The following is a 144,179-nucleotide window of genomic DNA, read 5'->3' as shown; positions in this document are numbered from 1 at the left end:
AATGAAGGATAGGGGGCACCTTCTTTTGGGGCTCATAGAATTGGACCCCCTGGTCCAATCGTTTTGAAACTTGGGGAGTACTTTGGGGAGAGGCACTAGATACTATACTGAAAATTTGGTGCCTCTACCTCAAAAAAACAGCTCCCCCAGAGCCCCCAAAACCTCCAGATCAATTCCCCATTATACCCTATGAGAATCGATCTCTACATAGGGAATAATGAAGCGCTCAGCAGACGTTTCTCTCTCCCCCCCCCCTTTTCTGGCAACTCTGAAGGGGGATTGGCCTCTCTACTCACGAGTTGCTGCCGACTTCTTCACAGCAACACAGACACACCATCCCAAGAGGAAGCCTTTCGATCGGAGACTGAAGCCTCTGGAGGTGTAAAGGCACATGGTCCTCTGGGGGCGGGGCTTCCCCCCACCGGCCAGCTGACAGGGGGCGGGAAGGCATCTGGGAAAGCGGAAGAACCGCCACTGGGACCTGGGGATTGGCAAGCCTAATGCCAACTTTGCTGCCACATACACCTAGACAACACAATCACTGAGCCAGGAACGCACAGGAACACAGTTCCGGCTGGCTTGGCATCAGGGGGTGTGGCCTGATATGCAAATGAGCTTCTGCTGGGCATTTTCTACAAAAAAGCCTTATGCTAAACAATGGTGATGTCAGGGGGGGGGGGGTGGCCTGATATGAAAATGAGTTCCTGCTGGGCTTTTTCTACAAAAAAGGCCCTGACTGAGCCTAACAACATCAGCTACACCATCTCAGGCTTAGTCACATGCTCATCTTCCAACACTGTATATGCCTTCAGATGCCAAGAATGCCTTTCGGTTCTCTACACAGGGCAAATAGGTCAAACCCTGTGCCAAAGGATAAATGGACACAAATCTGACATCAAGAATCACAAGCGATAAACCTGTAGGCAGGAGAACACTTCAACCTTATTCAGTGAATGACCGCAAAGTAGCTGTTTTATTGCAAATGAACTTCAGGAACAGACTAGAAAGGAAAATTGCTGAGTTGCAAGTTATTACAACACTCAGAACAATGGAATCCCCAGGGCTTAACAGGAATATTGGTTTCTTTTCTCACTACGTATGCTAACCTCATTCAGCCCTAACACTACTCCCTCAGAAGGGCCATATTTCTTTCTTTATTTTTTTTGGAATAATAGACTAGAACATGGCATTTTTTGAGCAGGAACACACAGGAATGCAGTTCCAGCTGGCTTGGCATCCCAGCGTGTGGCCTAATATGCAAATGAGTTACTGCTGGGCCTTTTTCTACAAAAAGCCCTGGACTAGAATAATAGATTGTAATTTAATATAACAAATAGTAGAATGTAATGTAATTTGGAATGGTATATCAAATTATATTTCTCTGGTCTGGGAACAGGGAGATAATTCTACACAGCTGCTGTAAGGTTGCCTCCATGCTTGAGAGGAGATGGACAGAATGTAATGTCAGAGTCTCAGTTAATTGCTCTCAGCATTCCACTATTAAGCATACATCAATCTCCAATTTAGACATTTATTTCCTTAATTATGTTCCTCCCCCAGCTGAGCCCAAACAAATAGTAACCATATAAGCTAAGCTTGTTATTCCTGAATCTGATAAACATCTTTATTATGTTGCATGCTAATTTACTGCTCACTCTCTGCCTATATTTATGTACTGGTAAATTCCATTTCATTGTATCTGAGGAAGTGTGTGTGCACACAAAAACTCATACCTTGAATAAAACTTTGTTGGTCTCATAGGTACCACTGGACTCTTTGCACTAGAAACTCTCATGTTACCTTCAGCGTATGAAACCCGCATTTATCCAGAGAGTGGTTGCCATTTGTAAAGTAAACAGGCATAGGCTCATTCTTACAAAGATTTATGTACATACATGTAGGGCCTACATGCATTCACTGTAACATGTGAAGAGGGCTTCTAATTCATTGGAAAACAGAAAAATCTGTTCGTGTGACCCAAAACCCTGAACAAATCAGAATGTTCAAAAAGGCTAATCGCTGTATTGCCATCAACACAGTTTATGCTCAGTGCAGCAGAAGTAGGGTTGCCAATCCCCAGGTGGGGACAGGGGATCCCCCGTTTTGGAGGCCCTCCCCCTGCTTCAGGGTCGTCAGAAAGCGGGGGGAGGGGAGGGAAATGTCTGCTGGGAACTCTGTTATTCCCTATGGAGATTTATTCCCACAGAAAATAATGGAGAACTGATCCGCGGGCATCTGGGTATCAGGGGGGTGCGCTGTTTTTTTTCGGATAGAGGCACCAAATTTTCAGTATAGCAGCTAGTGCCTCTCCCCAAAATATCCCCCAAGTTTCAAAAAGATTGGATCAGGGGGTCCAATTCTATGAGCCCCAAAAGAAGGTGCCCCTATCCTTCATTATTTCCTATGGAAGGAAGGCATTGAAAAGGTGTGCCGTCCCTTTCAATGTGATGGCCAGAAACTCCCTTTGGAGTTCAATGATGCTTGTCACAGCCTTGATCTTGGCTCCACCCCTAATGTCCCCTGGCTCCACCCCCAAAGTCCCCAGATATTTCTTAAATTGGACTTGGCAACCCTAAGCAGAAGTGAGGTTTTTGGCAGCTGGACTGCCCTCCGCTGTTTTCCCTGCCTACTTGTGCGAATTTCTGGAAAACCTTCTCACTCAAGGGATCGCAATCACAACACAGGAATGCATTTCAAATACCCAATCGCTATCTGAAGGGATGTCACAAGATTTTTGATGCGCTTCCTACTTGACAAGCACTACTAAGGGTTATGTTACATTAACTTCATGCATCAAGCTTCCTTTCACAAGAGGATCTGTGCTGCTCTGCAGAGGAGGTAACCCCACCCCCCTTCATAGATCTATTTGAAAGTGTAATAGCCCACACTTCCCAGATGCCATTAAAATCCTTGAAGACTCAGCAGGATGTCTTGGCAGGGGATGCGGGGGTTGCTTCAAACGCTACATTCTGTACTAAGGGACCAATTTCCTGAGTACAACCAGCAAGTACAGAACAGCATTTCTGAATGGCACACATATGTTTAATCTCAGGCCTTTGCCTGCAAAATACATGCAAAAGCTGGTTGCCAGGCGTATGTATCGCCAGACAAAACTCTCCGTTTATTTAAAACATTTTAAGCTGCCTTTCCACTTAGCTTTGGGTCGCCAAGATGGCAAACAATAAAAAAAAATTGAAACAAGATTAAATATTTATTTATTTATTTATTTATTTATATTAAGATTTATACCCCGCCCTTCTCACCTAGGTGTCTCAGGGCGGCTTACAACACAATAATTAAAACAATTTCAGTTTAAACAATTAAAATACCATTAAACCATAATTTAGTAAAAACAAGATAGAGTAAAAACCGGCGGCCTATAGATACATTTTTTCATCCAGGATATTTTGCATTGTCAGTTAATATCATAGGCCTGCCGGAAGAGGACTGTCTTACAGGCCCTGCGGAATTGCCCTAGATTAGATCTATAGATCTATAGAAAACGCCTGCAATCTAACAATTTAGACATATGCATGCCATAAATCAGTAACACTGTGCAGGCCCATGAGTGTGTAGGAATTGGAGTCCAAAACAGAAATTATGGAATAGCCCTTTTTGGACATTTCATCACATGACTACACAAAGCTTCCTTATACTAAGCCAGACTCTTGCTCTATCAATGTCAGTATTCCGTACTCTGACTGGTGGTGGTTTTTAAGGGCCGCAGATGGAGGCCTTTCACATCTCCTTCTAAGTGAAGATGCCCTGGATTGAACCTGGGACCTTCTCTACCTCTGAGTGACGCCTCTTCTTCAACTACCGCTTCCATTATGTGCAAGGGTGTTACTGCTTCCTTGATCTCCATGCAATTTTTGTCCATAGCAGAGCTGCCAACATTTTGAATGGATAACAGTGGCTTCATATACAGATATTAGTGTCACCTGATAATTTCTGCACATCAAGTACCTATTAAAGAAACAACAGCAGTCTCTGCTCAGGTCCCTTATAGAAGCTTACTATGATAAGAATATGAGAAATAAAAGTGATTACTTCATGTAGGTAACATGGTAAATGCTCAGGGGAAACCTAAGTCCTGGCAAAATATCAGAGAAGAAGGAACTGACATTCAGGGACTACCATATTACAATCAACCTCATGAGCAATTGGGGATGGGACGGTGGCTCAGTGGTAGAGCATCTGCTTGGGAAGCAGAAGGTCCCAGGTTCAATCCCGGCATCTCCAAAAAAGGGTCCAGGCAAGTAGGCGTGAAAATCCTCAGCTTGAGACCCTGGAGAGCCGTTGCCAGTCTGAGAAGACAATACTGACTTTGATGGACCAAGGGTCTGATTCAGTAGAAGGCAGCTTCATATGTAGGAGGGATGGTGGCTCAGTGGTAGAGCATCTGCTTGGGAAGCAGAAGGTCCCAGGTTCAATCCCTGGCATCTCCAAAAAAGGGTCCAGGCAAATTGGTGTGGAAAACCTCAGCTTGAGACCCTGGAGAGCCGCTGCCAGTCTGAGAAGACAATACTGACTTTGATGGACCGAGGGTCTGATTCAGTAGAAGGCAGCTTCATAGGTTCATATGATTAAAGAAGATTTTTAATATGGAAGGTGGAACCATAAGAGAGGTAGAACAATCGATGACAACACAAAAAGGCCATTTATTACGATGGATATGTAAGTTGTTACTTCAGTGCGAAACAGAAGAAAAACAAGTTGGAAAATGGATGATAAAATGGATGCAGAACTTCAGACAGCAAATACCTATGCAACGATGGGAATGATTATGGGGGAAAGGAATTAAGTTCACATAAGCCAAGCATTAAGTGAAAATTGGTACAAAATGTTTTCAGATGGCATAAGCTCTCCAAAGGGTATTGAAAAAGTAGACAAAATTATAAAGGGAAATGCTGGAAATGTCAGGATACAGATGGAACTTTTTATCGTATGTGATGAACTTGTAAAAAATAAATAAAAAGATACTGAAAGAAAATACATAGGAAAATGCAGAATGTATTAAAAATTAAATTCTGTATGAAAGCTAAAATATGCTATTAGGAATATTACTCAACAAACTGCCAAATGTTTTGGAAGAGATATTTGAATATATGGTGACAGCAGCTAGAATTATTTATGCAGCAACACGGAAATCGGACATTTGTCCAGTTTTAGAAGAATGGGAAAATAAACTTGCTGATTATGCCATAATAGCGAAATTAGCAACATATTTGAGAAACAGTAGGAGACAAACTTAGAATGAGAAACAATTTAAAATACAGAATGATAAGCAGTTTAAAAATTGTATATGAATGTGTGGTAATGCATATAAACGTACTACAATATTAGTCTAATTGAGAATAAGCTTGTATAAGGAACGGAATTGAGACAAAATATTTTCCATTTTTTATTGTGTGATTCATAAGGGATCTTTATCAAACTTTGCTATATTAAATGAGGAAATATGTAATACAGAATATGTGATAATGATGAAATTAATAATTAAGTTGCAAAACAGATCAGTATCAAGATTTGAAATTTAAATCGTCCAAGTAAGGACCACTGTGTTATAGAAAATGTTTTTTAAGTTGTGATGAAGGGGATGTCGGGGAGAAATATTTTTTAAAACTTGTTTGATATACCTTGCAATGTACAATAAGCTTTGATACACACAACTGGTTATATAATTCCTTTTTTTCTCTGCTGTAATCCTTAGTACTATTATCTTGCTTTTTTAAAATAAATATATATTTAACAAAAGAAAAAGAAACAACAGTAGGACAGTACATTTCTTTCTGGTCAGTTGGCAACCCTATTCCACAGAGAGGGTAACACTGTGCCTCCTTTTATGGGATACAACTACATGTATGCTGCCCATGCATTGCCCTTTGCTGCAATGGGGTCATGAAGGAAAAAATTTAGAAGTATAGCTCACAGCATACATACTGCTTATTTGCACATATCTGAAATTGGGTGTGTGTGTTTCTGGTGCGATACCAGGTCAGTTTGCAAGGAGAAAATCCACTTTGCCCCTTCAGAAAATTAGAATGGTGCAAGCACAACATATGAAGCTGCCTTCTACTGAATCAGACCCTTGGTCCATCAAAGTCAGTATTGTCTTCTCAGACTGGCAGCGGCTCTCCAGAGTCTCAAGCTGAGGTTTTTCACACCTCTTTGCCTGGACCCTTTTTTGGAGATGCCAGGAATTGAACCTGGGACCTTCTGCTTACCAAGCAGATGCTCTACCACTGAGCCACTGTCCCTCCAAGAAGAAGTGCTCTACCACTGAGCCACTGTCCCTCCACTGTCCCACAAGAAGAAATTGGTTCAGTTCTCTTGAGGGCCAATCGCTTTCCCTGAATCCAGCCTACCTCAAAGGGTTGTTGTGAGGATAAAATGCAGGAGGCAGAATCATTTATGCCATTCTGAGATACTTAGAGGAAGGGTGGTATCCAGTGTTCCCTTTAAGCTGAGTTAGTGTGAGCGAGGTCACGATTTTTTTAGCCTCCAGCTCACACATTTTTGTCTCAGTTCAGGAAAAATGGCCCTAGAGCAAATTAATATTTGCAGTAGCTCACAACTTTAATGCCAGTAGCTCACAAAGTAGAATTTTTGCTCACAAGACTCCGCGTCTTAGAGGGAACACTGGTGATATCAGCTGATAGATGCTTTTTGCAAGGAAAAAGTATTTTCATTTTGTTTTCCAGCTATTTGAAAATATCTTCAGTACCGTTTATTTGTTTAGGATAGGCCATTGAAATAGAGGGGCACCAAAGAAGAGGTACAAGGACTCCTTGAAGAAATCCCTTGGCACCTGTTGCATCAACCATCACCAGTGGTCTGACCTAGCCTCAGATCGCAAAGCATGGAGGCACACCATCCACCAGGCTGTCTCTTCCTTTGAGAACACACGCATAGCTGGTCTTGAGGACAAAAGGAGATTGAGGAAGAATCGCACTGCTACAGCACCAACCCTAAATCAGACTTTTCCCTGCAGCCGCTGTGGCCGGACCTGCCTGTCCCACATTGGTCTTGTCAGCCACCAGCGAGCCTGCAGCAGACGTGGACTACTGCACCTTTCTTAAATCTTCGTTCGCGAAGCCAAGCCGAGAGAGAGAGAGAGAGAGAGAGAGTTTTATCCTACTTTTCTATGATGCGTGTAGTACTCGTCGAGTCTAATACAAATAGAGTTGCCAATCCCCAGGTGGGGGCAGGGGATCCCCCGGTTTGGAGATCCTCCCCCTGCTTCAGGGTCGTCAGAAAGCAGGGGGAGGGGAGGGAAATGTCTGCCGGGAACTCTATTATTCCCTAGGGAGATTTATTCCCATAGAAAATCATGGAGAATTGATCTGCAAGTATCTGGGGCTCTGGGGGGGCTGTTTTTTGGGGTAGAGGCACCAAATTTTCATTATAGCATCTAGTGCCTCTCCCCAAAATACCCCCCAAGTTTCAAAAAGATTGGACCAGGGGTTCCAATTCTATGAGCCCCAAAAGAAGGTGCCCCTATCCTTCATTATTTCCTATGGAAGGAAGGAATTGAAAAGGTGTGCCGTCCCTTTAAATGTGACGGCCAGAACTCCCTTGGAGTTCATTTATGCTTGTCACACCCTTGCTCCTGGCTCTGCCCCTAATGTCTCCTGGCTCCACCCCCAAAGTCTCCTGGCTCCACCCCCAAAGTCCCCAGATATTTCTTGAATTGGACTTGGCAACCCTAAATACAAATCTAGAGCCAGCTTGGTGTAGTGGTTAAGAGCGGTGGACTCTAATCTGAAGAACTGGAGTTGATTCCCCACTCCTCCACAAGCAGCCAGCTGGGTGACCTTGGGTCAGTCACAGTTGTTTCTTAGCTCCCTCAGCCCCACCTCCTTCACAAAGTGTCTGTTATGGGGAGAGGAAAGGAAGGTCATTGGAAACCACTCTGAGACTCCTTCCAATAGTGAACAGCAGGGTATAAAACCAGCTCTTCTAAATGAAGCAACAGAGTCTAAAAATATTAAATAACAAATACAATACTACACTCTAAGAACAGTACACAACAACAGTTCACAACAAAAACCTGTAATAGGGAAGAACAGTGTAAACAACTAAAACAGTTACATAAAAAGGGAGTTTTTTGAGCACTTTAAAATGTAATTTTTGCTGCTACATGTTCTCCCATCCGGAACTCAAAACAATCACAGCAGAGAAGCTCAAGGTTTAACTACCCCACATACCCCCCCAAACAAAGGAACAAACACCTGGAAGGCCAGTGGGTGCGGCTGCTGGACACTTATCCATTATGGCTGATTGTCCTTGATAGAATTTGTCTAACTCCCTTTCAAATTCAGCTCAGTATTACCCATCTTTTGAAGGTGAATTCCTAGGGTTATATGAACATATGAAGCTGCCTTCTACTGAATCAGACCCTCGGTCCATCAAAGTCAGTATTGTCTCCTCAGACTGGCAGCGGCTCTCCAGGGTCTCAAGCTGAGGTTTTTCACACCTATTTGCCTGGACCCTTTTTTTGGAGATGCCAGGGACTGAACCTGGGACCTTCTGCTTCCCAAGCAGATGCTCTACCACTGAGCCACTGTCCCTCCCCTGTTGACAACCTCCAAGGGGCAGCTGGCGATCTCCTGGAATTACAATTGATCCAGACAACAGAGATCAGTCCCCCCCCCCCCCGAGAAAATGGCTGCTTTAGAGGATGAACTCGATGTCATTTTTCCCAACAGAGGTCCCTTCCTCTCCCGAAACACCACCCTCCCCAGGCTCCACTCCCTAAAATCTCCAGGTATTTCTCAAGTGGGAACTGGCAACCCTACGCGTTCCAAAAGTTATTAATAGGGGGCAATAGGCAAAAAAGCCTTGTCGTGTACTTCATGCAAGACAAGGATCCAGGAGAAGGCTGCCTGTATGTTCATATGCAGCTGCAGGTTCCATCTGCCTTGGACAGACTGGCCCTGAGCTATCTGGGGGGGCTTTCAGGGTCATTGTCCACACGTCAGCCTGGATCCAGAAAAGGTCAAATAGGCTGAAACCAGACGGCCGGTTTGGGGTGGCTTGCAGCCGCCCTAAAGAAAGCCAGCCGGAAGAAGAGCACCCCAGAGCTTCCGGATGGTGCTGGAAGAAGGGGCGGGCCTTGGGCGACAGGGGAGCGTCTGGAATGCTCATGTGTCTCGCTCGCAGCCACCTGGGCGCTCGTAAGGCACCTTCTAGACGGCCAGGTGCCGTCTCAGAGCTGCCCCAGCGAAAAGGACCACTTTCCAAGTGGTGCCTTTTTGAGGCGGTTGGAGCGTCCTCGAGGATGGGGTAAAGTGTGGGACGGGGCGGGGGGGCAGCAGATGTTGCCGTCTGGACGGTTTTTTTGAGGTCAACTTCAGAGGCGTCTCTGAGTCGACCCAAAGTGCTGGTCTGTACTCAGCCATAGAATTAAAATTCATTTACACCCCTAGGTGTCAGCCTTGGTCTCTGTACCCTGTTAAGAACATAAGAACATAAGAGAAGCCATGTTAGATCAGGCCAATGGCCCATCCAGTCCAACATTCTGTGTCACACAGCGGCCAAATATACACACACACACACACTGTGGCTAATAGCCACTGATGGACCTCTGCTCCATATTTTTATCTAACCCCTTCTTGAAGGTGGCTATGCTTGTGGACGCCACCACCTCCTGTGGCAGTGAATTCCACATGTTAATCACCCTTTGGGTGAAGAAGTACTTCCTTTTATCCGTTTTAACCTGTCTGCTCAGCAATTTCATCGAATGCCCACGAGTTCTTGTATTGTGAGAAAGGGAGAAAAGTACTTCTTTCTCTACTTTCTCCATCCCATGCATTATCTTGTAAACTTCTATCATGTCACCCCTCAGTCGACGTTTCTCCAAGCTAAAGAGCCCTAAGCGTTTCAACCTTTCTTCATAGGGAAGGTGTTCCAGCCCTTTAATCATTTTAGTTGCCCTTTTCTGAACTTTCTCCAATGCTATAATATCCTTTTTGAGGTGCGGCGACCAGAACTGCACACAGTACTCCAAATGAGACCGCACCATCGATTTATACAGAGGCATTATGATACTGGCTGATTGTTTTCAATTCCCTTCCTAATAATTCCCAGCATGGCGTTGGCCTTTTTTATTGCAAATGCACACTGTCTTGACATTTTCAGTGAATTATCTACCATGACCCCAAGATCTCTCTCTTGGTCTGTCTCTGCCAGTTCACACCCCATCAACTTGTATTTGTAGCTGGGATTCTTGGCCCCAATGTGCATTACTTTGCACTTTGTTCATTGAGCCTTCATTAAATGACACAGGACTTTGGACTAGGGGTGGCCAAACTGTGGCTCAGGAGCCACATGTGGCTCTTTCACACATATTGTGTGGCTCTTGAAGCCTCCACTGCCCTGTCAGCTGTCTTGGAGAAGGCATTTGTATCTTTAAATCACTTCTTCAAGCCAAACCAGCCAACAACTTGGATAATGCATTTAAACTTAAAATTGCTTTCTTTCTACCTCTACCTCCCCCCATCTGTTTTCCTTCCTTCCTGATGGTGATATTGGATATATACCCTGCCCTTCACTCTGAATCGTAGAGTCTCAGAGTGACCTACAATCTCCTTTACCTTTCTCCTCCACAACAGACACCCTCTGAGGTAGGTGGGGCTGAGAGAGCTCTCACAGAAGCTTTCAAGGACAACTCTGCCAGAGCTATGGCTGACCTAAGGCTATTCCAGCAGCTGCAAGTGAAGGAGTGGGGAATCAAACCCGGTTCTTCCAGATAAAAGACCACGCCCCTAACCACAACACCAAACTAGCTCTTTAATGTAAGAGCCACATAGAATAAACATCAGGTGTTTGAGAGCCACAAGACATGAACATCAGAAGTTTGAGAGCGGGAAGGCAGGCAGGCAGGCAGGCAGGCAGGCAGGAAGGAAGGAAGGAAGGAAGGAAGGAAGGAAGGAAGGAAGGAAGGAAGGAAGGAAGGAAGGAAAATAGATGGGAGAGAAGAGGTGGAAAGAAAGCAGCTTTAACTTTAAATGAAAGAGACTACGCAATGCCTTCTCCAAGCCGACAGGGTGGTGGGGGCTTCAAGAGCCACACAATATGGTCTTATCCGGCAGGTCTCTTCATATGTTCTAATGTACCACAAACACTCCTATGATAACTCAGTCAGGGCAGTAACTCATCGGGATTCTTCTCATATAATTTAAACACACACACAAAAAAAGGATTTTCAATTTGACAAGTGTCTATTTAGAGATTCAGAGCTTGTTTTGTTTTTTAAATGGAAAATTTCTAGTTCGAAACTGGGATGGCTCGGCTGGTACTCTCCCTGGAAGTGCCCAGGACTTTTTTGGAGTAGGAATGCACAGGAACACAGTTCCAGCTAGCTTGGTGACAAGGGGTGTGGCCTAATATGCAAATGCTCTCCTGGTGGGCTTTTCTTGCGCAAAACAATGGTGCCATCAGAGGGTGTGGCCTAATATGCAAATGAGTTCCTCCTGGGGTTTTTCCTGCCAAAAAGGCCCTGGCACCACCCAACTTGGGATTTCCTCCCAGTCCTGGGATCCTTTAACTAGAGATGCCAGGGACTGAATTGACGGATTTCAACAACCGAAGTTAAAGATTTTAGGAGCACCTAAAGCACAGCTACACCCTTGTCCACTAAAGCTCGTGGCCTGAGAAGAGCACAACTCTGCTTAAGACTGCACTGTGACTCTCTTTCAGTGTAACTTGAATTTAAGCCCCCCTGAGAGTTTAAGCCCCACTGGGTAGACCTGATTAGGCTTTGAGCAGACCTACCGGATTGCTTTCTTTAGGTCTGACCTGGAGACATATTAGTGCATGCTGCCCCTGCCCCCCATCCCAGCAAGAATGATCTGCTACTGTCATTCCGCCCAGTGTTGCTCTCAAAGACACTTCCGATTTTAAGAGTAATTCCAAAGAACAATGAAAAGAGTCATAATGAGATATGGGGCAACCCAAACCCCCAGAAGCCAGAAATAAACAGCAAAGCCAGAAAAGGTCAAATTTAGATTTCACAGTGTTCCGTACTGGCCCGCCGACAAACTGAGAAGAGAACCAGGAAAGAGAATGTGTGTGTCTTATGTGCTGTCAAGTCGCTTCTGACTTATGATGACCCTATGAATTAATGGCCTCTAAAATATCCTATTATTGATTGCCTGGGTCAGGTCTTGGAAACTGCACTGTAATTAAAAATGCAGAAGTTTTTTTTCCTAGTACCTAAAGTTCAACAAGCTTAGCACCAGTCACCATCCCAAACGTGCCTTCTAATCTCAGATACAGGCCACTAAACTAGGGGTTCCCAACTTGGTGCCCACGGGTGCCACGGCACCTGCTGGCACCTGTGAAGTATTTTAGGAAGCGGTGGGAGCCAGGTAGGGCTTTTGCCTGGCAAGACTTCTGAATGGCTATTGGGGATTTGAATGGCTATGCAGATTTTTAAGAATGCTGCCTTAGAAGCAACTGTCACCACCGCACATGAATCTTCACTGTGTGACTGAGGTAAAACTATTTATTTTATTTATGGGATTTGTATTGCACCCATCCTGCCAAGACAGGCTCAGGGTAGGTTACAACATAAAATATAATACAAAATACCATTAAACTATAATAATCATTTTGTCCCAGGCATGTTGTGGCTGTGTCTGCCATGCTGTGTCAGAATTCCAAAGGTGCCCACAGGCTCAAAAAGTTTGGAGACCTCTGCACTTAAATAATAAAGCAATGCGCTCTGTGTACATTCAAAGGCGCATCTTTCACTCCAGAGTTTGACCTCAGCATTGATAACACATTCCAGAACCTTGGGGTGGAGGGGGGGTCTCCGTTTCAATCAAACTCTGCCTAAAGCGGGAGTTTCAACCTAGCCTGCCAAAATTAAAAGCACAATCAGCCAACAAAATAATTTTAAGCCATGCTTTGTATGCTCTGTTGTAGCACACATGATTAGTGCAGGGTTGTGAGGAGACAGTGGGATAAATTTAGAGGGGGTGAAGCCCCCCAAATTGGATCAAATTTAGTTTAGACTCAAAAGTCAGAGTTTATTCAGATTATTCTAACCCCAGGTTTCTCCCCTGCACCAGTTGTTCTCATACTTGTATATGGTGCAATGGTAAGCAACAGATGCGTGAGGCCAGGGTTCAAATCTGTCCTTTGCTAGGAGTCACCCTAACCTACCACACACAGTTGTTGGGGGAATAAACCAGGGAACTTTGATATACCTTTTCAGTAGTTACTAATTACGAAAGCTAGGTGCAAATTCCACATTCAGAGACAGATCTAATCAACTAATTAGAAAGTGCCAGCATGTGCAGTGGCTAGAACATTGTACTGGGATCTAAAACACTTTGAATCCACATTCTGGTTTGGAACTCACTGGGTGACTTTGTGCCAGTCGCTCTCTCTTGGCCTAACTGACAGAGTGTAGTGGAAACGTCCCGCAGGGCCACTCCGGTCAGCCCAGCCTCAGCTGATGTTCTAATGAATACACACTCACAGACAGCCAGTTAACAGAATTGTATTAGGGTTTAGGCCAGGGGTCCTCAACCTTTTTAAATAGGGGGCCAGTTCACTGTCCCTCAGACTGTTGGAGGGCCGGACTGCCATTACTGTACAAGGCCGCGGGCGGTCAGTTCTTCGTCTTCTACATCTCTCTCCCTTCCCCACACCACACACCCCAGCCTGGGAACTCACCTCACCTCGGTATCGCCTCACACTCTGTCTCTGCCGCCTCAGCCCAGTGCCGGAAGTGTGCATTGCTAACGCGAGTTTAGATCGAATGTCACTTCCGGTCTGATTTTGCCATAACCCGGCGGGCCGCATAAACGTCCTCAGCGGGCCGCATCTGGCCCGCGGGCCGTAGTTTGAGGACCCCTGGTTTAGGCAATAGCAAAGTCAAGTTACAGTCTAGAGGTCAGCCCACTTACAGTCAGTCCAGCCAGCTGAAAGGTACAGGTACACACAGTCCAAAAGAAGTCAGTTACACAGTCCATCAATATCAGTCCATCCAAAACAGCATGCCACTCCTCTACGTCCGTTCTCTCCACAGCAGGTGGCATTGTGGCTACTGCTGTTATTCCCCCCCACCAGCCAATCACATTCCTTATTGGCTAATGGGTTGCACATGCTACTCACATGTTTTCACTTTATCACCTGTATAGCAAGTGTTACATAATCACACCAACAGTACCAAGAAGCCCTAAAGCGACGGATACTGTCACTAACTTACCACACCAGTGGCACCTTTTAGAGCAACAAAGTTTTATTCAAGGTATAAGCTTTCATGAGCAAGCACACTTCCTCAGATACAGCGACTCACTCATATCGATGTGCTATAAGCTGCAGTGGTTTCCCCGATCGGGAAGAGCGGGGTATAAACAGCTAAATAAAAGGAAGTGGACTAGACGAACTGTGGATGCTGTTCGGTAGAAGGAACAGAGGGGGAGCAGGATCATGAGAGTAACCTCCACTCCACCTTTGCAGATTCATCAGAGCATATGAATGTACTCCCCCCCCCCCTTCCACAATTTGGGATCAGAGTTCCTGAATGCATGGAGAGAGTCACAGGTAGAGCTGCTACACGTTATCCAATGAGCCTCTACACATGTCACCAGTGTCCAAGCCTGCTCGCTCCTCCCCTACCTACATATAATCATCTACCCCATTTTTAATTGTGTCCTTCCTCTAAGGAGTTCAGGGCAGCACCCATGGTTCTCCACCCATCAAACTGGAGAGCCAGTTTGGTGTAGTGGTTAAGTGTTCGGACTCTTATCTGGGAGAACCGGGTTTGATTCCCCACTCCTCCACTTGCACCTGCTAGCATGGCCTTGGGTCAGCCATAGCCCTGGCAGAGGTTGTCCTTGAAAGGGCAGCTGCTGTGAGAGCCCTCTCCAGCCCCACCCACCTCACAGGGTGTCTGTTGTGGGGGAGGAAGGGAAAGGAGATTGTGAGCCGCTCTGAGACTCTTCGGAGTGGAGGGCGGGATATAAATCCAATATCTTCATCTACCTCACAGGGTGTCTGTTGTGGGGGAGGAAGGGAAAGGAGATTGTGAGCCGCTCTGAGACTCTTCGGAGTGGAGGGCGGGATATAAATCCAATATCTTCATCTACCTCACAGGGTGTCTGTTGTGGGGGAGGAAGGTAAAGGAGATTGTGAGCCGCTCTGAGACTCTTCGGAGTGGAGGGCGGGATATAAATCCAATATCATCTTCTTCTTCTTCTTCAATCTCTGCAACAGCCCTGCGAGGTAAATTAGGCTGAGAGGTAAGCCACTTTCCCTATGAAGAAAGGTTAAAACGCTTGGGGCTCTTTTAGCTTGGAGAAACGTTGACTGCGGGGTGACATGAGAGAGGTTTACAAGATAATGCATGGGATGGAGAAAGTAGAGAAAGAAGTCCTTTTCTCCCTTTCTCACAATACAAGAACTCGTGGGCGTTCGATGAAATTGCTGAGCAGTCGGGTTAGAACGGATAAAAGGAGGTACTTCTTCACCCAAAGGGTGACTAACATGTGGAATTCACTGCCACAGGAGGTGGTGGCGGCTACAGGCATAGCCAGCTTCAAGAGGGGGTTAGAGAAAAATATGGAGCGGAGGTCCATCAGTGGCTATTAGCCACAGTGTGTGTATATATATCCAAGCCTAACCATTGCAACAGAGTTATTTATTACCGTATTTACTTCATTTATACCCTGCCATTCTCTCCAACGGGGAGCCAACGTAGTTTAGATCATTCTCATCTCCTCCATTTTATCGTCACAACAATCCTGTGAGGTAGGTTAGGTTAAGAGTGTGAGACTGGCCAAGGTCACTCAGAAGCTTCTGAGGCAGAGTGAGGATTCAAGCCTGGGTCTCCCAAATCCACTCTGACCACCACACCATGACGGCTCTCAACCACAAACGGAGAATCTTTAAAGAACTAGTAAGGCAAGAACCGTATGGCTGTTCTACTCCTTTTCTTGGCTTCCGAATTGAAAGCCATCTTTTCCAGAGAATTCACACATGTTCCATTTATGTATTTTCTGGCTTTCCCCCACCTAATTGCTGCAATCTTTCCCACAACTGCGTTGCTATAATTTTTCCAGAAAGACCACAGGCCGAGTGGGTTTGCGCACCATGCAGACCGGAAAGTGCATATTATTAAGCCTCACACCTACACAAGTGCCATTTTACATTTTAAGTGCCATTTTAAGTGCCCCTTCCCCACAACCACAAAGCTTTTTGCCAGATTTTCTTTGAAGGAATTTGTCACTGCCACATTGCTGTCTCTGCATTTGCAGCGGCAATGAATGCACATCAGAGAATCATCGTCATTCGGAAGCAGGCTAAGTTGCACGGGGGGGGGGGGGCGGGGGGCGTAAATATTTTGCTTTAAGGAAGCAATATGATGTCAAAATTCTCTTAAATGCTAGCAAGGATCAGGGATGTACTTCTCTCACTACAACCTAATGTCTTTGGGGGTAGCCCTTTCAAAACCTGTGAACTGTATTTCTTGTGAGCCAAAAACAGACACCTATGCACACAGGGAGGGAGAGAAAAAAAGAATATTCACTTCTGCTAACAACTAGGGAGGAAACGCACTGTGCAGCCATAGTCATAGCTCTTCCCCTCCCACCTCCCCCGTTGCCAAAGAACCTAGTCATCTCCCCCCAGCACAACCCCCAGTTCAAGGAAAACAGGATTTCCGAGGGTGGGGGAGGCCAATTCCAGGATCTGTGAGCGTTGGAAGAGAGATGGAAACAATTGTCCTTTGAGATAATGCTCCAGAAGAACAGTCAGAAGTGGCGCTAGTTCAGTAGCAGAAAGCTGCTTGGCTTGCAAAGTGCCTGGTTCAATTCCTAGCATCTCTAGTTGAAAGGAACAGGTAGGAGACGATGGCAAAGACTTCCACCTGACTCCCAGGAGAGCTGCTGCCTGTCTAAGTAGACAACAATGGTCTCGATAAGCCAAAGCTCTGCCATCTCCTTCACACATTACAGAATTGGGGTCTCAGCCCAACCCTGTCATTTATAATACAACCACACGTGAATTGTGACTTCTCCTCAATTCCCACATGTGCAATGGCCAATTAGGATCGGGACCATGGTGCATGTGCAGAAGGGGCTGCAGTCTTCCTCCCTGCCCCATTTTTTTCAAATCTGAAACAGTCCCAGGGTGCTCTCTGGAGGAGCCCCATGTACTCCTGGGGATATACATGGGCTTCCTCAATAGGCCCAATGGCAACCCCAGGTCTATTTCCTTATAAGGCACCTTCATTTAAGGCTCAGTGGTACAACATGTGCAGAAGGTTCTGGCTTCAGTTATTGACATCTGTCACTGGGGAAGCATATGTGTGTGGGAGGGGGCGGGGGGAGGGGGAGGTGGCTGGGAATTTCCTGCAATGTGCAAGGGGATGATGACCCCTAGCACTCCTTCTAGTTTCTATCTCCAGTTAAAAGAATCAGGTGGGAGGCAATGTTTTAAAAATCCACATAAGAACATAAGAGAAGCCATGTTGGATCAGGCCAACGGCCCATCCAGTCCAACACTCTTTGTCACATAAGAACATAAGAGAAGCCTTGTTGGATCAGGCCAGTGGCCCCTCCAGTCCAACACTCTGTGTCACATAAGAACATAAGAGAAGCCATGTTGGATCAGGCCCATGGCCCCTCCAGTCCAACACTCTGTGTCACATAAGAACATAAGAGAAGCCATGTTAGATCAGGCCAATGGCCCATCCAGTCCAACACTCTGTGTCACATAAGAACATAAGAGATGCCCTGTTAGAACAGGCCAATGGCCCCTCCAGTCCAACACTCTGTGTCACATAAGAACATAAGAGAAGCCCTGTTAGAACAGGCCAATGGCCCCTCCAGTCCAACACTCTGTGTCACATAAGAACATAAGAGAAGCCCTGTTGGATCAGGCCAATGGCCCCTCCAGTCCAACACTCTGTGTCACATAAGAACATAAGAAGAGCCATGTTGGATCAGGCCAATGGCCCATCCAGTCCAACACTCTGTGTCACATGAGAACATAAGAGGAGCCATGTTGGATCAGGCCAATGGCCCCTCCAGTCCAACACTCTGTGTCACATAAGAACATAAGAAGAGCCATGTTGGATCAGTCCAGTGGCCCCTCCAGTCCAACACTCTGTGTCACATGAGAACATAAGAGGAGCCATGTTGGATCAGGCCAATGGCCCATCCACTCCAACACTCTGTGTCACATAAGAACATAAGAGATGCCCTGTTAGATCAGGCCAATGGCCCCTCCAGTCCAACACTCTGTGTCACATAAGAACATAAGAGGAGCCATGTTGGATCCGGCCAATGGCCCATCCAGTCCAACACTCTGTGTCACATAAGAACATAAGAGATGCCCTGTTGGATCAGGCCAATGGCCCCTCCAGACCAACACTCTGTGTCACATAGGAACATAAGAGAAGCCCTGTTGGATCCGGCCAATGGCCCCTCCAGTCCAACACTCTGTGTCACATAAGAACATAAGAAGAGCCATATTGGATCAGGCCAATGGCCCATCCAGTCCAACACTCTGTGTCACATAAGAACATAAGAGAAGCCCTGTTGGATCAGGCCAATGGCCCCTCCAGTCCAACACTCTGTGTCACATAAGAACATAAGAGGAGCCATGTTGGATCCAGCCAATGGCCCATCCAGTCCAACACTCTGTGTCACATAAGAACATAAGAGATGCCCTGTTGGATCAGGCCAATGGCTCCTCCAGTCCAACACTCTGTGTCGCATAAGAACATAAGAGGAGCCCTGTTGGATAAGGCCAGTGGCCCCTCCAGACCAACACTCTGTGTCACATAAGAACATAAGAGAAGCCCTGTTGGATCAGGCCAATGGCCCCTCCAGTCCAACACTCTGTGTCACATAAGAACATAAGAGGAGCCATGTTGGATCCAGCCAATGGCCCATCCAGTCGAACACTCTGTGTCACATAAGAACATAAGAGATGCCCTGTTGGATCAGGCCAATGGCTCCTCCAGTCCAACACTCTGTGTCACATAAGAACATAAGAGGAGCCCTGTTGGATAAGGCCAGTGGCCCCTCCAGACCAACACTCTGTGTCACATAACAACATAAGAGAAGCCCTGTTGGATCAGTCCAATGGCCCCTCCAGTCCAACACTCTGTGTCACATAAGAACATAAGAAGAGCCATGTTGGATCAGGCCAATGGCCCATCGAGTCCAACACTCTGTGTCACATAAGAACATAAGAGATGCCCTGTTGGATCAGGCCAACGGCCCATCCAGTCCAACACTCTGTGTCACTTAAGAACATAAGAGATGCCCTGTTGGATCAGTCCAGTGGCCCATCCAGTCCAACACTCTGTATCACACAGTGGCCAATAATTTATATATATACACACACACACATTGTGGCTAATGATGGACCTCTGCTCCATATTTTTATCTAACCCCCTCTTGAAGCTGGCTATGCCTGTAGCCGCCACCACCTCCTGTGGCAGTGAATTCCACATGTTAATCACCCTTTGGGTGAAGAAGTACCTCCTTTAATCCGTTCTAACCTGACTGCTCAGCAATTTCATTGAATTCCCACGAGTTCTTGTATTGTGAGAAAGGGAGAAAAGTACTTCTTTCTCTGCCTTCTCCATCACATGCATAATCTTGTAAACCTCTATCGTGTCACCCCGCAGTTGACGTTTCTCCAAGCTAAAGAGTCCCAAGCGTTTCAACCTTTCTTCATAGGGAAAGTGTTCCAAGCCTGTAATCATTCTAGTTGCCCTTTTCTGCACTTTTTCCAATGCTATAATGTCCTTTTTGTGGTGCGCCGACCAGAATTGCACACCGTATTCCAAATGAGACCGCACCATCGATTTATACAGGGGCATTATGATACTGGCTGATACCTGTGACCCTGGAGAGCTGCTGCAAGTCAGAGTACAAAGGAGTGACCTTGTGGACTCAAAGTCTTATCCACTGCGAGGCAGTTTTCTGCGTTCATTGTATATGTTCCTTCCTAGCCTCAACTCCCAACTAATACAAGAGAAAAAGACCCTGCTTTTGGGAGGAGTCATGGGTCAGTGGCAGAGCATCTGGTTGGCATGCACAGCATCCCAAGCCCATTCCCCAGCACCCCCCAGTCGTGAGGACTGGGTAGCAGGTGAGGTGAAAACACCTCCGTCCAAGATCCTAGAGAACTGCTTCCAGTCAGACACCGACCTTGCCAGAGCCCAAAGATCTGGCTTCCAACAAAGCAACTGTTTGGGCTGCACTGCACCTGAACATGGAGGTTTGCATGCACAGCATCCCAAGCCCATTCCCCAGCACCCACCAGTCGTGAGGACTGGGTAGCAGGCGAGGTGAAAACACCTCCGTCCAAGACCCTAGAGAACTGCTTCCAGTCCGACACCGACCTTGTTTGGGCTGCACTGCACCTGAACATGGAGGTTTGCATGCGCAGCTGATACCTGTGTCATGAGGACTGGGTAGCAGGTGAGGTGAAAACCCCTCCATCCAAGACCTTAGAGAACTGCTTCCAGCCAGGCACCCACCTTGCCAGAGCCCAAAGATCTGGCTTCCAACAAAGCAACTGTTTGGGCTGCACTGCACCTGAACATGGAGGTTTGCATGCACAGCATCCCAAGCCCATTCCCCAGCACCCTCCAGTCGTGAGGACTGGGTAGCAGGCGAGGCGAAAACACCTCCGTCCAAGACCCTAGAGAACTGCTTCCAGTCAGACACCGACCTTGTTTGTGCTACACTGCACCTGAACATGGAGGTATGCATGCGCAGCTGATACCTGTGTCATGAGGACTGGGTAGCAGGTGAGGTGAAAACCCCTCCATCCAAGACCTTAGAGAACTGCTTCCAGCCAGGCACCCACCTTGCCAGAGCCCAAAGGTCTGGCTTCCGACAAAGCTGCACTGCACCTGAACGTGGAGGTTCCACCCAGACCTCTCGGCCGCCGCTACGGCCCTTGATGGAGCAAGGCTCCCAGTCTGGCTGGATGGGTGACACCTGCGGGCGGGGGGGCGGGCGGTCATCGGTCCGCAGGGAAAGCCAAGCGCTCCTTCCCTCGGGGCCTCTTCGGCTGCACCAGAGGAAACGCACCGGCCGCCAGCGCCGGCAAGAGGCGGCCCTCGGCGGGCAGAGGAAGGGACTGAAAGGCCGGCGGGGATTCCGCAGGCAAAGGCAGGCGGAGGGCAGCGGGCGCAGGTGCCTGGCTGCGGCTGGAGGCGCCTCCCCCCAGACTGCGCCCCCGGCAGGCAGCACCTCCGCGCGGCCCAGGAGCCTCTTTGTCTCGGCCGAGGGACCGCGAGCTCCCCTGCCCGCCCGCCCGCCCGCCCAGGCGCTGCCGCCGCCTGCAGAGAGGGAAGGGGCCACTGCTGCTGCTGCTGCTCTCCGATTCCCCAGCGTGGCGCTTGCAGGCGACCCGCGAGAACCGCCTCGGCCCTCCCTTCCTCCCTCCCTCCCTCCTTTCCTTCCTTCCTTCCTCCCTTCCTTCCTTCCTCCCTTCCTTCCCTCCCTCCTTCCTTCCTTCCTTCCTTCCTCCCTTCCTTCCCTCCTTCCTTCCTTCCTTCCTCCCTCCCTCCCTTCCTTCCTTCCTTCCTCCCTCCCTTCCCTCCTTCCTTCCTTCCTCCCTCCCTCCCTCCCTCCCTCCCTCCCTTCCTTCCTTCCTTCCGCCCCAGCCCCGGCCCGGGCAAGGACAGCCGCCCGCTGCGGCTTCAAGAGCCCCCCCTGCCCCGCCGCCTTTGCACAGCCGCGCTCTCCCCCGCGGCGCCACCTGCGCCTCCCTCCCTCCCCGGCAGCTCAGCCTACCTCCAGCTCCGGCCTCGCCTCCCTCCGACTGCCTGCGCCGGTGCGCTGCAGCGCCTGCCTGACCCTGGGGCGGGTGGGACGTCGCGTCGGAAACGCCTCCCCCGGCCGCCTCCAGCCCTGCCAGGCTCAGCCCTCGCCTCGCCTCGCGCCGCACAAGCGCCACGCCTGGGCCGGCCGGCAGCGAGGGAGGGAGGCGGGGAGGACGCCCCCAACAGCCCACCCATTCACCGGCCGCCCATCGAGAACTCGTCAAGAGGATTTTGGAAGAAGTGGGTCCTGTTGGCTTGGGGATCGTTGGTTTTTTTGCCCGCGCGGGGAGTAGGGTTGCCGAGTCCAATGGAAGAAATAGCTGGGGGCTTTGGGGGTGGAGCCGGGAGACTTTGGGGGTGGAGCCAGGAGGCATTAGGGGTGGAGCCAAGATCAAGGCTGTGACAAGCATCGTTGAGCTCCAAAGGGAGTTCTGGCCATCCCATTGAAAGGGACCGCCCACCTTTTCAATGCCTGTCATTCTTTGGGGGCTCTAGGGTTGCCAAGTCCAATTCAAGAAATAGCTGGGGACTTTGGGGGTGGAGCCAGGAGACATTAGGGGTGGAGCCAAGAGCAAGGCTGTGACAAGCATCATCGAACTCCGAAGGGAGGTTCTGGGCATCGCATTGAAAGGGCCATCGCCTTTTCAATGCCTTCCTTCCATAGGAAATCATGAAGGATAGGGGCACCTTCTTTGGGGGCTCATAGAATTCGACCCCCTGGTCCAATCTTTTTGAAACTTGGGAGGTATTTTGGGGAGAGGCACGAGCTGCTATACTGAAAATTTGGTGCATCTACCCCAAAAAACAGTGTCCCCCCCAGATACCCACGGATCAATTCTCCATGATTTTCTATGGGAATAAATCTCCATAGGGAATAACAAAGTTCCCAGCAGACATTTCCCTCCCCTCCCCCCGCTTTCTGACGACCCTGAAGCGGGGGGAGGGCCTCCAAACCGGGGGATCCCCTGCCCCCACCTGGGGATTGGCAACCCTAACAGGGAGGGCAAAGATTGCAGGCCCTGCAAGTTCTTTCCCAGAGCTACCCTGCAAAAACCCTACATTCTCCTGTAGAAGTCAACCTGCTTTTTTCCCTGTGACCGACAGTACAAAAGGCACGTTTTCTTTGGGCCTTGGAGAAACTTTAATGTTCTCAGTCCATGTTTTAAAAAAATTGTAGATCCCGCTTTCTCTTATGGCAGATGCGAGCTAGGGCCTTCTCGGTGGCAGCACCAGAATTGTGGAATACTCTCCCAGAGGCCATAAGGGCCCTGCGGGATCTTTCTACTTTCCGCAGGGCCTGTAAGACCGAACTGTTTCGACAGGCCTTTGAGAACTAACCTAATTTGGGAGAGAGCTGCCACTCTACACCGTTACAGAGTACCATGATCACCATTTACATTGATATCTACGTCAAATTATATTATAATGATACAGCACCAAAAATGCAATGGAATGTTTTAAATGTTTTAAATAATTTTAAATTGTAGTTTTTATTGGTCAAATTGTAAAAATGTATGTTGTTAGCCGCCCTGAGTCTGCTTGCGGAGAGGGCGGGATAGAAATTTAAAGTAATAAATAAATAATAAATAAATTATGCTTAAGGTTGACCTACAACAATCAGCAATCACTTGCAAAAGAAACAAAAAGAAAGTTAAATGGTAAACATCACGGATGAAACCGGTCATTTGGCTGCTGAAAGGTAAAACCATCAATTACAGCCAGTCTTTTTCATTTTTTAAAGCTGGAGAGGCAGCTGGACAAACTCCATTAAATACACCCTTCCAGATGACTGGGCCATCTTGTCCCAGCCCAAAGGTAGTCTGTTTCCCCCAGCATGGATGCTATTGAAAGGGATTTTCTTCCACACAGCATCATGGTGCTTTTGTGCACCTCACAGGTTTTCCCCCCACCTTTCTCATTTTGTTGTGATGGTTTGGCAAAGACTGCTGCCAAGGTGGGCTAGCTGCCATGTAAGCAGGAAAGTCTCAGTTTGACACAGTAAGAAACTTAAAAAGTTAATATGCAATTAAAGGGCCGGACATTAAAAACAAAGTGTAAAAAAATCATAAATCAACATACATGTATTTATTGTTGAAAGCTAAAACCATTTAGCCGCCCTGAGCCTGCTTCGGCGGGGAGGGCGGGATGTAAATCTGAGAAATAAATAAATGTAAGGGCTCAGGTTGCCAATCCGCAGGTGGGGGCAGGGGATCCCCGGTTTGGAGGCCCTCCCCCCGCTTCAGGGTCATCAGAAAGCGGGGGGAGGGGAAGGAAATGTCTGCTGGAAACTCTATTATTCCCTATAGAGATGTATTCCCATAGGAAATAATGGAGAATGGATCCGTGGGTATCCAGGGCTCTGGGAGAGCTGTTTTTTGAGGTAGATGCCCCAAATTTGCAGCGTAGCATCTGGTGCCTCTCCCCAAAATACCCTCCAAGTTTCAAAAGGATTGGACAAGGGGGTCCAATTCTATGTGCCCCAAAAGAAGGTACCCCTATCCTTCATTATTTCCTATGGAAGGAAGGCATTTAAAAAAGCGTTCAGTCCCTTTAAATGTGATGGCCAGAACTCCCTCTGGAGTTCAATTATGCTTGTCACACCCTTGTTCCTGGCTCCTCCCCCAATGTCTCCTGGCTCCACCCCCAAAGTCCCCAGATATTTCTTGAATTGGACTTGGCAACCCTAGTAAGGGCCCATCGTAAGCCTGTATCCTATGTAAAATCATAAAACCTCAACGGGAACCCACTCAACTTGGCCTGACGGGTTTTGACCTAAATTGGTCTTCTTCAGAGGCTAGAAAGGCGAGCACACATATTGGCTCATAATACAAAACAGAATACAACAATAGAACAATGCTGGACCGCAAGGAAATTTCTGTAATAATAAAAGAGAAAAATTATACATTTGTAAAAATATTTTTTCATGATATTTAAGGATAATATTTAGAATTAATTACTTACAGTGAAGTGACAAAGGCTTAGAGATATTCTTGAGGCCTCTTGTTCTATAGCCTTATGTCTTAATCAAGAGCATACCTATAGCATGCAGTGTTTTTTTGTTTTTTTGCCTAAGAACAAAATATTAACCAAAATATAAAAGTTAAGCCACACCAAAAATAATACCGAATAAAACCATAAATTTCAAATTTAATCAGTTGTCTCACCACGTGGCCCAGAATTAATCAAGTAAAGTCAGAGCCTATGTGCCAAGAGTTGTGTGTAGTGCACTGAAGTTGGTGCTCAGCTTAAAAATGCTAGGAACCAGATGATGCAATCCTGGCCCAATCAAAGCACATGATGTAATTAGAACAAAGGTAATTAGGGAAGATAAATTGGAAATTACAGGTACATTACAGGTAAAATGGAAAACTTTTAAAAGTTACAAAAATAATTTCAAAATTTTCGCTCCGTTATACACAAAACCAATCAATTTCCTCATTCAAACTGTAAGGTGTTAAAGTCCCTAGAGTGTGAATCCAAAATGTCTCTCTGGCCTTCAGATGTTGCGCAAGCTGTAATTTTGGAGCATGCATTTGTTCCAAGACAAAGAACTGCAGGTGCTTATCCAGTGTTTCACCAAAGGAGCATTCTTCCTTTGAAGACAGATGTTACTTCTGTGCTCACAAATCCTGGTTTTCACAGTCATAAGAACATAAGAGAAGCCATGTTGGATCAGGCTAATGGCCCATCCAGTCCAACACTCTGTGTCACATAAGAAGATAAGAGAAGCCATGTTGGATCAGGCCAATGGCCCATCCAGTCCAACACTCTGTGTCACATAAGAAGATAAGAGAAACCATGTTGGATCAGGCCAACGGCCCATCGAGTCCAACACTCTGTGTCACATAAATACATAAGAGAAGCCATGTTGGATCAGGCCAATGGCCCATCGAGTCCAACACTCTGTGTCACATAAGAACATAAGAGAAGCCATGTCGGATCAGGCCAATGGCCCATCGAGTCCAACACTCTGTGTCACATAAGAACATAAGAGAAGCCATGTTGGATCAGGCCAATGGCCCATCGAGTCCAACACTCTGTGTCACATAAGAACATAAGAGAAGCCATGTTGGATCAGGCCAATGGCCCATCCAGTCCAACACTCTGTGTCACATAAGAACATAAGAGAAGCCTTGTTGGATCAGGCCAGTGGCCCATCCAGTCCAACACTCTGTGTTACACAGTGGCAAAACTTTATATATATATATATATACATATACATACATACACACACACACACTGTGGCTAATAGCCACTGATGGACCTGTGCTCCATATTTTTATCTAAACCCCTCTTGAATGTGGCTATGCTTGTGGCCGCCACCACCTCCTGTGGCAGTGAATTCCACATGCTAATCGCCCTTTGGGTGAAGAAGTACTTCCTTTTATCCGTTTTAACCTGTCTGCTCAGCAATTTCATCGAATGCCCATGAGTTCTTGTATTGTGAGAAAGGGAGAAAAGTACTTCTTTCTCTACTTTCTCCATCCCCTGCATTATCTTGTAAACCTCTATCGTGTCACCCCGCAGTCGACGTTTCTCCAAGCTAAAGAGTCCCAAGCGTTTCAACCTTTCTTCATAGGGAAAGTGTTCCTAGTCCTAGTTGTATAGACAATGTACATCAAGTCACAGCAGATTATACAATAAATAACAGATTTGGAATTGCAATTAAGGAATGACTTCATGAAATACTACTTCTGCTTGGTAGAGTCAAGAAAAGAATCAATGCGATGCATTAAACTGCAAACAGAACAGCCCCCACGTGGAAAGCTACCTACTGGTCTGTCCCTGCCATCCACTCCCATCTGTCTCGTTTGAATGGATTTTAATCTGCTGTTAACTAAAACATACTTCAAGTTCTTAGATCTCCTATATGTAAAAAGGGGAGGAGGGCACCATCTGGGAACCTTGATGAGGAGATGCCAGTGTTTCATAATAATTTCCTTTACCTGTCTTGACCTCCCATCAAATGTCAAGGGGATAATTAGTCTCTCAGTTTGACTTTGCCTAGTTTTAGGGGCCAATAAGGATGACCTGCAGGTATTTTTTGCTTTGTGATAAGCTTGTTTAACTATTCTGGAGGAGTAACCTCTCTCCCTAAACTGTCTCATCAATAAAGAAGCCTGTTTAACAAAATCAGAGTATTGGCTGCAATTCCTTCTCAGTCTCCGCATTTGAGAGTATGGTAGATTCTTCTTTAAATGTTGGGGGTGGGAACTGTCACTGACAAGTAAGGAATTATCATCAGTTGGTTTTCTATAAGTGTCAGTCTCGATCACATTGCCCACTCACTTCACTACCACATCCAGAAAATTAATGGTATTTTTTATCACAATTCATCCGAAATTTAATACTATCGTGTACACTATTGATGAATTGTTGGAATTCAACCAGTAGTTGTTCGGAGCCTCTCCAGATTAAAAATATATCATCCAAAAATCTTTTATACATAATGATGTTGTTTACAAAAATATTCTCATTCAGGATATACTTGTTTTCACAATTGTTCATAAACAAATTTGCCAACTCTGGTGCAAATTTACAGCCCATAGAGGTCATAGATATTTGCAAAAAAAACCCTTATTTTGGAATTGAAATTAGTTTCTCTTTAAACATATCTCAGTTATTTGGCATAGGAATGCAGCAGGAAGGTTAGTTGGATCCTCTCTCCCATCAAGTGTTATCTGCAGTACCTCCAAGGCCCCACCCTGAGGTATATTAGTAAATAATAATAATAATAATAATACATTTTATTTATATCCCGCCCTCCCTGCCGAAGCAGGCTCAGGGCGGCTCACAACACGTTAGTTCAATATACAATAAAACCGTACAATTCAGTAATTATTACATCATAGAACCATCATTTAAAACATTTCAATTTAAAACTAACATTTTAACATTTCTGGTGCTATTTCCAATTTGATAGTAGTTACAATGGCGGATATATCTACAGCGAATCTATCATTGGCTCAATAATCAAGTGAAGGCCATCTTAAAAAAGAGCAGTCTTGCAGGCCCTGCGGAATTGCTCAAGACTCCGCAGGGCCTGCACTTCGTCTGGAAGTTGATTCCACAGGTGTGGAGCTGCAATGGAGGAAGCCCGTTCGCTGGCCGACCATGATTCGCTCGTCCAATGGAGCGGAAGTGCAATCTACTTTCTGGACCCAGTGTGCGATAGCCCCCTCCCCAACTGGAGAAACTCTGTGTTACTAAGGTCAAGGTGCCAAGCTTGCCCCCCCCCCGAATATCAAGACTTACACCAAGTGTTTGATGCTCAAGAGGCAGATGAACTGCCCCCTCACCGAGACACTGACTGTGCTAGTGAGCTGGTAGAGGGGGAGCCACTGCCCAAAGCCAAGTTATACTTGATGAGCCCAGGGGGGAGGGAAGAGCTGCAGAGGTTCCTGGAACTTAGCCTGCGCAGGGGGTTCATACGACTCACCAAGTCCCCTCATGCTGCTCCGGTACTCTTCAGGAAGAAGACAGACGGCAGTTTAAGACTTTGCACTGATTTTCGCGGCTAGAACGCGATTTCCATGAGTAATGCGTACCCTCTCCCCCTTATATGAGACCTCCTAGGGCAAGTATCCCTGGGGAAAATCTTTACCAAGCTCGACCTCCGAGACGCGTACTTCCGGGTGCGCATTAAGGAGGGGGATGAGTGGAAGACTGCCTTTAATACCCCGCTAGGCCAATACGAGTACTTGGTCATGCCGTTTGGTCTCAAGGGGGCCCGGGAGTGTTCACAAACTTAATCGATGAAGTGTTACACAAATACCCGTATAAGGGAGTGGTCTGTTACCCGGATGATGTTTTGATATAGTCACAAGACCCACCTTCCCACGTACGCTTGGTGAGGGAAGCACTACAGACCCTGTATGAACACAAACTGTTTGCCAAACCGTCTAAGTGTGAATATCATAAAACGGAGCTCGATTTCCTCGGGTATCGCATCTCCACAGGGGAGTTGGGGATGGACCCAAACAAAATGCAGGCTGTAGTTGTCTGGGAACCGCCCTGAACCCGTAAACAACTCCAAAGTTTCCTGGGGTTCCCAAATTTTTATAGGGGGTTCATCAACAATTTTGCGGAGGTCGTCCTACCCCTCACTGAACTGTTGAAAATTAAAGGGGAGGGCCCGCAAGCCTTAAAAGGCAATTTCGGCCTCCAGTGGGGAATGCCAGAAAACATTTGATGAACTGAAAGCATGGTTTACGTCCGAGCCATGTCTAATCCACCCTGACGAAAATAAAAGGTTTGTGGTTCAATGTGACGCGAGCGATGTCGCACTGCTGTGTTGCTCCAAGAGGGGCCGGATGACCAACTGTGCTGGAATGTGCTTGAAGAAATGATAGTGCAGACCCAGAGTCAACTTCCATTTCGCAGGGCACATTCTGGATCTTCACAGTCGTCTTGATCTTAATGCATGTAAGGTGGTTGCAGCGTCAAAACAGGGATGCTGCTGATCTTGGCAGGCATGGTGGAGCAGAGTGAGAGGGTGTGGCACTCCTCATGGTGGATGTAAGCTTTTCTCATAACCAGCAGTGATCTTCACCTTGACTGTGGCCACATGCCTCTGGACTGGGTGGAATGGCAGGCACAGGTGATGTGCCCTGCTTTTCCACAGTTCCGGCATTGTGCATCCCAGAAATGGCACAATTTCCTCTGACGGGAGCCGCTGCAGCTTACACAAGGGGCCCCATGGGAGGGCTGCACCCCCTCACACTTCTGGCTGGCGACTCATGTGCACGGTACTTCCTCCTCCTCCTCCTCATCATCTGTGGAGGAAAAGTCCTTGAGGATCCCCTGGTGGACTCTTGGTCTTGTGGGAAGGCAGTGGACTCTCCTCTGTCAGACCTCCTTTGTAGACTGTTCTGCTGCCTCTGCAGCGAGGGCCTCCCTGTAGCCCATCTTGAAATCCAGTTGCTTTTTTGCACAGAGCCAACGTTGGAGCTTTGGAGGCCCCACATGAGGAGATCTCAGAGTGCTTCCTTCAGACTGGAAGAGTTGCCATGCCTGGCTGTCTGTCACAGCGTGGTGGCAAACCTGGACCCCAATTCCTCAGGTGCCTGGTTCCACTTGTAGAATGCACGGCTGACCAAGCTGCAGCAGCAAGTTCTCGAGGCGCTCCATGTTGGCCACCCAGGCATCGTGTGCTTGAAGGCACTTGGCTGCAGCTACATCTGGTGGCCCGGCATGGACAAGGAGTGGGTCCTTTCCTGCCAGCCATGCCAGAAATCATGGCCATCCCTGGCACAAGCCCCAGTGCAATTGTATGAGATGACGTGCACACCATCGTCCAAGCTTCATGTGGACTTTGCTGGTCCCTTCTGGAGACAAATGTTCTTGATAGTGAGTGGCTGGAGGTCATTCTAGTTTCCACCTGGTGCCTCTTTGCAACATGATAACGGGGCCCCGTTCGTGTTGGCAGAATTCCAGTGCTTCGTCGCCGATGACATCATCCGGCATGTGACGTCCACTCCGTTCCACCCCTCTACCAATGGTCAGGCCGAGAGGATGATGCAAACAATGAAGGACGGTCTTAGCTGGATAGCCCAGGGAGACTGGCACACTCGGCTGGCTGCTTTCTTGCTGCAGCAGCATGTCATCCCCCTCTCTGCAACGAGGTGCAGCCCAGCAGAGCTCCTGATGCATGGGAGACTCACCACACCGCTCAATAGACTGCAGCCGGACCTGTCCCTGGAGGAGCCTCAGCAACCTGACTCAGCAAGAGAGGTGAGAGCGTTCCAGCCAGGAGACATGGTCTACACCTGGAGTTACAGTGAAGACCCAACCCGGGTTGCTGCAACGGTGTCTAGCGTAACCAGGCCAGTGTCCTACACGGTGGCCACCTCCGACGGCCGTGAACTACGGCACCACCTGGATCAACTTTGGTGCAGATGGCCAGAGAGGGCCAGAAGCGACCCTGTGACAAGTGCTGCAGGAGACAGCCCCGCAGCCAGTTCCCAATCCTACAATGACTCTGCAACCAGAGGTGAATGACACTACAGGAAGTTTTCTAGTCCCACTAGCATAGTCTGCAGATCTGCAGATCTCTGAAGAAGTCCTCGGGTTCTCCACAAGGAAGAACAAGGACTGGTTTGATGAGAACAATCAAGAGATCCAAGATTTACTGGCGAAAAAGAGATCTGCCTACCAAGCACATCTTGCTCAGCCCTCCTGTCCTGGGAAAAAAGCAACCTTTCGCGCTGCATGTAGCAACCTCCAGCGCAAGCTTCGAGACATTCAGAACGATTGGTGGACCAAGCTTGCAGAGAGAACCCAGCTGTGTGCAGACACTGGTGATTTAAGAGGGTTCTACGAAGCCCTGAAGGCAGTATATGGTCCATCATATCAGGCTCGAGTCCCTTGCGTAGTGCAGACGGCCAAGTGCTCCTCACAGACAAGGCATCCATACTGAACCGGTGGTCAGAGTATTTTCAGGTTCTCTTCAGTGCCAACCGCGTAGTTCAAGATTCAGCAATCCACCTCACCCCACTTCAACCAGTGAAAACAGAGTTGGATGAGATCCCCACCCTAGAAGAGACTGTTAAAGCCATCAAGCAACTGAAAAGTGGCAAGGCAGCAGGAGTTGATGGAATTCCACCAGAGATCTGGAAGCATGGGGGCACAGTACTACATAGCTCACTTCACAAAGTACTTGTCACCTGCTGGGAACAAGGCAAATTACCACAGGACTTTCGCGATGCAATCATCATCACCCTATACAAGAACAAAGGGGAAAAGTCAGACTGCTCCAACTACCAGGGGATAACCCTGCTCTCCATCGCAGGCAAAATCCTTGCCAGAATACTCCTGAACAGACTGGTGCCCACCATTGCAGAAGAACTCCTCCCAGAGAGCCAGTGCGGCTTCAGAGCTAACAGAAGCACTACCGACATGGTATTTGTTCTCAGGCAACTCCAAGAGAAATGCAGGGAACAGAACAAGGCTCTGTATGTGACTTTTGTCGACCTTACCAAAGCCTTCGATACCGTTAGCAGGAAAGGCCTGTGGCAAATCTTGGAACGTTTAGGATGTCCCCCAAGGTTCCTCAGCATGATCATCCAGCTACATGAAGACCAGCGAGGCCAAGTCAGACACTGCAACGACCTCTCGGAGCCCTTCCCAATAGGCACAGGTGTAAAGCAAGGCTGCGTACTCGCGCCAACTCTCTTTACGATCTTCTTTAGCATGATGCTTCAAAGAGCCGCAGTAGATCTAGATGATGACGATGGTGTCTTCATCCGCTATCGCACCGATGGCAGCCTGTTCAACCTGAGGCGACTAAAGGCCCACTCCAAGACGATGGAAAAACTCATCCGAGAGCTACTGTTTGCTGATGATGCTGCACTCGTCTCCCACTCGGTATCAGCTCTGCAGCATATGACGTCCTGCTTTGGAGAGGCTGCCAAGCTATTCGGCCTAGAAGTTAGTCTGAAGAAGACAGAAGTTCTCCACCAGCCTGCACCCCAGGAAGATTATCACCCTCCCTGCATCACTGTGGGTGAATCAGTACTGAAGACAGTCCAGCAGTTCAGCTACCTGGGGTGCATCATCTCCTCAGATGCCAAGATCGACAAGGAGATTGACAACAGGCTGGCAAAGGCAAACCGTGCATTTGGCCGACTGCACAAAAGAGTGTGGAGCAACAAGCATCTGAAAAAAGGCACAAAGATCAATGTTTACAAAGCGGTTGTGATGACAACCCTCATCTACGGCTCTGAATCGTGGGTTTTATACCGTCATCACCTGCGACTCCTCGAGCGCTTTCATCAGCGCTGCCTTCGCACCATCCTCAACATCCACTGGAGTGATTTTGTGACCAACACTGAAGTCCTCAAGTGGGCGGAGGTTACCAGTATCGAGGCACTGCTGCTGAAGACGCAGCTGCGCTGGGCAGGGCATATTTCTAGGATGGAAAACCACCGCCTTCCCAAGATTGCCCTGTATGGCGAACTCTCCACCGGCCATCGAAATAGAGGGGCACCAAAGAAGAGGTACAAGGACTCCTTGAAGAAATCCCTTGGCACCTGTCGCATCAACCATCACCAGTGGTCTGACCTAGCCTCAGATCGCAAAGCATGGAGACACACCATCCACCAGGCTGTCTCTTCCTTTGAGAACGCACGCATAGCTGGTCTTGAGGACAAAAGGAGATTGAGGAAAATCGCACTGCTACAGCACCAACCCTAAATCAGACTTTTTCCTGCAGCCACTGTGGCCGGACCTGCCTGTCCCGCATTGGTCTTGTCAGCCACCAGCGAGCCTGCAGCAGACGTGGACTATTGAACCCTTCTTAAATCTTCGTTCGCGAAGCCAAGCCGAGAGAGAGAGAGAGAGAGAGCATAGAACCAGCTGCATCGCAAGCACAACCAGCAACACCGGACTATTGCTTGTCTACAGAGAACAACGGACTAAGACTTTCACAGTGAGTGCGAGCTCCACCTCATTACCTGCAGGACTATGTTTGCAACCAGGTGCAACCTTGTCTTGGGAGAAGGGTATTGTTTTATTGCGAGCTTCAAGTAAAGACCATTGTTAGAGAGACTCATGCAGCTGCATTCAGACTGGCAGCCCTTGCTGAGCCAGCCAATCAGGTACCATCAGTGGACAGATACTCATGCAAATAAGAGCACTTTTTGTTCCTATTGGTGTGTTTGTACTCTGGGTGTGTGTTCTGTATTGGGTTTGTGTGTATATAGTTGTGGCTTGCTGTGTGTATTACAAACTTGTTATTGTATAAAGAGAGCTATGCTGAAATCACTATAGTATCTGAATGCACAAGTTAACTGTGGCTTGGCTGCATTGCTAGCTTGAGTGACAGTAGAGAAACCATAGGAAAGTACTATAGTATGGAATCCTGCAAGGTGAAGGATCCATAAAATGCAAGACACTCAAGACAAACGAATTCTGCAACATTCAAATCAGATTGTGGGTCTTTGTTAGTTCCCTAATCTGGATCAGAAGCACATTGGAAGGGGGTGAGATTTAATTCTTCCCACCCCTGAACAGTTTTGCTTAATGAAATAGGTATTTGTGTGTGTGTCATTATTGGCCCTTTAAAGGGTATCTGGGATATAACAGCCATATGCAGCCCAGTTTCAGTTTATAAAACTTAGTGAAGGTAAACTCCTTCTCCCCTCTCCTTGTGTTCCAATCCAAACTGAGGCCTTAAGTGAAACTGTGCTGTATAGTAGCGTTGGATTACAGTCTGGGAGACCCAGTTTCGAATCCCAGCTCCACCACAGAAACTTGCCAGATGACCTTGGGCGAGTCATTCCATTTCTAATTCTCACCTGCCTAACAGGGCTGTTGTTGAGAGGATACATGGAGAACAGAAGGCTGTTTTAAGCCACTTTTGTCCCCACTGGGGCATAAATATCTAAATGAATAAATCTGGTGGCTTTGAACCTCAAAAGGCACTGGGAAGATCCAGTTATGGTTATTCGAGCATCATTTTTTGTCCTCCAGATGTAGTTCACTACTTTAACTCTTGTAATACCTTCATTGGAAACCTCCAGTTATATGTAAGGAAGCAGTGAGCGGGAGGTTAACAGTCTCGAACAAAGTTGTTAGACATTCTCCCCAACTACAGCTCCCAGAATTCGTTGTGGAAAACTGTGACAGTTAAGATAGGATAAAACTTATATTTGTTTGTAGCATACATCTGCCCCTGAGCTCTTTTGTTTTATCTGTGATGCTGCTGTTTTGATAGCCCTTCAAACTTGGGAGGTGATATGGGGGTGGGGGTGCATGCACTAGATGTCATCTCCTACAATCCCATGTACACTTTCCTTGGCGTAAGCCCCAGTGAATAAATGGGTCCTGTTTTGGATTGCTCCTCTAATCCAGGGGTCCCCAGCCCCCGGGCCATGGACTGGTACCGGTCCATGGCCTATTAGCAACTGGGCCATGAGTTGTATAATTATTTTATAATATATTACAATGTAATAATAAGAAGGAGGAGGAGGAAGAGGAAGAAGACGACGACATTGGATTTATATCCTGCCCTCCACTCCGAATTTTAGAGCCTCAGAGCAGCTCACAATCTCCTTTTCCTTCCTCCCCCACAACAGACACCCTGTGAAGTAGGTGGGTGGGGCTGAGAGAGCTCTCCCGGAAGCTGCCCTTTCAAGGACAACTCTGTGAGAACTACGGCTGACCCAAGGCCATTCCAGCAACTGCAAGTGGAGGAGTGGGAAAATCAAACCCGATTCTCCCAGATAAGAATCCGCATGCTTAACTACCATACCAAACTAATAGAAATAAAGTGCACAATTGTATCATCCTGAAACCATCCCCCCGCCTCCACCCCTGGTCCGCAGAAAAATTGTCTTACACAAAACCAGTCCCTGGTGCCAAAAAGGCTGGGGACCGCTGCTCTAATCTATGAATTTGCTTCCTAGAAGCTGCTGCCATAGGAGCCCAGGGCTCAGTGGTCCATGAAGTGAGAAGCTTCACAAACGGCACTGCTTGATTAACTTCTCTTTGGATATGAGACATGGAGATTTCTTCTGTGATGTTTGTTTTATTGACAAATATGAAAGCAGAGGAAAGAGGAGCGTCCAGGGAGCAGATCCCCAGAGCACCATTGGGGCAGACCTCCAAGGCTGTACCTTCAACTTCCATTCTCATGACAGAAATTCAGCACTATAATGGGGGTGGGGTGGGGGAGACATAAAAACAAACAGTGAAACATTCCAGACAACCCATCACCTCTGCCAGCCAGCTCCATGTTCTGAACAAACGTCAAGCTTACCTTATCGACGCAAGATGCACACTGCGCAGTTTCATGCATCACAATTTCACCTGCGTCTGAAAACAGACGGAGAAGTTTAAACGGTGACAGCCAAACAAACATTTCAAGTTTCTGCTAATTTTAATCTCTGTAGAAACTTCTGAACATTAAGGATAAACTGGATAAAAAACCCCTTAAGTCATTATGGTTCCACGTGTACCACATTATGTGTGATCATCCCGATGTATACAATCTCCACTTTGTTTGAATTGAACCGTGCACGTAAATTCAGGCTTTGGTATGCTTAATCAGAAAGCCTGCTTGTTCAGTACATGTGTATCCATATAGAATATATGCCAATTGCCCAATCCAGGTCAAATGGTGATTGTTGTAAAGAAGATGATCGCATTGTACATGCCCCCAGTATGTGTAGTAAGAGCACTAAAAATATAATGGCTAAAAGGGTTCACAAGAAGACCGAATTGGTGCTAATTATGTCAGCTCTTTTTATACCCATCCACCCACCTCCATTTCTGTAAAAGACCATATTGGTTAGGGTTGCCAAGTCCAATTCAAGAAATATCTGGGGACTTTGGGGGTGGAGCCAGGAGACATTAGGGATGGAACCAAGATCAAGGCTGTGACAAGCATAATTGAACTCCAAAGGGAGTTCTGGCCATCACATTTAAAAGAACGGCACACCTTTTCAATTCCTTCCTTCCATAGGAAATAATGAAGGATAGGGGCACCTTCTTTTGGGGTTCATAGAATTGGACCATTTTGAAAATTGGGGGGGGGGGGTATTTTGGGGAGAGGCACTAGATGCTATACTGAAAATTTGGTGCCTCTACCCCAAAAAACAGCTCCCCCAGAGCCCCAGATACCTGTGGATCAATTCTCCATGATTTTCTATGGGAATAAATCTCCGTAGGAAATAACAGAGTTCCCAGAAGACATTTCCCTCCCCTCCCCTTGCTTTCTGACGACCCTGAAGCGGGGGGAGGGCCTCCAAACCTGGGGATCCCCTGCCCCCACCTGGGGATTGGCAGCCCTAATATTGGTCCACAGAATCTTTGGCTCAGTTTAGACATCCCATGCAACCACCACTTAATTTAATTTATTATGGTTTGGGTGATTGTCTGAATGCAATTCTTGTGTTACAGTCCAACATGAATTGTGGGTTCCCCTCCATAAAGAAATTGCTTTCTGCTTGGGAGGTTGGAGAGGGACAAAAGTCCCCCAATGTGTATTTTATAGGATTTTTTTCTCTGGGCAGAGAACAGGCTGGGAAGGAAGAAGTCCATCAGTGACTGTCCAGGCTCACCTCAGCTACCTCAAAAGAAATGCTAATGAGTCCAGGGACTGTGGCTCAGTGGTAGAGCATCTGCTTGGGAAGCAGAAGGTCTCAGGTTCAATCCCCGGCATCTCCAAAAAAGGGTCCAGGCAAATAGGTGTGAAAAACCTCAGCTGGAGACCCTGGAGAGCCGCGGCCAGTCTGAGAAGACAATACTGACTTTGATGGACCGAGGGTCTGATTCAGTAGAAGCCAGCTTCATATGTTAGGGGAGGGATGGTGGCTCAGTGGTAGAGCATCTGCTTGGGAAGCAGAAGGTCCCAGGTTCAATCTCCGGCATCTCCAAAAAAGGGTCCAGGCAAATAGGTGTGAAAAACCTCAGCTTGAGACCGCTGCCAGTCTGAGAAGACAATACTGACTTTGATGGACCAAGGGTCTGATTCAGTATAAGGCAGCTTCATATTTTCATATGAGTCTAGCTAGAGACAATGGAAAGGCAAGTCCCCCCCCTCCTTCTCCCCCTTCCTCCTAGAAGATATGCAGGAAGAAAATTCCTAGAGATCTCCAGGAAATGCCTCTTTTTATTATTTTTTTTCAATACAATATTTATTTCAGTATTTCAGTATCAGGTTGCATGACAATTTAAAGTTCATAAAGCAAAAGTAAATTATATCTACATACTCAAAATTGCCACATATCTTACACAAAAATAATACAATAAAAAGAGGAGAGCATGGTTTAACTACGTATCCTTCTTTTGTATAATTAAGAACAACTTAAACTTCCTTAGCCTCTTGGATCGCGCAAGTCTCTTAATTAATCCGCTTTCATTTTGACACAATTAATTTATACTATAATCATCTTAATTTTTACATTTACACATCCATTCATAACATAAATGCCACTTACATATTGTCTGTCTACCTGGTCTTATCAAATTTGACAGTCATAATCTAATCAGTGGGTGAGCTGCCAGAGATAATAAAATCTCCTTGCAACAGAAAGGTGGACTCTTTTCCCGGGATGCTACATTTATGAGCACCCACAGACCTCTTGCAAGCCAGCCCTTAACTATGTGCTCGCCTCCAGAGCTGGGGCAAGTTTCAAGGTAATGGCAACTTAAGAACTTCTTAAAGCTAAAGGGCCTTGTCCTATTTTAACATCTGAGGATTTGCATTTCCCCCATTTATTTTGTATTCCTTTCTCAGTTTGGTGCGGTGCTAAATGTATGCTTGTAAACCATTTTCTTTTAAATAAGTACTTTAAAACTTTTGATGCTGGTCGTGGTGCTCTGTACCACATAGACTTTCACCATCTTAGACAGCCAGTTTGGTGTAGTGGTTACGTGTGCGGACTCTTATCTGGGAGAACTGGGTTTGATTCCCCACTCCTCCACTTGCACCTGCTAGCATAGCCTTGGGTCAGCCATAGCTCTGGCAGAGGTTGTCCTTGAAAGGGCAGCTGCTGTGAGAGCCCTCTCCAGCCCCACTCACCTCACAGGGTGTCTGTTGTGGGGGAGGAAGGGAAAGGAGATTGTGAGCCGCTCTGAGACTCTTCGGAGTGGAGGGCAGGATATAAATCCAATATCTTCATCTACCTCACAGGGTGTCTGTTGTGGGGGAGGAAGGGAAAGGAGATTGTGAGCCGCTCTGAGACTCTTCGGAGTGGAGGGCGGGATATAAATCCAATATCTTCATCTACCTCACAGGGTGTCTGTTGTGTGGGAGGAAGGGAAAGGAGATTGTGAGCCACTCTGAGACTCTTCAGAGTGGACGGCAGGATATAAATCCAATATCTTCATCTACCTCACAGGGTGTCTGTTGTGGGAGAGGAAGGGAAAGGAGATTGTGAGCCGCTCTGGGACTCTTCAGAGTGGAGGGTGGGATATAAATCCAATATTTTCATCTACCTCACAGGGTGTTTGTTGTGGGGGAGGAAGGGAAAGGAGATTGTGAGCCGCTTTGAGACTCTTCGGAGTGGAGGGCGGGATATAAATCCAATATCTTCATCTACCTCACAGGGTGTCTGTTGTTGGGGGGGGGGGAGGAAGGGAAAGGCGATTGTGAGCTGCTCTGAGACTCTTCGGATTGGAGGGTGGGATATAAATCCAATATCTTCTTCAATATCTAAAAGGGACACCAGGAAGGAAGGAAGGTGCAAATGGCTATTCCTCCAGGCGGGGTGCAAGGCAGTAAACTGTCCCCATGGTGACCAGGCGCTGAGCAGCAGGAGACACAGAGGAAAGGTCAGTGGTGGTAGCCGGCTCTTCTGAGAGAGAAAGAAAAGCCCCTTGTGTGGAGAATCACCTAGGAGGGCAAGGAAGAACAGGGGTCTGCAGGCCAGAGCAAGCACGTTCTTTTGCACTTTCTGTTCCTCTATGCATGGTGCCTGTTTCAGATTGACACTGCAGAATGCATAGAGAAGAGTCTGCTTCAACAACCAGAATCCCCGAGGATTCTGGAGGAATTAGGAGGAAGGGGATCAAGAGTCCCTTTCAAGCATGCATATTTGGCCTGTTGGACAAACCTGTGTTAAGTGTCGTGGCATCCACACAGCGACGATTCTGAGTTCCTTTCATTGCTGCTGCTAATCAAGGGGCATCCAAGCAGGGGAAGACCTGGAAAATGGATGATTAGAAGACTGACATCATGTGGATGCTAAAAAAAAACACACAGCTGTCCACTTAAGAAACTAACGGTGCAAATCTAAGGGGCGGGGGAGCTGAAAGAGCTTTGGGAGCAAACTAACCACTATGCCGGTGGAAATGGGATTTGCACCACTCGAACTCCTTCCCCGCCAGCACAAATAGGACTTGCGCCACTCTACGCCCGCCTCAGCGTATGCCTGCCCATGGCTTCTGGCAGAGCGGTGCCACGCCGAGCCAGTGGCAGAACTGGGGCATACGCCACCACTCTGGCGTACGAGGGGGCGGCCCCAGGGGCACGGCCACCATTAGTCGGCTCCCTAAAACCTTTCAGCCGGGGAATGCCCCCCACGAGAGTCACAAAGTTACGACGACAGGAATGCAGGCGTCTCCCAAAGAGACCCATGGATCCCTGCCGCTCCTGGTGCAGCCTCGAAACCCCTCTGGGAGCCGACTAAATGGCACACCAATCCCCGCACGCCCTTGGTGGGATGAGCCCCTTCTGAAGCACCCAGTCGCACCCCCCCCCCCTACAAAGCCTTCCATCTTGGTTCACACAACTCTTTAGGTAGGGCAGGGCATGCTAGGGTTGCCAATCCCCAGGTGGGGCAGGGGATCCCCTGGTTTGGAGGCCCTCCCCCCGCTTCAGGGTCGTCAGAAGGCAGGGGGAGGGGAGGGAAATATCTGCTGGGAAATTATGGAGAATTGATCCGCGGGTATCCCCTCGCCTGCTTGCCATTGGCACAAGTCTCTGACAATGGTTTGAGCTTTTGCTACTTCTTAGACTTTCGTTGTTGTTGGCACCGAAGGAACAAACTGATTTTTTCTTTCCCTGTCTCACCTCCTCTCCGTGGCTAGCAAACACCATAATTGGTATTTTTCTTTCTTTTTGAAGTATTCTACTTTTTTCTTGTTAAAGAACACTGAAATGTGATTTAAAACACTGTATCTCTAGCTGAAGGGCGTGGAAAAGAGAGGAGGTGGAAAGTGAAAACCCTGTGCTACAAGAGTGGAAAGACGTCGAGTTAGAAAGTAAATTTCTTGAAACTTGCCTAAAACAAAGACTCATTTAAAACATTGTGTGTAAAGATTGCTACGTGTTGTGGAGATCGGATGGGAGAAAATATATAATGTTATAGAAGATCTGATTTATATTAAGGATTAGGTAGACTATTTTTTTGGACTAAGAGCTGTAGAAAAGTGAATAGTTCATTAAATGACTGAGTTTGATCAATATAATATAAGTAACTTGGAAGAAGAAATTTAAAGACTAGAAAGACCAGAAAGACAAAAAGGGAGAAAAACGGACAAAGAAGAAGAGGAAGAAAGGGGAAACAGAAGGACTGAAGGAAGAAAGAAGAAAGAGAGGGAAAGCAAGGAATTGAATGCTGTTAGTCTATCACTGTATAATTTACAAAAGTGTGTGAATGTGTGTGGGTCTAAGTAAAAGTGTATGGTTAATGAGAAAGGATTAGGATGGAGAATGAATGAAGAAGTGAATGTATGTAGTCTGCAAGAGGTAGTGAGTGGAGTGTTTGAAAGGGTTAAGTGGTGCAAAAGGAAGGCAAATAATGAATAATTATTGAAATCAGTTGAACATGAACCATTATTGCTTGGGGAAGAAATTGATTTAGACTAGTTGGTAAAGGGATACTAAATCTCTGTATTGGTGTCTTCATTCTATATTATTATATGATCATTTGAATTTCTCCTGCTTAACTCAATGATAGAGGGAATCAAGTGGTTGCAGGATGCTCTCAAAGTATTTCAGTCATCTTTTGAAGATTCTTTAATGGGGGCATTAAATCAGATGCAGAACAATTTAATGGAACAAATAGGGGGATTAAAATTTTAGCTTGATGGATTAGAAAATGGATTGAAGGACATAAAAACGGATATGACAAAGTTGACGCAAACCAAAAATTCTATTGATACAAAACAAATACTAAAGGAGCAAGGTACAGGTGACTTGGAAATTAAACAGGAAGAATCAGAGACCAGGATTACTAGATCAGACATGTATAAGGTAAAATATACTTCAAGATTTTTAAGCATATCAGAAGAAATAAATGGGGACTGTCTTTTTATAGGGTTTTCAAGGCAAGAGATGTACAGAGGTAGTTTGCCATTGCCTGCGGCTCCCTTGCTGGCCTCCCGTCCAGGTATGAGCCAGAGCTGGCCCTGGTTAATTGTTTAGCTGAAATCTGGACAGCCTGGGTTATATAGGTCGGGGTGTTTTGAGGGGTTCCAAATAGGGTTGCCAAGTCCAATTTAAAAAAATATCTGGGGACTTTGGGGGTGGAGCCAGGGGACTTTCGGGGTGGAGCCAAGATCAAGGCTGTGACAAGCATCATTGAACTCCAAAGGGAGTTCTGGCCATCACATTTAAAGGGACGGCACACCTTTTCAATGCCTTCCTTCCATAGGAAATAATGAAGGATAGGGGCACCTTCTTTTTGGGCTCGTAGAATTGGACCTCCTGGTCCAATCATTTTGAAACTTGGGGGGTATTTTGGGGAGAGGCACTAGATGCTGTACTGAAAATGTGGCGCCTCTACCTCAAAATACAGCCCCCCCAGAGCCCCAGATACCCGCGGATCAATCCTCCATTATTTTCTATGGGAATAAATTTCCATAAGGAATAACAGAGTTCCCAGCAGACATCCCCCTCCCTTCCCCCCACTTTCTGACGACCCTGAAGCGGGGGGAGGGCCTCCAAACCGGGGGATCCCCTGCCCCCACCTGGGGATTGGCAACCCTAGTTCCAAAGCACCACAGCACCTGCCTCCTTTCCATTCCCATACTATTCATTTCCATTTTATCTGGAAGACAGTCCCTTTCCGTCATTGGCCCTTAATCGTACTTTTTATCCCAGATAGCTTCAGGTTTGTATGGATCCAATGTGGGGGGGGGCGGGTGCAATCTTCTTGGAAGTATTTTATTGGTAGCATGCTTTAATTTTTTTTTTTTCAGAAGAACAAATGATTTGATGGGCACATTCAGATTAGATTGGGATCCACCACATCTTCTGTAACAAGCCTGATCAGCCACCGGGATAGCAAGTGGAGGGAGCAGATTCTGTGCTACCTAGGGTTGCCAATCCCCAGGTGAGGGCAGGGGATCCCCCGGATTGGAGACCCTCCCCCGCTTCAGGGTCGTCAGAAAGCGGGGGGAGGGGAGGGAAATGTCTGCTGGGAACTCTGTTATTCCCTATGGAGATTCATTCCCATAGAAAATCATGGAGAATTGATCCGCATATCTGGGGCTCTGGGGGGGCTGTTTTTTGGCGTAGAGGCACCAAATTTTCAGTATAACATCTAGTGCTTCTTCCCCAAAATACCCCCCCCCCAAGTTTCAAAAAGATTGGACCAGGGGGTCCAATTTTATGAGCCCCAAAAGAAGGTGCCCCTATCCTTCATTATTTCCTATGGAAGGAAGGAATTGAAAAGGTGTGCCGTCCCTTTCAATGTGATGGCCAGAACTCCCTTTGGAGTTCAATTGTGCTTGTCACAGCCTTGATCTTGGCTCCACCCCTAATGTCTCCTGGCTCCACCCCCCAAAGTCCCCAGATATTTCTTGAATTGGACTTGGCAACCCTAGCGCTACCAGTCGCTCTAAAGGAATTGTCGCAGAATTGCAGGAGGGAATTCAAAGGGAGCCCACCTGAGTTTGATCTGTGAAAGGAAACCCAGGCAGCTTTGTTCAGGAAACAGTTTGCATTGACTGCCTCTGCTGCCCACATGGAAGGGAATGTGTAAGTACCTGAGAGTCTCAGCTTTTCACACATCACGTTTGATTGATTCCATCCTATCAGGGTTTTTTTGTTATGCCACACTATGCACTTAGATGTGGGACATTCTGTCCCGAAGCTTGTTGGATGTGCAGGCCTTTCCCCTGCGTATAAGCATTCACAAACCATCCAACAGCTGATATCGGGTTATAGCAACAGATACTATCTCTGTGAATTAACTTATACTGCTCAAAGATTAAATACTGGTGACCTATTGGCCATATCAGAGCTGAATTTATGTTTGAGCAAGCATTGTCCGATTTGTTGGTACATTGTATTTGGAATTTCCCAACATTTAAACGGTTCCTCTTTCATTGGGGAATCATTTACTTTCAATACATTTACTTTCCAAGGTTTTGCAAGAACATGTCTTAGCAAAGAAAACTCAGTTAGGGTCAAATGCTGCTATCCTCTATATTGGCACAAGCAGTCTCTCAACCCAGTGAAAGTGGAAATTGAATGTTACAAGCACTTTGGTACAAGCACTTTTTGTCTTTCAAGTATGGAGTTTGGACTTTAAGTGTAGGAATTCACGACTCAGGATTGAGGTTCTTCGCACCAGTCTCTGTCTTGACTGACAGTGCTCATTTATTTTATACATTCTTCTTTACACAATCACTTACTAGAAGTATGCAGAATAAGGAGACATGGGGATTTGATCCCACAGGGTTTCCACGTGTGGTGGCGTTAAAGGCCCAGTTTAATTCCAAACGTGGACTGCAGTGCCCCCTGCTGTTCATGCCAAGATAATACAACATCAAATTTATCTCCAGTATTTTGGGGATCTGGGGTGGGAGGTGGGGTGGCACTATCTCATCAGAAATATCCCAGTGTGTGTTATTAGACACCTTATCAGGGTTTGGGACTCAAAGAAGAAGTAGTAGTAACTACATAGGGTTGCCAAGTCCAATTCAAGAAATATCTGGGGACTTTGGGGGTGGAGCCAGGAGACATTAGGGGTGGAGCCAAGATCAAGGCTGCGACAAGCATCGTTGAACTCCAAAGGGAGTTCTGGCTATCACATTTAAAGGGACAGCACACCTTTTCAATTCCTTCCTTCCATAGGAAATAATGAAAGATAGGGGCACCTTCTTTTGGGGCTCACAGAATTGGACCCCCTGGTCCAATCTTTTTGAAACTTGGGGAGAGGCACTAGATGCTATACTGAAAATTTGGTGCCTCTACCCCAAAAAACAGCCCCCACAGAGCTCCATATACCCGCGGATCAATTCTCCATGATTTTCTATGGGAATAAATCTCCATAGGGAATAATAGAGTTCCCAGCAGACATTCCCCTCCCCTCCTCCCGCTTTCTGATGACCCTGAAGCGGGGGGAGGGCCTCCAAACCGGGGGATCCCCTGCCCCCACCTGGGGATTGGCAACCCTATGACTACATTATAGTGAACCACTGTTAACTTACTTTCCAGGGGGGTGGGAAAGACAGCCTTTCTTTTTTAAAATAAATATAAATATATATATATATATATATATATATATATATATATATATATATATATATATATATATCTGGGACAGCTGGTGGTACCCTAGAACAGAAAAAACATAAAGTGTGCAAATGGCACTGAGGAGCTTGATTTCCAGGCCTCAGACAGCAAAAGTCCTTAACTTCTAAAGAGGGACTTGGCAGAACATTTTCGTGTTTCTCCTTGGGAAAAGGGTTACTAATTAACCAGGGAAAAATCTCCCCAGGTCTACAGGTTGCCAGGTCCCACCCCACCGCCCCCCCCAGCCTCTGGCAGGGGATGGGGATGGGGGTTAATGTTGCCAGATCCAGGCTTGGAAATTTCTGGAGATTTGGGAATGCAGCCTGGGAAGGACTGGGACCTCAGTGGGATACGATACCCTCCAAAGCATCTATTTTCCTCAGGGGAACTGATCTCAGTAATTTGGAAACGAGCTGCAGTTCTGTAATCCTCAATATACCCCTGGCAGATAAAGAACAGCCGTCATAGATAACTGTGTCACCACAATGCAAGCCTGATACATGAGCACAGAAGAGTCCAAAGTGGTACTCTGCTTTTGACCAGGGTTACGGTTTATATTAATTGACCCGAATCCTTTGCCTTAACAGTTGCCTCATTCACAGAAACAGAGGAGGCGTGGTTTTTTGTTTAATCGTACAGGGCTTTGTTCAGAAGCATCATACAGCTGACTCCCCATTGCAGGGAGTTTTTACCTAAAATGGGAGTTTTTAACTTCCATGCCCTGTTTGAGTGAAGGAGGCATCTATGGAGACTAGTTAGCCCTTTGCTCTGATCCACTAGGGCTCTGCCTACGCTTACACAAAGTTATCTTCTACTAAGATAAGTTATCTTCTACTAAGCTATCTTTAGTTTTTCTAGGTCAGTATAGTCCACTTGGACTGATAGTGGCTCTCTAGGGTCTTTGGCACAATGCTCCCAATTGACCCTTTTTTTTTTAACCCAGGCCCTTCTGCATGCAAAAGGGATGCTCTACCATTGCACGGAAAGGAGTCCCATGGCACAGAGCAGTCAGCTGCAGCGCTGCAGTCCAAGCTCCGCTCACGACCTGAGTTTGGCCTGAAGCTGGCTCCAGGTAGCCGGCTCCAGGTTGACTCAGCCTTCCATCCTTCCGAGGTCGGTCAAATGAGTACTCAGCTTGCTGCGGGGGAAAGCGTAGGTGTCTGGGGAAGGCAATGGCAAACCACCCCGTAAAAAGTCTGCCGTGAAAATGTCATGATGCAATTTCCCCTCAGAGTTGGAAACGACTGCTGCTTGCACAGCGACCTTTCCTTTTTCACCATTGCACGATGCCCCCTTCCGTGTCATCCTTTTAGTGGTTTAGCTCGCCTGATATACCTCCCCCTCGTCACAAATCTGCACCGAAAAGGATGCTAGGGATTGAACCTGGGACCTTCTGCTGAGAATTCATTGCTTGCTTTAATTCACCATGAATTAATGGCAGAGACCATCACAGCAGCAACGAAGCAGCAACGAAGCACCCACGTGTGGGTTTTCCTACACAGTCTCATTGGCTATCTATTTGTGCCACCCGAGAACTTCTTGCTAGATTTTTTTTAAAACAAGTAGCATTACAGCAATTAGAGATGCCAAGTCCAATTCAAGAAATATCTGGGGACTTTGGGGGTGGAGCCAGGAGACTTTGGGGGTGGAGCCAAGATCAAGGCTGTGACAAGCATCATTGAACTCCAAAGGGAGTTCTGGCCATCACATTGAAAGGGACGGCACACCTTTTCAATGCCTTCCTTCCATAGGAAATCATGAAGGATAGGGGCACCTCCTTTGGAGGCTCATAGAATTGGACCCCCTGGTCCAATCTTCTTGAAACTTGGGGGATATTTTGAGTAGAGGCACTAGATGCTATACTAAAAACTTGGTGCATCTACCCCAAAAAACAGCCCCCCCAGAGCCCCAGATACCCACAGATCAAGTCTCCGTGATTTTCTATGGGAATAAATCTCCATAGGGAATAATAGAGTTCCCAGCAGACATTGTCTTCCCCTCCCCCCGCTTTCTGACGACCCTGAAGCGGGGGGAGGGCCTCCAAACCGAGGGATCCCCTGCCCCCACCTGGGGATTGGCAACCCTAACAGCAATACAGCAAGTGGGGTTTTTTTTCAAGCTGGCAATAAGCACTTTGTTGGTAGAGCAGTGAAAATGGCCGCCGTGAGGGGCAAGAGCAGTAAAAGAGTGCCAGCGTGGGCGGGAGGTTTGGAAACATGCACCTCTCTCTCCATCCAGATAGTGCGCACTGCAATCTGGAAAGATCACAGCAAGGCAGATGTAGGAGAGACTGGAGCAAAGCAGGAGAAAACCTGGACCGCTGGAGGATAACATCATGGTAATGCTTTGAAACACTCTGCTCTGGTTTGGAAGCCAGGACAGAGCCAAACAGCTATGTGACTATATGAGCTGTGTGCACTGGCACCATTTTCCAGGCATGGAAGTTCACCTGGCGTTTCAAGCTACACGTAAGTAGCACATTCGCTCTTAGACAGAGATAGCATTGCAATGCTTCAGAATGGAAAAGCTTCCCTGTATGGTTGGCACAAAGAAAACCAGGAGAGGCAAAAATGAAAATCTAATCCTACAAGACATTGGAGAATCTTCCAGCTGCCACATAACTCTGTTCCGTTTTGTTTAATAGGCATGTGTCAGTTTACTAACCAAGACAGAGGAGACCTGCCAGGGAAAAAGGTTGGCCAATTTCCTATGCATGCTCAGCCAAACCTTGCCCTTTACAAAAACCTGCTTGGGGATATACATGGAGCTCCACCTCCTAGTGAGGTTTCTGCAGCTCCCATTGGCTGGCTGAATGGCTTTAAATGACAAGTGAAATGTCTGCGTTCAGCCAGTTGGAGGGAGAAACAACAGGATGAAGACGTTTGGTTGTTTGCTGGCTCTGTGTCTGTGGAGCCTTGCTTCAGGTAAGTTTCTGTTGCAATGACATGTGGCAGGCAGGTAAAAATCCCACGTAGTGCTTTCGTGTTTGCATTCCTTGCTGCTGGCGCTGCCCCAGAGTCTTCAGTGTGTCAGTTCATTGGCTGTGCTGCTGGAAGCATTAAGGTAATGTAGGGCTGCTGGCTGACAATTCTAGCAATAGTGACAGCCGGGTACCTTGCAGGCTGGATGCTGTGTTTGGGGGATGGGAAGGCTTTGGTTGATCATCTACTTGGCATGCAGAAGATCCTAGGTTCAGTCTATCACTTCCCATATATCTTCAGTGAAAAAGATGAGTTAAGAGATTTATGTGAAATGCCTCTACTTGAAACTCTGGCCACGATAGCTGGGAGGTTTGACTTGTGTGTAAGGCAACCTGGTGTGTACTTTAGAGAGAAGGTTGTTGAGATTGATGGGTTCAACTGTCTTGTAGTCGTGAATGCATTTTGAGCAGTTTGCCTAGGAAGGCTGGAGAGAGGAGGAGGGGAATATTTTGCGGACCTTATGCTTATGCTCATTTTGATGCTTTCATTCTGCTTTGTATAAAACTAAACAGTGATACAGTAGATTGTGCGGTCAATTTGGATGTGAGAGTTGGCTTTTTGTACAGTGTGATATTATGGCTAAAGTAGTAGAGCTGTTTGCTGCTTGCTGATGATCGTACTGCTACAGCACCAACCCCAAATCAGACTTTTCCCTGCAGCCACTGTGGCCGGACCTGCCTGTCCCGCATTGGTCTTGTCAGCCACCAGCGAGCCTGTAGCAGACGTGGACTACTGCACCCTTCTTAAATCTTCGTTCGCGAAGTCAAGCCGAGAGAGAGAGAGAGAGAGGGTGTTTTCACACTGACCTTTATCGGCAGCGACGCCCCTCTTCAGCGCGCAGGATCTGCCCGGATTTCGCACCAATTGCCGCGGAGCACCCGGAAGAGCCGGAAAGTCCCGCGGCTTTTGCGGCGCAAATGGAAACCGCCAAAAACCAGTTTCCATTTGCGCCGCAAAAGCCGCGGGACTTTCCGGCTCTTCCGGGTGCTCCGCGGCAATTGGTGCGAAATCCGGGCAGATCCTGGGCGCTGAAGAGGGGCGTCGCTGCTGATTAAGGTCAGTGCGAAAACGCCCAGAGAGAGAGAGAGTAGAGCAGGATCTGTGATGTCCAAGTTAGAGTCTTTGCTCTGCCATGAAGGCATGTTTGGGTAATTTTAGGCAGTAACATGAACTGAACCCAAGGAACATCATAAGATTGTTGGGCTGATCAAATGTAGCAAAGGAGAATAATTACCATTTTCGCACACAGCTTACCTCGCAGACAATCCTGTTCCCTCCGCAGCGTCCGGTTGGATTTCGCACCATCTGCGCCGGAGTTACAGGAAGTGCCGCGGCTTTTGCGTAGCAAACGTAAACCGCTAAAACCCAGTTTACGTTTGCTACGCAGAAGCTGCGGCACTTCCTGTAACTCCGGCGCAGATGGTGGGAAATCTGACCGGACGCTGCGGAGGGAACAGGATTGTGACTGCGAGGTAAGCTGTGTGTGAAAACGGTAAATGTAAGCCACTTTGGTTCCTCATTGGGAAGAAAGGTGTATATAAAGGAATTAAATAAGTAAATTCCTGGTGCTGCTGTTAGAGGCATGGGAGCAGAGGGCAGTAAAGAAAAAGTTGTCAATGATGATGGTCCAGCCTTGCTTCCATGCTGAAATGCCATTTATGTAAGTACTTGTGTGTGGCTTGTAATGATCAACGATCTTGTGTGCTTGTGACTAGGCCCAGCACTTAGAAATGCTTGCACTTCTGCTTTTTGTCTTTTGTTTTTTGATCTGGGAATTAGCACATTACAAATGAATAGCTGTATGGTGTAGCCAGTTTGGAGAGCCAGTTTGGTGTAGTGGTTAAGTGTGCGGACTCTTATCTGGGAGAACCGGGTTTGATTCCCCACTCCTCCACTTGCACCTGCTGGAATGGCCTTGGGTCAGCCATAGCTCTGGCAGAGGTTGTCCTTGAAAGGGCAGCTGCTGTGAGAGCCCTCTCAGCCCCACCCACCTCACAGGGTGTCTGTTGTGGGGGAGGAAGGGAAAGGAGATTGTGAGCCGCTCTGAGACTCTTCAGAGTGGAGGGTGGGATATAAATCCAATATCTTCATCTACCTCACAGGGTGTCTGTTGTGGGGGAGGAAGGGAAAGGAGATTGTGAGCTGCTCTGAGACTCTTCGGAGTGGAGGGCGGGATATAAATCCAATATCTTCTTCTTCTTCTTATGCTTATAGCAGGTCATATATTTGTAATATGTTCTTCGATGTGCTAAATTCTTCAATGTGCGAAATAGTTTGGCAATCTAGTATGGGGCATGTAGTGTTGAATAGAAGATGTCCCACCAGAGAAGGACATTAATATCTCTCTGTTCTTATGATCTGAGCTGGAAGCTGTTTGGTCTTGAAGTGTGAAGCCTGTACTGTAACTTCAGAAGGCATTTAGGGAGGAAATCTCTGTCAATAGCTAACTGTTCAGAGAAAGCAAAACTCTGAAGACCACGTCTGGAAGACAGCAGCAGGGGAGGGCCTTTGCCTCAGTGTCCAACATTCAGGATGCAGGACTACTGGAATCACCAAATTTTTTTTCTACGCTTTTCCGACGTGAAGGGTTCTGCCTAGCTCGGTTGTGGCTCTGTGTCCTGAACGGTGGGTGTGAGGAAGAAATCTAACAGGTGCCACAGTTTCGCCTGGCCTAGAAATACAGCAGTGAGGTATGCTGCACCTGTTGAATTTCTGTCTGTCATGCTGCTGTTCAAAGCACAGAGCCTAACTAGTACTGAGTAAGGTAGTATGAAGCCGTGACACTTGCTTTGCCAAAAAAAAAAAGTGGGGAAACTTGCCATATTTAAGCAAGTTTTGAACCTGTACTCTGTTCCTTTTTGAAGAGTAAGTATTGCTTATTTATTCAACCAGGTCAGTATGCCCTCTTTGCACCCTGATGGGGACCTAAAGAGGCTTACAGCATTCCTTTGTTCCCGCTTCCATTTTTTCCCCTCACAACAGCCCTGTGAGGTAGGCTGGGCTGAGAGAGTCCAACCGGCCCACAGTCACCCATTGAGCTTCTGTGGCAGAGTGGGGGGGATTTAAACCTGGTCCTTGTCTGGGGAAGGCAATGGCAAACCACCCCGTCAAAAGTCTGCCGTGAAAACGATGTGAAAGAAACGTCACCCCAGAGTCGGAAACGACTGGTGCTTGCACAGGGGACCTTTCCTTTCCCTTGCCTGATGCTCTAAAAACCCAAGGCCCTACTGGCTGTCTGTGTTCTGTGTCTCTCTGCCACACACCACCAGCTGCCTCCAGCTGCCTGCTTCTTTGCCTGTGGGATTGCTGTGGTGAGCTATCCTTCTGGGCACGGTAGTGAGGCTAGACCATAATTTGAACTGCGCTGCTGACACTGAGATGGCCTTGATAATTTAACACCCACACACGTCGATAGATCCCAAGATGTGTTTAAGTGCAGAGGGCTTGAAACTGCTCGGTGAGTTCGCCTACATTTTGTAGAGGCTGCCAGCGGAGAGTTCTGTTCCAGCTGTGTCTTTGGAGGCAAAGGCAGATAAACGCGTTACCGGCCACAGCGCTCCTTTGCGTGACCACAGAAACTTGAAGCCTACACTCGCGCAGTTGGACTCGCCACGCTAGATGCAGTCCACTTGCCATACACCCAACATCTGCGCAGTAAAGTTACCAGTCTCGCTCTCTGCCAGCAGAGATCAGAGCGCGAGACTAAGGCTGCATCCGTGTGTCGTTTGTAATTGCGCTGTTATTGCGCCATAGCAGTGATACGCAAATGGACCGGCTTGTCTGCGCACAGGATAATCCAGTTGCACGCACTGACACTTGCTATGATGCCATATCCAACGATCTGCTGATGCAGCCTAGATCAAGTGGATTTTGAATGTGCTTCACATGAAGCTGCCTTCTACTGAATCAGACCCTCCTTGGTCCATCAAAGTCAGTCTTGTCTACTCAGACTGGCAGCGGCTCTCCAGGGTCTCAAGCTGAGGTTTTTCACACCTATTTGCCTGGACCCTTTTAGTTGGAGATGCCGGGGATTGAACCTGAGACCTTCTGCTTCCCAAGCAGATGCTCTACCACTGAGCCACAGCCCCATTCATGGCTCTCCAGGGTCTCAAGCTGAGGTTTTTCACACCTATTTGCCTGGACCCTTTTTTTGGAGATGCCAGGGATTGAACCTGGGACCTTCTGCTTCCCAAGCAGATGCTCTACCACTGAGCCACCATCCCTCCACTGCTCTCCAGGGTCTCAAGCTGAGGTTTTTCACACCTATTTGCCTGGACCCTTTTAGTTGGAGATGCCGGGGATTGAACCTGGGACCTTCTGCTTCCCAAGCAGATGCTCTGCCACTGAGCCACCATCCCTCCCCTGCTCTCCAGGGTTTCCAGCTGAGGTTTTTCACACCTATTTGCCTGGACCCTTTTAGTTGGAGATGCCAGGGATTGAACCTGGGACCTTCTGCTTCCCTGGGACCTTCTGCAGATGCTCTACCACTGAGCCACCGTCCCTCCCCCATTTCTTAAAGTTCATACAAGTGGAAATCTTACCTACAAGGGGGGGGGGGATTTTTGTCTAGCTTTCTTCCTGATGTGCTGGTTTTCTGTGTGCAGGGAATAGCTTTGTATGGGGGGGGACCTTTTATGATATGCGCTTTGCCTCTGTAGTTGGAAACAAAACAGCCCCATATATAGGATAACTATCTGCCGGTTTTGACTACCGCTCGGAATGGTTAGAGCGTGGCAGCTTCCGCCAGTCACCGGAAAGAACCAAGGTGTAATATCTCACATCGTAGCACAATGCTGAGCAAATTCCCCCCCGCCCCCCGCCCCCAATTGATATATGAAATGCTTGCCTGCTCCCTAGTCAGTGTTGCTCGTTGGCACATTTAGGATTGCTAGCAATTAACGACTTGTGAGTGATTTCCTACACACTATGGCAGCAGTACATCCGTCATGGGAACAACTGCAAAATGTGCTTTAACAACTTGCATAATAGTTGCATCAAATAGGTAGCCTGATTTTTGGTTTTGGTTTTACAGTGGTAGCATTTAAAAAAAATGTACTGGATGTTTTCCAGATTTTAACTCTGCACAAGGTTTGCTCACTTACATCAAGCAAGCACATGTAGGACCACTGAGCAGTTTTTTCCTACGGAAATTTTTGCAGGTGTGGTAGTGGGAAAAGCATGTACACACACACACACACACACAGAGTTGGGTTTGGACCATACAAATGGCTAGCAGTGCCTCTGGGGCTGGAGTCTCTCCTTTTTGTGTGGCTTTTTGTGCGTACTTTTGATGTGAAAGTAATAACACCTTGTGGTTCTTCCAGTTTTGCAAACCTGTCGGAGCTGCTGCTAGATCTTCTGCTGATGCTGAATGTTCACATTGGCTGGTTCATACAGAGGAAGCGAGGGTTTTTAAAATTCTTGAAAGACTGGCTCTCTCCCCATATAGACCTGCTTCCCAACGCTACTCAAACCAGTAATTCTTTGGAGTTTTTTTTTTCTTCTGGGAGGTTACTTGTTTCTGTGAGAGAAACTGCCCTTTTGGTGGTGGCTCCCATCCTCTGGGCTGTCCTTCCAGAAGAGATTGATAAAACTCCTTCTCTAATAAGATTCTGCACATCGTTCTAAGCAGTCAGTAGGCATTGCTGGCTGCTTGTATAGAGGGTATATGACTCCAAAAAAATTAGCAGCGATGAACAACAAGATGCCAGATAGGTGTTGGAAATGTAAAAAGCACGAAGGTTCTTTCTACCATACGTGGTGGACTTGTGAAAGGGCTAAAATGTTTTGGCAAATGATTCAGCAAGAGATTTCTAAGATTTTGGGATATGAATTCAATAAAGTGGCAGAGACTTTTCTGCTGGGATTACAAATGGAAAAATTTCCAAAAGAAGACAGAACTTTAATATGGTACTTGCTCTCAGCTGCTAGGACATTGTATGCGCAGCTGTGGAAGCAAGAATAAATACCAGAGAAATGGGATTGGATTACAAAAGTTATGTCATGGAGTGAAATGGACAAATTAACAAGAAAACTAAGAGACTATGATTTGGAACTTTTTAAGTTGGAGTGGAAGAAATTCGGAAGATACGTAGAAAAAGAGTGGAAAATAAAAGGACATTGGACAATCTTTGATAATGATTAAGGTTTTTAAAATAAGAATATAACTTTTGGGGGTTTTTTAACAGTTAAGGGTACCTTTAATATTTGTTTCCTTTAAGTAAATAACACTGGCGGGGGTCAAGTAACGGGGGGAAGGGGTGGGGAAAAAGTAAGATATGGGGTAGAAAGTTTTTTCTTTTACTTTTAAGTTTTTATAAGTCGTAGATATAGTTTTGCTACCATATGTTACTAATAAAAATTGTTTATTCAAGAAGTAGGCATTGCTGGCTGCTGTCAGTTGTGGTGGCTTCTCGAGAGAGTATTTGTGTGTTCCACTGTTTCTGGTTTGCTGCTTCCCGACCTAGCAAATTTGTACAGCTCCTGATCCGAGCTGAACTTCTATATCTGTTTAGTTGTTGCTGTGTATTTTAACATGATGTGTTTTTCTATTTTAAGAAAGCCCAGTTGGTCCATGAGTAACGTTTAGAATGAGTACAGTGTGGAGGGGATACTCCCGTTTATACCAAGTGTGCTTTGGGGGTGGTCCTGCGGGGACAATCCCGACGTGGAAGCAGCCTGTGTCCAATTGAACAGGTTGCACGCCATGCAGACTTGCCTTAATGGAATGGGAAGAGTCTTCAGACTTCTCATGGCCTCTGGCTTGTCTGCAATACGGGCTTGTGCTTTGGAGTGCACTGTGCCTGCCCTACTTGTGCTGACGTAGCAAACAAAATGTATCTCTGTCATAGGGTTGCCAAGTCCAATTCAGGAAATATCTGGGGAGTTTGGGGGTGGAGCCAGGAGACTTTGGGGGTGGAGCCAGGAGACATTGGGGTGGAGCCAAGATCAAGGCTGTGACAAGCATAATTGAACTCCGAAGAAAGTTCTGGCCATCACATTGAAAGGGACGGCACACCTTTTCAATGCCTTCCTTCCATAGGAAATAATGGATAGGGGCACCTTCTTTTGGGGCTCATAGAATTGGACCCCCTGGTCCAATCGTTTTGAAACTTGGGGGGTATTTTGGGGAGAAGCACTAGATACTATACTGAAAATTTGGTGCCTCTGCCCTAAAAAACAGCCCCCCCCACGAGCCCCAGATACCAATTCTCCATGATTTTCTATGGGAATAAATCTCCATAGGGAATAATAGAGTCCCCAGCAGACATTTCCCTCCCCTCCCCCCCCCCCGCTTTCTGACAACCCTGAAGCAGGGGGAGGGCCTCTAAACCGGGGGATCCCCTGCCCCCACCTGGGGATTGGCAACCCTACTCTGTCATATTATACCTGCCTTTAGTACTGGTTGCAGCAGTCCAATGTGAGACAGGGCTGGAGAGTGTTTGCGCTCAGAAATTGTTGTGATCCTGTAGCCCCACGCATCTGTCAAGATGAAAACGGGAATGCATGTTGACCCCCTTCCTTGTATATCTCTGAAGTCTCCTTTTGCCATTTGTATTCATTTATTCCACAGCAGCTGGCTCTGAATTGTTATAGAAGCCAAAAAGGTATTCCCCCCTTTAGGTTAACAACGACCTTTAAAAAAATTAATGGTCCACCTTCGTGCAGTGGTTAGTGTTGGACTAGGATCTGGGAGACCCAGATTTGAATCCCCACTCTCCCATGGAAGCTTCCTGGATTATATTGGACCCAGTTACACTCCCAGCCTAACCTATCTCGAAGGGTTGTTGTGAGTATAAAAATGGAGACTAGGAGAACGCTGTAAGCTGCTGTGGGTGAAAGTGGAGCATAAATGAAATAATTAATAAGAATCAATTGGCCATTATCAGTTTATAACGAGCATTAGTTTATGTTTCTATGTGTGTTCCTTGTAGACAGAGGATGTGCAGAAAGATTTAATTTCTAGAGGGCTGGCATGGGAATCAGGTGCTGAATAATGGCAGCTCTACCACCCCATATTAGTACAATTTTAGTAAGTACATTCCCCAAAAGCTACATAAGAAGAACATAAGAGAAGCCATGTTGGATCAGGCCAATGGCCCATCCAGTCCAACACTCTGTGTCACACAGTGGCAAAAAATTTTATATATACACACACACTGTGGCTAATAGCCACTGATGGACCTGTGCTCCATATTTTTATCTAAACCCCTCTTGAAGGTGGCTATGCTTGTGGCCGCCACCACCTCCTGTGGCAGTGAATTCCACATGTTACGTTGGACATACCAGAGATGGGGAAATAAGGGTTCTTCTGGAAAAATGGGGACATCTGGTATACATACGGGATCCTTCTCTAAACAGTGCCCAAATTGGGATGTTTTGGCTACATAGTCAGCAAAACAAAAATATAAAGGCTGAAAATTATAATTGCTGAGCTGTGATTTGTTGCACTAGATGAACATATGAAGCTGCCTTATACTGAATCAGACCCTTGGTCCATCAAAGTCAGTATTGTCTTCTCAGACTGGCAGCAGCTCTCCAGGGTCTCAAGCTGAGGTTTTTCACACCTATTTGCCTGGACCCTTTTTTGGAGATGCCAGGGATTGAACCTGGGACCTTCTGCTTCCCAAGCAGATGCTCTACCAATGAGCCACCGTCCCTCCCAACCAGATGGCTGGCTGGTGCTTGCCCAGACTAGAGACCTGGCTTGTTGCTGTAGAGGAGACCTGTGGCAAAGCATATAAGCGGGCTGGGAAAAACGCTAGGGTTGCCAAGTCCAATTTAAGAAATATCTGGGGACTTTGGGGGTGGAGCCAGGAGACATTGGGGGCAGAGCCAAGAGCAAGGGTGTGACAAGCATAATTGAACTCCAAAGGGAGTGCTGGCCATCACATTTAAAGGGACTGCACAAATTTTTAAATGCCTTCCTTCCATAGGAAATAATGAAGGATAGGGGCACCTTCTTTTGGGGCTCATAGAATTGGACCCCCTGGTCCAATCTTTTTGAAACTTGGGAGGTATTTGGGGGAGAGGCACTAGATGCTATACTGAAACTTTGGTGCCTCTATCTCAAAAAACAGCCCCCCCCCAGAGCCCCCGGTACCCGCGGATCAATTCCCCATCGTTCCCTATGGGAATCGTTCATGGAGGTGCATGATGGCTGTGGGGGCGGGGCTTCCCCCGCTGGCCAGCTGGCTGGGGGAGGGAGGAAGCCTGTAAAACCGGGGGATCCCCCACTGGGACCTGGGGATTGGGAAGCCTACAAAACGCAGTCCTGGCATCTGCAGGGAAAATGCTGATATGGAGGTGGAAAGGGCCTGTTCCCTCCCAGGTCTTCAGCTTTCAATTAGAGGCTGTGTTGCGCTTCAGCCCTAGCTGGGAGCCAGTAACTGGGCTGCTTGTTCTGAATCAGCTTCTCTTCCCCAATTTGCCCAGCAGCTGTGCAGGAGGGAGAGGGCGGGGCACAGGAGCCAAGGGGACAGAAACTCTATTTCAAAGCGGCATTACATTGCCTTTCATGCCAGGCAGTTTTGTTCCACCTACAAACGAGGGACTTGCCCCCTGTGTGGAAAATGCTGACATCAAGGAAGCCGCAAGCCTTTAGGGTGTGTTGGCTTTTCTTTTGTTCCAGAGCACTTTTAAATATATCAGAGTTATTTAATGAGAGTGGTAAGTTCTATAAATGATGAGGGGGGGGGGGGGCTTGGGATGACTTTTTGGCAGCTGGTTTCCTTGTATAGACTTAAAATTAACCCGGGGGTGTCGTTTTTCTGCCAGTTTCTTTTTTCTAACTTGTGGGAGTTCTAGCTTCTGATTTTGGGGTGGGAGTTGTTCAAAATAGCACCAAACTCTTCTCTGCCCCCCTCCTCCCTTGCCTATGTTGTCACAAATTAAAATTATAACACTTGCTCCACTTGGTACGGCATTTAAATTGAGTCGGTTCCTTTTGGTGGAACAGGAGATTCACAGTGGGCGTTTTCGCACTCACCTTCAGCCGGCGCGACCCCCCTCTTCACCGCGCAGGATCTGCGCGGATTTCGCACTAAATGCCGCGGAGCAGCCAGAAGAGCCGGAAACTCCCGTCGCAAAAGCCGCGCAAACGGAAACTGCTTTTTGGCGGTTTACGTTTGAGCGGCTTTTGTGCCGGGAGCTTCCAGCTCTTCCGGCTGCTCCGCGGCATTTAGTGCGAAATCCGTGCAGATCCTGCGCGGTGAAGAGGGGGGTCGCGCCGGCTGAAGGTGAGTGCAAAAACGCCCAGTGTTTCTTTTATTTACAATTATACAAGTAGGAACTCCACCAGAGCAGCTACTCCATATTGGACCAGGTCCGATGGACCCCAACAGAGAGCACCTGGCTCTTCCCCTCGCTTGAGCCAGCTCACAGGAGTCTCTATGTTGCTCCCTCCCAAACTTCCAGCATCAAATTTATGCCTTCTTTTCACATGGACACCCTTCTGTCCCCTCCTTCCAGCTAGGGATCTCACCTCTTACAGCCCAGATGGGTACTAATGCTAGCAAAACCATTTCTTCAGACTCCATGTCCCTTGAGAAGGAGACATCTGCAGTTGTTATAAGACACAAGGGTTGCCAGGTCCAACTCAAGAAATATCTGGGGACTTTGGAGGTGGAGCCAAGAGCTAGGTTGTGATAAGCACAACTGAACTCCAAAGGGAGTGCTGGCCAACAAATTTAAAGGGACTGTGCTCCTTTTAAATGCCTTCATATCACTGGAAATAATGGAGGATGGGGACACCTGTTTTGAAACTTGGTGGGTATTTTGAGGAGAGGCACCAGGTGCTATACTGAAAATCTGGTGCTTCTACCTCAAAAAACAGTCCCTCCAGAGCTCCAGAAGCCCGTGCATCTATTCTTCATTCAACACACTATCATTCTTTTTTGTCATGGGTTCTGATTTCCCAAAGGAATGCCGGTTTAGTCCAAGTCTATGAGACAGACCCATTCACAAATCCTAAGTTTGTTACTCTGTCTTTCTTGCAAGTCATCTTCTTGGAAAAAGGAAAGAATGTGGGTTTGTCAGGAGCGAAGAGCCAAACAAGCCTGAGGACAATTCATCTAGCTTTGTTTTGCTTCATGCAGTGAAGTTACCATGGAGTACTTATGTGTATACATGTTTAAAGAGCACCTAAGACCATTATTCTAGAAGGGGAACCCAGGCTGAAAAACAGATGCTTCCTTAAGACTTTCTACTTTGTGTGTGGATGTATTTTGGAGGGTGGTAGGCATGTTGGTTCCATGTGTCTGATGCCTGTAAGCGCTACTGAGACTGTATCAGTTTCTGTGCTGGTTGCTGCTAATCCAACTAAGGGCCCTGGGGTTAGCGGTCTAAAATTGTGATTATAGCATGCACACATAACGTCAGGCGATGGAATCTCAAGGCAGTATTCATTGAAACCATGTATACTTTATTGGAAACTCATAGCTGGATACAGAGGTTGAGACTAATGCCTGGAATCAGGCGGTTACTAGTCTCAAGGAATCTACATCAAAGGATTCTCTAAACCAAGTCACTATTCTCAAAACAAAAAGGGAGTGAAGGTGCACACTTTCACACGAGGGCTTCCGCTTATCTTCTTGCCCCCAGGAAGATGCTTGGCGACCCACGTTATCTACCAACGGTCGCATTCTTTTGTTCTTTGGCAACATAAACAAGGTTTACACATCAAATGCTACCCTCTTTGATATGCACATTGGTTGAACATATGAAGCTGCCTTCTACTGAATCAGACCCTCGGTCCATCAAAGTCAGTATTGTCTTCTCAGACTGGCAGCGGCTCTCCAGGGTCTCAAGCTGAGGTTTTTCACACCTATTTGCCTGGACCCTTTTTTGGAGATGCCAGGGATTGAACCTGGGACCTTCTGCTTCCCAAGCAGATGCTCTACCACTGAGCCACTGTCCCTCCCCTGCTCTCCAGGGTCTCAAGCTGAGGTTTTTCACACCTATTTGCCTGGACCCTTTATTGCAGATGCAAAGGATTGAACCTGGGACCTTCTGCTTACCAAGCAGATGCTCTACCACTGAGCCACTGTCCCTCCCCAGGTTACAGCATAATGCAAGACTTGGGTTAGTACAAAGAGTTCATATGGTTAGTATTCTATATTTGTAATGCAATAGAGTTACAGAGCCTGACACATAACCCCCCCCCAAAATTGATACTGCTTTTTTTTGCATCTCACTGTTACGACATTTTAAGTTAGCTGCGGAAGAACTGAACTGGAGGTCATTCAGATTATCTTAGAAGCAGAGGGTCCATTGGACCACACTGGCTGTTGTGCATGACTTACAGGTGATACGAAGCTAGTGAGAGCTGAGAATATTGAGACGTTTCAAAAATGATTGACAAAACTGAGAAACTAAACAAAGCTGCGAGAAGAAAGCTGAAGATTCACAGTTTGGGATTCATTCTCAGCAGCCACGACTGCTTCAGGGCACTGACAGCATATCTTAGCTGTTGGAATGATGCAAGGCAGATGTGGAAGTGGCTGTAAACATGTGCATAAGAGTTGGTGTAGAAATTCTACCTGAAGGGGAGGAAGTTACAAGCGATAGTAAGGCAGCAGCAGTCCAGCACTTTCCGTACAGAAACCACTTCTGTGAGTAGGGTTGCCAGCCTCCAGGTAGGGCCTGGATATCTCCCAGAATTTCAGTTGATCTCCGAACTACAGAGATCAATAGGACTAACTTGGGGACTAAGGAGAGCTTTGCTAGATCACACCTCAGGGGCCAGTTGCTGGTTTTCAGAAGTGACCAGCCAGGGGCACGTGAGGGGGGCATCAAGACAACAACCCACTCTGCAACAGGCTACCCTGTTTGCCCCATAGCTCCTTGCCTCTGGAGGTAGGGGTTTCACTTTTGTTGTTATGGGTAACAAAAGAAAGGGAAGTTGTCTTGTGGAAACGAGTGGGATAAAGCAGTGAGAAGTTAACCAATCATACCTGAATGCTTCCTCCACAGGGTGCTGTCCGGTGCTCCAAATTCAGCTTAAAATCAATGGCATCTGAGTGTTTAATTCAAGTTGGGCCCATATATTTATTTAAAAATAAAACGAGTACATCCTTGCTTTATGACATCATTCAAAAGTTTGTAGTCGTGAAGCACCTCCCTAGGACTTTTGGCTGTTCGTATTTGCCGTGTTCTCCTGTGTAGCCGTGAATGAACACCTGTCTGAAGAAATGACTCCAAAGTGCTGCATGTACTTTTCACGGCTTGATTTAGTTCTTCCGTTTGTCAAGATCTTCTTTAAAAAAGATTGTCCTCTGTATTTACAATTCTGGCTGGTTTTGTATTGCCTGAACATTATTATCCTACTGGATGGTTCCTTGTATGGATCTGGTGTTGGCTGATGGAGTTTCCCACGGTGTGGTTATTTACATATTAAATCACTGATGTGTACATCTGGCAACAAAATCTATTTAAACTCCCCTTTAGCCTGCTTTTGACATAGGGATGGTATTAACATTACTTTTTTTTGTTCTTATTTCAGGAACGACATGCAATGTTTCAAGTTCAAATGCAATCCCCAATTTTGGAAATATCTACCATGTCAAAGGTAAGCTTCTTTTTTGGGGACTTGATGTCCCAGTGCCTGTTGAGGTATAGATGGCTCTGCGACAGCCATAGGCAAAACTGTTTTCTAATGATACAATACCATCCGGTAAAAATTGTTTTTTGGCCAGACTAGCAGTGCTGAAATTGGATCTTGGGGCACAGTGATGTTTCTAAACTGCTGTAGGTTGGCAACACAGATGTCTAGTGTATCAAAAAAGTGGGCAAAAGGACCAACAGACAAGACTGCCAGCCCGAATGCTGTTTTGAGTGAATCCTCATCAGGTAATAGAAGAAGAAGAAGATATTGGATTTATATCCTGCCCTCCACTCTGAAGAGTCTCAGAGCGGCTCACAATCTGCTTTCCCTTCCTCCCCCACAACAGACACCCTGTGAGGTGAGTGGGGCTGAAGAGGGCTCTCACAGCAGCTTCCTTTTCAAGGACAGAGTCTCAGAGCAGCTCACAATCTCCTTTACCTCCACCCCCCCACAACAGACACCCTGTGAGGTAGATGAAGATATTGGATTTATATCCCGCCCTCCACTCCGAAGAGTCTCAGAGCGGCTCACAATCTCCTTTACCTACCTTCCTCCACAACAGACACTCTGTGAGGTAGATGAAGATATTGGATTTATATCCCGCCCTCCACTCTGAAGAGTCTCAGAGTGGCTCACAATCTCCTTTACCTTCCTCCCCCACAACAGTCACCCTGTGAGGTAGATGAAGATATTGGATTTATATCCCGCCCTCCACTCCGAAGAGTCTCAGAGCGCCTCACAATCTCCTTTACCTTCCTCCCCCACAACAGTCACCCTGTGAGGTAGATGAAGATATTGGATTTATATCCCGCCCTCCACTCCGAAGAGTCTCAGAGCGCCTCACAATCTCCTTTCCCTTCCTCCCCCACAACAGACACCCTGTGAGGTAGATGAAGATATTGGATTTATATCCCGCCCTCCACTCCGAAGAGTCTCAGAGTGGCTCACAATCTCCTTTACCTTCCTCCCCCACAACAGACACCCTGTGAGGTAGATGAAGATATTGGATTTATATCCCGCCCTCCACTCCAAAGAGTCTCAGAGCGGCTCACAATCTCCTTTCCCTTCCTCCCCCACAACAGACACCCTGTGAGGTAGATGAAGATATTGGATTTATATCCCGCCCTCCACTCCGAAGAGTCTCAGAGTGGCTCACAATCTCCTTTACCTTCCTCCCCCACAACAGACACCCTGTGAGGTAGATGAAGATATCGGATTTATATCCCGCCCTCCACTCCGAAGAGTCTCAGAGCGGCTCACAATCTCCTTTCCCTTCCTCCCCCACAACAGACACCCTGTGAGGTAGATGGAGATATTGGATTTATATCCTGCCCTCCACTCTGAAGAGTCTCAGAGCGGCTCACAATCTCCTTTCCCTTCCTCCCCCACAACAGACACCCTGTGAGGTGGGTGGGGCTGGAGAGGGCTCTCACAACAGCTGCCCTTTCAAGGACGACCTCTGCCAGAGCTATGGCTGACCCAAGGCCATTCCAGCAGGTGCAAGTGGAGGAGTGGGGAATCAAACCCGGTTCTCCCAGATAAGAGTCCGCACACTTAACCACTACACCAAACTGGCTCTCCACCCTGGAAGCTGGACAGCCACCACTGATCAAAGGAGACAAGTCAAAACTAACTGATTGTGACTCAGCAGATGGCCTCTTCATGTGTAATGTAACCCAGGCTAATTCCGCACTCTACAAATAGTCTCCTTGCTAACTTTCATCATCAGAGGACCTGCCCTTCTAGGAACAGGTTAAGAATGGAAAAAATCCCTTTGCATCCCTGTTTCTGTGAAACATTTATGTAACAGGCTCTCATTGAACAAGGAGAGACTCAGCTGATTCATCCACCCAAGACACTTCCATGAATGCAGGCAGGACTATTTGTATGCTCTGCTCTTCCCATCCCACCCCCCGCCCCCCCAGGAATTCAGGGCATTGCACATAATTCCTCCCCCTTTCCTTTCCCTACTTTATCTTTAAAACATCCCTGTGAGATGATTTGGTCGAGAGAATGTCTGGCCCAAAGGTCATTGAGGGCCAAATAAAATGAAATCTTTTAATTCCATGATGGGTGCTTCTAAAGAGGTTTTATAAAAGGATTGCACTTGCGAATCACTGGTGACTTCTTCAGGAGTTGCACCGTAACACAAGCCGGGGGATTGGAGCTTCCCTCATTTTCACAGTCTGAAACTGTCCTTGGGAGGTCCTGTTTGTCTCATTGGTATCTCCTCTGGTTTGGCCCTTAGTGAGTATTACGAAGATACAGAAGGTATTGGAATGTGGGTCCTCCAATCACTACACCACACTGCCCTCACTCTGTTCAGCAGCTCTTGGATTTTGTGGCCTCTCTGTTTGGAGCATTAAGAAAGAAACGGGGTAGCTCCATCCAATTTTCTGTAATATGCAGAAGTGGAAAAACTGATGTAGTTAAGAAGCCAATCTGCAGCAAAAACTCCTAGGAAAGAGAAGGTAGGCTTCCCAACCCTCCCGCCCTGGCGGGGGACTCCAGGATTTCCAGCCTCTTCCCCCGCTCCCCCAAAAAATGGAAGCGGGGGGAGGGGGGGAACGGCGCCAAGGAGTGTGGCGAGCCGCCCCATCTCGGAGCGGGCGACGCCGCTGCGTTGCTGCTGCCTCTTCTCCGCTTCACCGTGGCTGCTCCTCCGAGATGGGCTCAGGCTGGGCCCATCTCGGAGGAGCAGCTGGGATGGGGAGGGGGCGGCGCGGCGGCATCGCCTGCTCCGCCTCTGAGGTGGAGTCGGGGGGGTGGGGGCGGGCCAGGAACGTGGTGGGTCACGAATCTGGGTCCTTCTAGGACCCGGACTCGCGGCTCGCCGTGCTCCTGGCCCGCCTCCACCCTCCCCTCCCCTTCTCTGGTTTTGCCTCGGCTGCTCCATTGCTGCTCCTCCGAGATGGGCTCAGGCTGGGCCCATCTCGGAGGAGCGGCTGCGGTGGGGCGGGGAAGAGGCGGCAGCAGTGTCACCCGCTCCGCCTCTGGGGTGGAATCGGAGAAGGGGAGGGTGAAGGGAAGGAGTTCAATTGTGCTTGTCACACCCTTGCTCCTAGCTCCACCCCAGTGTCTCCTGGCTCCACCCCCAAAGTCTCCTGGCTCCACCCCCAAAGTCCCCAGATATTTCTGGAATTGGACTTGGCAACCCTAAGAGAAGGAGATGCAGATCAGCGGGGCCATGCTTTTAAAGCAATGCATCATCTAGCCTTGATCTAGGAAAACACAAATGTCAAGTCCTTAAGAGTTCAATCAAGGCTTCCAAACTGGCAAACCAGTTGGCTCAGCTGTTGCCTGCAGTCTGCAGACATGCCAGTTCCACAGAACTTGGCCATGATGTCTCAACTTCCCTTTGATTTATCCTTTAAACCAGCGTACAATGCAGCTTAAGTCTTTGGAAACATGTCAGAATTTCCCCTTCGACTGAAACCTCAAGCTGGTGCTTCCACTTGAGGTTTTAATGGCTGTTTTGAGTTCACCCAAAGAAAATAAGGGTGTAGAAAGAGAATATTGGTGGAGGTAAGGGGAGGGGGGGGAATCTCTCTTGCTCTCATGGGCCACCTACTCGCTTACTAGAGCATGATTCATTTGTAACTGACTTCTGACACAGAGATAACTATGCCTTTTGCTTCCTGATTATGAACAGATAATGACTTTTGAGTGGGAGTAGTCAAATAATGGGCTAAGGTGGATCACAGCTGGGTGGTGGATATGTACATGGATAAGTCCCAGATTAAATCCCTGGCATCTTCAATTAAAAGGATTTGAACAGAAGAGCTAGGATGGAATTCTGCTGATGTCCAGATTATGAACGAACCTCTAGGGCAAGCATGTCGAGCTCCTTTGTTATAAGGGTTGGATCTGATATAAATGAAACCTTGTTGGGCCAGGGCACGTCAGGTTGAGCTGGGCCATTTCAGGCCAGGCCATGTGGATGCCTATTTGAGATTAGGTAGCAGAGATATAAACTTTATAAAGGACACTTACAAACACATTTAAATTTTTTTAAAAAACCTTAAAACATGCTTAAAACGATAGCACTTGTTGGTATTAAAGGTGCTTTCATGTTTCTCTCCAGTGTGATCCAGGGAACTGGGCAAAGGAGGCTCTGGCTCCTTCCTTCCTTCCTTCCTTCCTTCCTTCCTTCCTTCCTTCCTTCCTTCCTTCCTTCCTTCCTTCCTTCCTTCCTTCCCCGGGGGACAAGGAGCGGGAAGGAAGAGAGGTTTGGCTCAGTAGCTCTGCTGTGAGACTGAGAGAGAGAGCCTGGAAACACAAGCTCTGCCTTCCCCCTTCCTCCCCAAGGGAGGAGTCTCGGCCAATGGAGAAAATAGAGATTTTGCTCTGTCGCTCCAGCAGTTGAGCAAACCTTGCAACGCAAGCTGTGATGCAGAAGGAAGCAAGAGAGAGGGAGACAGCCAGTTGTTCGGGGGGCCTGATAGGAGCCCTCCGGGGGCCTGATTCGCCCCCCTGGGCCGCATGTTTGACACCCCTGCTCTAGGGGCTTTTGCACACACTCAACTTCCCAATTTTCTTTCCAGTTGATCCACACAAACATTTGAATTGGTTTGGGGCATGGTTCTTCTGCATGTCTGCCCTCCCTCTGAATTTTCTTAGTTGTGGAGTCAGTTTATTTCCTTCCATAATTTTTATTTATTTATTTTTTATTTATTTGTAATTTATATCCCGCCCTTCCCACTAGGTGGCTCAGGGCGGCTTACAACATATTAAAACTAACATAAAATATAAAATTAAGCTGATATGTGCCTTAAATCAGGATTTTCAGGGGACTGCGCCACTGTCATCAGTAGCATCATCGGTGACGTCACAGCCCCAGTTTCTTGTTTTTCATGCATGCTGAATTTTAAAGATAAATAATGGCTTAATTTAAAAAAAAAAGATCAGAAATGAACATGTGCTTAGGGATGAAGAGAAGGGGGACTACATCGACACACACACAGAGACACACACACAAGGCTGCTGAAAGGAAAAGGTGGCCTACCTGAGGCAGGGGGCTGTACCGGGCTATTAGGTAAAGTAGACGGGAGTCTGTCCCCACCCCACCCCCATGCCTGCCTTTCTTTGCAGGGGAAGATTGACATACTGGGCTTTTGGGGGGCCAGAGCACATTGGAGCAGAACTCTGTCTGGGCTGGCCAGGGCTCTGGATCCCCAATGGCTTCAGCTTTCCCCAGCATGCCTGCTGTAATGGGCATGCTGGGGAAGGCATGGGGAGCCATTAAAGATGTCTCCCCAAAGGCTCCAGCCTTTCCCAGTGTGCCCACTGTGGTGGGTGTGCTGGGGAAAGCGCAGGGAGGCGTTTTTGAAAGGGAGGCTGGGTTTTCAGGTAGCCGGCTCAAGGTTGACTCAGCCTTCCATCCTTCAGAGGTCAGTAAAATGAGTACCCAGCTTGCTGGGGGGGAAGTGTCGAGGACTGGGGAAGGCAATGGCTAAACCACCCTGTAAAAAGTCTGCTGTGAAAATGTTGTGATGCAACGTCACCCCAGAGTTGGAAACATCTGGTGCTTGCACAGGGGACTACCTTTAACTTTATTATTTTGAGTACTTATAGTTTTGCAGTTTTCTTATAAAGGTTGTTATAATATTCACACAGGGAGTTTTTTCTCAGCTTCCAATTTGCTCCAGGGGAGCTGATCTCTGCCAGCTGGAGATCAGCTGTAAAAGCAGATTTCCAGGCCACACCTGGAGGCTGGCAGCCCTGGACCTGGTACATTCTGCACATAAAATAGATGCTCTACCATTGAATATGCCCGCTCCCCATTGTTAGATGCTCTTAAATTTAGAAGCTTGTCATCCATACCACCAGGCATGTTATATACCAGGTCATCCAAGTAGATAACAGATTTGCCCCCAGTGTTACTAGGTTACATGCTGAACACAGACACACCCCTTTTGTGGCTTCTGTTCTGGGACTGACCCTTTCCAAAGGGATTCTGTACGTTTTTTTCCTAACAAAACTGATGGCAGCAAATTTTAATTCTGCCTATTCCTGTGGAGCCAGTATTATTCCGTCTAACTGGCTGCAACCTAACGACTGGAATTCATGTTTCAAGCCCTTTGTGCTATGCTGAATGACTCTTGCCACATTCTTGATGGAAACCTCTGTTCCTTTGGCTGAGACAGGGACCTGTTTAACTTTTGGAAGAAGGTCCTTTACAGTCAGCATTTTACACAGGCAGACACGAGTGCAACTGCAGACAGTTCTTTAAATTGTAGACTTCCCTCAGCATTTTGGACTTTTGCAACGTCTCTTCAGGTTTCCCACGGCATTTGGAAATCTCATTTCTGCTACAAACTCGACCACTGGCTCCAGATTCTCTGTCAGACCATGCCCCACTATCTCCAATATTGGAATAATGCTAGCCTTCCTCATTGGGTTATTTCTGGGACTACAACTTGTGAAATGGCTGATCACGCCGAAAGCACTGCATACGAGCAGAATATTATGGTGAATTCCAAAATGCTACTTCAACATTTATTGATATGTGGAATTAATTACCACAGGGTGGTGTAGTGGGCCATAAGTGTGTATCACTTGGACATCAAATCAAATGTATGGAAGATATGTTCATTACTAGTTGTTTTATCTATCAGCTTTCCCACCATGGAACCTAAAGTGATTTATTCTCCCCTCTATTCTGTCTTCTCAAAAACAGCTCTGTGTGGTAGGTTAGGCTGAGAGAGAATGATTGCCCCAAGGTCACTCAGCGAGCTTCTATGGCAGAGTGTGGATTCAAACCTGAGTCTCCCATTACTTGAACATATGAATATATGAAGCTGTCTTATACTGAATCAGACCTTTTGGTCCATCAAAGTCAGTATTGTCTTCTCAGACTGGCAGCGGTTCTCCAGGGTCTCAAGCTGAGGTTTTTCACACCTATTTGCCTGGACCCTTTTTAGTTGGAGATGCCGGGGATTGAACCTGGGACCTTCTGCTTCCCAAGCAGATGCTCTACCACTGAGCCACAGCCCCATTCATGGCTCTCTAGGGTCTCAAGCTGAGGTTTTTCACACCTATTTGCCTGGACCCTTTTTAGTTGGAGATTCTGAGGATTGAACCTGGGACCTTCTGCTTTCCAAGCAGATGCTCTACCACTGAGCCACCATCCCTCCTACATATGAAGCTGCCTTCTACTGAATCAGACCCTCGGTCCATCAAAGTCAGTATTGTCTTCTCAGACTGGCAGTGGCTCTCCAGGGTCTCAAGCTGAGGTTTTTCACACCTATTTGCCTGGACCCTTTTTAGTTGGAGATTCTGAGGATTGAACCTGGGACCTTCTGCTTCCCGAGCAGATGCTCTACCACTGAGCCACCGTCCCTCCTACATATGAAGCTGCCTTATACTGAATCAGACCCTTGGTCCATCAAAGTCAGTATTGTCTTCTCAGACTGGCCGCGGCTCTCCAGGGTCTCAAGCTGAGGTTTTTCACACCTATTTGCCTGGACCCTTTTTAGTTGGAGATTCTGAGGATTGAACCTGGGACCTTCTGCTTCCCGAGCAGATGCTCTACCACTGAGCCACCATCCCTCCTACATATGAAGCTGCCTTATACTGAATCAGACCCTTGGTCCATCAAAGTCAGTATTGTCTTCTCAGACTGGCCGCGGCTCTCCAGGGTCTCAAGCTGAGGTTTTTCACACCTATTTGCCTGGACCCGTTTTTGGAGATGCCGGGGATTGAACCTGGGACCTTCTGCTTCCCAAGCAGATGCTCTACCACTGAGCCACCATCCTAGCCCTGACTGGCAGCAGCTCTCCAGGGTCTCAAGCTGAGGTTTTTCATGCCTACTTGCCTGGACCCATTTGAGTTGGAGATGCCAGGGATTGAACCTAGGACCTTCTGCTTCCCAAGCAGATGCTCTACCACTGAGTCACCGTCCCTCCCTAAACCTACTTGAATCTCTGCATGAGCTTCCATGTTCAGTGCTAGCATATCAGTTGCTAGGAATTAACAGTGGTTGAACGTTAGTCTTTCAGTTTTGTTTCAGAACTTCCCATTATGGCATTCTTCTGACTGGTTGTTGAAAGAAAAAAAAATAACCCTTGATGTTGCTGCAATGTCCCTATACTTGGGCTGTAATGACTCTAGTTCATTGGCTGGCCTCAAGCATGCCTTTCCCTGACCTAACTTACCTCATAGGGTTCTGGTGGGAGTAAAGCTATGTTCTGAGGAGGAGGAAGAAGGCACTGCCAAAACTCTGAGCAGTTCTTCCTCTGTGTTGCGTTTCATTCCTTCCTCTCCCTTGTGCAACTGGCCCAAAGTGGCTACTGACTCTATACGGTGCTGTAGCTCTTATTGGTTCAACTTCTGCATTGCTGTTTGCATTAAAAATTAGTCACCTTGAATGCTGATGTCAGTCAGAAAGATGGTGCTTTAAGAAAAAGAAGAAGCCTGGAGTGGTTTTGCGTTATAACATCTAATAGTTTCTTCCATGTCAAACCCTTTGCACCAACCAACTTAATACCTTCTATTGTGTCCTACAGGAGTCATCAATTTGCCTTATGCTGAAATCGAGGAGCCTTTTGAGGCCTGGTACAATCTTACTGGAAACAAGAGTCGTATTGAGTATTATGAAGGTAAGAAACCCAGGGTGCCAGAGAAGGCACAGGTGCGGCTGCAGTGCAGGCAACCGAGCATATCCATGTGCTTGCACAATAGGGTTGCCAAGTCCAATTCAAGAAATATCTGGGGACTTTGGGGGTGGAGCCAGGAGACTTTGGGGGTGGAGCCAGGAGACATTGGGGTGGAGCCAAGATCAAGGCTGTGTCAAGCATCATTGAACTCCGAAGGGAGTTTGGGCCATCCCATTTAAAGGGACGGCACACCTTTTCAATTCCGCGGATCAATTCTCCATGATTTTCTATGGGAATAAATCTCCATAGGGAATAACAGAGTTCCCAGCAGACATTTCCCTCCCCTCCCCCCGCTTTCTGATGACCCTGAAGCGAGGGGAGGCCCTCCAAACCGGGGGATCCCCTGCCCCCACCTGGGGATTGACAACCATATTGCACAAAAGGCCCTCTGGACAAGGCCGTATGTCCATATTCCACGTGAAGAGGGAATCTGTAAGCTGCACACTTTATGTGTATCTCTCCGGCTTGCATAACTCTGCTGCTAGAAGAGCCCAACTAAAGCACTGAAGCCCCATCCCAGCTACTGTCCCTTTCAAAGTGGAAAATGCAGTAATAAAACATCCCATCTGGTTTTGGCCCCCCATTTTTTATTGGGGGGGGGGGGATGGAGTAAATTGAGCATGCAATCAGATGGGGTAAGTTAAGTATATGTGTTTGGAGTCTTGATGTAACTAGATAGCCTGTGTTTTTAACAAGGAACGACATAAAACATTGTAAATAGACTTACGGCTGCCTGCTTTGGCCTGGGGAATTCCTGGAGAATTGGGGATGCTGCCTGTGGATGGGGGAACTCAGGTGGGATTTTACTTCCTTTCACATCACCGTTCTAAACTGGATGTTCGCCACTATAGGTTCAGTTCCGAATAAAGCGATACAGGGATGGAGGTTTCATCCAGTGAATTCCATTCTGTGAACGGTCTGTCTCTGAAGCGATATGGCCCTTTCAAACAGCGCTGCACTGTCTTCTTCCCTGCCCTTTTTTTGTCTTCCTCGAACTTTAAAAAAAAAAACCTTCTAAATCAAGTGCTATAGCATTAGACCTACAGAGCGGCTCCACTGAGATGTCTTGGCACCACAGAGCTACGTTGAGATTGCAGCTGTTGTTTCATGAATACAGGAGGAGAGCTGCAGCTCTTCAGGCAGTGAGTGAGGTTCTCTTGGCAACAAGTCACTTACCAGCCAATCGTGTCTGGGTATTCGTGGGCTAACTCCTTCCTTGTTGTGCAAAAGAATCACAGAAGGCAAAAGAAATAATGGAAAGCCCAGGGGGAAGGGAGGAAGAAGAAGACTGCAGATTTATACCCCGCCCTTCTCTCTGAATCAGAGACTCGAAGCGGCTTACAATCTCCTATGCCTTCTCCCCCCACAACAGACACCCTGTGAGGTAGATGAAGATATTGGATTTATATCCCGCCCTCCACTCCGAAGAGTCTCAGAGCAGCTCACAATCTCCTTTACCTTCCCCCCCCCCCACAACAGACACCCTGTGAGGTGGGTGGGGCTGAGACGGCTCCCACAGAAGCTGCCCTTTCAAGAACAACTCCTGCGAGAGCTATGGCTGACCCAAGGCCATTCTAGCAGCTGCAAGTGGAGGAGTGGGGAATCAAACCTGGTTCTCCCAGATAAGAGTCTGCACACTTAACCACTACACCAAACTGGGTGGAAGAGAAGGGGGACTAAATAAAGCATGAAGGGGAAGTGGAACCACAAACTTGGCTGCTTACTAGCCCTCCTCCAGTGGTGACAGCTGTTGCAGTCTTTCATTTGACTGAGGACAGCCAATAACTGGCCCTGCTCCACAAACACCCTACTCTCTTTCTGAAAAAGCTCAGCAGGTGTCATGAAGGGCAGGTACACATGGGCTCTGCTATGAACTCTGCTTTAGGTTATACAAGCCTTCCTGTAATGGGAGCACACAGTGGCCTGTACCATCCTCCTCCATAAATGTTCAAAGAAGGGTTGCCAGTTCCAGCTTATAAAGTTCCTGGAGATTTGTGGAGGGCAGAATCTGGAGAGAGTGTTCAGCAGGAAGGTGGGGACACAGAGGCCATCCTCTGAAGCTGCCTAGTGTGGAGCTCAGGTGCAATTCTGGGAGAACTCAGGCCATTCCCAGAGAATGGCTACCCTCTCCTGATGCCTTCCTACAGCCTAAGGAGCTTCTAATGGAAGAGCTTCACAAACTAGAGTAAGGCTGCTAAGGTAGGCTGCTGCCCAGAATGTTTATGTGCCTGGCCTGGCATGCCTCTTTGCTCTTCTAATCTCTGCTTGCTGTTCTATTCTGTAGTTCACTGGTCCCCAACCTTGGGGGTGATGGTTTTGGGATGATACAATTGTGCACTTTATTCTGGTGTGGTTAAGTGCACGGACTCTTATCTGGGAGAACCGGGTTTGATTCCCCCACTCCTCCACTCGCAGCTGCTGGAATGGCCTTGGTCAGCCAGAGCTCTCTTATCTGGGAGAACCGGGTTGGATTCCCCACTCCTCCTCTTGCAGCTGCCGGAATGGCCTTGGTCAGCCATAGCTCTCTTATCTGGGAGAACCAGGTTTGATTCCCCACTCCTCCACTTGCAGCTGCCAGAATAGCCTTGGGTCAGCCAGAGCTCTTGCTAAGTGGTTAAGTGCACAGACTCTTACCTGGGAGAACCGGATTTGATTCCCCACTCCTCCACTTGCAGCTGCCGGAATGGCCTTGGGTCAGCCAGAGCTCTTGCTATGTGGTTAAGTGCACGGACTCTTATCTGGAAGAACCAGGTTTGATTCCCCACTCCTCCACTTGCAGCTGCCGGAATGGCCTTGGGTCAGCCAGAGCTCTTGCTAAGTGGTTAAGTGCACAGACTCTTATCTGGGAGAACTGGGTTTGATTCCCCACTCCGCCACTTGCAGCTGCCGGAATGGCCTTGGGTCAGCCATAGCTCTGGCAGAGCTGTCCTTGAAAGGGCAGCTTCTGGGAGAGCTCTCTCAATCTCACCCACCTCACAGGGTGTCTGTTGTGAGAGAGGGAGATAAAGGAGATTGTGAGCCATTCTGAGAATCAGAGTGGAGGGCAGGATATAAAGCCAATGTCTTATTATTATTATTACATTGTAATATATAATGAAATAATTATACAACTCCTGGCCCGGTTGCTAACAGGCCACGGACCGGTACTGGTCCATGGCCCGGGGGTTGGGGACCTCTGCTGTAGTTGATGCCTTTGGGATGACCAAGGGAAAGTGTTCCAGAGCAGCAGTGTGATGATTTGCCACTACCTCACTTTCTTCCCTTGCCATTCTGCAGGCCAAGTCGTGACTTTGCAGTTAGGCTGTACTGAGCCGTTCGGCACCATGTTCAAGTTGACACCGGAAACCACTGAGAAGGAGGTGAATACAAAGAAGTGCTTTCAACTGAACGGAACCAAAGAAGGCCGTGTGGAGCCACAAACTGTCTTTCCCAACATGGAGGGCTACAAGGTAAGCTGCTGTTGCTCGGCTGCTGCAGATCAAAGAAATAGACCAAAAACTCCAAGCTGGAATTAGGTGGCTTCCTAGCAAATGTCTTGGATTTGGCTCGAGTTTCAAAATGCAGCGGAGTTTTAGCGCACATGATGTCATGGTACATCTGTCCATCTTAAAACTCCCCCACCTCCTGCTGCAAACTTTCCTAAACCAGCTTTGGCACAATTTTACTGGAAAGAGACTGCAGTCAGCTGACTCAGCATTGTGTATCTCAATATTCCCTGCTGGTTAGAACATATTTCTTATTGTGCTGTCTCCCCTGTTATAGAGAGACCCCTCCCCTCTCTGCGCTGTCTCCCCTGTTATAGAGAGACCCCTCCCCCCTCTGTGCTGTTATAGAGAGACCCCTCCCCTCTCTGCGCTGTCTCCCCTGTTATAGAGAGACCCCTCCCCTCTCTGCGCTGTTATAGAGAGACCCCTCCCCTCTCTGCGCTGTCTCCCCTGTTATAGAGAGACCCCTCCCCTCTCTGCGCTGTCTCCCCTGTTATAGAGAGACCCCTCCCCTCTCTGTGCTGTTATAGAGAGACCCCTCCCCTCTCTGCGCTGTCTCCCCTGTTATAGAGACCCCTCCCCTCTCTGCGCTGTTATAGAGAGACCCCTCCCCTCTCTGTGCTGTTATAGAGAGACCCCTCCCCTCTCTGCGTTGTCTCCCCTGTTATAGAGAGACCCCTCCCCTCTCTGTGGGGGGTGACTTAATTGTGGCTGTTTTCTGTGATTGTCATGGAGGGCCAGCTACTTTACTCTTAGGTAAACGGATTGTCCTCTCTTTGTGCCCTCTCTCCCTAGCCAATAGGGGAAGAGTACTTCAAGGGAATATATTGCACCGTGTGGCGGAACATATCCTATTGGGGCAAGAAGAAGAACATCTACACGATGTGGGTGACCAACTCCAGCTGTGGCGTGTCCCCCGTGCATTATGAGATGAAGGGTTACAACACGTTGCTGGGATCCCACTATGACAAGTATGAAATCGATTACACCGACTACTCCAATAGTTTCCCAGCTTCCATTTTTGTCCTGAAACCTAATGGTAAGGAAAGAATTGTTGTACTTCGATCTGCTCCCCAAAAAACTGACAGTGGTACTGACAGTGGTGTTGTTATGATCATGCCCTGCAATGACCTTTCTCCCAACAATTTGGACTCAAAGCAAGTAGCAAAGTTAAAATATTCAAATCTATTTTAATATAAGAGATTAAAGAGACATTTAAAAGCGCTCTCTCTCTTTTGGCAACCCCTTCAGACTGCCATCCAGATGAGGGCCTTCCTCAGCATTTCAGGGATGCTCTTTCATACAGCAGGGCAGCCACTGAACGCTGGAGGTGGTGGCTGAACCCTCATTAGTGGGGAAGGGGGTGGGGTACAGGCAAAAAATGTTGTACCAACCTAATGGCTGTGTAGGGTTGTAATGCGGGAGAGAGGCCTTCTTCCTTAAATAGGGTTTTCAAGTCCAACCCCCAAAATATCTGGGGACTTTGGGGGTGGAGCCAGGAGACAATGGGGTGGAGCTAGGGGGAGGGGGGAAATGGTGAGCCGCTCCTGCGCAGCTGACGCCTCTTCTCTGCTCGCCGTGGTTGCTCCTCCGAGATGGGCTCAGGCTGAGCCCATCTCGGAGGAGCAGCCACAGCAAGCGGAGAAGAGGCCGCCGTGCCGCTGCCGCCTCGTCCGCTCCGCCTCTGGGGTGGAAGCGGAGGGGGGGGTAGAGGCGGGCCGGGGGCATGGCGAGCCGCGAGTCCGGGTCCTAGAAGGGCCCGGATTCGCGGCTCGCCATGCTCCTGGCCTGCCTCGCCCTGCCCTGCGCTGCTGCCGCCTCTTGGCTGCTCCTCTGAGATGGGCTCAGCCTGGGCTCATCTCGGAGGAGCAGCTGCGGTGGGAGGGGAGGGGGCAGCAGCGGCGCGGCGGCCTCGCCGGCTCCGGGATGCGGCTGGCCATGCTCCCCGGCGCCGTTTCCACCCCCTCCCCCCGCTTCCGTTTTTTGGGGGAGCAGGGGAAGAGGGTGGAAATCCTGGGGTCCCCCGCCAGGGCGGGAGGGTTGGGAAGCCTATCCTTAAACCATGTATGAACTCCTTGATTACATAAATTTATATTTGAAGAAAACAATTCAGAAGGGAATAATTGTTTTCGCTTTGTTTTCCAATGATGTGCACACGTCTCTATAGCAGATATCTCCAAAGAGGAACATTCCCTCCTTTGCGAAAGAGGGGGAGGAATGTCTCTTTGAATGCACCTGCCGCTCCATGGATCTGTAGGCATTTTTGCATTGGTGGCTACTTTAAAAAGGAGAAGCCTGATGCCTGATTTTAATCTTCGGCACTTAATTAAAAGCTTTGGCTGACTGTTGCAGATCTATTATTTGAATAGATTATACATAAATGATAATACGTTTAACAGTTTTGTACTTGCGCTTAAAACGGAGCTCAGTTTCTAAGAATAATAGTCACAAGTGAATCAGATAACCTAAACATATCCTTATTGATTTCCATTAATATTGTTATTTTTGATTCATAAATAGTCATGAACATATGAAGCTTGCCTTATACTGAATCGGACCTTTGGTCCATCAAAGTCAGTATTGTCTTCTCAGACTGGCAGCGGCTCTCCAGGGTCTCAAGCTGAGGTTTTTCACACCTATTTGCCTGGACCCTTTTTTAGAGATGCCAGAGACTGAACCTGGGACCTTCTGCTTCCCAAGCAGATGCTCTACCACTGAGCCACAGCCCCATTCATGGCTCTCCAGGGTCTCAAGCTGAGGTTCTTCACGCCTACTTGCCTGGACCCTTTTCATTTGGAGATGCCGGGGAATGAACCTGGGACCTTCTGCTTCCCAAGCAGAGGCTCTACCACTGAGCCACAGCCCCATTCATGGCTCTTCAGGGTCTCAAGCTGAGGTTTTTCACACCTATTTGCCTGGACCCTTTTTTTGGAGATGCCGGGGATTGAACCTGGGACCTTCTGCTTCCCAAGCAGATGCTCTACCACTGAGCCACCGTCCCTCCCCCAAGAAGTCTTATATATGGCTTTGGAACTAATACAAATCAACAGGCTTAAATCATGCTGGACTGTGGCCCCCAAGCACACTGGGGAAATGGCGGTGTAAACCTTTGGGCAGGCAAGCTCTCAACTTTCTACTAAGGCTGGTTAGGAGTGTTCATTGACAGGCACCTGCTGGGGCCCAAAAGTCTTGGGAGGGCCTGCTGCCAATTCCTGACTTTGGCTATGCAGGAAGAGCCACAACCGACCGAGGTTGTTGTTGGTGGTGGTAGTCGGGCTTTGAACTTGCCTGTGTAAACAATTGGCGGTGATATTGTCCTTTCTCAGAAATGGGGGATCCTGCTGCTGATAATTTGGTACTTGCTTTCAGCTGCTAGGACATTATATGCGCAGTTGTGGAAGCAAGAAAAAATACCAGAGAAATGGGATTAGATTGTAAAAGTTATGACATGGAGTGAAATGGACAAATTAACAAGAATTTTAAGAGACTATGATTTAGAAGTTTTTAAGATGGAGTGGAAAAAGTTCAGAAGATATGTAGAAAAAGAGTTGAAAATAAAAGGACATTGGACAATTTTTGATAATGATTAAGTCTTAGAAAAAAGAAGAATATTAATTTTTGGTTTTATTAGTTAAGGGTACCTTTGAACATTAGTACTTTAAGTAAATAACACCGGTGGGGGTCAAGTAATGGGGGGAGGGGGTGGGTAGAAAGTAATATATGGGATAGATAAAAGAAGTTATTAATGATGCAAGAAATATGATTTGTTACCATATATTACCAAATAAAATTGTTTTAACCAGGATTTTGACTGCGAGGTAAGCAGTGTACAAAAACGGTAAGAGTATACACCAAACTCTGAGAAGTATACTGAGAAGAGTATACACCAAACTCTGAGAAGTTCCTGGGCAGTGTTGTTGAGTTTTGTTTTCTTTAGAGAACTAAGAAGAAGAGATGTGGCACTTTGGTACTAATGATTGCTCTGATTGCCATATCTTAATAGTAGGGTGGCTTGTGGAACAAAATCGCTATGCTTGGGGAAGTTACCTGCTGAAATCCATGAAAGTTTGTAGATGGGAGGACAGAAAATCTCCATTTCTTTATATTCTTTCCCCCATATTGCTTGTGTTCACTTGTTCACTCTGATTAAAAACACATGACTAGCAAAACTGCAAAATAATGAAGTCAGAATAAATAATGCAGAGATAATAGGGAGATGGGTAATGTATACAAAGCACAGGATTTGGGTTGTCTGGGGGCAGAACTTTAAATCCGTTTAGTGCAGTTTACATGTAACTCAGTGTCATAAGGCTCTTGTGCACACTTTACTCCGTTCACGTGGGCACGTGTAAGAGAATCAAAAACGGATGCCGGGGTGCCATGGAACAGCACAGTCAGGTCTTCACTGCTATTCATGGTCATCTGGGTGAACGTGTGTGTGCATCTTACTCGTGTGTGTGCATCTTACACTGAATTCAGGGGGATCTTCTTTGTTCTGCTTTTCAGTAAAATAAAGTCAAGTGCTTCAGAGTAGGTGCTTGTCTCTAAGTCTGCAGGCCTCGCCCTCCGGCTTAAAAGTGAAAAAGACAAGGCAGGAAGAGTGGAAGGGGAAAGGTAGAGGAAAGAGACCAATTGAACAATGCCAAGTGGCAGAAATAACGAGTTCCTAACAGGCATTTGTATCCAACTAGATATTGCTCTTCCCTCGCTGGGATAGAGGTGGTAGAGAAACCTTACTAATCTTCTGGCTGGTGATGGAGAGCTCTTCCCCTTAGGGTTGCCAAGTCCAATTCAAGAAATATCTGGGGACTTTGGGGGTGGATCCAGGAGACTTTGGGGGGTGGAGCCAGGAGACATTAGGGGTGGAGCCAAGATCAAGGCTGCAACAAGCATAATTGAACTCCAAAGGGAATTCTGGCCATCACATTTAAAGGGACGGCACACCTTCTCAATTCCTTCCTTCCACAGGAAATAATGAAAGATAGGGGCACCTTCTTTTGGGGCTCATAGAATTGGACCCCCTGGTCCAATCTTTTTGAAACTTGGGGGGTATTTTGGGGGAGAAGCACTAGATGTTATACTGAAAATTTGGTGCCTCTACCCCAAAAAACAGCCCCCCCCCAGAGCCCCAGATACGCGGATCAATTCTCCATGATTTTCTATGGGAATAAATCTCCATAGGGAATAACAGAGTTCCCAGCAGACATTTCCCTCCCCCTGCTTTCTGACGACCCTGAAGCAGGGGGAGGGTCTCCAAACCGGGGGATCCCCTGCCCCCACCTGGGGATTGGCAACCCCATTCCCCCTTGTCTTGGCAGGCCCGTAGGGAAGGAGATGAAAGTACCTTGTGGTTGAGAGACCAGGCTGGTTTCCCTGGAGACAGCTGGCTTGATTCCGATGTTGCGTGGAATCATGGTTTATTTAAGTCAAAAGCAGGCCTCTCCTATCCTGTTAATGATGGTTAATTCGAATCTACCAAGAACTAGGATTTGGTACCTTACTTTGGATCTTGTTTGTTAACCAGGTTTGAGTTTGGTTTGCATAGGCTTCCCAATCCCCAGGTCCCGGAGGGGGATCCCTCGGTTTTACAGGCTTCCCCCCTCCCCCAACCAGCTGGCCGGCGGGGGAAGCCCCGCCCCCAGAGCCATCATGCACCTCCATTTTGAGATAGAGGCACCAAATTTTCAGTATAGCATCTAGTGCCTCTCCCCAAAATACCTCCCAAGTTTCAAAAAGATTGGACCAGGGGGTCCAATTCTATGAGCCCCAAAAGAAGGTGCCCCTATCCTTCATTATTTCCTATGGAAGGAAGGCATTGAAAAGGCGATGGCCCTTTCAATGCGATGGCCAGAACTCCCTTGAAGTTCAATTATGCTTGTCACAACCTTGCTCTTGGCTCCGCCCCCAATGTCTCCTGGCTCCACCCCCAAAGTCTCCTGGCTCCACCCCCAAACTCCCCAGATATTTCTTAAATTGGACTTGGCAACCCTAGGTTTGCATGATATGCCGACATGGAAATTCTGGCCTGGTCCTCTGACCATAGCAAAGGTAATGAAACCAACGTTTGTGGAGGCATATCACTATTTGAGCGGAATCTTTATTTCACAAATTAGCCATAGTTAGAATAAGCCATGGTTTTGCTTTATATCTGAGCTCCTCGGAGGGACACGGTGCAATGTTCTTTTAACATGCATAGGATGAGTCTGCCCATGATGTTTTTGGGGGAATCTAAGGTTTGCTCTTTGTGATTTGCTGATTGCTTTTTCTCTAGAAACAAAGCTATGCAGTCAGTTGCCAGGAGAGTCGATGGAGCACCGCATTCTGGCAAACCCCATGGCAGACTTTGTTGGGGGGGAGGAGGACCGAGCCCACCAGCTATTCCACCACTATCGGAAACGGTTTGGAAAAATATACGACAATGAGACAGAGATGGAACACAGAAAACATACTTTCACCCACAACATGAGGTGCGTAGACAAAGAAAGGAAGGGTGGGGGAGGAGGCATCGTGGTGAACAGGCTTCTCCATGAGGTTTGCCAGTCTCCAGGAGGGATTTGGAAATCTCCTGAGATTACAACTGGTCTTCAAATGACAGAGATTAGTTCCCTGGAGAAAACAGCTGCTTCGGAGTGTGTAGTCTGTGTTATCATACCCAGCTGAGGTCCCTCTGCTCTCTAAATTCCACCCTTGCCATGCTCTATCCCAAAATATCCAGGAATTTCCCAATCCAGAGTTGGCCCAGATCCAGTGGAGAATTCCCTACTTCTAACCCCAGTGTCCTGTGAGAAGAAGAAGATATTGGATTTATATCCTGCCCTCCACTCCGAAGAGTCTCAGAGCGGCTCACAATCTCCTTTACCTTCCTCCCCCACAACAGACACCCTGTGAGGTAGATGAAGATATTGGATTTATATCCCGCCCTCCACTCCAAAGAGTCTCAGAGTGGCTCACAATCTCCTTTACCTTCCTTCCCCACAACAGACACCCTGTGAGGTAGATGGAGATATTGGATTTATATCCCGCCCTCCACTCCGAAGAGTCTCAGAGCGGCTCACAATCTCCTTTCCCTTCCTCCCCCACAACAGACACCCTGTGAGGTAGATGGAGATATTGGATTTATATCCCGCCCTCCACTCCGAAGAGTCTCAGAGCGGCTCACAATCTCCTTTACCTTCCTCCCCCACAACAGACATGCTGTGAGGTAGATGAAGATATTGGATTTATATCCCGCCCTCCACTCCGAAGAATCTCAGAGCGGCTCACAATCTCCTCTACCTTCCTCCCCCACAACAGACACCCTGTGAGGTGGGTGGGGCTGGAGAGAGCTCTCACAGCAGCTGCCCTTTCAAGGACAACCTCTGCCAGAGCTCTGGCTGACCCAAGGCCATTCCAGCAGGTGCAAGTGGAGGAGGGAATCAAACCCGGTTCTCCCAGATAAGAGTCCACACACTTATCCACTACACCAAACTGGCTCTCCTGAGCAGCTGAGAGGTGGGAATAAAAAAATTGGCCTCCGGAGTGGTGCTCTAGAAATTTCCCCTAGATCAGTGGTGCTGAACTCATTTGTTATGAGGGCTGGATCCAACATAAATGTGACCTTGCTGGGATGGGCCATTAGCCTCATAAAATGTAATGCCTGGTAGCAGAGATATAAATTTTATAAAGGACAGACAAATATAATTAAAGAGTTTAAAAACTTAAAAATAAAACATGCCTAAAACATTAGCACTCATTGGTCTTAAAGGTGCCTTCTTTGTGTTTCTCCCATGGGATCCAGGGAACTGGGCAAAGGAAGCTCTGGCTCTTTCCTTCCTTCCCCAGCAGACTGGGGGAAGGGGAGACTCAGCCAGTGGAGAAAAATAGAGGCTTTGCTCTGCAGCTCCTGTGTAATTGAGCAAGCCTTGCAAAGCAAGCTCTCATGCAGAAGGAAGCAAGAGAGAGGGAGAAAGAAGCAGATGACATCCAGTTGCTTGGGGGGCCTGATAGGAGCCCTCTGGGAGCCTGATTCGGCCCCTGGGCTGCAGGTTTGACACCCCTGCCCTAGATTCTATGGTCTTTACTGTTAGAGATTAGGAGAAATTCCTAGAACTTCACCTGGAAGTGACATCACGTTCTCCCTAAACGCCATTTTCATCCGGCACTGCCTTCACCCCCAATATCCTGACATGTGGTAGTTAGGGCTCGGAACCCTAGTTGCAAAGGGGATGATTGTGGAAGAAGACAGGGAAGAGAAATGGTATAAAGGTATGTTCCAGAGACCACATGGCACAACCACCACACTGAAGCTAAGAGCGTCTGGGTCTGGTGCGCCTGGATTGCAGTTGTCCTAGGAACCTTGTACATATAACCTCAGATCTGATGGGGAAAAGATTGGGCTATGCATGCAATAGCTCTGTGAAAGGGCCCTAAGTTCTGCAAGGTGGCTGCACCATGTTTCTTTAGGTCACCCTCTGCTACTGAGCTGTAATTATTCCACTGGGTTGCTTCCCTACACCTTTGGTTAAGCATTGGTAATGTGTGTCATAGCAGCCCTGTTCATATCACCTTCCTCAAGAGGGATAGATCACTTCTAGGTAGAATTGCCAGCCTCCTGGAATTTAAGGTTGCCAAGTCCAATTCAAGAAATATCTGGGGACTTTGGGGGTGGAGCCAGGAGACTTTGGGGGTGGAGCCAGGAGACATTGGGGGTGGAGCCAAGATCAAGGCTGTGACAAGCATCATTGAACTCCGAAGGGAGTTCGGGCCATTCCATTTAAAGGGACGGCACACCTTTTCAATTCCTTCCTTCCATAGGAAATAATGAAGGATAGGGGCACCTTCTTTGGGGGCTCATAGAATTGGGCCCCCTGGTCCAATCTTTTTGAAACTTGGGGGGTATTTTGGGGAGAGGCACTAGCTGCTATACTGAAAGTTTTGTGCCTCTACCCCAAAAAACAGCCCCCCAGAGCCCCAGATACCCACAGATCAATTCTCCATTATTTTCCATGGGAATAAATCTCCATAGGGAATAACAGAGTTCCCAGCAGACATTTCCCTCCCCTCCCCTCCCCCCGCTTTCTAACGACCCTGAAGCAGGGGGAGGGCCTCCAAAATGGGGGATCCCCTGCCCCCACCTGGGGATTGGCAACCCTACTGAAATTAGAACTGATATCCAGATTATAGAGATCTGTTCCCCTGGGAAAAATGGCTGTCTACAACAAAAACAAAAACAAGCCAGGTTCCCTCACCACTCTGGTGGGGGGATTTGGGGGGGCATTCAGAGGGAGGGCATGAATGTCACGCCATATGCTGATATCACCCAGAAGTGATGTCATCATGTCAGTGACAGTGGGGGGGTTTGGGTGAAACGCTATGGTAAATTTGCCGTCAAACCGTAGAATTTTGTCCCAAAACCAGACCATTCCTGCATAGCGTCCCTGTCGACGTCATTGCATCAGTTTAGGGCAGGGTTTTTCCTGCCGGACAGCTTAGGGTTGCCAAGTCCAATTCAAGAAATATTTGGGGACTTTGGGGTGGAGCCAGGAGACATTGGGGCGGAGCCAAGAGCAAGGGTGTGACAAGCATAATTGAACTTCAAGGGAGTTCTGGCCATCACATTTAAAGGGACTGCACATCTTTTGAAATGCCTTCCTTCCATAGGAAATAATAAAGGATAGGGGCACCTTCTTTTGGGGCTCATAGAATTGGACCCCCTGGTCCAATCTTTTTGAAACGTGGAAGGTATTTTAGGGAGAGGCACTAGATGCTATACTGAAAATTTGGTGCCTCTGTCTCAAAAAACAGCCCCCCCCCAGAGCCCCCGATACCCGCGTATCAATTCCCCATCATTCCCTATGGGAATCGTTCATGGAGGTGCATGATGGCTGTGGGGGCGGGGGGGAAGCCTGTAAAACTGGGTATCCCCCTCTGAGACCTGGGGATTGGGAAGCCTAGGCCAGCTGGGGCCAGCAAGCAGAAGCCCCCACAACTGCTTGGACCTGAGACTGGCAACCCTACTCGGGGCTTAAGCCAAATGAAGTATGCTCTGGTTGAGGGCATGGTGCAGAAAAAAAGAGTGAAACCTATGTTCCACAGCACTGTGACCCCTATCTATATTGGGGCTCTCCGTGGCTGTTTTTTTACCATTTAGATATGTGCATGTTTTGGCTATAATGTTGACCACGAAGGCCACCAGCTGAAGCTGACCTTCACTGGCACCTTCTCTTTCCAGATTTGTCCACTCGAAGAACCGTGCCAATCTCTCCTTCAAGCTGGCTCTGAACCACCTGGCAGATCTCACACAGGATGAGGTGGCTGCAATGAGGGGGAAACTCAAAAGCACAACTCCCAACAATGGGCATCCTTTCCCTCATGAGCAATACATTGGCCTCATCCTGCCAGAGAGCATTGACTGGCGGCTCTATGGTAAGTGTGGGGGGGGGTTAGGAAGTCTTCTAAGGTAGAGGCAGTACTGAAGTCTAAAGCAGAAGGAAATTTCTCCTGTGCCCCATTTTCCAGACCACTGATGATCATTCCTATATCCTCGATCAGTTTTCCATGCTAGGAGGCCCAAATGGAACACTTGTATTGAAGGCCCTTAAACTGGATCTCCCAGTGCTTTTTAAATAGTTAAAAGCAGGTATGGGAACAGAAGGAGGGGGGAGGTATGTTGGGTCAGGCAGTGGGGTTAACCCTTTCCTCTGCACCTTGATTGAAATCACACACACACCCCCAATTGTTATGTTTATACTGTAGAAGTCAAAAAGACTGGCACCCTTCTCTCCTTTCCCTCATGTATTTAATTATTTGCTGTAAAATAGCTGGGAGGCAGAGAGAACCCGTTAATGTTAGCTCCTTCCCTTGGTTGCCTGATAACCAGCAGGAGGGTTGGGGGGGCAGAAGCCCAGGAGAAAAATTAAAAACAGAAACAAGGTCTTGTCTACTTACAGGAAGTTCTAAAACAGAGTTTCCGGAAACTCCTAGAGCTACCCTTGTAACTTCCAGGTAGCTCTAGGAATTGCCAGGGACTCTATGTCAAAACTTTCTGTCAGTAGACAAGACCTTATTTTTAATTTCTCTCTCCAGGATTATTGCTAGGGTTGCCAAGTCCAATTTTAAGAAATATCTGGGGTCTTTGGGGGTGGAGCCAGGAGACATTAGGGGTGGAGCCAAGATCAAGGCTGTGACAAGCATAACTGAACTCCAAAGGGAGTTCTGGCCATCACATTTAAAGGGACAGCACACCTTTTCAATGGCTTCCTTCCATAAGAAATCATGAAGGATAGGGGCACCTTCTTTGGGGACTCATAGAATTGGACCCCCTGGTCCAATCGTTTTGAAACTTGGGAGATATTTTGGGGAGAGGCACTAGATGCTGTACTGAAAATTTGGTGCCTCTACCTCAAAAAACAGCCCCCTCAGAGCCCCAGATACCCATGGATCAATTCTCCATGATTTTCTATGGGAATAAATCTCCATAGGGAATAACAGAGTTCCCAGCAGACATTTCCCTCCCCTCCCCCTGCTTCCTGATGACCCTGAAGCGGGGGGAGGGCCTCCAAACCAGGGGATCCCCTGCCCCCACCTGGGGATTGGCAACCCTAATTATTGCCCACCCACTGCCCGTTTCCCCCCTGTTGAGGATTTGCCAGACGAGGGCTGAGGTCTTGCATCATAACTGAGCAAATGGGAACACCAGCCGTGGCTCTGATTCAGTTAGGGTTGCCAAGTCCAATTCAAGAAAAATCTGGGGGCGGAGCCAGGAGACATTGGGGGTGGAGCCAGGAACAAGGGTGTAGGTTCCCACATCTGCATCCGTAACAATAACGTATTCATTTGGAGAACTGATGTAGTGCACGTCCAGAGACCTTCTAGGCAAGAGCTTGTGTGCGGTCCAGAGACCCTCACTCACTCGAGGACTAACTCTGTTGTGTTCAGGAGCTGTGACTCCAGTCAAAGACCAGGCAGTGTGTGGTTCTTGCTGGAGCTTTGCAAGCACAGGAGCTTTGGAAGGGGCTCTTTTTCTCAAGGTGAGTCTGTCTGTTTCTTTGCCGGGGGGTGGCACTCATTTCTTATCTCGTCTTGGAGAGTGTTGTGGACAGAAGGCGGCCTTCAGGGATGCTCCAGATGCTTGAAGTGCAAGCCGGATAAGATGCTGGGAGTTCTGGGAGTTTGGTGTTCTCTTGTAGGATCAAATTGGCCAGGATGCTGGGAATTCATATAGAGCTTCCAACCATTTTTCTCCTCAGTAGCTGGTTTGCATGGCCTTGGTCTGGATTGGGATTGCAGAGCAGAAATGGGCATGAAGCCTCTCCCTCACACATATTTTTCTGGACTTCTATAGGGCTACTTGAGCTCTGGGATGCCAGCTTCTAGGTGGAACCTGGGGATTCCCTGGAATTAGAGCTTATCTCTAGAGCACAGCGATCAGTTCTCCTGGAGAAAACTAATGTTTTGAAGGGTAGACTCTAAAGCATTGTACCTTACTGAGGTCCCTGCCCTTCCAAGACTACATCCCTAAATCTCCAGGAATTCTCCAGCCTGCATCTGGCAACTCTACCCTGCCCATCCTGTGCCAATGGCCAATGGTGCCAAGTACTGGTCCAGAACGCAGATCAGTTCCCCTGGAGCAAATGGCTGTTTTGGAAGGTGGCATTATATGGCATTATATGGAAGGTGGCATTATATGGCATTATATGGAAGGTGGCATTATATGGCATTATATGGAAGGTGGCATTATATGGCATTATACCCTGTTAAGGTCCTTCTGCTCCCCAAATGCCACCTTCCCCAGGTTTCACCTCCTCCAGATCTCCAGGCATTTCCAAAACTAGAGCTGGCAACCCTAAATTGGTGCATAAATATACTGTTTTATATTTGGCTGCTTTGGGACAGAAAAACAGCATGGAGGAGGCTTTACCTTTTGTATATTTCCAGCAGGTGCCTGGGCTTGGGTTTATTGGGAGGGGGGCTGAAATTAAGAGCTTCATAACCAAAAGTGTTCGGTTCCCAAACGAGTGTATCAATAACACATTGTTTGTTTATGTTCAGAATAAAACTAAATTGGTCTTAGAGGTGCGACTTGACTCCTATTTTGTTCTGCTACTTCAGACCACTTGGATCTATCTACGTTGTTTGTTTGACTGTTCGGAGGAGGGGGTCAAGTTCCCAAGCACACATTCTCTCAGCTTGCCAAAATTCTAGTTCATATTTTCCTTTTTTCTTTTTTTTTTGGACATTCCTAATCTAAACAAATGCTCCTGGATTTAATCATTAGGTAATCTTGGTCTTTATTGCGGATCGAGCATGGCAACTTAAAAACCAAACGTTAATGCGATAAAATAACAAACTGTAGAAGCACCGAGCGTAGCTTACTGGTATTTTGACAGTATTGTCTTTCAATTCGTGAGTAAAAGTTGCGTTTTTCTTTCTTTTTTTGAAACGTAAGAACATAAGAGAAACCATGTTGGATCAGGCCAATGGCCCATCCAGTCCAACACTCTGTGTCACATAAGAACATAAGAGAAGCCATGTTGGATCAGGCCAATGGCCCATCCAGTCCAACGCTCTGTGTCACATAAGAACATAAGAGAAGCGTGTTGGATCAGGCCAATGGCCCATCCAGTCCAACACTCTGTGTCACATAAGAACATAAGAGGAGCCATGTTGGATCAGGCCAACACTCTGTGTCACATAAGAACATAAGAGAAGCCCTGTTGGATCAGGCCAGTGGCCCATCCAGTCCAACACGCTGTGTCACATAAGAACATAAGAGAAGCCCTGTTCGATCAGGCCAGTGGCCCATCCAGTCCAACACTGTGTCACATAAGAACATAAGAGAAGCCATGTTGGATCAGGCCAACGGCCCATCTAGTCCAACACTCTGTGTCACACATAAGAACATTTATTTATTTATTTATATTTATTTATTACTTTACATTTATATCCCGCCCTCTCCGCAAGCGGACTCAGGGCGGAACATAAGAGAAGCCCTGTTAGATCAGGCCAGTGGCCCATCCAGTCCAACACTCTGTGTCACATAAGAACATAAGAGAAGCCATGTTTGATCAGGCCAATGGCCCATCCAGTCCAACACTCTGTGTCACACAGTGGCAAAAAATTTATATATACACACACACTGTGGCTAATAGCCACTGATGGACCTCTGCTCCTCAAAACGTATTCCTCAAAACCTAATTTTCCACAGTAATAGTTGCCGATACTCACTCATTAGAGCAACGTTTACATTTCCTACCTGCATCCAAAGGAGCCCCTCCTCTTTTTGGTGTCCTGTTGCTGAGGGCAGAATGTTGCTGCCTGGAGCTTCTTCAGAAACTGATGCTGGATTTCCCACTCTCTAGACCGGCCAGCTCATCCCACTGTCTCAGCAAGTCCTCATCGATTGCTCCTGGGGCTTTGGGAACTATGCCTGCGACGGCGGTGAGGAATGGCAGGCGTATGAATGGGTCCTGAAGCATGGAGGCATTGCCACCACAGAGTCCTATGGGCCATACAAAGGCCAGGTGAGTGGGGGTATCAGGTATCACCTTACACTCTTGCCTGTGTGGGAGCAGAACATGGAAGCCAAAGTCCCACAGAATCTTGTATTCAGATGGCTGCTGCCCCTGAACATGGAAGTTTCATTGTGGCTAATGCAGGGGTCCTCAAACTTTTTAAATAGGGGGCCAGTTCACTGTCCCGCAGACTGTTGGAGAGCCGGACTGCCGTTACTGTACAAGGCCGCGGGCCGTCAGTTCTCCGTCTTCTACATCTCTCTCCCTTCCCCACACCACACACCCCGGCCTGGGAACTCACCTCACCTCAGTATCACCTCACACTCTGTCTCCGCCACCTCAGCCCAGTGCCGGAAGTGTGCGTTGCTAACGCGAGTTTAGGTCGAACGTCACTTCCAGTCTGATTTTGCCATAACCCGGCGGGCTGCATAAACGTCCTCAGTGGGCCGCATCTGGCCCGCCGACCGTAGTTTGAGGACCCCTAGGCTAATGAATATTAAGAACATAAGAACATAAGAGAAGCCGTGTTGGATCAGGCCAACGGCCCATCCAGTCCAACACTCTGTGTCACATAAGAACATAAGAGAAGCCCTGTTGGATCAGGCCAATGGCCCATCCAGTCCAACACTCTGTGTCACATAAGAACATAAGAGAAGCCATGTTGGATCAGGCCAATGGCCCATCCAGTCCAACACTCTGTGTCACATAAGAACATATGTATATATATATACATATACACACTTACACACACACACACACACATATATATACACACTGTGGCTAATAGCCACTGATGGACCTCTGCTCCATATTTTTATCTAACCCCCTCTTGAAGCTGGCTATGCCTGTAGCCGCCACCACCTCCTGTGGCAGTGAGTTCCACATGTTAATCACCTTTTGGGAATATTGATGGAACGTGAATCTGTCTGATCCCTTTTTTAATACGATCTGTGCTAATCACTACATCCACTGGTGGGCAAATCCCACAATTTAATTGCTCACTGAGTGAAAAAGTATTTCCTTTTCTCAGTCCTGGACCTATTCGTCAACTTCTTTGCGTGCTCCTAAGTTCTAGCTAGTATTATGGGAAAGAAAGAAAGAAAAGTTTTCTTCCTTTTCTCCACTGCATGCAAAATTGTATGCACCTCTGTCTTGTCTCTCTTAATCATCTTTTGTCTGGGCAGAAAGTTTCTCTGCAGCAGGACTGGATAGTAGTACAAAAGAACCAAAACGTTTCCAAAGAATGTTTAGGATGGGTGTTATGTTGGTGGATGGGTTTGTGGAATTTTCTGCTTTGCATACTGTTGTTATTGTTAACCGTCCTCTCTCCTTGTCATCCCACGCTCCCCAATCAGAATGGCTACTGTCATAGCAACAAATCGGAGCTTGTAGCCAAACTTTCACATTATGTCAACGTCACCTCTGGGAATATCACTGCTCTGAAGGCTGCCATCTACAAGCAAGGCCCTGTGGCTGTTAGCATTGATGCTGCCCACCGAACTTTCTCTTTCTACTCCAGCGGGGTCTACTATGAGCCCAAGTGTGGTGAGTCGTGGCTGATAGTATTGCTGTTGAAAAACTGTAAACAAAAGCTAATATTCTTGGATGCTTCCCAAGGACGGTCATGGTAGTTGACACTTAGATCAATTCTTCAGTCGCTGTTGGTCCACCCCAGGCTTCTGCTTTTGTCAGATCAAGTGATCCGTTCCCCACCAGTTGCTGTGTGGCCACATTCTGACCCGCGCCTCCCTCCGATTTCCCTCGCATCTACTTGATCTTGTTTTTTAGTGATCAAGTAAACATGAGGGAAATTGGAGGGAGCCATGGGTCAAAATGCAGCCGTGCAGCAACTGGTGGGGAATCGATCACTTGATCCAACAAAAGCAGAAGCCCAGGGGTGGACCAGCAGTGACTGTGGAATTGGTCCTCATCTCTGGTGGCTACCTCCATTATGTAAATACTTCCTAGTTTGTGTTACTAAGATATTGTGTTCAACTAACCAGATAGATGCACACAAAGCTATTAGATCATTGGTTTAGCAAGGCCCTACTTTGACTAGGGCTTTTCTACACTGGAGTTTGAACATGAGCATATGAAGCTGCCTTATACTGAATCAGACCCTGGGTCCATCAAAGTCAGTATTGTCTACTCAGACTGGCAGCGGCTCTCCAGGTTCTCAAGCTGAGGTTTTTCACACCTACTCGCCTGGACCCTTTTTTAGTTGGAGATGCTGGGGATTGAACCTGGGACCTTCTGCTTCCCAAGCAGATGCTCTACCACTGAGCCACCATCCCTCCCTTTTTTGGCTACATCTCAGCTTTGCTGCTCTTGCAATTTTCATTTGTACCCTTTCCAGATAACCTTTGCAGCAACCTTAAAAAATAGAAAAAATTGGGGGGAAATGATCAGCAAGCCATACCGTGTGTAAAGGAGGGGCAGTTAAGAAGCTGAGCTGCGACCCTTTTGATCCCCGTGCTTCTCTCCATTTTCGCACAAGTTGCCCCGGAGCTGCGAGTTGCCGCGCCGTTCTCCCGCGGCAAGCAGAAACTGCTTGGAAGAGGATCCTGCTTGCTGTGGAAGAGCACTGTGCCAATTCACAGCTCCGGGGCAACTTGTGTGAAAACGGAGAGAAGCCCTGGGAGCAAAAGGGCTCTCCACCCAGAACAAGCCTCATGTGAAATCAGTCCTAGTTTCATGTAGAGGTCTTTCATATAACCCTCTACCTGGTCCTTTTAAATGGAGATACTGATGATTGAACCCAGGACCTTTTGCATGTAAAGCAAATGCTCTACCATTTAGCCACAGCTGTGTACCCATTAGGAGTCAGACACCTCTTTACAGATTTGTTCCCTTTTCAAGGGATCAGCAGTCGAAAACACAGTATTAGTAGAGTAACAATGGCTATAACTTCATGACCATGAAAGGTAGCTGTGAAGTAGTCTGTTGATGCTGTGTGCTCAAGTTGTTTGTCTTTGGAAAAGGGGGTCAAGGAAGTGCTTCTGATTTAATTAATTAGAGAGGTTAAGAATCACACCGCTCTGCAGAGCATCAGCCAGGCACCAAGCTTATGTGGAGTTCAGAACTGGCTGTGTGCAACGTAATTCACACTGATAGACATAATTTGATACGATGCCACTTTATAATAAGCAAAGGGTTTTGCTGTATTTATCTAATTCATCCTCATTCTTGAAAGCAGGTTGTTAAGAACATAAGAGAAGCCATGTTAGATCAGGCCAGTGGCCCATCCAGTCCAACACTTTGTGTCACATAAGAGAAGCCATGTTGGATCAGGCCAGTGGCCCATCCAGTCCAACACTCTGTGTCACATAAGAACATAAGAGAAGCCATGCTGGATCAGGCCAATGGCCCCTCCAGTCCAACACTCTGTGTCACATAAGAACATAAGAGAAGCCATGTTGGATCAGGCCAATGGCCCATCCAGTCCAACACTCCGTGTCACATAAGAACATAAGAGAAGCCATGTTGGATCAGGCCAATGGCCCATCCAGTCCAACACTCTGTGTCACATAAGAACATAAGAGAAGCCATGTTGGATCAGGCCAATGGCCCATCCAGTCCAACATTCTGTATCACGCAGTGGCCAAAATTTTATATATATATACACACACACACACACACACACACATATACACACTGTGGCTAATAGCCACTGATGGACCTGTGCTCCATATTTTTATCTAACCCCCTCTTGAAGGTTGCTATGCTTGGGGAGGGACGGTGGCTCAGTGGTAGAGCATCTGCTTGGGAAGCAGAAGGTCCCAGGTTCAATCCCCGGCATCTCCAAAAAAAGGGTCCAGGCAAATAGGTGTGAAAAACCTCAGCTTGAGACCCTGGAGAGCCGCTGCCAGTCTGAGAAGATAATACTGACTTTGATGGACCAAAGGTCTGATTCAGTATAAGGCAGCTTCATATCTTCATATCACCACCTCCTGTGGCAGTGAATTCCACATGTTAATCACCGTTTGGGTGAAGAAGTACTTCCTTTTATCCGTTTTAACCTGTCTGCTCAGCAATTTCATCGAATGCCCACGAGTTCTTGTATTGTGAGAAAGGGAGAAAGGGAGAAAAGGACTTCTTTCTCTACTTTCTCCTTCCCATGCATTATCTTGTAAACCTCTATCATGTCACCCCGCAGTCAACGTTTTATTATTGTTGTTATTATTAAGAAGGGAGGGAGAGACTGACTGATTGACTTAAGGTTCCCCAGCTCTATAAATAGAGCCAGTGGTGCCAGCCGGTTTGCTTAAAAGCCAGAGAAATGTTTGCTGGAAGCTTCTCAGACTTCCCATCTGTCACCACACACAAGCAGCCACAACCTGTCCTTTTAATGTCTTTGATGCTGCACAGATTGTTCCTGTATTTTCCTCTTGTGCCTTTCAGGAAGCTCTTTCATATATCAACTCTTTCCAGCCACAGGCAGGACATGTCACACTCTGGATGGCCTGAGTTGTTCTGTCTAGGGCTGAAGCAGGATTGGCCACTCTCAATACCAAGAGCTGTAGCAAAGCACAGACAGCACCAAACCCAGGTGCCTCCCACAAACTTACGTGGAGCTCTGCTGGATGAGACCAGCGTCCTGCTTCCAACAGTGACCAACAGCCAGGTCCTTCTGGGAAGCTCACAAACACAGTATTCCTGCCCAGCATGCAGAACTTAGATATAAGACTGGGGCTAAAGGAATTGCAGGAGGAACTCTCATGCCTCCCCCCCCAAATCTCCCACTTGACAAACTTTCAAAATCTTCTGCTGAGTCACCTCCTGTGTTTTTGCTTCTGTAAGTGAGTCTCAGCTGCTCTTTCGTTCTCTGCTTCCTGGAAGAATACTCCGTCCTCATAGAGTTGCTTCAGGTTAAGTCACATTACTCTGCGTAACAGGGAAGTCCATGTCTGTGTGGGACTATGCATGTGGGACAGGCATTTTACTCCTGCGGATTCTCCTCTATTAATGAGGACTATACATTTATCTATCCCAGCTGGTAGCTGCTGATAGAACTATCCTCCCTGAACTGTTTCTAATCTTCATCTGCTCATTGCGTTCTGTGGTAGTGAGTTCTAGAAAGAAATTATGCATCGCCTGCAGGAGTGTTTTTGTCAGTTTTCAACCCATCTGCTCCATCAATTTCATTAAATGCATATGAATTCTAGTTAGGCTTCCCAATCCCCAGGTCCCAGCGGGGGATCCCCTGGTTTTACAGGCTTCCCCCCTCCCCCAGCCAGCTGGCCAGCGGGGGAAGCCCCACCCCCACAGCCATTATGCACCTCCATGAACGATTCCCATAGGGAATGATGAGGAATTGATCTGCAGGTATCGGGGGCTCTGGTGGGGGGGGGCAGTTTTTTGAGGTAGAGGCGCCAAACGTTCTGTATAGCATCTAGTGCCTCTCCCCAAAATACCTCCCAATTTTCAAAAGGATTGGACCAAGGGGTCCAATTCTATGAGCCCCAAAATAAGGTGCCTCTATCCTTCATTATTTTCTGTGGAAGGAAGGCATTTTAAAAGGTGTGCGGTCCCTTTAAATGTGATGGCCAGAACTCCCTTGGAGTTCAATTATGCTTGCCACACCCTTGCTCCTGGCTCCACCCCAATGTCTCCTAGCTCCACCCCCAAAGTCCCCAGATATTTCTTGAATTGGACTTGGCAACCCTAATTCTAGTATCAAGGAGAAGGAGTCAGATGCCTCCTTCAGAGGAAAAGTCACCTCATAGGAGGCTTCAGCGTTCTTGCCATCTAGCCACCTTGCATTGCTTTGCACAATCTCATTTGCTGAAGCTTTGTTTTGTACTCTACTAACTTGTAGTCCCTTTCAGGAAACAAGAGAGGTGAGCTTGACCATGCAGTCCTCGCTGTCGGTTATGGAGTCCTCCAAGGAGAGCTTTATTGGCTCATCAAGAACTCCTGGTCTACATACTGGGGTAATGATGGCTACATCCTCATGTCCATGAAAGATAACAACTGTGGGGTAGCTACTGATGCCACGTACCCAGTTGTGGCATAACCACACCGTGGCAAGCTCCCAAAGATGTTCTACGCCGCTTCCTGCTCCAAATGAGGTCCTTCCATCTCCTACATTTTCCCACCCTATCAGCACACTGGAATCATAGCCACAGAACTAGCAGAGACTTGAAGATATTGGATTTATATCCCGCCCTCCACTCCGAAGAGTCTCAGAGTGGCTCACAATCTCCTTTACCTTCCTCCCCCACAACAAACACCCTGTGAGGTGGGTGGGGCTGGAGAGGGCTCTCACAGCAGCTGCCCTTTCAAGGACAACTTCTGCCAGAGCTATGGCTGACCCAAGGCCATTCCAGCAGGTGCAAGTGGAGGAGTGGGGAATCAAACCCGGTTCTCCCAGATAAGAGTCCGCACACTTAACCACTACACCAAACTTGAGGAGCCATCAGGTCTGGCCTTATGAGAGCATACAAGAGCCCTGCTGGATCAGACCAGTGGTCCATCTAGTCCAGCCTCCTGCCACACAGTGTCCAACCAGCTGCCACGGAAGGTCAACAAAGAGGGCACAGAAGCCAAGGTCTTTCTTCGGTGCGGCATCCTGGAAATGCATGCGGTTCCTTGTAGGCACCACCGTTTTTGGAGTAAAGTCAGCTCTTCCTTTCAACATCTTATGTGGAATTCCTAATATTACGGGACTGTTTTATTTATGCATCGAGCCCTTCACCTCTCCAGTTCCTTAAACAAATTAAATAGGAATCGATCCAACTATTCTCTGATTGCAATCTCTTCCTATTCCATCAGCACAAGCGCTTTGCCGTCTTTGCAAAATCTCTGTGAAGCAGGCCAAGGTGTGTCCTTTTGGAACAAGGCCCAGGAATGTGGTGTGACTTCTCCAAGACCACGAAGTCATTCTGTGGCGCAGCTAAGGAACTTGCTATTCTCCAGGTTTATTGTCTTACCAATGATGCTGTCTCCTTGCACATTAGGGGAGGTCTTTTTGGAAGCTGCTACTGTGACCAGGGGGTGGGTTTGGAAAAGGCTAAACGTAGAAAAAGCTGCATGCGGGTATACGGTCAACTCAGACTTGGGCTAAATTCTCTGTCACTGATCTTCTTGACGTAGGAGCAGCTGCTGTGACTTTTGTGTCTGGACCAATTAAAAATATTACACCATGCTTGTCTCGACTTGTATTGCTTAGTCAGGGAATGACCAGCTGAAACTGGGATTCTAAAAATACAGATCTTTCGTCCTGCTTCTCTTCAGTACATTGGATTTTTCCTTCCTGCAGGGAGCACTAATATCCCTTGCGCTCACACACCGTTCTTTTCCTCAACAACCCTATGAGAAAGGTTTGGTGGAGAGAAAGAGGCTGCCCCAAGGTCACCCAATGAGCTCCAAGGCTGAGTGAGGAAGCTGAACCCGGTTCTTGCTGGTCATAACCAGACATTCTAACCACTGTGCTACACTTACCTGTGAACTTCTTCTTAATAAGAAAGGCAACTTTAAGAACTGCCTTCTCATTTGGTTGGGGGGGGGGGGACATTTGACTAAAAACTGAAAAGGCAACATTTTTATTCACTTAATACCTCATCTCCCCCACCCCACCCCATCCCCTCAACAGGGATGCAAAACAGCTTACAATTCTTTCCTCCATTTTATCTTCACAACAGCCCTGTAAGGTCAAGCTGAGCGAGTGTGACTGACTCAAGTAAGCTTCCATGGCAGGGTAGAAGAAGAAGAAGATATTGGATTTATATCCCGCCCTCCACTCCGAAGAGTCTCAGAGCGGCTCACAATCTCCTTTCCCTTCCTCCCCCACAACAGACACCCTGTGAGGTAGTTGAAGATATTGGATTTATATCCCGCCCTCCACTCCGAAGAGTCTCAGAGCGGCTCACAATCTCCTTTCCCTTCCTCCCCCACAACAGACACCCTGTGAGGTAGATGAAGATATTGGATTTATATCCCGCCCTCCACTCTGAAGAGTCTCAGAGCGGCTCACAATCTCCTTTCCCTTCCTCCCCCACAACAGACACCCTGTGAGGTAGATGAAGATATTGGATTTATATCCCGCCCTCCACTCCAAAGAGTCTCAGAGCAGCTCACAATCTCCTTTCCCTTCCTCCCCCACAACAGACACCCTGTGAGGTAGATGAAGATATTGGATTTATATCCCGCCCTCCACTCTGAAGAGTCTCAGAGCGGCTCACAATCTCCTTTCCCTTCCTCCCCCACAACAGACACCCTGTGAGGTAGATGAAGATATTGGATTTATATCCCGCCCTCCACTCCAAAGAGTCTCAGAGCAGCTCACAATCTCCTTTCCCTTCCTCCCCCACAACAGACACCCTGTGAGGTAGATGAAGATATTGGATTTATATCCCGCCCTCCACTCCGAAGAGTCTCAGAGCGGCTAACAATCTCCTTTACCTTCCTCCCCCACAACAGACACCCTGTGAGGTAGATGAAGATATTGGATTTATATCCCGCCCTCCACTCCGAAGAGTCTCAGAGCGGCTCACAATCTCCTTTCCCTTCCTCCCCCACAACAGACACCCTGTGAGGTGGGTGGGGCTGGAGAGGGCTCTCACAGCAGCTGCCCTTTCAAGGACAACCTCTGCCAGAGCTATGGCTGACCCAAGGCCATTCCAGCAGGTGCAAGTGGAGGAGTGGGGAATCAAACCCGGTTCTCCCAGATAAGAGTCCACACTCTTAACCACTACACCAAACTGGCTCTCTGGGTAGGGATTCAGCCCTGGCCTGTCAGATCCTAGTCCTGGTTATTATTACGGAAACTAACTTTATTCTCCTTGTTCAGCACTTTAGTGCACAACTAATAGAGAACAACTAGTAGAGAAAAAGCAAAGTTCTGTTCTCACCATCAAATACAAATGGGAACTCATAAGGACTTTTTTTTTTGGGGGGGGGGGGGGAGGCAGGGAGAAATCTCATTTTCCTCTGCCTCACTGATTTCTCTTTCCCTTCTCCGAAATCCCTCAAAGCCTCTCCCCTTTTCCTTCCTCCTCTTCTCTTTCCCACCCAACAGCCAACTAACCTCTATTTAGTTTAGTTTAGTTTTAGTTTATTTATGATTTGTATCCCGCCCTTTCCCACCAAGGTGGCTCAGGGCGGCTCACAACACATGAAATCCGACATAACAATATTAAATTTAGGCATTTACACAGTTAAAAAAAATTTAGGCATTTACACAGTTAAAAACATTTAAAATATAAAAAAAAACATTTGACCCCCCCTTCCCCCCAGCGTTAGTTTTCTAATCTTTCCTTCACCAGCAACTTCTGCCCAGGAAACCTATGGCTGAATTACACAGTGGGCAACCTCCAAGGACATTTCCCCCTATATCCCCTTCCCCACACTAATTCCTCTTCCTGGCGACCCCCATTTCCTCACTCAAATCTGCTACCTTCTCTCCTTTACACCTATCTACCAACCCTTCTTTTATCAGCCCCCCCCCCCATCCCATCTTCAGCTATATTATATCTGCCTCCACATTTCACTTCAGGGGGTTGAGCCCCACCTCCCCCTTGCCTTGCAATATGCAATGCCTTATAGTAGGCTAGTCTCAATATCACTGTGGCATCCAGAGCAGCTGTGTCAAGGTTTTTCAAGCTAGACTGAGATGGAACAAAGCCTTTTTTTACAACTGCATTGACTTGTTTCTCCAGCAGTAATGTCGGGGCCAATATAGCCCCAAGGTTTCTAACAGAGTCAGCAAACATCGGCTGCACCTCAGTGGAAGTGGGAAGCAGAATGTCCTTCAAAATCGCTGCCTTCCCAACCAGCATAACTCTTGTCTTTCCAATGTTCCGTCTCAATGTGTTCACTGTTAGCTATTTAACCACAGCACCCAGGCAGTGGCTTAGGACCTCTACAATATCACCAGGACATTTGGATATGGATAGAGATGGATGGATGGATGATAGAGTCTGAATGTTGATGACAGCCGACCCCAAAACTATGAATAATTTGTTTTAAAGGCTAAGACTGAAGAGCATGGGGGATAGGACTGCACACGGTGGGACCCCACACTGATAACTAGGGATGGGCATGAACCAGATTCAGTGTGAGTTCTCTGTCAGTGCCATTCTAGATGCCTCCCAGCCCTTTTAGATTGCCCAGCTCTGTAGTAAACCATGGAGTGGGTTTTGTCCCCAGGGCACGAGAGGATGTCAAAAGGTGACATTGTCCATAGCTTCAATGCACTTCAAACACCATGCTTCTACTGCAACCTCAACAGATGACATGTTTGGAATCCTAAAATCCCCTGGAGTGTTCTGGAATCTGGTAGGATTCATAAACCTCTGTGGATGGACCAGTTTACCTGGACCCCCTCTTCTGCAGTGTGTTGGAGCCACAGATCTTGGTTTACAGTAAGTAGTGGTCACACCATGATTCAGGGCCAATCTCTAGCCCTGAATTCAAACCTTCCCTCAAAGATTTAGAAGAAGAAAAAGAAGAAGATATTGGATTTATATCCCGCCCTCCACTCCGAAGAGTCTCAGAGCGGCTCACAATCTCCTTTCCCTTCCTCCCCCACAACAGACACCCTGTGAGGTGGGTGGGGCTGGAGAGGGCTCTCACAGCAGCTGCCCTTTCAAGGACAACCTCTGCCAGAGCTATGGCTGGCCAAGGCCATTCCAGCAGGTGCAAGTGGAGGAGTGGGGAATCAAACCCGGTTCTCCCAGATAAGAGTCCGCACACTTAACCACTACACCAAACTGGCTAGTGCAAATTATTAGGTCCAAGATGTGGCCTCTTTCATGTGTTGGGCCAGTAACAATCCAGGAGAGACCCAAAGCAGACGAAGAAGCTATAAAGTCCTGGGCCAGCCCAGGTGAGGTATCCACAGCATTAATATTGAAGTCCCCCAGACCAATGGCTGTCTCCAGCATTACATGTGATACTATCTCTGCCAGTTCAGACACTGGAGAATTATGCAGCCAATAAACAAACAGTAGAAAAGAGCGAGAGTCAATAGCAATTTAAAGGCTAATAAAATTTGTGGCAGGGTATGAGGGGTTTTTTTTTTTTGCGTTACTGCTCACTTCTTCAGATATCTAAAGAAGTAAGCAGTGTCTCATGAAAGCTCATCCGCTGCCACAAATGTTGTTCGTCTTTAAGGTGCTACTGAACTCTTGGTCTTTTCAACTGCTACAGACAGACTAACCTGGCTAGCTACCCATCTTAATAAATAGGCAGAATACCTACTTTATCCTTAGTCCCTAATATGCGGAGTATACGTTCTCTAACCACTACACCACATTGGGTGGCTGTGAATACTCAAGCAGTTGGGCCTGCGTGAATCATGCAAGTAATGTAGAAGAAGAAGAAGATGATGATATTGGATTTATATCCTGCCCTCCACTCCGAAGAGTCTCAGAGCGGCTCACAATCTCCTTTACCTTCCTCCTCCACAACAGACACCCTGTGAGGTGAGTGGGGCTGGAGAGGGCTCTCACAGCAGCTGCCCTTTCAAAGACAACCTCTGCCAGAGCTATGGCTGACCCAAGGCCATTCCAGCAGGTGCAAGTGGAGGAGTGGGGAATCAAACCCGGTTCTCCCAGATAAGAGTCCACACACTTCACCACTACACCAAACTGGCTCTCCAAGGCTCACAATCTCCTTTCCCTTCCTCCCCCACAACAGACACCCTGTGAGGTGGGTGGGGCTGGAGAGGGCTCTCCCAGAAGCTGCCCTTTCAAGGACAACTCCTGCCAGAGCTATGGCTGACCCAAGACCATTCCAGCAGGTGCAAGTGGAGGAGTGGAGAATCAAACCCGGTTCTCCCAGATAAGAGTCCGCACACTTAACCACTACACCAAACTGGCTCTCAATATACCTGTTGGATCCTGCTGGGTCTGGCCACTATGAATTCTGCAAAGGCAAAACAAATCCAGGAAAGTCCCTGACAGAAACCAAGCTTGTTGTGGTTGCCTAGCAACGGCTATTGAGAGCATCTGTTTCTTAAAGGCACATTCTTGAGAGGGGAGAGGAGTTTAGCACCCAAATTGTTTTTCTGCAAACTTAGGGTGTTTTTCAGGTTTGCAGGAAGATCCATTCACAGGTCCAGTTTCGGGATTTAGGTATCCTCAGATCTGGCTGAGTTAGCGATTAAAATATACGATGATGATTTTATCTCAAGCTACCCCGGATCAGTGCTTGCAAATGGTTCAACTAAGTAACAATGTCTAGCTTTGTTAGAAGGGTGAATTTACTCCGTATCCCACCTTTGCTTCCAGTTGTTCAGGGTGGTGGTTTAGTTTTCCCATATTCCCGTGTGGTGGGTTGGGTGAGGCTGTAGTTTCCCCACAGCTACCCAGCAAATGTTATTGCTGAGCAAGGATATGAGCAGGAGCTGGCTTGCAGCTTCTAAAATTTCATCCGTGATTAATTTCCCTTCTCATTAAGAAAAAAAAAAAAGCTGATGCTTATTGTAGGTGCAAAAATGTATGCATTAATACGAAAGTATTAAACATGAAATGGAATACATAAGATTGTGTAAACAATATCACAAAATCACACAGAAATGTTATTCAGACTAGAATTACAGTACAACCCTATACAGAGTAACTCCAATCTAAATTTATACTGAACGATGGAACAACTAAGTAGAAAATGGGGGGGGGAGAGGGCCGGTACGCTCTGGGTAGGGTTGCCAATCCCCAGGTGGGAGCAGGGGATCCCCCAGTTTTGAGGCCCTCACCCCACTTCAGGGTCATCAGAAAGCGGGGGGGGGGAGGGAAATGTCTGCTGGGAACTGTATTATTCCCTATGGAGATTTATTCTAATAGAAAATAATAGAGAATTGATCTGCGGGTATCTGGGGCTCTGGGGGGGCTGTTTTTTTAGGTAGAGGCACCAAATTTTCAGTACAGCATCTAGTGCCTCTCCCCAAAATATCCTCCAAGTTTCAAAACGATTGGACCAGGGGGTCCAATTCTATGAGCCCCAAAAGAAGGTGCCCCTATCCTTCATTATTTCCTACGGAAGGAAGGCATTGAAAAGGTGTGCCGTCCCTTTAAATGTGATGGCCAGAACTCCCTTTGGAGTTCAATGATGCTTGTCACAGCCTTGATCTTGGCTCCACCCCCAAAGTCCCCAGATATTTCTTAAATTGGACTTGGCAACCCTATCTCTGGGCTTTTATTTTCTTACATTGTTTGTTTTAGAGGCCCTTTTGCCTTTCTAGTCTCCCCTCCCCAAATGAAATCCTTTCTTGGGTGCAAGAGCTGATCTTCGCTGATAGAGAAAGAATGAAAGGGCAGCCTCTGCCCCCCAAAGGACGAAAGAACAGGCCAAGTACTGAAAACTTCAACGATAGTGTGGCGTAGGTGCGCTCAATTATTACCCTGTATCTGCAACAGGGGAACTGTTCCACCAATCTCCAGAATAATGATACCCCTAATTAGGAAACATTATGGGAAAATGCTGCAAACGTACATGTCCTTGATAGTATGTAAATTGTAGTAGGATTTTAAAAAAAAGGAAATGCGCAACTGTGTTTGAGTGAAATAACTATGACAGTACACCAAGGGTCCCTAACCCCCGGGCCGGGGACCGGTAGTGGGCTGCTGCCTGTTTTCCATGGGCCGCGCAGCCTCGCCACCCCCCCCCCCCCCGGCAGGCCTTCTCCCCCCCCCGTTTCCTCCTCCCTCCTTTGCTCCCCGTGCAGCCTCCCCGCCTCCTCCACTGATCAGCTGATAGGCCGGGAAAGCCGCCTCCTCCTCAAGTGGGAAGAAGGCAAGGGTAGCGTCGCTCGCCGCTGCCGCTGGCCACCAGCCGCCCTTCCTTTCCCTTCCCATCCCTTTGGCTGCGGCGTGCCTGCCTCCTCCTCTGTCGCTTCCATCCTGTTGCCTCCCCAACCCCTCCCTGCCAGCCACGGCATGTCTGCTTCCTCCTCCAAGCCCACCACCGCCATCCACCCCCTGGCATGCTATGATTGCGGGGGTGGGTGGGTGGGTGGGTGACGGAACAGGACAGAAAGGGAAGAGATTGCGGGCCCAGGGGGGGTTGAAGCGTTTTGGGGGGGTGCCTGCCTGGGGTGCGACGTGCCCTCGGCTGCCACTAGCTGTGGCAGTTTCCCCCCCACAGCTGTTTGGCGGGGGGGCAGCCTGGGAGGACTTCACCACCCCTTCCCCAGCCTGAAATTGGAGAAAACGGAGGGGGAAGAGGTGACGAGGCTGCATGGGGGGAGCAAGGGAAGAATATTATTATTATTATTATTATTATTATTATTATTATTATTATTATTATTAAAAGGGGGGGAGGATAGATCCAGGTGGGCAGCTGTAATGTACTCAGAGACGAGACGTGTTGAAGGCAACATGCTTTATTGGGTGGTACATCACAGAACCGGGCAACGCGGGCCGGCACCCGCTTTATATACATTCTACCCGGAACAGCCCTCCAGCTGGCCAGTCCAATCCTGGCCAGTCAAACTTCCCGCCACTGATCTTGATTGGCGGAGGCTTTTTGCGCGCTGCGCAGAGTGACCAAGGGACTTCCCCTGGTCGCCTGTGCTGCATGGCCGCGCGGTGCTTTAGTTAAACACAAGACACTACAGCAGCTGTGTTGGTCTGAAGCAGAAGAACAAAGTAGGAGTCAAGTTAACCTTTAAGCAGTGGCGAGGCTGCATGGGGGGGAAAGAGAAAGGAGGAAAATGGGGGGGAAGTGGTGAGGTTGCGGGGGGGGGGTGAGGGAGGGAGGGAAGAGGAAAATGCGGGAGGGAAATAGGATGGAGGAGGCGCCACGGGGGGGGGGGAGGCCGAACGGGGTCCCCCCCACCCTGCCTGATCTGGGCTGTGGTCAGCGGGCTGGCCCTGGAGCCGGTTCCTGGGGCCAAAAAGGTTGGGGTCCACTGCAGTACACCTACAGGCATCTTCTACTACCTTTTGTGATATTTACACTCCTACTTATTAAAAGGATGGCATTAATTCTGTCCATAAGCATGTAGCCAGCCTCTGACCACAGCAGTTATTAGTGTTGTTAATACCTGCTGAGAGAGCAGGTCTGTGATCAAAGGCTGATTTAAGTTCTGTGATAAATGGTTACTCGGACAGGTAGAATTCATAACCTATGGACTTTCCTAGAGTGGTTTAAGTTGTTTGGACAGGGATGAATGGGTGAGGGAAATACAGAAGAAAAGAGGAATGGAGTTTGAGGTCGCCGCACCTCAAAAAGGATATTATAGCATTGGAGAAAGTCCAGAGAAAGGCAACTAGAATGATTAAAGGGCTGGAGCACTTTCCCTATGAAGAAAGGTTGAAACGCTTGGGACTCTTTAGCTTGGAGAAACGTCGACTGCGGGGTGACATGATAGAGGTTTACAAGATAATGCATGGGATTGAGAAAGTAGAGAAAGAAGTACTTTTCTCCCTTTCTCACAATACAAGAACTCGTGGGCATTCGATGAAATTGCTGAGCAGACAGGTTAAAACGGATAAAAGAAAGTACTTCTTCACCCAAAGGATGATTAACATGTGGAATTCACTGCCACAGGAGGTGGTGGTGACCACAAGCATAGCCACCTTCAAGAGGGGTTTAGATAAAAATATGGAGCAGAGGTCCATCAATGGCTATTAGCCACAGTGTATGTGTGTATATAAAATTTTTTGCCACTGTGTGACACAGAATGTTGGACTTGATGGGCCGTTGGCCTGATCCAACATGGCTTCTCTTATGTTCTTATCTGTTCTATTAATCTGAATTGGATTATTTCATTCTGGAAATAAAATTAGTTGCAGTCAATCAGATGGCCCTTCCTGTTCGTTTCAATCGCCAACACATATCCAGTTGCAAACCACCACAACACATTCACACCTAACCAGGATAAAATTCGCATACAATGTACCCTTAGCCAAGCCTGGCCTCCTTGTTGTATTTTACCTTAAATCCACATAACTGTGGCTGCCAGCCAGCTAGCACAAGCAAAACACCCTGCAGAAGGAACCTCTTCCCCACACTACTGCCTCGTTCCCTCCTTCTGGCAGCCCCCATAGCCACACCTTTCCTTGCTTCCTTCTCTGCTTTCCACCTATCCACCAATTTATCTGCCCCTCCCCACTGCAATCTTCAGCTGTGGCCTATTATGAATAGGTGTTTTCTCATGCTTTCACTTTGCATGTCTGTTGGGTTTTCTTTGTCATTCTGCATTGATTTTCCTCCCTTCAGCACTCAGTTCACTTTCTGGTCGCTGTTTCTCTAGACTATGCCCCACTTGGACCAAAACCCATTCCCCCACCACCACCACCAAAAGTTTGAGTTGGGGCCATTTGCCTTCCACTTATCTGTGATAATATTTTTTTACACCACCATTTGTCCCAGTTCAAATTGCCCGCCTGTGCCAGATTATTAATTGTACATTCCAGCTCCTAGTCATTAACTGAGGGGAGGGAGGGGGAGAGAAACAGCTCTTCCTTTAGGGCAAGGGTGGCCAATGGTAGCTCTCCAGATGTTTTTTGCCTACAACTCCCATCAGCCCCAACCATAGGCCATGCTGGCTGGGGCTGATGGGAGTTGTAGGCAAAAAACATCCGGAGAGCTACCGTTGGCCACCCCTGCTTTAGGGGATTGGGAGGGTGATCGAGGGGAGGACCTTCTCAGTTTGGTAGAGGGCCGTCTAGAGAACCAAGGGGCAGCCAGACTTGGGACCCAGCACTTGGAAGCCCTGGGGATCAACACAGGAGAAAGCAAGGCAGGAGAGCTTCATGGGGGAAGGCATTCTCCTGACAAGAGAAACAGAGGGCGTTTTCGCACAGAGCTTACCCCGGAGCGACGTCCCTCTTCACCGTGCAGCGTCTGCGCGGATTTCGCATCAACTGCTCCGCAGAACCAGGAAGAGCCGCGGCTTTTGCGTCGCTAACGTAAAATGGTTTTTAGCGGTTTACATTTGCGACGCAAAAGGCCCGGCACTTCCTGGTTCTGCGGAGCAGTTGGTGGGAAATCCGCGCAGACGCTGCACGGTGAAGAGGGACGTCGCTCCGGGGTAAGCTTTGTGCGAAAACGATCAGAATATCCTGGAAGTTTGAAATATGCTGCCCACTCAGCTCTCTCCTTACGATCAAGGGGAGGGACATCTGCACCACATTTGAGTCCCTCAAATCCATCCGGTGGGGGTGGGGAAGAAGCCAGCCTCCCCCCAGCCCACTTTCAATGGAGCCGCAACCCAAACACAAAAGAAGGTGGGTTGTTGGTAGCAGCTGCACAGCGTGCAACACAAAAATGGATGACAAAGGAAAGAAGGGGGGAATATATAATTTGTCTGGAGGCCTTGTGCCCACAGTTGCCAGCTGCAGGTTGGGAAATTCCTGGAGATTTGGGGTTGGAGACTTGATGGGGTTTGGGGTGGGGAGAGAAATCAGTAGGACATCATTTACATTGCCAAGCCTCTTGCAATGGTAGGAGGCATGCTGCTGGTCATCGCCATTGCCTGGAACTCCTCAGAGGTGACACAAACAGCAGAGGAATAACAGCATATAAGTCAAGAAGAGTACTGCTGATACACACAATAAAGTACAGTAAAATACTTTTACAGTTTAATCAGTTTGTATAAAAATACTTGTAATGCTGTTAACAACAATGTGACAATTACTTACAAACCTCGGTGGCTCAGCTTGAGCACACTGGGATTTTGCAGGCAGGCTCTGTCACTAGAAGAAGAAGAAGATATTGGATTTATATCCCGCCCTCCACTCTGAAGAGTCTCAGAGCGGCTCACAATCTCCTTTCCCTTCCTCTCCCACAACAGACACCCTGTGAGGTAGATGAAGATATTGGATTTATATCCCGCCCTCCACTCCGAAGAGTCTCAGAGCGGCTCACAATCTCCTTTCCCTTCGTCCCCCACAACAGACACCCTGTGAGGTAGATGAAGATATTGGATTTATATCCCGCCCTCCACTCCGAAGAGTCTCAGAGCAGCTCACAATCTCCTTTCCCTTCCTCCCCCACAACAGACACCCTGTGAGGTAGATGAAAATATTGGATTTATATCCCGCCCTCCACTCCGAAGAGTCTCAGAGCGGCTCACAATCTCCTTTCCCTTCCTCCCCCACAACAGACACCCTGTGAGGTAGATGAAAATATTGGATTTATATCCCGCCCTCCACTCCGAAGAGTCTCAGAGCGGCTCACCGTCTCCTTTCCCTTCCTCCCCCACAACAGACACCCTGTGAGGTAGATGGAGATATTGGATTTATATCCCGCCCTCCACTCCGAAGAGTCTCAGAGCGGCTCACAATCTCCTTTCCCTTCCTCCCCCACAACAGACACCCTGTGAGGTAGATGAAGATATTGGATTTATATCCCGCCCTCCACTCCGAAGAGTCTCAGAGCGGCTCACAAGCTCTTTTCCCTTCCCCACAACAGACACCCTGTGAGGTAGATGAAGATATTGGATTTATATCCCGCCCTCCACTCCGAAGAGTCTCAGAGCGGCTCACAATCTCCTTTCCCTTCCTTCCTGTGCCAGTGAGTACTTTAGAAATTGTTCTCTCGGCTTGGCTTCGCGAACGAAGATTTAAGAAGGGTGCAATAGTCCACGTTTGCTGCAGGCTCGCTGGTGGCTGACAAGACCAATGTGGGACAGGCAGGTCCGGCCACAGCGGCTGCAGGGAAAAGTCTGATTTAGGGTTGGTCCTGTAGCAGTGCGATTCTTCCTCAATCTCCTTTTGTCCTCAAGACCAGCTATGCGTGTGTTCTCAAAGGAAGAGACAGCCTGGTGGATGGTGTGCCTCCATGCTTTGCGATCTGAGGCTAGGTCAGACCACTGGTGATGGTTGATGTGACAGGTGCTAAGGGATTTCTTCAAGGAGTCCTTGTACCTCTTCTTTGGTGCCCCTCTATTACGATGGCCGGTGGAGAGTTCGCCATACAGGGCAATCTTGGGAAGGCGGTGGTTTTCCATCCTAGAAATATGCCCTGCCCAGCGCAGCTGCCTCTTCAACAGCAGTGCCTCGATGCTGGTAACCTCTGCCCGCTTGAGGACTTCAGTGTTGGTCACAAAGTCACTCCAGTGGATGTTGAGGATGGTGCGAAGGCAGCGCTGATGAAAGCGCTCAAAGAGTCGCAGGTGATGACGGTATAAAACCCACGATTCGGAGCCATAGATGAGGGTTGTCATCACAACCGCTTTGTAAACATTGATCTTTGTGTCTTTTTTCAGATGCTTGTTGCTCCACACTCTTTTGTGCAGTCGGCCAAATGCACGGTTTGCCTTTGCCAGCCTGTTGTCAATCTCCTTGTCGATCTTGGCATCTGAGGAGATGATGCACCCCAGGTAGCTGAACTGCTGGACTGTCTTCAGAACTGATTCACCCACAGTGATGCAGGGAGGGTGATAATCTTCCTGGGGTGCAGGCTGGTGGAGAACTTCTGTCTTCTTCAGACTAACTTCTAGGCCGAATAGCTTGGTAGCCTCTGCAAAGCAGGACGTCATATGCTGCAGAGCTGATACCGAGTGGGAGACGAGTGCAGCATCGTCAGCAAACAGTAGCTCTCGGATGAGTTTTTCCATTGTCTTGGAGTGTGCCTTTAGTCGCCTCAGGTTGAACAGGCTGCCATCGGTGCGATAGCGGATGTAGACACCATCGTCCTCATCTAGATCTACTGCGGCTCTTTGAAGCATCATGCTAAAGAAGATCGTAAAGAGAGTTGGCGCGAGAACGCAGCCTTGCTTTACACCTGTGCCTATTGGGAAGGGCTCCGAGAGGTCGTTGCAGTGTCTGACTTGGCCTCGCTGGTCTTCGTGTAGCTGGATGATCATGCTGAGGAACCTTGGGGGACATCCTAAACGTTCCAAGATTTGCCACAGGCCTTTCCTGCTAACGGTGTCGAAAGCTTTGGTAAGGTCGACAAAAGTCACATACAGACCCTTGTTCTGTTCCCTGCATTTCTCTTGGAGCTGCCTGAGAACAAATACCATGTCGGTGGTGCTCCTGTTAGCTCTGAAGCCGCACTGGCTCTCTGGGAGGAGTTCTTCTGCAATGGTGGGCACCAGTCTGTTCAGGAGTATTCTGGCAAGGATTTTGCCTGCGATGGAGAGCAGGGTTATCCCCCGGTAGTTGGAGCAGTCTGACTTTTCCCCTTTGTTCTTGTATAGGGTGATGATGATTGCATCGCGAAAGTCCTGTGGTAATTTGCCTTGTTCCCAGCAGGTGACAAGTACTTTGTGAAGTGAGCTATGTAGTACTGTGCCCCCATGCTTCCAGATCTCTGGTGGAATTCCATCAACTCCTGCTGCCTTGCCACTTTTCAGTTGCTTGATGGCTTTAACAGTCTCTTCTAGGGTGAGGATCTCATCCAACTCTGTTTTCACCGGTTGAAGTGGGGTGAGGTGGATTGCTGAATCTTGAACTACGCGGTTGGCACTGAAGAGAACCTGAAAATACTCCGACCACCGGTTCAGTATGGATGCCTTGTCTGTGAGGAGCACTTGGCCGTCTGCACTATGCAAGGGACTCTGAGCCTGATATGATGGACCATATACTGCCTTAAGGGCTTCGTAGAACCCTCTTAAATCACCAGTGTCTGCACACAGCTGGGTTCTCTCTGCAAGCTTGGTCCACCACTCGTTCTGAATGTCTCGAAGCTTGCGCTGGAGGTTGCTACATGCAGCGCGAAAGGTTGCTTTTTTCCCAGGACAGGAGGGCTGAGCAAGATGTGCTTGGTAGGCAGATCTCTTTTTTGCCAGTAATTCTTGGATCTCTTGATTGTTCTCATCAAACCAGTCCTTGTTCTTCCTTGTGGAGAACCCGAGGACTTCTTCAGAGATCTGCAGGACGGTAGTTTTTAGGTGTTCCCAGAGTGCTTCTGGAGAAGGGTCTGTGGGGCAACTGAGGTCCTCAATTCTTGACTGGAGTTTTGCCTGGAAGGCAGCTTTAACTTCGGCTGACTGGAGGCTGCCAACCTGAAACTTCCTCCGAGGGATACCTCCTCTCCTGGGTGTGGGTTTAAAGTGAAGACGGAGATTGCAGCGTACAAGACGATGATCCGTATGACATTCTGCGCTGGGCATTACTCAGGTGTGTAAGACATCTCGAAGGTCTCTCTGGCGCACCAGAATGTAGTCGATAAGGTGCCAATGCTTGGACCGTGGGTGCATCCAGGTTGTCTTCAGACTGTTCTTCTGCTGGAAGATAGTGTTGGTGATGGTGAGCTGGTGCTCCATGCAGAATTCTAGCAGGAGGCGCCCGTTGTCATTGCAGTTGCCAATGCCGTGTTTGCCAAGTACTCCTTTCCAGGCTTCCGAGTCTTTACCTACTCTGGCATTGAAGTCGCCAAGGATGATCACCTTGTCCTCTGTAGGGGTCTTCCGTACGAGGTTGCGTAGATCAGCATAGAACTTGTTCTTTTCTGCAGGATCTGCTTGAAGGGTTGGGGCATACACACTGAAGAGTGTTGCATGCTGCTTGTTTTGAAGTGGGAGGCGCATGGACATGATGCGATCTGAGTGACCTGTTGGAAGGTTTTCGAGTTTGGAGGCAATGGAGTTCCTGACCATGAAGCCAACGCCAGAAAGGCGGCTCTCAGCCTTTGACTTACCCGACCAGTAGAGGGTATAGCCAGCACCGTGTTCTTGAAGACTACCTTCCTCAGGGAAACGGACCTCACTGAGAGCTGCTATGTCGATATTCAACCTGAGAAGTTCGTGGGCAACTAGAGCAGAGCGTCGTTCAGGGCGACCACTGCCTACTGTGTCAAGCATGGTTCTGATGTTCCAACACGCAAGCTTTAGTCTTTGCACACTTTGTGAGGCAGGTGCATGCCTTTTCTTTGTTGTTATTTTTCGACCGCAAGTAAGGATGCCCGTTGACCGCGGCTAGCCAACTGGGGTGGGGGAGACGAGCTTTGTTTAGGCCACCTTTTCTAGGCCCCTCTCCGTGTGGAGCAAGCAGTGCTGTCCCTAGATAAGGCTGCTTGGTCGTTCAGGGTGCTGCCGAAAGATGCTTTCGTCTCCGGGTTAGCATCAGGCGACCAATATCCTGAACCGCCTACATGCAGGATCAGGACTGCGGCTTCCAGTGGCACCTTCCACCTGCCGTTTCGCCCCTTGCCTATCGCTGCAGGACTTGATGCGTTGTGGGTTGTGTGTGTGGATATGCCCTTCAGGCCTGCGCAGAGGAATTTTTTAGGTGAAGCGCAGTGTGCGCGGTACTGGCTCCACCCTTTCACCTGGGGGTCATCTGCCATGGCCCAGTAAGCCGGGACGCCGGCAGTGAGTCCTCCAGGTGGTAGGTGTTACATTAACGAGCTCTATCTGCCCGGGTTTGATGTTAGAGTTTTCCTTCTCTTAGGCTGACGAAGTTGGTGGGCCCAGCCTGCCCATCCGGTTATACCGCCGGACAATGCGGTCGCACCATGACGTAGCAAACTCTGTGAAAACGGGGGGGACCAGCGAGAAGGTGTTGCTACGGATGCAGTAATGCAGGAGAGGCCATTGCAGTGACCGTCTGCCAGGCATAGCCAGACAGTGACCACGCGGCGTTCACTACACCGGGAGAGGAGAGGCTATGTATTGCGCATGCACTTTCCCTGGGGGGGTAGGATTCCCAGAGGGAGCCCACCCCCACCCCCCCCCATAGAAATTGTTACTGTACCTTTAAAAGCATTTAGGTGCCTTCATGCAACGTCCAGTATGCGCGAGCCGAGCCCCTGGTGTTTGCAAGCGATTGTGGCGTTGTTAAGAGCAGGGCTCTTTTCTTTTTTGAGCAAGATCCCACAGGAATGGAGTTCCAGCTAGCTTGGCATCAGGGGGCATGACCTAATATGCAAATTAAGTTCCTGCTGGGCTTTTCCTATAAAAAGCCCTGTGTGGAACAATGGTGATGTCAGGGGGCGTGGTCTAATATGCAAATGATTCCTGCTGGGCTTTTCCTACAAAAGAAGCCCTGGCTAGCAGCATTAGAAGCATTGATTAAATTTTTTGGTATACTTTATTGATGGTTTGTATCAGTGGTACTTTTCTTGGATGCTCAGAGAAGCAACAGAAGGAAAAAAGAAACACTGGCAGCCTGGGTACAACCCAGATGTGATAATGGGTAATTCTAGGAATCACTGGAAACTCTATGGTTTTACAGTTTTTTCTCTATGCTGATAGCTACATTTCTAGGGCTATTTCTAGTCCGTGTTGAGATTCTAGGGCAGAACAGGGCTTTTTTGATCAGGCACGCATAGGAATGCAGTTCCAGCTGGCTTGGTGTCAGGGTGTGTGGCCTAATATGCAAATAAGTGCCTGCTGGGCTTTTTTTTTACAAAAAAGCCCCGTGTGAAACAAGGGTGATGTCGGGTGTGTGTGACCTAATATGCAAATGAGTTCCTGCTGGGTTTTTTCTACAAAACAAGTCCTGGGACAGAGAAACTTGTTAATATGCTGAGGTTGTGAGAAAGAGTTCTTAAAAGAAAAAGTTGGCAACACTTTTTGCTTACCTACATATACCGGCTTGTCTCCCAGCAATCCACTTAGCAAAGTCTGAAGTCTTCTTCCAGACTACAGGAGATAAGAGACTATTCCTTCAGTGAAAGTGTCACCTCCACTGGGAGAAAGATCTTTGGCTTCAAACTTTACTTAGCAGAATGCTACAATGCAAGCCACTGTTTTAAACAGAGTTCTGTATGAGTACATAAATTACGTCAGAGTAGTCAAGTAATCCATGAAGTCCTATATAACGCCATGATGATTAAAGTGACATGGTTTTTAAACATTTTCTGTGAGTGTTTTTTTTTTCTAATTTATTTTATTAAAATACCATTTGCCCATTGTTACAAAACCTTGTTTCACATTGCACAGGTTTTTGACGCTACATAAACTGTGATCTGATTGGATATTAGAACAAACCGCACATCTCCACAGTTCCTATGCTACCTCCCCTTCTACAGTGTTGCAAAAGGAATGTGTTGTTGTGAAAAAAGGGGAACCGGTCAACATTTATGCCCCAACTTGCCATCCTGCATTTCAGAGGCATTCCTGCCAGCTTTCCACCCACCGATATGGTCATCATGCCCACACTTAGTTATGTAAGAAACTCCCACAGCCGAGAAATCTGAAACTCAGCATCATGGCTATTTGCATACAGGCAACCAGCTTGCCCTTCTTTCTGCTTCTGCGTGGGAATCTGCCCTGCAGGCTGGGAAGGAACGCCTGCACGCTGCTTTGGAAGCACTGAAGTGGGCGTCGACATCCTTTCTCTACTAAGCCTGTCAATGCTGGCAAGCAAAAGCGATCAGTTCCCAGAAACTTTGAGCCTTGGCCAAGGAACGAATTCCTGCAGAAGACAGCTAGACTTCCTCTGTGCAATCCTAGAAGATCGGGGAAGGAGTTATGGAAATGCTGTTGTGTCTCTGGGCTGCATGAACAAGCAGGAAGTAAAAAAAAAAGCGGGTACTGAAAAACTCAAGAAACAAGTTGTCTGAGTTTGGTTTCCCAAGGGTGTCCCCGTAGCCCTGTTCTGAGTCAATGCATGGCAATGTTTATGACAGAGAGATATCAAGAGTGTTGTCTGCCCTATAGGGTTGAAGAAGGATGAAGAAACTTAGGGCCAAGGCTTTTTCTGAACAGGAGCGCAGTTCCGGCTGGCTTGGCGCCAGGAAGTGTAGCCTAATACGCAAATGAGTCTCTGCTGGGCTTTTCTATAAAAACTCGTGCATGAAACAGAATAGGGTTGCCAAGTCCAATTCAAGAAATATCTGGGGACTTTGGGGGTGGAGCCAGGAGACATTAGGGGTGGAGCCAAGATCAAGGCTGCAACAAGCATCATTGAACTCCATAGGGAGTTCTGGCCATCACATTTAAAAGGACGGCACACCTTTTCATTTCCTTCCTTCCATAGGAAATCATGAAGGATGGGGGCACCTTCTTTGGGGGCTCATAGAATTGGACCCCCTGGTCCAATCTTTTTGAAACTTGGGGGGTATCTTGGGGAGAGGCACTAGATGCTATACTGAAAATTTGGTGCCTCTACCCCAAAAAACAGCCCCCCCCAGAGCCCCAGATACCCGCGGATCAATTCTCCATCATTTTCTATGGGAATAAATCTCCCTAGGGAATAACAGAGTTCCCAGCAGACATTCCCCTCCCTTCCCCCCCGCTTTCTGACGACCCTGAAGCGGGCGGAGGGCCTCCAAACCGGGGGATCCCCTGCCCCCACCTGGGGATTGGCAACCCTACACCAGAGGGTATGGCCTGATATGCAAATAAGTTCCTGCTGGGCTTTTTCTACAAAAAAAGCCCTGCTTAGGGCTATCAGAAAAACATACCATGAAATAAGTATTGACTGGATACCTTTTTGTTTGGGATATTACAGTTGTAGTCCAGGGGTGGCCAAATTGTGGCTTGGGAGCCACGTGCAACACTTTCACACATATTGTGTGGCTCTTAGCCCCCACCACCCCATCAGCTGGCTTAGAGAATGCATTTGTGAGAAAAATGCGGCTTGGAGGACACATTTAAAATTAAAGTTGCTCTCCCTCTCTCCTTCCTCTCCAAGTCCCATCCCATTGCTGTGCTAGCTGGCTGGCTGGCTTGGAGAATGCATCTTTAAATACCTTTTCAAACCCAAGCCAGTTGGCATGGGGTGGGAGAGACTTGGAAAACAAAGTTAAAGGTGCTTTCTTTCTACCTCTCTCTCTCTTTCCCTCTCCCTCCCACCCAAATCAATTTGCTCTCTTTCCATCTTTTTTTACCTTTCTTTCTTTTTCTCTCTCCCACCTCCCTCATTTTCTCTCTTCTTTCCTTCCTTCCTTCCTCTCCCTCCCTCCCGCTCTCATCTATTTGCTCTTTCTCTCTCCACCCCTCTTCCATTCTTTCCACCTCTCTCCCTCTCTTTTTCACATTGGTTTCTAATTGAGGGAGCTATAGAATGCTTGCCAAAATATATCACTTTCAAGAAAAATTTCAGGAAACAAATAGTTCTAGTTATTTTCAGAAGTTAGGTAAAATTGAAATAAGTGTTGTGCCAGCAGCTTAAGGCTGCCCTTATTCTTTCCTGATGCTCTCTCTCTTTGTATGTATAATAATATATAATTGCACAATGAATTGGATGGGGGTGTGGTCAGTGTCTCAAGAGCTATGGACCAGAGTGCATCTGGCTGCATTCATGTATTGCGGCTCTCAAACATCTGACATTTATTCTGTGTGGTTCTTACATTAAGCAAGTTTGGCCACCCCTGTTGTAGTCTTTGGCAGGGGGTTGAACAAGATTACTCTGGTGGTCCCTTCCAACTCTAAGAATAATTAAAAAAAAAAAAGCAAAATCCACAATACAGGAAGACCAAAGAATAAAAAGAGGTTGCCAAAAATTTATACTGGACTACAAGGAGGAATATAGAATTTATTATTTATAAATGAATGATATAGGCGTTAAGTTGTCACCAATATGCAGATACTCACCTCCATCTCATGCTTCTGGCTGATCCCAAGGAGGCTGTAGAAGTCCCAAAACAGTGCCTGGAGTCAGGGCTGGCTTGCCCACTAGGCAAATTAGTCATTTGCCTAGGGTCCTGGGAAGGGGGGGTGCCGAATTGGGTTCCCTTGCTCCTGGTACCCCAGACAGATGCCTAATTTCTCCTCCCCCACTTGTCCACTGGCTCTCCTCTGTGGCAGCAGTGGACAGGCCACCTTCCGTGACACCCCGCCCCCCCCCCCGGCCTAAGGGCATGCTCAGAGGAGTGACTCCAGTCTCCTTACCTGCCTCGATCCGGGCATGTCAGTACCACGTTCTCTGTTAAGAGAGTGCAGGACGAGGCTTTGTTCCAGAAGGGAGGGGGGAGCGAAGCCTTGCTGTGCACTTTCTTCAGAGAACGCTCTACTGCGATGCCCATGCCAAAGCAGGTACTAGTGTCACTCTGAATGCGCGGGGAGCCCCCCGGGGGCCAGAGCACGGTGCTGCATTGCGGTGCTGCAAATAAGGGAGGGGCACGTCTGCCCTGCCTGGAGGGAATGCAGGGGTATAAACCGAAGCTTAATCCTGACCTGAAGGAAATCCTATCGATGAGCAGAAAGGTTACCTGGAAATTAAGTTGTCACCTGTTCTGGGTGGGATTGCACTCTCCTAAAAGGGACAGGTCCATAGTTTGGGGTTCTTCCTGGATCCAGGCCTACTGCTGAAGAAGCAGGGGGCAACTTTGGCCAGGAGTGCCTTTTACCAGCTTCGTTTTGTTACCCAGTGGCAGCCTTTCCTGGCCACGTAACATCTAGCTTTTTTTGCTGTAATGCACTGTATGTGAGGCTGCCCTTGAAGACTATCATATGAACATATGAAGCTGCCTTCTACTGAATCAGACTCTGGGTCCATCAAAGTCAGTATTGTCTTCTCAAACTGGCAGCGGCTCTCCAGGGTCTCAAGATGAGGTTTTTCACACCTATTTGCCTGGACCCTTTTTTGGAGATGCCAGGGATGGAACCTGGGACCTTCTGCTTCCCAAGCAGATGCCCTGCCACTGAGCCACCGTCCCTCCCCTGACTGGCAGCAGCTCCCCAGGGTCTCAAGCTGAGGTTTTTCACGCCTATTTGCCTGGACCCTTTTTTGGAGATGCCAGGGATTGAACCTGGGACCTTCTGCTTCCCAAGCAGATGCTCTGCCACTGAGCCACCATCCCTCCCCTGACTGGCAGCAGCTCTCCAGGGTCTCAAGCGGAGGTTTTTCATACCTATTTGCCTGGACCCTTTTTTGGAGATGCCAGGAATTGAACCTGGGACCTTCTGCTTCCCAAGCAGAGGCTTTACCGCTGAGCCACCGTCCCTCCCCCGAAGCTACAGTTGGTACAAAATACTGTGGTCAGGATATTGACTGGAGTGGGTCATAGAAACCTAAGGATGCCGGACCCTTGGTGGGGACAGGGGTTCCCTGCTGCCAGACCCCACCTTTCCACCACTAACCAGCTGGTCAGTGGGGGGAATTACCCCCAAAAGGGAGGAAAACCCAACCTTTCAGCAATGTGTCTATGTGACTTCAACCTGACCCAGAAGTAACGTAGGCATGCCAGCTCGAAGACATTGAGGCAATACTCTGGTGACTCAGAGAGGTGGGTGAATAAAGCCTGTTCCTCTCCTCCTGGCTGCTGGTATTTCAAGGAGGTCTCCTATTCAAGTATTTGCTTAGCTTCCAAGATCTGATGATAGCCTGGCCTATCTAGGTCAAGGCATGTGTTTTGGTTGGTTGAAATGGTTTTTAAGATGTGTTTTTACAGTATGTGTTTTTAATCCATTAGCTGCCTTGTGGCGGGGCGGGGGGGGGGGGCTAATGAGGGCAGAAAGATAAGATATAAGTTCATCTGTTTGGTTGCAGCAAAAAAATGCAATAAATTGGGGAAATGAAAAAGAACAAACAATATCAGGACAGTTTAACGCCATGGTTTAAAACTCATTTGGGTTTTTTATTAAAAGAATTTAATGATCAAATTAACATACTATGTATGTGCTCAAAGAATATAAAATATTGAGATGAACAAAGTCAATAGATGACGGTCCAGTTTGGTGTAGTGGTTAAGTGTGCGGACTCTTATCTGGGAGAACCGGGTTTGATTCCCCCCTCCTCCACTTGCACCTGCTAGCATGGCCTTGGGTCAGCCAGAGCTCTGGCAGAGGTTGTCCTTGAAAGGGCAGACTCTTATCTGGGAGAACCAGGTTTGATTCCCCACTCCTCCACCTGTACCTGCTAGCATGGCCTAGGGTCAGCCATAGCCCTGGCAGAGGTTGACCTTGAAAGGGCAGACTCTTAACTGGGAGAACCGGATTTGATTCCCCACACCTCCACTTGCAGCTGCTGAAATGGCCTTGGGTCAGCCATAGCTCTGGCAGAGGTTGTCCTTGAAAGGGCAGACTCTTAACTGGGAGAACAGGGTTTGATTCCCTGCTCCTCCACTTGCACCTGCTAGCATGGCCTTGGGTCAGCCATAGCTCTGGCAGAAGTTGTCCTTGAAAGGGCAGACTCTTATCTGGGAGAACCAGGTTTGATTCCCCACTCCTCCACCTGCACCTGCTAGCATGGCCTAGGGTCAGCCATAGCCCTGGCAGAGGTTGACCTTGAAAGGGCAGACTCTTAACTGGGAGAACCGGGTTTGATTCCCCACTCCTCCACTTGCAGCTGCTGAAATGGCCTTGGGTCAGCCATAGCTCTGGCAGAGGTTGTCCTTGAAAGGGCAGACTCTTAACTGGGAGAACCGGGTTTGATTCCCCACTCCTCCACTTGCACCTGCTAGCATGGCCTTGGGTCAGCCATAGCCCTGGCAGAGGTTGTCCTTGAAAGGGCAGACTCTTAACTGGGAGAACCGGGTTTGATTCCCCACTCCTCCGCTTGCACCTGCTAGCATGGCCTTGGGTCAGCCATAGCTCTGGCAGAGGTTGTCCTTGAAAGGGCAGCTGCTGTGAGAGCCCTCTCCAGCCCCACCCACCTCACAGGGTGTCTGTTGTGGGGGAGGAAGGGAAAGGAGATTGTGAGCCGCTCTGAGACTCTTCGGAGTGGAGGGAGGGATAGAAATCCAATATCTTCATCTACCTCACAGGGTGTCTGTTGTGGGGGAGGAAGGTAAAGGAGATTGTGAGCCCCTCTGAGACTCTTCGGAGTGGAGGGCAGGATATAAATCCAGTATCTTCATCTACCTCACAGGGTGTCTGTTGTGGGGGAGGAAGGGAAAGGAGATTGTGAGCCACTCTGGGACTCTTCGGAGTGGAGGGCGGTATATAAATACAATATCTTCATCTACCTCACAGGGTGTCTGTTGTGGGGGAGGAAGGTGAAGGAGATTATGAGCCGCTCTGAGACTCTTCGGAGTGGAGGGCAGGATATAAATCCAATATCTTCATCTTCTTCTTCTTTTTAAAGCTGAATTCCAAGGTGGCATGTACCCACATGTATTTTTAGTATGTTATAACTACCTAATTTGTAAAATGGACTTTGTTACTGTTGGAACTGAAGGATGTAACACTGCCTGGAATCCCAGACTTCAAAGGGCAACTATAGACAGCCAGAGTGATAGATAGGTCAGGAGTCAGGACCTGTGTACCATATCCGCAGAGCTCTGTTGCTATCCCTTTGATGTGTAGATTGCTACTCTCAGGTCATCTTCCTCCCTTCCAGTAAAGGTGTTATCCTTCTGTCTGTCTGTCTGTCTGTCTCCATCCATCTTGCAGCCATGAGGGCAGGGCATATCTTGTGCTCCTTTGGCCATCCTGTTATAGCTAGCTAGGTTAGAACGCTATCTCTATCCTATGCTGAATGGAGTTCCAAAGGACACATATCTCTTTACTCCCTGTGTAAGCAGGCCCCCTATGAGCTTTATTCCCCCAACTGCAACTCAATGCAAATTTCACTGTTCTGTATGCACTCTGCTCAACAATTATAAGAGCTTGTTGCTAGCTATTTAATAAATGTGTGTGTGTGTGTTAGGGTTGCCAATCCCCAGGTGGGGGCAGGGGATCCCCCGGTTTGGAGGCCCTCCCCCCGCTTCAGGGTCGTCAGAAAGCGGGGGGGAGGGGAGGGAAATGTCTGCTAGGAACTCTGTTATTCCCTATGGAGATTTATTCCCATAGAAAATCATGGAGAATTGATCCACGGTTATCTGGGGCTCTGGGGAGGCTGTTTTTGGGAGTAGAGGCACCAGATTTTCAGTACAGCATCTAGTGCCTCTCCCCAAAATGTCCCCCAAGTTTCAAAACGATTGGACCATGGGGTCCAATTCTATCAGCCCCAAAAGAAGGTGCCCCTATCCTTCATTATTTCCTAAGGAGGGAAGGCATTGAAAAGGTGTGCCGTCCCTTTAAATGTGATGGCCAGAACTCCCTTTGGAGTTCAATGATGCTTGTCACAGCCTTGATCTTGGCTCCACCCCTAATGTCTCCTGGCTGCACCTCTAAAGTCTCCTGGCTCCACCCCCAAAGTCCCCAGATATTTCTTGAATTGGACTTGGCAACCCTAGTGTGTGTGTGTGAGAGAGAGTTCTGTGTCTTTTACAAAGTGGATTGTGAGTAGGAATCTGCTCTGGGGACACTGGTTAATGAACCAGTATTGATAGCTTTGGGAACATTTTTCACAGTTGTGTTCTGTTATATTTAAATGAATTGGATTTACATTTTGAATTTGTGAACATTACCCTAGAATCTGAACCTGGCCCTTGGGACTCAGGGGGTTACATGGGCATCTATCTAACATTAGGTCAAATAAATTTAAGGCTTTATTTTTCTGGCCTTTTACATTACAAACTCGTGAACTGTTCCTCCAGAGTCAATTTCTCTTGCAAGTTTGCACTCAGTAGACAAGATGGTTTAACTATTCTTGCTCCATTGTAGAATGCCTGATTTTTTCCCTTTTTTTAAATTCAACTTTAAAGAAAACGATAAACAAGTACAGTCAAATATTCACAAAATCTTAACCCTTTAAATTCCCTCTCCCCACCCAGACAAAAACCTATAATAACACATCTATACCATTATCCTAGGATCAGATTCAGACAGGCAAAGTTCAAGAAGTAGATACAATATGATCAACATAAAAAGGTGCAAAATAAACTCCCCATATAGAGAATACTGTGCATTCCATGCATTCTAGAATACCTGACATTTTTATGAGTGCTAGCTTGTTGAAACTTCTTTTAGCTTTTACCACAGTTAGTGGCAGTGTGCAAAAAATTCATAGGGCTTCACTGAATATCAGTTGCAATTATTTCTTGTGAATCTCACTTAGTAATATAGGAGGTGAGGAGTTCATATTCTTTTCCAAAAGCCGACAAAAGATTTTTCGAGGTGCAACATTTCATTAGTATGTGTCTGAGTAAGAGTGGAGTGAGCAGTAAATCCACTTGTTACAATCTTCCATCTGATAGGGCTAGCAGTGAAACACACAAAAAGTTTCTAAATACACACAACTCTCCCACCCCACACACACATATTTGTCAATATAGGCTGCAGCAGCATTAATCTCTACAAGACTGAGTAAACGGGGACCACAGGGAGAATACACAGCAAGTTAATTCTTGGACATAATGCAGGCTTGAACACTTCTTATTTTCCCTGACACGTTAGAGTTATTATCAGATCTTTGACTACAGTCATCAAAATGAATATTACGATGGTTCAAAGTGCCAGTTAGCATCTCAGCTACCTGCTCTCCCTTTTTTAAAGTTTGAAGTTGATAAACTAAAAAAACTTTATTTAATGTTAAATGTATCCACATTTCTTGTTATGAAAAAAGAAAACTGCAGAATTAACACATGTTCATGTTTAGAGGCATCAAGAGTTGCATTGCTTATGGCAGAATAATAAATGGCTTTTTCTCTATCTGCAAGTATGGCCTTCTGTGTACTCCTGCTACATAATTCAATAAAGTCAGTCTGACTCTCCCATGACAGCTGATGAGACTGTCCTTTCATTGTTCTGTCCTCCATTGGCTTCTGTTTGACTGCAGAAGAAGAAGAGTTCTTTTTTGTATTACACTTTTCTCAACACTAAGGAGTCTCAAAGTGGCTTACAATCACCTTTCCTTTCTCTCCTCACAACAGGCACCTTGTGAGGCAGGTGGGGCTGAGAGAGTTCTAAGAAAACTGTGACTGGGTCAAAGTCACTCAGCAGGCTTCATGTGGAAGAGTACAGAATCAAACCTGACCCTCCAAATTAGTGTCTGCCACTCTTAACCACAAATGAAACCAACAAAGTTTTCAGGGTATAAGCTTTCCTGTGTATGTTGGACTTAAGGCAGGGCTTTCTTTGAGCAGGAATTCACAAGAAGACAGTTCCGGATGGCTTGGAGTCAGGGGGTGTGGACTAATATGCAAATAAGTTCCTGCTGGGCTTTCTCTACAAAAGAAAGCCTTGCTTAAAGGGGTCCCTGGAATCAAACTTTGTTCAAACATATCTGGTTTGTTGAGAAGGAGGAAATAGTGAGAGATTCATTAGTGCACTGAGAGCTTGGTTCTGAGGCTGTGTTATTTCCTTCACATTGATTTAGAACTTTAGGAGTTTGATCATACTTCCCCCACCCCCCAGAGCCTCTTAGAAACATTTACCATACTGTGGAAATATCTCACAGTAGTGACTCATATACTTTTGGTATCTGTTTAACTTTCCTCCAAAGAATCTGTGGGACTGTTGAGAATTCTCTGTAAGACATCCCTTGCTTCCATCAGAGCATTGATTCCCAGAAGAGACGACATATGAACATATGAAGCTGCCTTATACTGAATCAGACCTTTGGTCCATCGAAGTCAGTATTGTCTTCTCAGACTGGCAGCGGCTCTCCAGGGTCTCAAGCTGAGGTTTTTCACACCTTTTTGCCTGGACCCTTTTTGGAGATGCCAGGGATTGAACCTGGGACCTTCTGCTTCCCAAGCAGATGCTCTATCACTGAGCCACCGTCCCTCCCCGTCTCCTTCTTAGGACACAACTTCTAAGAAGTATTAGGGTAGGGAAAAGGAAAGGTCCCCTGTGCAAGCACCAGTCGTTTCCGACTCTGGGGTAACGCTGCTTTCACAACGTTTTCACGGCAGACTTTTTACAGGGTGGTTTGCCATTGCCTTCCCCAGTCATCTACACTCCCCCCCCCCCAAGCAAGCTGGGCACTCATTTTACTGACCTCGGAAGGATGGAAGGCTGAGTCAACCTGGAGCCGGCTACCTGAAAACCCAGCTTCCGCCGGGGATTGAACTCAAGTTGTGAGCAGAGCTTAGGACTGCAGTACTGCACTCTGTTTAATTTCTTTCTGATAACTTGGATCGCCAACATTCAGGTGAGGCCTGGAGTTGTCCCTCCCCCAATTTATTTATTTATTTATTTATTTATTTATTTATTTATTTATTTATTCGGGATTTGTATCCCGCCCTTCCCACAAGTGGCTCAGGGCGGCTTCCAACAATAACAATTTAACAATTTAAATATAAACAATTAAATACTTCACATTTAAACATTAAAACCAATACATTTCAATTCATAAAAACAATGCAGTTGATCTCCAGACAACAGAAATCAGTTCCCTGGCAGCTTCAGAAAGTGGACTTTATGGCATCACATCCCTGCTGACTCACTCCCAGCCCCAAACTCTGCCCTGCTGATTTCACCCCCAAGCCTCCAGGAATTTCCTAACTTGCAGCTGGCCGACATATTCTGCTACTGCCTTCAGATGTAAGTCCTCTGCTCATGTCAACATTTCCATGAGATGGCCATCTTTTGTCTGTGTTCCACCTACAAAGACTGTCCACAAACGTTAGTTAGTCAGAATGTAGCTTTATCTGAAGGACCTCCTGTCTCATCTAAATCTGCTCACCTGTCAGAGGTTTCACTCCGCTTGCAGCCATCTTTGGAGATGAGGGGAGTGGTTACAAAAAACTATGTTGTGATGTCTTGTTAATGGAATTCCCTTCCCACAACAATTGTTTGATTGTTGTGGGAAGGGAGTTCCTTATATTCATTAAATACCTTAATGAAATCCCTTTGCCACACAAATTCACCTCTCTCTCTCTCGGCTTTACTTTGCGAACGAAGATTTAAGAAGGGTGCAGTAGTCCACGTCTGCTGCAGGCTCGCTGGTGGCTGACAAGACCAATGCGGGACAGGCAGGTCCGGCCACAGTGGCTGCAGGGAAAAGTCTGATTTGGGGTTGGTGCTGTAGCAGTGCGATTCTTCCTCAATCTCCTTTTGTCCTCAAGACCAGCTATGCGTGCGTTCTCAAAGGAAGAGACAGCCTGGTGGATGATGTGCCTCCATGCTTTGCGATCTGAGGCTAGGTCAGACCACTGGTGATGGTTGATATGACAGGTGCCAAGGGATTTCTTCAAGGAGTCCTTGTACCTCTTCTTTGGTGCCCCTCTATTTCGATGGCCGGTGGAAAGTTCGCCATACAGAGCAATCTTGGGAAGGCGGTGGTTTTCCATCCTAGAAATATGCCCTGCCCAGCGCAGCTGCATCTTCAACAGCAGTGCCTCGATGCTTGTAACCTCCTCCCTCTTGAGGACTTCAGTGTTGGTCACAAAGTCACTCCAGTGGATGTTGAGGATGGTGCGAAGGCAGCGCTGATGAAAGCGCTCAAGGAGTCGCAGGTGATGATGGTATAAAACCCACGATTCAGAGCCGTAGATGAGGGTTGTCATCACAACCGCTTTGTAAACATTGATCTTTGTGCCTTTTTTCAGATGCTTGTTGCTCCACACTCTTTTGTGCAGTCGGCCAAATGCACGGTTTGCCTTTGCCAGCCTGTTGTCAATTTCCTTGTCGATCTTGGCATCTGAGGAGATGATGCACCCCAGGTAGCTGAACTGCTGGACTGTCTTCAGAACTGATTCACCCACAGTGATGCCTAATTCAACATTAATTAACCTAATTAATCACCTAATTCAACATTAATTAACTCCTTGAAAGAATTCCTGCCCCATACAAATTCAGTTAAATGAAATAACAACATCTCCACACCAGTTTGTCTCATTCATGGACGCCCTTTACCCTAAGAATTTCCTTGCCACACAAATTCACCTAGTTGAAGGAATTCTACCCCATGCAGATTTACTTTATTGCATGAGTTTGCCTTTTAAATAGAATTTCCTCCCCACACCAGTCTGTCTGATGTTTATATTGTGGAGTTCAAGCATCAGGTGAAAATATTCTCTTTTTCCCCAGGGACTGAAAATTGTTTTGCCTTCTGCTCAACTGAGCTAAATTCTATCTTGCTGATGTTGTTACTTTTGCTCGATTTAATTGGTTATTATGTTTTGGGATGTACAAATAGGTCCATTTCTGTATCTCTGCCCCTTTATATGAGACTGTGGCTGATTACAGACCAGCACTTTGGGTCGACTCAGCGATACCTCTGAGATCGACCCAAAAAATCCGTCCACACGTCAACATCTGCGGTTGCCCCTGTCCCATACTTACCCCGCCCTCTGGGTCGATCCACCCGGCTCAAAAAGCTGGGGTGGCTCCAAGGCAGCTCCCGGGCATCTGGAAGGCTGGAGAGTGCCTGAAGAGTGCTCGGGGAGCTTCAAGCGGGACATGTGATTGTTCCAGATGCTCCCCGGCCTCCCACGGGCCGCCCCTTCCCTCGAGCGCTGTCCAGAAGCTCTGGGGTGCTCAATTTCTAGCCGTCTGTATTCAGGGCGGCTGCCAGCCACCCCAAAGCGGCCGTCTATTATCAGCCTGTTAGTCTTTTTATTTTGATTGTTTTTTATTGCTGGTATCCCCACCTCCTTTATGGTATTTGCATGCTATTTTAATATTCTCCCCCCCCCCCAAGTTTTTATAAAATTGATGCAAAAACGAGCATCAGTTTTAGCAACAATATTTTCATTGAATTTTATTAGTATAGTTGAGGGAAACGATTGCTGTTGCATCCTGAGTGGTGAGGTAGCATGATCCAAAGTGGAATTTTCAAATCAAAAGCAATCTGTTCATAAAATGTGGTAAAATCCCCAATTGTATTGTAAACAATATGTTTACAGAGAGCCAGTTTGGTGTAGTGGTTAAGTGCGTGGACTCTTATCTGGGAGAACTGGGTTTGATTCCCCACTCCTCCACTTGCACCTGCTGGAATGGCCTTGGGTCAGCCATAGCTCCGGCAGAGGTTGTCCTTGAAAGAACAGCTGCTGTGAGAGCCCTCTCAGCCCCACCCACCTCACAGGGTGTCTCTTGTGGGGGAGGAAGATAAAGGAGATTGTGAGCCGCTCTGAGATTCGGAGTGGAGGGCAGGATATAAATTCAATATCTTCTTCTTTACTCATTTAAAATGTTTATCTGGTTAATATTGATATTCAGTGTTTTTAGGTTGTTTATAAATCACTCCCCCCCCCCAAAAAAAACACTGGAAGGTAAAAAAAAATTTAAATAAAATAAATATGTGAATTATTCTAGGAGTAATTGGACTGTTCATTGGGTAGGCGATTAATTGTTGGGGAACCGAAAACTGGCCACAGAAATCACACACCCTTCAGTAAAAGCCTTCTCTGTCTCACAAAAGCCCCACCCCATTGAAGTATGCTCACTGCCTTATTTACACACTATTACATGCCCCACTGTGGCTTTTTATCTGAGTATCTTTACTGAGTTGATAGTGGTGGTGAGGTATTTTTTCTCATTGGGTGTTTTCGCACTCACCTTCAAGTGGCGCGACCACCCTCCTCACGCCGGCGGATCTGCAGGGATTTCACATAAGAAGCGCCGGAGCAGCGAAAAGAGCCAGCGACTTCCGTCGCAAAAGCCGCTCAAACGTTTTCCTGCTTCTTGGCGGTTTCCGTTTGAGCGGGTTTCGCGACGGAACTTTCCAGCTCTTTTCCTCACCTGCGGATTTTCATCACCTGGGCCTTCCCTGTAGTTCTGTCTCTCACACCTCTTTAGATATACTCAACATGAATGATACAACTTTGTACTCTTTCGATCACTCTACATTCCTGGGAATTCAATTATCCTACATGGGAAATGTAAGGCCTAGTAATGCCGTTGTGGCTTCCCAATGGAGACTTCAGAAATCGCCAAACTATAAACAAGACAGGATAAGGAACAGAAGCCAGGATGGAAGGTGATTCTTATGTAAGCGGCGCCTTTCAAACAAAGGAGCTCTGCACAAAAAAGACACTGGAGGGAAGTAATGCAAAAGACAGAAGAGGGATATAAAAGGTTTAGCTAGGGGTCGATGGGGGGGGGGGATGGCCTTGGAAAAAAGCCCCAGCCCCAGCCCCAACTCAACCACCCCCAAGTAAGACGATCCCAGCAAAGCTGGAGGGCCTGGCAGAGTAAGGCTGGGCAGCCGCATCCTTCGCCATGATAAACCTCCCTTCCTCGTCCATCAAGCACATCTCCAGCCCTCTCTTTGGGCTGAGGTGGCCTCAGCATGGAAAAGATAGATTAGATCTAAGAAATTAGATATATACATGTATGGAAGATCTATTGATCGATTTTGATATACAGACATATGGAAGATATATAGGTGGAAGAACTAATGTATTAAGGACAGATCAAGTGGGGACTTGTAACACTCGTAAGGGGGGAAATCCCATTCATACGGTTGCCCACAGTCTTCTCTCACCACCCACTTGTAGTACTACCTTTTCTGTCCAACTGACTGATGATGGGAGGGATGGTGGCTCAGTGGTAGAGCATCTGTTTGGGAAGCAGAAGGTCCCAGGTTCAATCCCTGGCATCTCCAAAAAAGGGTCCAGGCAAATAGGTGTGAAAAGCCTCAGCTTGAGACCCTGGAGAGCCGCTGCCAGTCTGAGAAGACAATACTGACTTTGATGGACCGAGGGTCTGATTCAGTAGAAGGCAGCTTCATATGTAGGCAGGATGGTGGCTCAGTGGTAGAGCATCTGCTTGGGAAGCAGAAGGTCCCAGGTTCAATCCCTGGCATCTCCAAAAAAGGGTCCAGGCAAATAGGTGTGAAAAGCCTCAGCTTGAGACCCTGGAGAGCCGCTGCCAGTCTGAGAAGACAAGACTGATTTTGATGGACCAAAGGTCTGATTCAGTAGAAGGCAGCTTCATATGTAGGAGGGATGGTGCCTCAGTGGTAGAGCATCTGCTTGGGAAGCAGAAGGTCCCAGGTTCGATCCCTGGCATCTCCAACTAAAAGGGTCCAGACAAATAGGTGTGAAAAACCTCAGCTTGAGACCCTGGAGAGCCGCTGCCAGTCTGAGAAGACAAGACTTACTTTGATGGACCAAAAGGTCTGATTCAGTAGAAGGCAGCTTCATATGTTCATATGTTGGGAGCTCCTCATGTTCTTCCCAGCTGCCTGCTTACACAGCTGCCATCTCTGCCGTGTCACTTGCCCCTTCCCCTTGTCTGGCTCCCAGCCATCTGTACTCCTCTCAGCTGCTCTGAGGAGGATAACAGTGGCATAGCCGCCCTGAGCCATTCGTGGGAAGGGCGGGATATTAATCCTAAATAAATAAATAAATAAATAAAAAAAAAAGTGATTCTTGCCTCTGCTCCCATTAGCCTGTAGCCAGCCATTGTCCCCCTCTTCCAAGTTCTTGCATACACTGAAGGGAGGGTGGCTGTGCCGCAGCTCATCCATACATACACTGAAGCTAATATTGTTTGTTACTTCACAAATTTCTATCTTTATGTCCTTGTAGGAAATCATGCCCTTCCAGCTTGTAGGTCATACAGGAAAGTGACAACTGAGGTGTGCTCTTTATTCTAAAACATGAGCTCACATGTAGTGGCCTCAAGATACCGTGGAACACAAAACAGTTGGGGCACCTGATAGACAAAGACTTGAAACACACAAGGAATCTTTACTGACACTGCCCAAGCATGCTTTTCCTCTATTAGAAAGGGGTTGATGGAGATGCCCCATCTTTACTGGTCTGGAATTCCTCTCCATAATCATTCAAATACCCAGACCGATTTCACGCTAGGCTTGTTCTGGGTGGAGAGCCCTTTTTGCTCTCAGGGCTTCTCTCCGTTTTCGCACAAGTTGTCCTGGAGCTGTGAGTTGGCGTGCCGCTATTCTGCAGCAAATGAGATCCTCTGACAAGCGGTTTCTGCTTGCTGAAGAAAAGCAGCGTGCCAACTAGCAGCTCCATGGCCGTTTATGCGAAAATGGAGAAACCCGGGGTGGGGGTGGGGGGCAAAAGGGCTCACCACCCAGAACAAGCCCTATTGCAAAACTGGTCCCAGTAAGCTTTAAATATATGGCTAGTGCCAATTCATTGGCATACTTAGGATTTACAGATTAGACCTCTGGGACTAGTTACACCAAGATCACCCTGCTAAAACAGAGCAAAGCTGTGGAGCTGATGACCTTAGACTGAAATCACTAAGGATCCCCTCAGCCTCCAGATGAGCTCTGGGTCATGCTAGATAGGGTTGCTAGTTTTTAAACCAGCCTCTTTCTTTAAACCAACACTCTTGATGTGCATATTTATTGTTTGTTTTGTATTCTTTTTATCTAGTGTATTAGATATGCTGTTAGTTGCCCCAAGTCCTATTTGGGGGAGAGGGATCAGGATATAAATTTTAACAACAACAACGTTTTAACTCTACGTCATGTAAAAATCCCTTACTGGTTTCTATTCAGTAAGTTAGAAGTACAAAGGCAGGCTAGGATTTGTGTGTGTGTGTGTATCAACTGGCAATCGTATCCAGGAGTGGGGTATATGCCAGGATTGTCCACTCCACAGATATTATCCATCATTGAGATGAGGATTCATTGTTCCCCCAGTAAGTGGACCAGGAGTTGTGGGGTTTTTTGGATCCGTTAGTAAGCCTCCCTTTGCAGGATGCTCTAGCCCACCTCCAGCCCTGCATCGTTCAAACCGCTGCTGTCGTTTGCTGTGCTAAAGAAGGAGCGGTGAATAGATTTATATGCTTTGGGGGTTTATGTGCAGCATGTCTTTGGCAGAGGGCGACCAGATGTCCTTTTTAAAGAGGACAATGACCTCTTTGGTTGATCTCTATCTTCTTTTATGCCCCTTTTTAAAAAATTTGATGGAAACGTCTTGAGCCTATTTTGCCCTGCAGTCCCCCAGTGGAGAAAAGCTTCAGTCGTGCCACCAGAACTACTTGGGAGGGATGGTGGCTCAGTGGTAGAGCATCTGCTTGGGAAGCAGAAGCTCCCAGGTTCAATCCCTGGCATCTCCAAAAAAGGGTCCAGGCAAATAGGTGTGAAAAACCTCAGCTTGAGACCCTGGAGAGCCGCTGCCAGTCTGAGAAGACAATACTGACTTTGATGGACCGAGGGTCTGATTCAGTAGAAGGCAGCTTCATATGTCTGGGGAGGGATGGTGGCTCAGTGGTAGAGCATCTGCTTGGGAAGCAGAAGGTCCCAGGTTCAATCCCGGCATCTCCAAAAAAGGGTCCAGGCAAATAGGTGTGAAAATACTCAGCTTGAGACCCTGGAGAGCCGCTGCCAGTCTGAGAAGACAATACTGACTTTGATGGACCGAGAGTCTGATTCGGTAGAAGGCAGCTTCATATGTTCATATGTTTTGGGGAGGGACGGTGGCTCAGTGGTAGAGCATCTGCTTGGGAAGCAGAAGGTCCCAGGTTCAATCCCCAGCATCTCCAAAAAAGGGTCCAGGCAAATAGGTGTGAAAAACCTCAGCTTGAGACCCTGGAGAGCCGCTGCCAGTCTGAGAAGACAATACTGACTTTGATGGACCGAGGGTCTGATTCGGTAGAAGGCAGCTTCATATGTTTTGGGGAGGGACGGTGGCTCAGTGGTAGAGCATCTGCTTGGGAAGCAGAAGGTCCCAGGTTCAATCCCTGGCATCTCCAAAAAAGGGTCCAGGCAAATACGTGTGAAAATACTCAGCTTGAGACCCTGGAGAGCCGCTGCCAGTCTGAGAAGACAAGACTGACTTTGATGGACCGAGGGTCTGATTCAGTAGAAGGCAGCTTCATATGTTCATATGTTTTGGGGAGGGACGGTGGCTCAGTGGTAGAGCATCTGCTTGGGAAGCAGAAGGGCCCAGGTTCAATCCCCGGCATCTCCAAAATAGGGTCCAGGCAAATAGGTGTGAAAAACCTCAGCTTGAGACCCTGGAGAGCCGCTGCCAGTCTGAGAAGACAACACTGACTTTGATGGACCGAGAGTGTGATTCGGTAGAAGGCAGCTTCATATGTTCATATGTTTTGGGGAGGGACGGGGGCTCAGTGGTAGAGCATCTGCTTGGGAAGCAGAAGGTCCCAGGTTCAATCCCCAGCATCTCCAAAAAAGGGTCCAGGCAAATAGGTGTGAAAAACCTCAGCTTGAGACCCTGGAGAGCCGCTGCCAGTCTGAGAAGACAATACTGACTTTGATGGACTGAGGGTCTGATTCGGTAGAAGGCAGCTTCATATGTTCATATGTTTTGGGGAGGGACGGTGGCTCAGTGGTAGAGCATCTGCTTGGGAAGCAGAAGGTCCCAGGTTCAATCCCCAGCATCTCCAAAAAAGGGTCCAGGCAAATAGGTGTGAAAAACCTCAGCTTGAGACCCTGGAGAGCCGCTGCCAGTCTGAGAAGACAATACTGACTTTGATGGACCAAAGGTCTGATTCAGTAGAAGGCAGCTTCATGTGTTTATATGTACTTCCTAGTACGAGTTTCGAATAGGACTTTCTATTTCATTGTTGTGTTACCAGGATTTTCTTACATCTGTAGACTGCTTTGCTCTTTCTCCTTGACTCCTTCCCTTCCCTCAGCAAGAGCAGAGTCCCTGCCCATTGCCAAGAAATGCTGGGGTCCTCAACCTTCCTGGTGTTGTTCTTGTTAGCTGTGCAACAGCGGTGCATCATGACTGAAAATAGTTAACACTTTTTAAAGGCATACCTGAAAATGAGATTGGGCATGCTTGGTGTTGTGCATCGGAAGCTTCAAGCAAAGATCCTTTGCTTGAAAGGATCCTGGCAGCTGCACTCAGATTGGCCGCTCTTGCAGAACCAGCCATTCAGGAAACCTCTACGGACCAGCACCCAGCAAATGAGGTTTGCACAATGTCTGATGTTCCCATTGGTTAGTTGTTTTGGGGGGGAGGGTGTTTTGGTGGTGGGTTATGGGTATATAGTTGCAGCTTGCTGCATATGTTGTCAGTTGAGTTTTTTTGCTAAATAAAGAGCTATGCTGAAATCAGGGACGGTGGCTCAGTGGTAGAGCATCTGCTTGGGAAGCAGAAGGTCCCAGGTTCAATCCCTGGCATCTCCAAAAAAGGGTCCAGGCAAATAGGTGAGAATGAGAATGAGATGAAATGAAATGATTTGGAAGCACATATAAACAGTGACCAGCGGAAGTGTCAAACGCCGATATTTCTCAATCAGCAGTCTTTTGTTTTAAATCAAAGCTGTTTTATTGTTAGAAACTCAGGAGCTGTACCAAGGACACAAGCCTTGGGAGTAATGACGCACACACAGTTACACAGTTGCTATATAGGGTATCATCAAAAGTTACCATACAGATGCATGCTTGAGTCACGGGTTCAAAGGTTGCTAAACCACTATCTATTTTATTACTAAGGAATTTAGGCTATTGGAAACATCAACCATTTTCACACTATTCTGGTAGAAGATAAGAGTTGTCTGTGTGAACCTGTGGGAGAGGCGACTTGAAAGTAAAACCAGCCAGGCTGTAGTATAAACATCCTTGGGCCAGATGGATTTATTACTTGTCCAATAATTGTAAATAAGGGGGGAGCAGAGGAGACCTGCTCTTTCTCTATAAGAAAAACATGTTACAGAAATAAGCGCGCTTGACAAGAAGAAGAAGAGGAAGAGGAGGAGATTACATTTATATCCCACCCTTCACTTGGAGTCTCAGAGCATTTTACAATCCCCTTTCCCTTCCTCTCCCCACAACTGACACCCTGTGAGGTAGGTGGAGCTGGGAGAGCTCTTTTCAGAACTGCTTTTGAGAAAGCAGATCTTTCAAGAACCATGACTGACCCAAGCAACGTATTCAGATTCAGACATAGTGAAAAGGGCTTCCTGTGCAAGAACAAAATATCATGAATATACTGCTAAATAGCAGGCCAAATGAAAACATTGATTACATTGAATAACAAAGATAAAAGGGCAAAAGAAAAACAGATGTTGGACATTCAAAATGAAATAAAGAAAAAAGAAGGGGAACTGCGAAAAAGGCCAGGGAAAAAGAAAATTATAAGGGAGATTACAATATTACAAACGCAAATGAGACATTTGTTAAATAAAGAACTGGAATGGAATCTGAAAAGATTGCAGCAGAAATCTTTCGAGGGAGCAAACAAACCTGGAAAATATTTGGCCTGGCAACTGAAGAAAAAGAGAGAAAGTAAATTATTAGTAACAATATTCCTCTCATTACTGCTTTATAAGCATTCCAGACCATCTGAAATTCTATATCCTCTTTATCGTATATTTGGAAGAAAGCTTTAGTGTCATTTTTTAGAGATGTCACTGTTTCTTTATTCTGTAGTAAATCTTCATTCAATCTCCATCTTCTCAACTTCTTAGACAATTTTGTAATCCACATTATTGGGTTATGGTCAGCCCCAATTTTAGGTAAAATCTCTATTTTCTTTGTTATAAGGCCTGTCTTTAGTGCCCCACAACATGTCAATTCTGGAAAAAGTTTTATGTCTTGCTGAAAAAAAGGTATAGTCACGCACTTCAGGATTATATTTCCTCCATATATCCTCCAAATTTTCTTGTTAGACCAATTCAAAAAAAGACTTTGGCACTTTTCCTTCCTTATTATTTTTTTTACCCCAGACCTATCCAGTGTGTTCTTAACTGTTCCATTAAAGTCCCCCATTATCAAAACTTGGTCATAAGTCAGTTCATCAAATTGTTGTATAATGTCTTTTTAAAAAGCATCCTATGCACCATTTGATGCATACAGTCCCAATAACAACTTTTTTTTGCAATTAATATTATTTCTACCGCTACAAATCTTCCATCTTTATCTTTAAACGCTAATTTCGGCTCCAATTCTTGTTTAATATAGAAAATCACTCCCCTTTTTTTCTGTTCAGCCAATGAATAACATTCTAGTCCCAGTTGTTTATTCCATAAAAATTTGTAATCCTTATGTTTGATATGCACTTCTTGTAAACAAACTATATTACAATTTTGCTTTTTAATCCAATGAAACGTTGTCTTTCTTTTTTGTGGTGAATTTAGTCCATTTACATTCCAAGATAATAATTTGTAATCCATCACGGTGCAAATTCTTTATGTTCTTCATAAAACCTACGCAGTTCCTGTGTGCTTGTAATTGTAATCCTTTTTCCTTGCAGCTTAAAGCTCAGACCTTCAGGTATTATCCATCTATACCTCATTTCATTGTCACGTAGTTTTTCTGTCAATTTTTTGTATGCTTTTCTGTCATTTATAACTTGTCTTGGCAATTCTGTCATGATCCTTACTCTGCTGCCTCCCACTATCAATGTCTTTTCAAAATTTTATTCAAGATTTTTCCCATTTCTTTTGCCATATATCTTATAATCACATTTCTTGGTAGATTATTTTTCTTGGCATATAGTGAGTTCACGCTAAACATATAGTCATACATGCTTCTAGTTCCTTCAGGATCTTCCTCCAAAAATTCTGCAATTATTCTTATTATATATCCTTTCAAATCAGTCTCTTCATCCTCAGGTACTCCTTTCAGACATATCTGGGTTTCCATCAATTTGCAGTCATGAATTGCCACCTTTTCTTGCATTTTTAGCAAGGTGGAATCATGTACTTTCACTCTCTCTTCAACCTCTTGCACTTTCTTTGATGTTACCACAGTCTCATTTCTGAGATCTTCTATATCTTTCCTTAGCTCTTCAATGTCTTTTCTAATTTCTTTTTTAGAAGCAGTTATGTCTCTCACCCCTTTCATCATCCTGGCTTCCATTGCTTCTAATTGCTTTTGCATTTTCTCTATTGAGGCAGTCCTTGCACGGGTTAACTTATGCTCTGACATTTAAAAAAACACCAAAAATTTTGACCTCTCCAAAATAAATTTAAACTATCAGGTTTGATAGTAAGGCTTGCCCTTTTCAATAAGCCTAATTTCGCCGTCCTCAGAGCCTCCTGGGCTCAGATATTAATTTTTGAAGTTTTTATTTCTTCCAAAATGGTGGTCGTGACTTTCTGCTTCCCTTTAAAAAAAATTCCTTCAAAAGGCTTCTAAAATAATTATCAGCGATAATGTCCAATAGTATTTACCTTATAATTGTCACCTCTGTCAGCTTCACCAGTTTTTAATGTCCCGAACACTTTAAAAACTTTGTTTAAATTTTGACCTCCTAGCAATGGCCGCCGATGTTTTTCTATGATATTATAGTCCTAGAGTAGGATAGCTGCTTCAATGATTTCCCTTTTCTATCTGACACTTCCAGCTTTTCTTGCCACCAAATCCCGTATTCACTGGTAAAAAGATCTCATGATGTTTGACGTATTTCCTGTGTTGACTGTGAGAGCTGCAAATCTGTGACGATGGGGCTTTTCCACCAAAACTGCAAGTAGACAAAACAATAAATTCCTTTCCACTTTTTAGCACTGCTCTTTAAATTTACAAAGTTCAAATTTTGCCCCTTCTCCCCTTCTTCTTTCAAGCTTTCTGAATTTCCATTTTCCACCTTCTGATTTTATTTTGTTTAACTTTAAATAGTCCCAGAATGAAGATAGTCATCAGTACCTTTTTCTGCAGTTATCCAGATCCAACACCGGTCTTGTATAGCTTTAGATGTTTAGCAGTCTCCAAGAAGGTTAGGATCCTGTGGTGGATGGAAGATGGGTGGTAGATAAAGAAGGAATAAAAAGAGAATTCTTTAAGTGTTATGCCAAGTTATTTAAAGGTCTTAAAATAAAGAAAGAAAAGATAGATGAGTACTTACAAAAGATAAAAATAGAACCCTTAGCAGAAAATATGCGAAAAGTTTTGAACGATCCAATTGAAAAAATAGAAATTGAAGCAGCAATTAATGCAATGAAAAATGGACAAGCATCTGGGCCAGATATACAGCTAAATTTTTTAAAACCCTCAAAAAGGAGTTAATCCCGAAACTTCAGAAATTGATGAATATGATAAGAACAAAAGGGAAAATACCAAATACGTGGAAGGAAGCTGTTATTTCATTGATTCCAAAGGAAGATAGAGATGTTACGAACGTAAAAAATTATACACCAATTTCATTATTAAATAATGACTATAAAATATATACAAGAATCTTGGCAGAACGGTTTAAACAATATTTGATAAACTTTATAAAGGAAGATCAAGCGGGGTTTCTTCCCAAAAGGCAAATAAGAGACAATATCAGAATTGTTGTAAATACTGTAGAATATTATGAAAGACATCCAGAAAAGGAAGTAGCATTATTCTTTGCAGACGCAGGGAAAACATTTGATAATTTAAATTGGGATTTTATGTTTGTAGTAATGGAGAAAATGGAGCTGGGAGAAAGCTTTATAAGAATGATAAAAGCAATATATACTGAACAATGTGCAAGGCTATGTATAAATGCTGATCTTACTGAAGACATGATAATTAGTAAAGGTACAAGACAAGGTTGTCCACTTTCCCTACTGTTGTTTATAATCACTCTTGAAATATTACTGATGCAAATTCAAGAAGATAAAGAAATAGAAGGATTAAAAGTAAAAGGATTCACTTACAAATACAGAGCATTTGCAGATGATATAATGTTTATAAATGAAAACCCCATACAAGTCATACCTTTGTTGTTTGCCAAAATACAAGAATATGGGGAGTTGGCGGGACTTTGTATTAATAAAGAAAAATCAAAACTTCTATGTAAAAATATGCAAATAAATAAGCAACAAGAGACTAACGGGCTGTGAAGTTACCTCCAAGGCAAAGTATTTGGGTGTGGAGATAACAATGAAGAATATTGATTTGTTCAAAAATAATTATGAGAAGCTACGGCGTAAAATGGATGAAGATATGTTAAAGTGGAATAAACTTAATTTGTCACTGTTGGGTAGAATAGCCGCAATTAAAATGAATATTCTACCAAGAATAATGTATTTGTTTCAAACTATTCCGATTGTGAAAGACAGTAAACAATTTAATAGATGGCAAAGAAAAATTTCAGAGTTTGTGTGGGCGGGGAAGAAACCAAGAATTAAAATGAAAATTTTAACAGATGCAAAAGAAGAAAGAGGCGGATTTCAATTACCAGACTTAAAATTATATCATGAAACAGTTTGCTTAGTATGGATAAAAGAATGGATAATGTTGTTAAACAAAAAACTCTTAGCATTGGAAGTTCATGGAAATAAATTTGGCTGGCACGCTTATATGTATTATGGGGGGAAAAAGATAGACGGCTTTTTCTCTCACCATTATATAAGAAACAGCTTGCTAAATACATGGATGAAATATAAGAAATATGGAGATGAGAGAAAACCATTATGGATAGTGCCAGCGGAAGTGATAAAAATAACAGCTGAGACGGGTGAAGAAAAGTGGTTGTCGTATAATCAACTATTAAAAATACAAAGTGGCAAAATAGAATTGAAAACTGCTGAAGAGCTGAATAATAAATATGATTGGTTTCAAATGCAACAAATAAAGAGCTTGGTGGAGAATGACATTAAAACTGAAGGAATAAGAAAAAAGCAAACAGAGATGGAAAAAGTTCTGCTTGGAGACAACGGAAAATTAATTTCAAATTAATTACTTTTAAAATGGTCTACGGATGATGAAGTAGTGAAATCTCAAATGATTAAGTGGGAAATTAATGTAAATAAAGAAATACAGATGGAAACTTGGGAATATTTGTGGAAAAACTCTATGAAGCTTTCGACGTGTCATAGTATTAAAGAGAAGTGTTTTAAAATGATGTATAGATGGTATATGACTCCTAAGAAATTGGCAAAGATGAATAATAAGATGCCAGACAGATGCTGGGAATGTAAAAAACATGAAGGTTCTTTCTACCATATGTGGTGGACTTGTGAAAAAGCAAAAAAGTATTGGCAGATGATTCAACAAGAAATTTCTAGGATTTTGGGATATGAATTTAAGAAAGTCGCAGAGACTTTTCTGTTGGGATTACAAATGGAAAAATTTCCAAAAGAAGATAGAACTATAATTTGGTACTTGCTTTCAGCTGCTAGGACATTATATGCGCAGTTGTGGAAGCAAGAAAAAATACCAGAGAAATGGGATTGGATTGTAAAAGTTATGACATGGAGTGAAATGGACAAATTAACAAGAATTTTAAGAGACTGTGATTTAGAAGTTTTTAAGATGGAGTGGAAAAAGTTCAGAAGATATGTAGGAAAAGAGTGGAAAATAAAAGGACATTGGACAATTTTTGATAATGATTAAGTCTTAGAAAAAAGAAGAATATTAATTTTTGTTTTTATTAGTTAAGGGTACCTTTAAACATTAGTACTTTAAGTAAATAACACCGTCGGGGGTCAAGTAACGGGGGGGGGGAGGGGTGGGTAGAAAGTAATATATGGGATAGATAAAAGAAGTTATTAACGATGCAGGAAATATAATTTGTTACCATATGTTACCAAATGAAATTGTTTTAACATAATAGTGGACTGTGTTACACTAGCATTAAAAGACCCTGGTGTTGCATTCTCTGGTGGCAACACAAACACAAATTTTGGAGGAATCAATTGCTCCGGAAGGAAAAATGTCTTCCATGCCTTACAGTATGAATTAAAGAGTGGTTGACCAGTATACATCCTGCACATATATAAACATCAAAGGGCAGAAACGTCTGTAGACACGGAATGCATCATAATGAAGATTTACAATTATTTCTCTATATGTGCAGTAAGAACAGAAAATTTAAAGAGTTACTGTGAATTCACTGATATAAATTACAGACAATTAGGTCGTTTTCGCACTCACCTCCAGCCGGCGCGACCCCCCTCTTCACCGCGCAGGATCTGCGCGGATTTCCCACTAAATGCCACGGAGCAGCCTTTTGCGCCGGAAACTCCCGGCGCAAAAGCCGCTCAAACGTAAACCTCCAAAAAGCAGTTTCCGGCGCAAAAGGCTTTTGCGACGGGAGTTTCCGGCGCAAAAGGCTGCTCCGCGGCATTTAGTGGGAAATCCGCGCAGATCCTGCGCGGTGAAGAGGGGGGTCGCACCGGCTGGAGGTGAGTGCGAAAACGACCTTATTGTCACACAGCAGAACAAGGTGGCTATTACTCTTTCCTGCCATAGAACAACCTGAAATCTCCTCCCCCGCACCCTCAATAGAATCCACCAACCATATTGAATAAATTCTCTGAAAATGGCTTGACAGAAGCATATCTGTGCCACATATTCCTTAATGTCAATATTCCATACAAAAATCCAGAAAATACAAAGGCAGGGGTGGGGTGGGGACTGAGTTTTGGGAATTTTCACTGTATTGCAGTCAGTTTATCAAATGTTGCAACATAGAACTGAAGCAGGCTTCACTGAAAACAAAAGAGATCCTAAGGAAAGGAAAGAAAGATGGACTGGCAAAAGAAGTTGGTCTGTTTATGGAAGCATCTTCCTGTACAAAGCGTGTCTGGAATACTTGCAGAAACTGACCGTTTTTTAAATGAGTTTGAGTGTTTTCATTGGATGACTTCAAATGATTCCCTTTCATTTGATTATGGTCAGCATACCATAATATCCTTGAGAGATCAAAACATGACGGTGGATGACATAAAAGGTTTTGACCAGTTCTGTAGCCTTTTTGAGCCCTTTTGTTGAAAGTGCTCAAATAGGTGAAGGCTCTACAAGTGAGCCAGTTAGTGAGAAGTTAGGGTTAAATACTTTCAAAAGTGCTACAACACAGACTGCCATTCTGAGTTGCTTAAAGTAGCACAAGTATTCAGGTGCCACTTCATCAGAGGTATGCAGATACTGGTGTTGTAAGCATAGAAGTGCGTAGTGATAGGTAAGTTAGTACTGGGGTGTGTGTCCTTTTCTTTTGTTATTTGCTTGCTGTGTTCTTTCCCAATTCAGTGCAAAGTTGCCATTTCAGTAAAAATAAGCAGTTATATATACAAATTTGTAATGAATAGTTTTCCATATGCGTGTGTGTGAGAGAGAGAGAGAGAGTCCATCCAAATTTGTAAGTTTTCCATATACGTGTGTGTGAGTGAGTGTGTGTGTGAGAGAGAGAGTCCATCCAAATTTGTAATAAATAGTTTTTCATATACATGTGTGTGTGTGTGTGTGAGAGAGAGAGAGAGAGAGAGAGGGTTTGTAGAATCTTTCGGGATCAAGTGCCGTGTTCTACTGGAGAAAGTTTTCCTTCCAGACGTTTCGTTCTCAGCTGTGGAGAACATCCTCAGTGGCGTTGCAGCTGGAGCAGGCGCTCTGACCTTCTTGGCTGCTGTGCATTGAGAGAGAGAGAGTCCATCCTGTCCACAATGGCTGCAGCCTTGTTTCATTTGCCAGCAAGAAATTCTTATTTATCTGAGAAAAAAAATCTTCTTGTGAACAGTGACCTCTTTTTTTCATTCACAAAATCTGGCCACCTTACTTTGGGTTGCTAACCACAGACATGGTAAATCTAGAGCAGAATGCCCTTGTAGCAAAATGTAGGCTACAGAAAGACTTGAATGGTATACTACTGCCACCTAGGGGCACTACCATAGCAAAGCATCACCCCAAGATTTTGTTCACACACACTGCGACCCGGAAGTCAAAATGATGCACTTATCCTTAACAAGGATAAGTGCCAAGTTCTACATCTGGGTAACAAAAATGGGCAATATGCATACCGGATGGGGAATACACCCTACTTCTTGGGGTATGGGTGGACCATAAGTTAAAAATGAGCAGCCAATCTGATGCAGCGTCAAAAAAGGCTAATGTGAACTTGGGGTGCATCAACAGAGGCATAACATCCCAATTGCAACATGTCATAGTTCCGCTGTGAACAACAGATTGAACAAACACAACCACAAATTAGATTAAATAAAAACAGTAAAAACAATACACAACACAAAAGCAGTTTCAGATGGCGCTAAAAATAGATCAAATTGAGTCAGTTTCCTCTGGGGGGGGGATAGAAAAAAGGAGAAGCTAGGATAGATGGATAGGCACTGCTGCTATCCTCAGCCATAAGACTTGTAGAGCATCGTTGCCTTACAGGCCTTGCAGAATTGCATTAGGTCCCACCGGGCACAAATGTCATTCAGCAGAATTCCACAAGGTCAGAGCCAGGGACAAGAAAGTCCTGACTCTGGTTGAGGAAAGCTGGATATATTCTGGGCTAGGGATTGCGAGTAGGCTCTTCTCCCCAGAGCATAATGCTCTTTTGTTGGGGGGGGGGGATATACCAGGAGATGTGGTCCTGAATGGATCTTTAATTTTGTAACCCAGTGTTTTTCATCGTTGGTTATATCTTTTTAAAGTTATGTAATCCACCTTGAGTTGCAACATGAAGCAAATAAACAAATGCACACAGCAAAGTCTGCAATCTCAACTTAATTCCAGCCATTCTCCACTAACAATAGCCTGAAACAAGACCTACCTATACAATGCACTGTTCCCAGGTCCATTTCTGGATGCAGTAGACAGATGTGGTCTTGGAAGTCTGTACTCAGAAAGTAATTCCCAGATGCACATGGGCCTGATTTGAACTGTGGCATGCAGGAAGAGAGGGCTTCCTCTTCTTCCCTTTCCTAGGTTTGCCAGCCCCCAGGTGGTGGCTGAAGATACCTCAAAATTACAACTGATCAGATTACAGAGATCAGTTTCCCTGGGGAAAAAGTGACTGCTTTGGAAGGTGGACTCCATGGCTGAGGTCCCTCCCCTCCAGCTGAGGTCCCTCCCCTCCATCCCCAGGCTCCACACCATCTCAAATCTCCAGAAATTTCCCAACCCAGACCTGCCAATTCAACCCTTCCCCAATTGCCATTTTCTCAAGCAGAAGTGGCCCTGGTGGAGAAGAACTACTGGTCCTGTTGAGGAAACTCAACTTGGTCTTGAGAAACTAATTCTTGCCATGTTGGGGAAGCCATGTTGCCTCCATTGGAGCAACTAGTAACCGTATGAGACTGTCGTGGAAATGGTGCAGGGGAAAGTTTATGCCCACATGTACCCTGGGCCCAATTAAGAATTAAGCTCTTAGCATTGGAGTCCCAGAACGCATTTGTTGACTGAACCCTGAGGCAGACCTGTTTACATTGGTTAGGGCCTTCAGTAAAAGGGTGTTATTTTGGTTGGTCTTAATTAATAGTATGCAAATTTTGAATTCTAAAGAATCCTTCAGCTGACAGAATATATATGTGGTTGCCCTTTGCTGCTGAGAAACAAGGGGTCCAGTAATGGATCATGAAGATCATGAGAGAGCCACTACATGGAAAGGATCTCAGAGTCTACTTCCTGAAATTCTGCCATTAACTAGATTAATCCTAATGCCTGTCACAAAACATGAATGTATGGCAAGGAAATGTTACTTAGCCGTACAAAACTACATCCTGTCTTTTCAATATATGTTCTGGCAGTCCTCTTCCTGGGTTTCCTGAGCTTTCATAGGCCCATAAATAAAGGCCATCCATGCTAGGGAAAACACCCTAGGTTCTGACATAGTTTTCTGCAGTGCCATTTTATCAGAAGCACTTGGGGGCATTTGTTTCTGTGATCTCTGGTGTGTGACCTTGTACTAGGCACTCGTGGATGCTCTGTCTCTAATTGTACTAGGCACTCGTGGATGCTCTGTCTCTAATTGTACTAGGCACTCGTGGATGCTCTGTCTCTAATTGTTAAGCGATGACCTCACCTGAACAGAATACAGGGAAGAGTAAGAAGCAGAGAACAATCACAGGAGCTCCATTTTCTTTCCTGTGGAGGCTCCAAAGAGATGATTACTTCAGAGTTCCAAGTACAGAAATCACTGGGCTTTGGGGGTGGAGTCAGGAGACTTTGGGGGTGGAGTCAGGAGACTTTGGCCATCACATTTAAAGGGACGGCACACCTTTTCAATGCCTTCCCTCCACTGGAAATAATGAAGGATAGGGGCACCTAGAAGTGAACCCCCTTGGTTCAATCCTTTTGAAACTTGGAAGGTGTTTTGAGGAGAGGCATCGGATGGTATGCGGCAAATTTGGTGCCTCGGATGTTATGCTGTAAATTTGGTACCGCAGAAAACAGTCTCTCCAGAGCCCCAGTTACCCGTGGATCAGTTCTCCATTATACCCTATGGGAATCGGTCTCCCTAGGGAATAATGGAGTGCCCAGCAGACATTTCAGGGTCCTCTCCAGAGGGAGGGGGAGGAGCAGAGCCCTCTCCAGTGCTGTTTTGGGCCAGGCCCAGCAAAGGTGAGTTGCATGACTCAATCAGGCCAGCTGCTTAACAGCAGCCACAAAATCCTCACAAAAGCCAGTATTAGTATAGTGGTTAGAGTTTCATGCTAGGATCTGGAAGACTCACACAGTTTTAGCCTAAACTACTTCACAGGGGTGTAGTGATAAAACGAAACAGGAGAATGATATGAGTTGCTTCGGGTCCCCATTGTGGAGAAAGATGGAGTATAAATGAAGTTAATATGTAATAAATGTAGCTGAATGTGGGGGAGGGGAAAGATAAAGCACAGATTGGTTGGTTGGTGTAAAGAAGAGACGGAAGCAATGAAAGGTGAGGCTGCAGAGATCAGGCCAATGGCTCATCCAGTCCAAACAACACTCTGTGTCACACAGTGGCAAAAAAACCCCCAGGTGCCATCAGGAAGGGAAAAGCTATACGTAGTCAGACTTATAGGTTGGACTTCAGAAAGGCAAACTTTGACAAACTTAGAACTATCCTGGGTAAAACCCCATGGTCAGAAATACTTAGGAAGAAGGGGGTTCAAAAGGGGTGGGAATTTCTTAAAGCGAAATACTGAAAGCGCAATCACAGATGATTCCCATGAGAAGAAAAAAAGGAAGAAGCCTAAAGAAGCCGAGGTGGTGCCATAAACAGCTCTCTGAAGACTTGAGAAATAAAAAAAAGACTCCTTTAGGAACTGGAAGGAGGGCCTTATAACCAAGGATGACTGTCAAGCATCGATATTTCTCAATAACCAGTCTTTTGTTGTTGAATCAAAAGTTGCTTTATTGTAGAAACTCAGAAGCTTTACCAAGAACAGAATCCTTGGAAGTAATGAGGTATAAATGGTTACATAGTTACTATATAGGATTACTTCAAAGGATAGTATATGGATGCAATTTGAGTCACGGGTTCAAAGGTTACTACATAGTATCTCTTTTATTACTAAGGAATTTAGGCTATTAAAAACATCTCCCTTGTTCACACTTCTTCGAGACCTGATAAGAACTGTCTGTGTGAATCCGGGGGAGAGGCACCTCACAGCTTTACCAGCCAGGCTGTAGCGTAAACATCCTTGGGCTAGATAGATTTACTGCTTGCCCAAACATGAGTAATTAGCCACTCCTCCTTGAATTTAGGCTTAGAACAAAGTAGTGGTATATGATAATAGTTAGAAGTAGTTGAAAGTCAAACCAATATGCAGGTTGTTTGATGTGAAGATTTTTTGAAAGCCCTCTGTGCTCCTGGAGTACGTCCATAGCAGACAACACCCAACCAGAAACACCCCACTTATATTCATTTATTCTGGAATAACCAACCTGGTGCTGTTTTAAAAGCCAAGAGAGTGTCTGTTCTTTAGGTTAAAGATATCCAAAGAAAACAATCATTTTACATTCTGCTACTTATAATTCAGAATGAGTCTTTATTATATCTGAAATAGCAGGTTGTGCGTTAAATGGCGCATTTGAGTATGCATGTCTGTATTTCATGTACATGTGGTAAAGGCAAGAAAAAGAGATTAATGTACAGTGGAATTCTACACAGAGTCAATGGATCCCTGAAGAATGGCAGCTTCAGGAACTTACAAAATCTCATTTTATGAAGATATCACCCTCATACTAAACTCAGGACAAAACAGGGTCAGCAATTTATTAGGGATAAAGATGAGGAGGACACAGAAAAACAGGGACAGTTGGAATGTATGAGGACATAGCTTGAAGGGCTTCTAATATTTCTTTTCTAGAAGCATCGACTAAAACAGAAGCTTATAATGGAAGTCTATATTCACCAAAAAAAGGGGGGGGGCTGGCAATCCCTATATTATTTTTAAATCCTGGATCAAATTTTTCTAGCGCAAAAAGGCTAGTGAATTAGGCACAAGGCGACATGCCAGGGAAAACAATTCTACAACTGACGTGCCCCAACAGATTAAGGACTTTCCTTCATGGTCTTCTGGCTCACCTATGAAGACATTTGGGGTGGGGGCCTCCAAATCAATATCGCAGTATTCAGGCAGGTTCATAAGAGAGTAGCTGATTCTTCAAATACCCCAGTCCCAACTCATGTAAGTCTTAAAATGTTATACTTAGCAACTTGGACAGGACTCAGAAAATACAGGCAGCCAAATGAAGATCTTGGGGAGGGGGGGGGGAAAGGAATGCTTTCCAGGAACTATGGTTACCAACCTCCGGGTAGGGCCTGGAGTTCTCTGATAATTACAACTGATCTCCAGATTACAAGGATAAGTTTCTCTGGAAGAAATGGCAGTTTTAGGAGGCAGCCTCTAAGGCATCACATCTTTACTGAGCTGCCTTCCTCCCCAAATTCTGCCCTGTCCAGGTACTGCCCCCCAATCTCCAGGAACCTCCCAAGCTGGAGTTCACAACCCTACCAGAAACCTTCACACTGCATCTGAGCCTATGGAAGTTTCTGAAGGCAGCCCCAGGTATAGTGGATTGTAATAGTCTATCCTGTAGGGGTTAGATAACTGTGGCCAGAGCCATCTTGTCAAAAATCAATAACAACTGCAAATAGGGAAAA

At 46.8% G+C, this 144,179-nt stretch overlaps 1 protein-coding gene across 1 annotated transcript; it reads left to right on the top strand.

Moving 5' to 3' along the window:
• The first annotated feature begins 47,629 nt into the window (after nucleotides 1-47,629).
• Nucleotides 47,630-94,136, top strand: LOC132585650 (digestive cysteine proteinase 2-like). The gene is made up of 11 exons (XM_060257504.1): nucleotides 47,630-47,710; nucleotides 61,269-61,334; nucleotides 69,878-69,970; nucleotides 73,304-73,476; nucleotides 74,308-74,551; nucleotides 79,784-79,979; nucleotides 83,723-83,916; nucleotides 85,429-85,520; nucleotides 87,852-88,013; nucleotides 89,360-89,549; nucleotides 93,833-94,136. Exons 1-11 carry the CDS (start codon nucleotides 47,659-47,661, stop codon nucleotides 94,018-94,020), a joined length of 1,650 nt encoding a protein of 549 aa, XP_060113487.1. The 5' UTR covers nucleotides 47,630-47,658; the 3' UTR covers nucleotides 94,021-94,136.
• The last annotated feature ends 50,043 nt before the right edge of the window (nucleotides 94,137-144,179 follow it).

This window comes from Heteronotia binoei, chromosome 17, assembly GCF_032191835.1.
Source record: "Heteronotia binoei isolate CCM8104 ecotype False Entrance Well chromosome 17, APGP_CSIRO_Hbin_v1, whole genome shotgun sequence".
Lineage (NCBI taxonomy): Eukaryota > Metazoa > Chordata > Lepidosauria > Squamata > Gekkonidae > Heteronotia > Heteronotia binoei.
Note: the sequence above shows the minus strand (reverse complement) of the source record. Positions and strands in the feature narration are given on the sequence as shown.

Excerpts from the sequence above, each read along its gene's own strand:
- LOC132585650 (XM_060257504.1), top strand. The coding sequence starts at position 47,659 with ATGAAGACGTTTGGTTGTTTGCTGGCTCTGTGTCTGTGGAGCCTTGCT. Across the intron at positions 61,335-69,877 it reads AAATATCTACCATGTCAAAG|GAGTCATCAATTTGCCTTAT; the intron begins GTAAGCTTCTTT and ends TGTGTCCTACAG. Across the intron at positions 88,014-89,359 it reads ATGGGCCATACAAAGGCCAG|AATGGCTACTGTCATAGCAA; the intron begins GTGAGTGGGGGT and ends CTCCCCAATCAG.